At 40.3% G+C, this 131,702-nt stretch overlaps 1 protein-coding gene across 6 annotated transcripts; it reads right to left on the bottom strand.

Annotated features, from left to right (window-relative positions):
• Nucleotides 1-10,554: 10,554 nt before the first annotated feature.
• LOC117022510 (broad substrate specificity ATP-binding cassette transporter ABCG2) lies at nucleotides 10,555-105,816 on the bottom strand. Of its 6 annotated transcripts, XM_033106624.1 has the most exons (17): nucleotides 105,683-105,816; nucleotides 105,351-105,494; nucleotides 40,809-41,030; nucleotides 33,693-33,752; nucleotides 32,741-32,855; nucleotides 31,957-32,109; nucleotides 29,513-29,670; nucleotides 28,165-28,316; nucleotides 26,898-27,002; nucleotides 25,529-25,779; nucleotides 21,111-21,193; nucleotides 18,467-18,556; nucleotides 17,208-17,332; nucleotides 15,769-15,923; nucleotides 13,899-13,988; nucleotides 12,738-12,823; nucleotides 10,713-11,564 (listed from the first exon to the last, which is right to left on the bottom strand). In XM_033106624.1, the coding sequence occupies exons 3-17, from the start codon at nucleotides 41,009-41,011 to the stop codon at nucleotides 11,402-11,404; spliced, it is 1,989 nt and encodes a 662-aa protein (XP_032962515.1). In that variant the 5' UTR covers nucleotides 41,012-41,030; nucleotides 105,351-105,494; nucleotides 105,683-105,816; the 3' UTR covers nucleotides 10,713-11,401. The 6 variants fall into 6 exon arrangements, with proteins under 6 accessions (XP_032962519.1, XP_032962516.1, XP_032962517.1 ...); XM_033106628.1 differs by lacking the exons at nucleotides 10,713-11,564; nucleotides 105,351-105,494; nucleotides 105,683-105,816 and adding exons at nucleotides 10,555-10,702; nucleotides 58,772-58,904; XM_033106625.1 differs by lacking the exons at nucleotides 10,713-11,564; nucleotides 105,351-105,494; nucleotides 105,683-105,816 and adding exons at nucleotides 10,555-10,702; nucleotides 58,380-58,899.
• Between the last annotated feature and the right edge of the window lie 25,886 nt (nucleotides 105,817-131,702).

A 131,702-nucleotide genomic window follows, 5' to 3' on the forward strand; every position in this document is an offset into this window, starting at 1 on the left:
GCAGAGACAGAGACAGAGTTGCCAGTCATCTACTAGCAAGCATTTTAGTTTCTTTGAAGAGTCACTTCTTCTGGAAAGGCACAGCAGGCTAGTTCAAACTGTCAAGCAAGCATGTCAGCTGGGGCTTGATTTATGGATTTACATAATTAAGAGAAGCAACAGGTATAACATTTAAAATATATAATAATAAAAAGAAGGCAAAGTAGAATTACTGAATCAACTTGTAATATTTTTCTAAATAATGAGTTTATACCTGCTGGCAACAAACTAACAATGTCACTGAACAGATTAAAATCCTGGTTTCTCTGTAGAGACTTCTTGCAGCCAAGTGGCTTCCTTTTTAATTATTTTATAAACAGGTTTCAACTTCCTGAGTTGTGTTCATATATACACAACATGATATATTAATTACCATGCATATGCGTCCTCATTCTGCTAATGTATAGTCTAAAGCAATTCTGTTATCTAATACAACTTTGGCTAAGGAATTAATAGCTTTTTGTTGTACTGTAACGGAGATTGCAACATCACTAGTGAAGGTACCTGATGCAATAGAGCGATTTCAAATCATGTGTTCATGAGATGAAGCACACAACCATGGAAGAAAAGCACCCCAAAAGAGTGGCCCGTGGCATCTTCTTGGTTTCCAGGTAGACACTGGCAGTGTTTTGGCCAAATAGAGTCTCCCTCCAAACTGAATCACTTGATTCTGGAAAAAAGTCTAAGGGAACAAGTCCAGTGTTAGGCTTCTTCCAAACTGTGTATAGACAAAGGAGTGACCAGCTATCCCAAGAGACACTGTCCCTGAATGATCCATCTTCTTAAGCATTTAAGGGCCCATAGGTGGTTTTCTCCTTCACAGGCAAAGACAAAACCCGGGGATGCACAAACAGACTTATTAATATTTCAGTTAATCAGTTTACTCTGACCTATAGGTCAGAGTAAAACTCAGAACAACTGGGCAATTCTGGACCTGTGTTAGCAAAGTTATCAGAACCAGAAAGGTTTTATAGGTCATCAACAGGGGTTTAGACATAACTAAGAGACATATTTATCTGAATATTGGTACGAGGGGCAAGGTAGAAACATGGCATGGGTTGGGTAGAGTAGGTCAAATGAACATGATAGCTACTGATGTAGGAATTTTGAATCTTATTGATAGTACAGTTAGGAATGGAAATGAAGTTAGAAATAGGGTGTATGGGTGAGTCATTATGATCATGGGTGGTATGAGCTTAGGTTGGCCTATCCAACATTTTGTGAGATTTCCGGCAGTTGCAAGGGACTGTGAAATGCTGATTAAGGAATTATCTTTCCATGTCTGGGTAATGGTAACTGTCACAATAAATACCTACATATAAATCCTTACCATCTTTCTAAAGACAATAGTGATGTAAAACAAGCAATCTAAAATACAAGGGAGTTGACTAGCTTGGTGTAGCACTATCAGATTTATCAGTATTCCTAAGAACAAGATTACTATGGTAATTATAAAGTAAGAATAAAAATTATGCATAATAAAGTCCCACATTAAGGTTTATACTGGCCTGGTCCAAACTCTTGGGCAGAAGTAGTCTACACAGAGATGTCAATGTCTTCTTTTCCTGGTCAGATGAAGCAGGAAGTTAGAGACAAGTGTGCTGAAACATTCGGGTGGATTTTCCTCTTTTAAGTGGGAAACATGAATCCCGGAGTCAATTCCCCTGAGCTTGGCTGCACAGGGATTCACAGAGTACATAGAAAGGACCTTTCCAGTAAAATTGGAAAGAATTCTTGCAGAGATATCTTTCCCAGTATACAAAGTCTGCAGGCTGAATCTCATGAGGTGGAAGGTCACTATCCTTGTCACTGTAAAAAGATTGTTTTACTAAAGAGTAAGCTCGGGCCAGCCCAGTGGCTCAGGTGATTGAAGCTCCCTGCTCCTGACTCCGAAGGCTGCCAGTTCGATTCCCTCATGGGCCAGTGGGCTCTCAACCACAAGGTTGCCGGTTCAACTCCTCAACTCCCACCAGGGATGGTGGGCTCCGCCCCCTGCAACTAAGATTGAACAGGGCACCTTGAGCTGAGCTGCAGCTGAGCTCCCAGATGACTCAGTTGGTTGGAGCTCCTCCTCTCAACCACAAGGTTGCAGGTTCGACTCCCCCAAGGGATGGTGGGCTGTGCCCCCTGCAACTAGAAACGGCAACTGGACCTGGAGCTGAGCTGCACCCTCCACAACTAAGATTGAAAGGACAACAACTTGACTTGGAAAAAGTTCGGAAGTACACACTGTTCCCCAGTAAAGTCCTGTTCCCTTCCCCAATAAAACCCTTTAAAAAAAAAAAAAGAGTAAGCTTTATTAATGGCTTCAAGAAGTTCTTAACAATTTGTAAGAATTCCCTCTTTTATAGTCAAAGGGTCTAGTGTTACAGGGGAGAGATGCATGGGTCTCGCTGTTATAATTTGAAAAGGGGAAAGTTTATGTTTCCCAAGGGAGTGGACCTCAGATTTAAGAGAACTATAGGTAAAGCTTTTGGCCAAGGAATTTTCAAGATTTCCATAAATTTAGCTGAGTTTTTATAAGTCCATTTGTTCTTTCCACTAATCCAGGGGATAGAGGGTGGTAGGCACAATGAAAATGTCGTGATACCAGACAATTGGCACACCCTGCTAGACGATTTGGTCCTCAGTCGCTGTATAGAGCAGACGGGGCTCTCCAAGTTGCTGTAATTTTCTGTTAATATCTTAGCCATAGAGGTGGCAGTGGCATGGCGAACAGGGAAAGCTTCAACCTAGTGAGAAAACTGACAAACCATTATTAACACATATTAGTAACCATTAGAAGGAGGTAATTGTAGAAAATCTATTTGTCATACTTCAGTAAGTTAGGTCATGTAGGGTTTGAAACATCCTTCTTATCATAGAGTCAGGTAATATGTGGAATCTAAAGGTATTTTTTGGCATCTAGAAAACCTCCTTGATTTGCCAGTAATGTCTCTCATCTTTAGGGACATTGGATTGAGCCCTAGACTCAGATTCTAGTGCGTACTCATCATGCATCCTCGTTCTTAGATATTTTTGGGTATAAAATGCCAAAGTTAGAATATTATTTCTGAAAGCACCTTTTTGGGGGGCTACCTGTTTTGGAGCAGCCTCAGCTAATTGATTCCCTTTAGCGTGTTCATTTTGTAATCGAAAATGTCCTTCAACCTTAATAATAGCCAACTTACCGGGGAGTAAATTAGCATCTAGTAATTCTAGGACTAAGGAACTGTTCTTAATTTTGGTCCCACTGGTAGTAATGTATCCTCTCTGCTTCCAAAGCATTCCAAACTATGGGCTATGCCACATGTATGATGAGAATCTGTGTAAATATTGTCTATCAGTCCCTTGGCTTGGACACAGGCCCCTGTTAGAGCACAAAGTTCGGCTTGGTGGGCTGAGGTAACATCAGCTAAGTGACCAGGCTCAATGACTTCAAATAAATTCGTTATTGCATAACCAGCAGTATATTTTCCATTTTCATGTTTTAAATAAGATCAATCAGTATACCAGAATATACCAGCTTTAGGTACTGGAGTTTCTTTTAAATATTTCCTAGGAAGCAAAAGAGTGACAGTCAGCAATGTGCGGTCCTGGGGAGTTTCCCCAAATTCCATGGGTAGCAAGATTACTGGATTGAACAGATGGCATCTCATTATGGTGATATGCGCTGCTGAAAGGAGAGTGAGTATCTCTTAGGGAGTCAGCCTGCTGGCACACAGGTGCCACATATGATATGAGGTGAGTAAGGCTTCCACTGCATGGGAAACAGAAATGGTTAAGAGAGTTCCCGCAACAATGTCTTCAGTAGCTTTCACGAAAGGGACAGCCAGGGACTGCTGGCAGGCAAGGAGACATTTCCTGCGCTAAACAGTCCAACTGTTGATTGACTGTCACATCCCAAAGGCTGATAAAATCCTCCATGCTTTAGTGTAAATATCCCCAGGGTCGTACCATCGCATTCATGCACAGACGGACAAAAAGGGCAAGTCATAGTTTGGATAATCCAGAGCTGGTGGATTGCTCAAGGTGTCTGTCTTTTAAAGTCTTAAAAGCCAATAGTTGTTCTATTGACCAAATTAATGGTTCTGGTATGCAGGTATGCAACTTTTCATATAATAGTGTAGGAATCAAAGAAAAATTAAGGACCCAATTGCAACAGTACCCTGTCTACCCCAATAAACCTCTTAACTGTCTCTTAGTCATTGGCTTGGGGTATCTTTGTATACCTGCCAAACAATCACCATCCAGTTTAAGTTCTTCAGAAGATATAATGTGTCTCAAATACTTAACAGACTCACTAACATACTGCAGTTTCTCCTTAGATGCCTTATGTTTGTTGTCAGCCAGAGCTCAGGGCATTTTGTAGCTGCCTTTCTTGTAGGACTCCAAAGAATTAGCACAGAGGAATAAGTCATCAACATATTGTAGCAAAACTGTTCCTTCAGAGAATGTGTAGTAATTTAAATGTTGCTTCAGTGTTTGCAAAAAATTAAATTGGACTTTGAGTAAATCCCTGTGGCATTGCACTCCAGGTGAATTGCTGATTGCTCCAGGTAAAGGCAAGTAAGAATTGGCTTTCTGGATCCACAGGAATGCTAAAGAAAGCACTGCATAAATCAACAGAAATTTGAATTAGTTTCTACTCCCGTTTTGGGTATAGGGTTGTTGAAAGGACAGTTTCATTTCTAGAGCATGCCTGGTTACAGGTTAGTGGGACAGCAACTATATCTGGGATACTAGACTCAGGGCCTGACATAGGTCTAACTCTGAAAGGCTGAGGAATGCCTGAGGGACAATCCAAGACATCCTCAGGTGACAATCTCTGGTCCGATTGTCTGGTTGTCAGGGAACCCTGGGTCACTGATAGTGTTTTCAGTGGGCTAGAGGTTGTGGGATGTCCTCCAGGAGTTGGATTGTGTTCTTTGTGCGCCCTTGTTTGTCTTATATATAAATGTGCTGGCTATGGGAAACTCAAATTCCATCCCCGAATGCACCCTTTTGGGTGCATTCTCCAGAACTGGATAAAAAGAGCTCTGTTTCTTGGACATAAAAAAATAAAGCACTTGTATAAATGAAGAACTCGAACACATGGGTCAGTAGCAGGAAACTGCCGGTCCTGTCCAAGGCATCCTTATTCCAGGCTGCAAGTCTGTTTGGATTTGGTAGACATTGTTTTCTCTGTGCAGCTTCTTTGCTTCTTCAAGTTTATCATGTAAAATCACATTTGTTACTTTATACACATTAGCTCTCTCACACAATCCTTGCCCTGCGAGGAGTGCACGTTCTGCAGCCAGGGTGGGACTTATGACAGGGAAATGGGAAAGGCACCCAAGCCTTGCAGTTCCCTCAACAGCAACGAGGTTTCCATCAGGCAGGCCACCTTGTGCTGATTGTACTATGGGATAAATTGTACTCCTTGCATTGTTGTTAAATAATAGTCCCTGTACCTTAACTGTGTGATCAAATTCAGATTGTTTGTTCTACAGACCTGGGCTGAAGAGCCATGAATTGTTAGCGAAAAGTTCAGGTCGTCTAAGTTTTTCACGCAGCCTTTTCAGCACTTCCAAACAGTAAATTTGATGAACTGTTTGTCCAGTTGGTACAAATTCATATGAATAATCCCTCTGATATCAAAAAAAGGTTAGCAACATCATTGCAACAAGTTCACGAACTTAATTGTCAGTCCTCATATACCACCAAATTACTGGAATTTAAATATATACCGAGGAGGTATTTATCCAAAGAAACCCAAACCACTAATTCAAACCCCTATGTTTGCAGAAGCACAATTCACAATAGCCGAGCTATGCAAACAACCAAAATCCCCATCAATAGACAATTGGGTAAATTGTGGTACATTTATACAATGGAGTATTTATTACTCTGCTATAAAAAGAATGAAATCTTAACATGTGCAACAACATGGGTGGACCTAGAGAATATTATGCCAAGTGAAAGTCAGACTGAGAAAGACAAATACCATATGATCTCATTTATATGTGGAATCCAAAGAACAGAATAAATGAGCAGACGAAATAGAAGTAGACTCATAGATACAGAGAAAAACTGAGAGTCGCTAGATGGGACGGGGTTGGGGATGGGGGAGAAGGTGAAGGGATTAGAAAGTACAAATTGGTAGTCACAAAATAGTCACGGGGATGTGCAATACAGTAGGAGGAATATAATAATGTTGTAAAGACTACGAAGGGTGTCAAAGGGGTACAGGACTTATTGGGGGGATCACTTCATAGATTATATAAATGCCTAACAACTACACTGTACACCTGAAGTTAATATAAAATAATCTTGAATGTCAACTACAATTAAATATATAGATACACATATATGCATGTGTGTGTGTATATTCACAGGACATAAAGTACAGCACAGGGAATATAGTCAATGGGATTGTAACAGCTATATACGATGTCAGAGGGGTAGTAGACTTGTTGGGGTTATCACTTTGTGAGGGGTGTAAATGTCTAATCGTTATGTTGTTTTGTGCACCTGAAACTAATAAAAGAATTATTAAAAAGAAATAAATATATACCAAGGAGGAATCAATCACCTCCTATATCAGATACAAGGAGTAACACACTTGTTATGGTGCTCAATGCAGGTTTTAGTATCTAGAAGCCATTTTTTGAATGGATGATTAATTTAATTGCTTAAATAAAGGATAGCAAAGCTCTTGAGTTCTAATGCATGGTTTCAGAAAATGGGTGTTTCTTTAGCTCTCTCTTTTCCCCAGTGTTGCTGGTCAACATATCAAAAGAAAAATGATGGCAAATTTGAATGGCAACAGAAAGAGTAAAATCTGTACTTTTCAAAGGATAACCCTTCCCATCTTTCAGTAATTATTCAACTGTGTAAACCAATACAGCTTCAATATTTATTAAAAGTGGGTGTTCTACACATGTATGACTCATGATCCCCAAAATCCAAATAATGAACTGAAAGCAGTAACAGCACAATAAGAGTCTCTCTTCAATACTATCCCTATTTTTTTTTAATCTTTGGGCTACCCCTAGCATAAGAAGTGTACTCAAAAACATTGCATTTCTAACACTAGTTGTTTTGTAATTTAATTCTTCCATAAAGAGAGCACATAATATGAAGAGCATGGAAGTTTCCTATGAGAAATGTTGCCACCATCTCCAACTCCGAATGTCAGAGCAAGTCTTCTCTTTTTATCCATTTGTCTCTTGAGAAGTTTTGTTGCTTTCCAACCTTAAGCAATCTAGAAACACTTTGAAGAGTTTATAGGAAATATAGGATTATAAACTAAGTTTTCTTAGTGACAATCTGGTTTAAGTGACAATTTGTTCATCAGCAATAGACTGATAGAATGTTATTTGAATTTACTGGCTGGTTTAATTGTAAAAAGACACATAACTGGAGAGGATTTATAAGAACTTTAATATTATAACATGTGACCCAATATTTGCATTTTTTCCAGCTTGAGCTCTGAAGCTGCTTGCAGAGCATAACTTTGCCTTTGGGGCTCCAAAACTGCCTGCAGAGCAAGCAGCCCCCCTTGTGCTGATTGTACTATTGGATAAATTGTACTCCTTGCATTGTTGTTAAATAATAGTCCCTGTACCTTAACTGTGTGATCAAATTCAGATTGTTTGTTCTACAGGCCTGGGCTGAAACTAGAATGCTGACAAATGGGTAATCATATATTACCCATTATTCTCATCTCAAAACCCCATTTGCTTGATCTCTGAGGCAGCCGATCGTTGAAAGTCCAGTTACCCCCATCAATCAGAAAACAAATGAAGTAAGTTTACGGTCTTGTTTCCCCTCGCAACCCATCTCTGAGTATCCTTGCTACTTTTACATTAATAAACCCTGGCCTACACCCTCTAGTTTGGAACAGGTCTTCAGTTCATACTGTTAGATAGAACAAGGGTCACAAGTTCTGGGCCCATTCTTACTAAACATTATTCTTGCTAAATGTTAAAATGTAGCACAGTATTTTGCAGGCCAGTGAAAACAGGATGAGTTTGACAGGAACCCAACCAGAGAAGTGGAGCCAACTGCAAAGAAGAAATCAATCTGTAACTGACCAAACAGTGCATATAAGCAATGGCTAAGTCTCCCTCTGGGGGAACAGCTTTGGATGTGAATCCCCGCTGTCTACTTGCTGCAAATTAGTAAAACTACCCAACGACAACCACATCCCGGTTTTTTTTGTTGTTGTTGTTGTTTTTTGTTTTTTGGGTTTTTCTGTTTCAGGCGTACAAAACAATGTAATAGTTAGATATTTATCATTTATATCCCTCACACCTGCCTCCCCCCAGTCTTCTACCCCTCTGACATCGCACACAGCCATTACATTCCACTGTCTCTATTCCTAATGCTGTACTCCACTTCTTGTATATATAAATATATATATATAATTGTAGTTGACATTCATTATTGTTCAGCTTTATCTTCAGGTGTACAGTGCAGTGATCAGGCATCTACATCATCCCTGAGGTGGTCTCCCTACTGAGACAAGTGTCCATCTGATACCCTATGAAATCTTTACATTATTGATTACATTCCCCAAATTGTTCTTGTCTGGAACACCCCAAGTGGCGAAGCTCTAGAATCCGTTAACACATTTGCCAACTCATATTTGGGACTCTCCTAAAAGGAGTTCCTGTCTGCCTGGTGTGGATGCTTGGTAAAGCCGTCTGCAGAAGCAGCCCACGAGGGGCTTACTCGCCTGCATCTCTGCTGGACTGGAGGTCTCTTCCGTAGGACACTCCCACTTGGTGTTGACCACCACGACAGCTGCCACAGTCCACCTTGACAGCGAAGCGAAGTGGCCACCTGAACCTGTTTCATTCAGTGCTTCGAAAGGAAGGCAGGCAGGTTGGCCCCTGCAGCCACTTGAATTAGTTTCTACTCCCATTTTGGGTATAGGGTTGTCGAAAGGACAGTTTCATTTCTAGTGCATGCCTGGTTACAGGTTAGTGGGACAGCAACTATATCTGGGATACTGGATTCAGGGCCTGACTTAGGTCTAACTCTGAAAGGCTGAGGAATGCCTGAGGGACAATCCAAGACATCCTCAGGTAACAATCTCTGGTTCGATTGTCTGGTTGTCAGGGAACCCTGGGTCACTGATAGTGTTTTCAGTGGGCTAGAGGTTGTGGGATGTCCTCCAGGAGTTGGATTGTGTTCTTTGTGTGCCCTTGTTTGTCTTATATATAAATGTGCTGGCTATGGGAAACTCAAATTCCATCCCCGAATGCACCCTTTTGGGGTGCATTCTCCAGAACTGGATAAAAAGAGCTCTGTTTCTTGGACTTAAAAAAATTAAGCACTTGTATAAATGAAGAACTCGAACACATGGGTCAGTAGCAGGAAACTGCCGGTCCTGTCCAAGGCATCCTTATTCCAGGCTGCAAGTCTGTTTGGATTTGGTAGACATTGTTTTCTCTGTGCAGCTTCTTTGCTTCTTCAGGTTTATCATGTAAAATCACATTTGTTACTTTATACACATTAGCTCTCTCACACAACCCTTGCCCTGCGAGGAGTGCACATTCTGCAGCCAGGGTGGGACTTATGACAGGGAAATGGGAAAGGCACCCAAGCCTTGCAGTTCCCTCAACAGCAACGAGGTTTCCATCAGGCAGGCCGCACCACCTTCACTGAAGTGGAGCAGCAAATGAGCTCCAGTGGAGGTGATCTGGGATAGAAGAGAGCAACTTTTGCCTAGAAGACAAGCAAGACTGTGCAGCAAAGTTTGGCTGTGGGACTACGGGGCCAGTCTACAGCTAATAGTGTAAAGATGAATGAGATGTGATCAAACAACATGGTGCAGTCCAGTCGGGTGAGAGCTACAGTTGAGGGACGGTGTATTTTAAAGATGTTTTACTGTAATAAATTATTTTTATTTAAATATCCCTGGCTTTCTACACCTGCAGTCCAAAGGCCCAGCCAGGACCCCTGGGAATATTCTAATTCCACAACAGATAAATCTCAGCAAGTACTATTCACCTAATAAGGCTAATCGAAGCTTTTTCCATCGTAATGCCTTTTTCACCCTATAAAAAACACTCAGTTTCTCCAACATAGTTTAGATTTCATACTTTTACTACAACATCAATACATTTGTTATTTCTTACATATTAAATAACAAATTCCTATAATATTGAAGCTAGAGGGCAACTAACCCACCTATTCATTTTAAACATGAGGAAACTCATACCAGAGATACTAGTAACTTGTCACAAGTTTCTAGAATTCAATTCTTTTTTAGGTCAACAAATTAAACTACACTTCTTCCTCAGGTAACTATCTGACTAGATGAACTAATAAGCAGAACATAGTATCACTAGTTTGTGACTTGGGTTGTTTCAGGTATACTTCAGTTCATGTGATTTCTATGAAAGTTTCTGTTGAAAATAATTCTGGCTGCACAACTGTATGATGGCAAATGAAAAGATGACAACAAAATACTCCATTGAATACTTAAAATAAGGTGCTCCATTTTAATGTGTAAATTATGTAAATCTTTTTTACATAAGGAATTTAGGAAAATTTCTTAAGAAATAACAACTTTAGGTAGGCAATGGTAAGGAAGATAACAGTCATGCACGCCAAGGCCACGTGATTCTTCCACAGGCCCCAAGGTGAGAGGTCGATGCCCTGGTTTATCAAGAATTCTTCGCCAGTACAGCTGAAATGCAACAGAAACAGAACATGACTTCATTCTCACCATCTGTCCGATTTCACTCAACATATTCATTGTTCCTTCGTTAAAGAAGCCTATAGGTTATCAAGCCTTAAATAACTATCCCTTCATATAAAATAGGTAACAACGAATGCTTACAATCCTCCTAGGTATTATGCTAAGCAACCTGCACATAACGCTTCAGTTAATTCCTAAAACAATTCAATGGGGTAAATATTATACACATTCAAGACATAAAGAGACAAGGTTTAAGGAACTTAGGTTCACAGACTCACACTTTGAAGTAGGTTGCCACTCCAGATTCATTTGTTTCCAAATCTATGATGCTGCTCTCTTCAAAGGGCAGAAACATTTACCAAGTAATTTTTCAATTACTCCTGATGTGGAAAACCTCAGCTTTAACACATGACCTCTAAGGCCCTTACAAAGATGATTAGAGCTCTTTATAGAACTCATTACCCACAAACCACCCGTACAAAAGAAGGCAGGCTAACTAGGAGGAGAGGCGAGGAAGGGCTTCCTGCCACAGCTGTACTTGCTCAGCTCTTGCACCAAGAGTGGAATGAGCATCTCAGAGGCTCAGCGACAAGACCTCACCAGCAGGCCCAGTAATCAGGTGTAGGCCTTGTAGATGGAGGAGAGTAGGTTGCAGTACCCTGCCACAGGTGAGACAAGCACCTGGTACTAAAAATACCTGCTACAGACGCAACTACTACCTCGTACCATTTCTGTATGACTCTTGGAATTTACTAGTTCCAAAACAAATGTCATACCTAGATCAAAAGAGGATGAGTGGGCAGAATAAAGAAAACTTCTCTTCAGACAGGTTTCTGGCAATACACTGACCCTTGAACAACACGGGGAGGGGGGTTAGAGGCATTGACACTCCCCACAGACAAAAATCCACATAACTTTTGACTCCCCCTTAATTTAACTATTAATAGCCTACTGTTGACTAGAAGTCTTACCCATAATATAAACAGTTCATTGACACATGTTTTGTCAGTTATCTATATTATATGCTGTATTCCTACAATAAAGTAAGCTAGAATAAATGTTATTAAAAAATCATGAAGAGAAAATACATTTACTGTATTTACTGAAAAATATCAGCGTATAAGTGAGATTAAATCCGTGTTGTTCAAGGATCAACTCTACTCCAAAATAGCAATTTGTGCTATTACTCAAAATTATTTCTGTTCTATTGGAATGGTCATGAGACTTAGAATACCAACATTCTCTTTTCTCTCATTAATTAATGTATCAAAATCAAACCATTAACAGCAATTACTGAAAAGGAAAGTGTTATAAACATGCATTTGTTTTGATACTTCTGTTTTATTGACATTACACAAAAAAATGAGTTTTCTTTCTCAGCTTACTAGAATATGTGTTTCTTTCTCTGGATTAACTAATAATACTAATTATCCTTTGACAGGTAGTATTCCATGTCAGTTTAAAAACAAAAACAAAAACTGTGCAGAGTCTGATTTCGTGATGTCTCATAAACGGAAGAGGGAGAGGCACGTGCCAGGACTGTGGCAGGAAAAGGTTCACTCCTTTCCGCTTCTGCTGCCCTTTTAGCTCTTACTACTGACCATGGGTTGGGCTCCCAGGAAGCCATTAGTTTGTGGATCCACACACTTCACATAAGCCATACAGTGCAGATACTGCAAGGCCTTGCTAAAACACCAACGCAGCTCATTTCAAACTCAGATATTCTGAAAATCAAAACTCACACCCACAATCAAAACAGCAAAAGGAACTTTTAAAGGGTCCAATACAAACAATACATAAGAACCATTTCTCCAACATAAATACAATCTGACTGTAGTAGAATACCTACAAATTGTACAGCACTTTCACATGCATTAATAAACAACTGGCTTTACGGATAAGAAAACTTAGGTTCACAGCAGTCACAGACCTGAAGGGACTCACACTAGCTCTGAGCCCAGTGGCCTTTCTACATCACACCACACAGTAAGCAAACCCATTATGGCACTGAGTGTAAACTTACATGGCAAAGCTACAGGTATTGTTTGCTGTTGTTACATTGAGTCCTGGGCAGAAGTTCTGTCCCAAAAATTCATTATGCTGCAAAGCCTGAAGCAGGGAAGCAGGGAAAGGCAAATATTTTTAAATTTCAAAAAGTTTCCAAAAACTTATCGCAATCTCATCCTCCTAATTTAATTTTACTGTTATTTCTGAAAACAAACCAAACATCACATGCAAAGTCTTTGTCACGCCAAAGCAACTAGAATGAGTTTTCCTGGCAATAAAGAAGTCTAATGATGGGATTTTGGCTTGTCATACAAAGGAAATAAAAAATTTGGCCAAGAGGGGAGACCTCAGGTTTTGTTACCCCAGAGGTCCTTCCTCCTTTCTCCCCAATGTTGTAACGCTATAAACAGTATCACTAAAATGTTACGGTCGTACTCAATGACTATTGTTAATTCACGGTAACATTTTTCATGTCATTCTCGTTCGTTGTAATCAAAAGCACTTATAATTCTTGCGAGTCTGAAACTCAATTATATTAAGACACAGACATTTTTCTTTGGAATGGTTTAGATTTTCAGGCAAATAGTTGCTGTGTCGATTCTCAAGCAAATAATGGATGTGAATATCATGTGGTCTTGGTATTGCTTCTAACGTGCCTTTCAATATAAAACACGTATTCTAAGGAAGGAGGAAAACTGGGCCCTATATAAGGTAGTTGAGAAGACCTAAAGCACCACCCGCTGGGGGAGAGGGGTGTCTGAGAAATGGAATATCCATTAGAGTGATTTTTAGGAGCCCAACAAAACTGATGTGAAACTGCAAACAAACAAACAAACACACAAAAAACAAGTATTCTAGATTTCCATCCTCTCATTCATTTACTTATTGAACTGAAAAGCGACTACATTTTTAAAAAATCAAGTGGTCCATCTTTCTCCTTCACTATGAGTTATCTTGCCACCCTTCACCTCAAACAGGAGGGTGAGTGGGGAAAGCTCAGGTGATCATCACGGTGACCTAAGGCTTAATAGAAAACTCTCCTTCATTGGTCCCCAAATGGATTTCCTGGGAGACCTCCAAGTCCTTGTCTGGGGACATGAGATGGTCAGGCTTTATTTTGGTTGTTCCTAGCTTGGGAACAATGAACCAGCCATGATAACAGACGAGGAAAACTTACCGCATAGCCGTATCGAGGAATGCTGAAGTACTGAAGCCATGACAGCCACGGCACAACGGTTCTGAGATTGACCAACAGCCCGGAAAAGATCTACAAAGAGCAAATATGAAGAATCAGGACTGGTGGAGTGATTTCATGAAGAATTCTAGAGAATACCCTCTTTAGGTCCCGTACAACCTTGTAAACATTACTACTGGGGCCAAGTCTTTCTGGAAATTCTGTCCACTCATCTAAAGACTCAGCATATCCTCTTTGCATGGGTATTCCTCTCTATAGCTGAGGCTGTTTATGGTTTTAAAGGAATGACAATATATCTGTGTTTCCTTTAATTACAAGATCCTTGTGACGGCTTTACTTTCTCTGTGACTGCACACAATGGAAGGTCCATAAGTACTGCCTGTTCTAATGATACGACCACCGTATGTTCCCACCAACAGACATAATGAACATATCCTGAGCTCCTCATGCCCCTCTCTACCTCATAACACAGCAAATTTGTTATTTACAGGGTTTGCATTCTACCTCCCAATGACTTTAAGAATAATTTGGGGTTCAGAATGCATGCCTAAAGTAACCCATAGTCTAGACAGGTACACAGTATAATGTGGTGAAGTATAGCATAAAATATGGTAAATACCTTCATTTAAAGCAACAAAAAGCAGTATTGCAATGGAGACCCCAGGAAGGACCACGCCAACAACAGACGGGTACATAAGAGGTACATACAAAACTTCTCTTCACTGGCACTGCCATGGGGGATGGGCATAACAATGACAATGTTGCTGGTGTCACTACATATTGGTTTTAACTTGATCTAACCAAGTGCTTAATATACAACAGCTCCCAGTAAAATACGGTTTTATGAGGGGCTTTAAAAGTTATATAAACCATTACAAAATAATAAATCAAAGCCCCTAATATCTCAAACAAAACATTTTTATACATCAAAGGACATTTTATTTATTAGATGACATTATAGAAAATATACAGAAGGTTTCTCACTTTCTCAATAATGTTTAGATGGGTAGTTTTCAATAGCAATAGTTTGTGCTAATTACAAACTTTTCAAACTTTTCTGCTACTCCTACTCTAGCAGAAAGGACTTGTGCCATAAGTAAATAGGCTAAGCTTTCCCGTTTACTCCATGTAGGAGGGGAAATCCACTAACTGGTTCCCTTCACTTGCACATTCATCTATGTTTTTCAAAATTTAGTGGCATGTAAACTTAGAATTAAGTAGAGTGGCCGTTTAAAAAAAAACGTAAGATACAAGAGCATGTCATGAACTCAGAAAGGAGGGGACCTTTCTGAGCAGACTTGGGAATCTTTAGTATTTTTAAAACACTCGTTTTCAAAATATAGGAGGGAACCAAGATACGCAACCTATGCCACATACTGTTCTATTTCTCATGGAGCTTAGCTTTTCCCTTGGAAAGTATTTGATCGATCCAAACCATCTCAGCTACTGGTTAAATAAGCCCTCAGTTCTCTACCACCAACAGTGAACAAGCCAGTCAATTAAGCTGTCGTTTTCATGAGGAAATATTCCGATAAAAATTTTTCTGGTTTTTGAAGTTCCCATTTATCAAGGTTTCACTACATGTCACCAAGAGTATTATTTAAAATCTCATTTGTAACAACATGTTCACTAATGTTAAGTAACTACATTAGAACAGTAGCAAAAAAGGCTGGGTAGGGTCAAGAAAAAGCTGGTACATTTCCTAATATGATCAATACTTTAATATATGGCTTCCTTAAAGGTAAGGGTCCCATTTCCAGAACACTCCATGCAGGTTTTCCATGAAAGGCAAATTACCAGGAAAGAATGAGAGGCAATAATTACTTCTCAGAGAAGCACAGTTTCTACTCACCATCATAAACACAAAAGAGATGGTCATGAGAAGTGTTGCTATGGATACCACACTCTGACCTGCTGCTATGGCCAATGCCATAGAACTGGCCGAATAAGCCACCATCATGAGAGTAAACATCATGATGAAGAAAGACTCCACCACTGGTTTCAATCCTTAGGAAGACAGAAGGGGTTAATCCAACTGCCTAGGTCACTGTGTATCTCGGATTGTTTATTGTGCAAATAATACTCTATTTTGAGAAACTGGTAACAGAATGAAAAAATTCATCCCCATCAAACCATCCTGGGTCACTAATTTCATTGATTTCCCCCCACCCCATATAATTGCATAAAATGATCATGCAATTTTCTATTTTATACTTACTGCATTATCACTTTGCCATGTAACACCTATACTTCTTTATGTGGAATTATTAACAATTTCTGAGTGCCTGAGATGGAGATCTGGAGGCAGCACACCTGGCCAGAATTCTACCAGCTTCTCTTCAGAGAAGGAGAATTGTCAGGAGCACACTCTTTTCACCCAGACATCACCACATTATTCAATGTTTGCTGTAACTGTGTTGGTGAAGAAACTGGGAAAGCGAGGATTACGTGAGCTCCCAGTAGTTTCACTACCCGAGGGAGAACCTCAGAACCCAAGACGCTGAGACAAAGTACCACAGAGCTTGGGGTTGAGGGAGCCGTGAAATTGTTTCACAAAAATGCTTTATAAACTATAATGGGCTACAATTATGTGTCAGACAATCTGAAGAGTTTGGAACAGCCATAAGACCACCAGTCAGGAGTCTGAGGATCTAGATACTATGGCTAATTCTTTATGACACACCTCTCATTTGTAAAATGAAAGTTTAAACTGTATCAGTGAATCTTCTCTTATAGAACTTTGATACAAATACATGTATTTCTGTATTTGTATCAGTGTGTGAATCCGGAAATATATGGAAATTCTGAGGCAGTGAGCCTGGGTGAAGTCTAAACACAATGCACAAATGAATCTGTCTACATTTATCAAACAACTACTTTATTGAACTACGATGCTCCAAAAGTTGCTACCTTTCACTACCTTTATATACATATATACAGACATACATACATACATATACACATAAGAGTATAAACACATAGGTAATAAATATCCCAGCTCCAGCTCCCCTCTCACAGTCTCAAATACTTTCATGAATTCTTTTCATGTCTGTAAATGACACGTACTGCCTCTCAGTAAAATACACTTCTATCAATAGGTTTAAGAGTTAGGCTGGGAAAAGTCATGACAAAAATGTCCTCGAGACCAGATTTCAGAGTGTGCACAATAGATAGATGCCTCCTTATCTCATGACTTGGTTTATACTTTTGGGAACCAAAAACATGCTTGTGAAAAGAAATTAGCTTCCCCTCACATTGGAGACTAAACACACATACTTTCTTATTGCTTACCTAACAAGAAGTATGTGATACACGTAAATATAATACTTGGTAACATCCTCATGGGCAGTAAATCAGATAACAGCTTTCCAAAGAAATAAGATGACACTCTGTAGTATCCACTGATATATTCATGTCTAAAAACAAAAATTCAGACCATACACCGCACATTAGTTTAAGAAGGCGCAGACCAGATGATGAAAACACTTGCTGTACAGATTTCTGTGGCCACCAGGGGTCTAACAGACACCTTCTCACATCCTGCAGGTTTACCCACCCCTGTCACCCAGTCAGCATCAGGCACCATCTCAGGTGCCCTCCCCTCGGACATTGTCCCACCAAGCTCTGTGCAACGACCCCTCTTCTCCCTCCTAATGGCATCCACTTTGCCCTTGGGGACCCCCACTCCAGGTTAACAGGTTCTGCATCTGCTCCTTCTTCCGACACTGGCTCACGTGAAGAAGAGCACGTCAGCCGCTGATCCCAGTGGTCAGAGAGGGTTTTCTTTCTCCCCATTCTGATTGTGAAGAAGGTGGCACTGCTATTCTCCACACCCCCAAGTGCCGCTTCCGTTCACTAATCTCTGGTTACTCCTTCCATGTCATGAAGAAAAATAAAATGGCACTTGCCTGTCAATGAGCATGCCTGACAATCCTATCTCCCTGTCAGCTATCAAATCCTATCTTCTACCCTCTGCAGTCCTAGATCCCCCTCTTCCCATGATTCCAAACTCTTCCACCAATATCTTCACTCTTTCCTCAACCATATAAATATGGGGAAGTCCCTTCGAATTTGAAAAACCCAACAAACAAAACAGCCTGCACTTTATTTCAAGGCTGCCTTCTGGCTCTTTCCATTTTCCCTTCCACTGAGGGCTAAGCTTGCTCTATATTCTTTGTTACCTTTACCCACCCACCTTCAACTGACTCTTCGACCCACTACTTTCTCTCTACCAAGCCCCTCAAACTTGTCCTGTGAAGGTCATCATGACTTTGTATTTGCTAAAAACAAAAGATCCTCTGCAGCCTCTTTATTTCCTGCTTTCTCTGCATCATTTGCACTTGCTGGCTATGCCCTAATCTTGAACCTCCTTTTTCCTTTGGTCTCAGGCCCCACATGCTCCTGCTTTTCCTTCCAGTCTCTGGCTGCTTTTTCTCAATTAACACTAGTCATCCCCCAGGAAGTAATCTTGGCTCTGAAATTGGATGTGACCAGTTTGACCAACAGTCCCGACACTGGACAGCCCCGTTTCAGAACAGAGACATACTCACGTAAAGAGCTTCTTCTCGACCACAAAGAGCTCCACAGCTGAAATACTGCTGAAACACTGGTTGGTTGTCAAGAAGAAGAGCACCCCAGCTCTGCGATGAGAGAAAGGGAATGAAAACACTGCATGAATTAAACATCCCTGCATCAATTTCCTACCTGCGATACTCTATCCTCAAATGATGTAACGTTAAACAACTATTCTGGTTAAAACAGAGAGGGAAGTGTGAGCCCTTTCAGGTCTCTCACCATCCCTGTGTCTCCTCACGGTGCCCCTGGGACTCTATATAGCACAGTTTGAAATTCAGGGTCCTGGGTTACCATGGATTGAAGTGTGTTCTCCCAAAATCCCTATGTGGAAGCCCTAACCCTCAACGTGATGATACCATGTTTCCCCGAAAATAAGACCTACCTGGACAATCAGTTCTAATGCATCTTACGGAGCAAAAATTAATGTAAGACCAGGTATGATATGATATGATATGATATGATATATGATACGATACGATATGATATAATAGTACCTCAGTTTTCGAACGTCTCTGTTGACGAACATTTAGGTTTACGAATGCCATAAATTTTATGGATCTATGGTATCATTAGATAGTAAAATTCATGCTAAATTTGCAGTTTTCGGGGTTGATTTTAAAGGTCTGGAACGGATTAATCCATTTTGCATTACTTTCTATGGGGGAAACCGTGCTTCGGTTTTTGAAAGTTTCAGAACTCGAACAGTCTTCCAGAACGGATTACGTTTGAAAACCGAGGTACCCCTGTATAATATAATAATAATAATAGTAATATAATATATAATATAATATAATATAATATAATATAATATAATATAATACCAGGTCTTATATCAATTTTTGGTCTAAAAGACGCATTAGAGCTGATTGTCCGGCTAGGTCTTATTTTCAGGGAAACACGGTAGTTAGAGGTGGAGTCTTTGGAAGGTGATTAAGTTTAGAAGAACTCATGAGGGTGGGGTCCTCATGAAGGGATTAGCACCCTTAGAAGGAAAGGGAGAGACCTCAGAGCTCTGTCTGCATCACTGAGGACACAGCAGGAGGGGCACCAAGCCAGCAGAGGGCCAACATCAGAGCCCGACCATGCTGGCACCCAGATCTCCAGAAGGGTAAGAAGTGACTTCTGTTATTTAAGCTACCCCGCCTGTGGTTCTCGTTATGGCACCCAAGCTAAGGATTACATAGGTGTTAAAAGTACTATCACTTTGAGTTTTAACTAACAAAAACAGCGACTACCTGTCCTAATGTATGAACAAAAAAATAGCCAAATAAAGCCTACAAAGGTTAAAAAGCTTTATTAACCATTTTTTTCAAAGTTGAGTCAAGAAACAAAGACATGAGGAGGCAAAATGAAAAACAGTGGAGGGAAACCTCTGTCGTTACCTTACTACATACTTTTACCACATAATCATCAGCGAAACCTTGACAACCCATCGCCAACATGGTTTCCAATGCACTCAAAAAGAAAGCAAATCATGTTTATGAAGGAAAAATTAATTTGTGCATGTGTAAGAAAAGAATGACCATTAATGCTTCTCTCTCAGTAAAATAATTAAGGTTTAAAAAGGAAAGCACACAGTTTATTGACACTTTGATGGAAATATAAATTTTATGAAAGCATGACACAGCCCTGAAATGGTGGGCAAATGACTTCAATAGACATTTCTCCAAAGACATACAAAAGACCAATAACCACATGAAAAGATGCTCAGCATCACTAATCATTCGGGAAATCAAAACCTCAATGAGAAAATACCACTTCACAATAATTGTGGTGTCTATTATAAAGCAAGAAAAAAAAAACAGATAATAACAAGTTGACCAAGCTGGAAAGAACTGCTGAGAATTGCAAAATAGTACAGCTGTAGAAGACAGGATGGAGGTTCTTAAAAAAAAAAAAAAAAGGAATTATGAAATGATCCAGTAACTCCATTCTGGGTAGACACACACAAGAATTTAAAGCAGAGACTCAAACAGATAGTTATCTATAGACCCATGTTCCTTTCAACATTAATTACAACAGCCAAAAAGGTAGAAACAACCCAGTGTCCATGGATAAACAAAATGTGATATATCCTTAAAATGAAACACTATTCAGACTTTGAAAGGAAATAATTCTGACATGTGCTACACCATGGATGAACCTTGAAGATACTATGCTAAGGGAAATAAGCCAGTCACCCAAGGACAAATATTGTATGATTCCACTTATATGAGATACCTAGAGGAGTCAAATCCAGAGAAAGAAAGTATAGAGGTGGTTTCCAGGAAATGGGGAAAGGAAAATGGAGTTTTTGTTTAATGGGTACACAGATTTATTTTGGGAAAATGAAAAAAAATAAGTTCTGGAGTTGGATGGTTGCAAAACAATCTAAATGTAATTAATGACACTTAACAGTACACTTAAAACTGGTTACGACGTTAAACTCTATGTTTTGTATATTTTATCACTATATATGTATATAGGAAAATTAACTTTTCCATTAGGCTTTCAGCTCACTGACTTACCCTACTCCTCAATTTCTGCAGTACTTATCTGAAATTCAAATTCTTGATAGATCCTTATAACCTTGAAAAAAGTAATAGGACTTGCTCAAAGTCAATATGCAAATTTACTTACCTATTCTGGATTCCCGTAGAGTCACTTTTAAGATCATAGAAAATGGCACCTATAATCAGTCCCAGGAAGATTGTTACAATTATCTTTCCAAAAGAAAAAAAAAAGGGGAGGAAGAGTTTCAATTAAAAGTAAAAACTTAACACACTATTTATTATTATAATATAATATATGTGGCGATAATCACATCTCTCAATTGAGATAGAAAATTAAATATCTTGGCCAGAGTGCTTGGGAAAATGTAAAACTGTGTATATTACTAGACAGCTGTCTAAATTAAAATAAAAATAACTTCTCTGTGTGTTGGGGGCCTGTCAGGAGAACAAAGTAGACTACCGGAAAAGCTACGATTCCTCCCAGTGCTTCCGTGGCACCGGCAGTTCAGGGTCCAGTTCAGGCTACGGGTACTTGGAATGTCACACAGAGTAGAACAGTGCAAGCAATAACAGAGTCATTTCGGGAATAAAATCAACTTGAAGTGACAGTCATTTCTGGCCTGACCTCTAAAACTTTGCCGTAGTGAACATGCATGATTTTGTATTTCAAGAGGTCAAGTGAAAACAGGATACCTTTACTCTTAACATTAAAACTAAATAAAAATTTTAAAGCACACATAAAATATCTAACAATGGAATTTTGCACAATAAGAAAGTAGGGGTGAGCTGGGGATGATTGCCTATCCTCCTAGGGAGAGTCCACCTTGCATGGAAAAGTCACTGCATTGTCACTGTCACCAAAGCATTCAGTCAGCTTTCCCTGAGGGCTCCCAAATGCTTCTATGACCCAGTCTCCTGTCACTTCTCCAGCAACTTCAGCCTGTAGGGCCCACAGCCCACAGTCTAGAACTAAGCCACCAATTCTTTGCCATGCTGACCTACCGTCACTTACTCAGTGTGTTGGATGAGGGCTAAGAAAACTGAGTAAACATCACTTATTTTCAAGATTGTTAAAATGTCTCTGAAGGATACTTCTACCATGAAAGGGTTAAGGATTATATAATGATATAATATACTTAAGGAAATTTTAAAGTAAATAAAATATCTAACCTTGTATCTTGGAACCTTCAAAGTTAAAAAAACAAATCAGGACAACAGTAGAATGATATCAAGACTTGAAGTAACTTGTCAAGCACACTTTTGGAATGAAGCAAACCAAATTGAAATTGAAAAAAGGATCACGATCTGTGAAGGCTAGTTTGTGAAGACCAGAGTCTGGAAAGAATATGATTTGAGACAGCCTTAAAAATTCCCTTGCTAATAAGACAGAAACATTTTTGAAAAAAATCTATTGCCCTGGCAAATTTTAATTACCCTCAGAGAACACTGTACATCATGTCAACAGATCAAGATTCCAAAACAAATTAGGATGACTCCACCAACATACAAGCATGCTCTATACAAGTCTATACTTTCACACAGTATAACTTTAAGAATATTGAGACTTTTTAAACTGGACACTCCATATGCTTTGTGTTTTTTGCATTCAAACTTGATATCTTCTTCTAACATATGATCGGGATTACCATTACGATGTTTCCTACAGGTTGCAAAGTTCTAAAAGTATTTTCAAAGTCAGCTTTCAAACATACTGACAAAATGGTGGAAGGATAACTGATCTGGGTGGTGAACACACAGCGTGATATATAGATGATTTATTACAGAATTGTACACCTGAAACCTATATAACTTGACTAACCATTATCACCCCAATAAACTTTAATTAAAAAAAAATTAATCCTACAATACTTTATGCTTTTACAAGTGCATCTATGTTATTCTTTCTCTCACTAAAAGAAGAGAAACAAATAAAATAAACACTGAACGACAGAGCAACAAAGACACCCTGTCTGTGTATCTGGCCTCTGTTTTGAATCGGAAAAAAAAAAAAAAAGAAAGAAATTCCCTACGTATGTGATTCTATTTTGTTCAAATGTGTTTACCAACATTCTCAAGGTGAGTTCTGAGGGATGTTTAAGGCTGTCACTAAAAAAATTAATCCAGTCAAATGTTTAATATACTAAGAGAAACAATGACTCTCCAAGACATAATAATGCTTTCCAAAATGATTTGATCAGGAATACCTAGTAACAAAAAGTGAACATTAAATCTTCTTATACAGATAATCGATTCATTCCAAGATCTTCCAAATACCTTTGGTAAAATGCATTCTCAGAAGCAAAGTCTGCTACTTCAACATAAGTACAGCTTGTAAGAGACAACAGATACAAAATTTATGAGCTGGAAGCCATAAAACATTTTAATAGCTAAACATTCAAACACTTAGAGAACCAAATACCATACTTGGAAGATTAAAAACCCAAACAAGGGGTCAGTAAGCTATAGCACAAAGCCAAACAGGTACCCTTGGCGATTTCTGTTCACTCCACAAAATAAAAATGGTTTTTACCATTTTTCTGATAGTTGAGGAAAAAAACGAATATTTCCTACCACATCAAATTTGTATGAAATTCAAATTCCAGTGTCGACTGAATAGTTTAATTGCAGCACAGCAACGTTCTTTTGTTTATGTATTTTCTATGGTTGCTTTCTCGCTAAAATGGCAGAGTTGACAACATGAGACAAAGACCACATGGCCAGCAAAGCCTAAAATATTTATTATCTGGCCCTTTACAAAAATGGCTTGCCTATTTCTACCCTAAGCTAGTATAGCAGTATTAAAAAATCTGAACAAGGGCTGCTCCAGTTAAGCAGCTGCTCAGGGACATGCAAGGTTCTATCCCTACTGTATGAGATCACCACTGCTCTGAACATTTTAGAATTCCTTTTGTGGAACTGAGTTCACTGAGGAGGCAAGGGGGCTGAACAGGCAACCTGGAGATACTAGGCCTGGGGTTTGCAGCTGAAGGAACTCGAGCACCAAAAGATGCAGAATCGTGGTGTATTAGAAATATTTCCGCATTCTAATCACACCCTGCTCAGGACTACCATACATGTAACTTGGACAGGACACTCATAAACCACTTGAAGGCAAGAGAAATTTATTTTCCAAGTAAAAAATTCTAATGCATGAATTACACTGAAGAGTCAACTCCATTACATCATGTCACTGTTGACCAATGGGAAACCAGGTTGACATGATTCACTAGACTTGTTTCCAAATGATATCAAATCTACTCTAAAAGAACAAAAATTTACCTTTGATTGATAGTACACAAAAGTGCTCTGGTTCTGACAGAAACGTCAAATAACAAGTCCCAAAAATGTTTGGAGCAATTAGCAGTTCATCTCAAAGAGGGATCTAGGCTCTAGGTATTAATACTTAGAAAGCAACAGTACTGAAGTATGAAAATTATGGTGCACGGGGTAAGAAGTCAGTAATAGAGTGAACTCCATGCCATCTTTTGGTAGTCAACAGAAATTCAATAATTGGTAATAAAATCAACAACCCCCCCCAAATCACAGGCTGTTGATTTCCTTAGGAATGTGACCAATGAACTGAGAATACTAGGTTTTGTATGACAGAGGGCTTCACAGTAACAGAAAATCCATACGGGAGTAATAAACAACTATCAACAGACCAGCCAAAAGATGAAAAGAACATTATTTCATCTTAATGAAGAGAAAGTTAATCTGACAGTGAATGACAGCCTTATTTAATGGAAGTCAAGTTTGCTTACTACATTTCTGTCAGTTGCACACTGTTTTAGGCATCTACTGCTGTCTGAAGACTAGAACCCCAAAATGAGGAAGGTCAATTATAAGGGACAGCATTTGCTCACAGGCTCTTCCCTCAGGCAGCAGCCCACCCCATTCAGGTGCATTCACTGACATCTAGGTGAAGTCTTCCTGGACCACCTGACTTAAAATGCAAACCACCCCTTTTACCCTTTCCTTCTCTCTCTTCCTTTCTCCACTTCTCTGTTTAAACTTTCTCCATAGCCCCTTTTACCTTCTGCCACGCTACATACTTTTTTTTTCTGTATGAATTGATCAGCTGTCTCTCCTCATAAGAAAATGTGCTCCAGAAGAGCAGGGATTTTGTTTTACCCATTGTGTTCACTGCTATGTACAAGCTCCCAAATGCGGCACATGATCAAGAAACGTGTTGAATAAATCAGGAAATAAACATGTGCAGCTACCTGAAAATGGGGCTAAACAATTCCTTTACTACACCATTTTGAAAACAAATTTTCTCTACAAAGATGTTATCTATTAGAGCTTGTCTAAATCAAATAAATTCTGAACTACGTAGTCCAAAAAATCACTTTAAAACAGTTTTCTATATGTAAAAATTTAATTGTGTTTTATTTGTACTACTGGCTGTCTCTATTTCAAGTGGAGTGGGGATGAATAAATGGAAGGGTGGGTAGAAAATAAGCAATATTCTAAAATAGTTTGTATAAGATCTAATGCTCCCACATGATCATTTCACAGCATAATTAGAAGAATCTGTCAGTTTACCTGAGCTTTAGAGGCCTGGGGATTACCCAGTAAGTTTTTGAATGAACGCTTGGCAATCCATTTGAGTTGATGACAGAAGGAGGTGGCATAGGTGAGCTCCTTGAAGACTACACTCTTCTTCTTTTTCTGAACCCCTGAAAGTTGATCTAACTCAGCTTTTGTGTCTCTGAAGAAGGTGGAGTTGACATAAAACTCAGCCAATTTTTCTATGAGTGGCTTATCTCTCTTGGACACCTCTTCAGTCTCCTTGGCTTTGGAATAAAAGTGGATCGAGGAAAACATTAACAAAATAACTGATTTAGTCCATTTTTCTGTAACCCCATCTTAGATTCTGCTCTAACTCCTTAATTCTAAAGCTTGAGCATAAAAAATTATTAGATAAGTCATTCCCTTACACATTAGAAAAATGTAGTTAATTGGTCTGACTACTTCTATAAACTTATTGATACAGCAAACCCACTGACCTTTTCCTAACTATATCTGTAGTCTGATTCATTTAAAATAAACTTCTTACCATAGGCAGTTATAATAAAAATGTCATCCTTGCATTATACTATATGCAAATGCATAAAGTGATACGTTTCTTATTTCAAAACATTTTATAAACAATCAGTATATTTTTTTTTTAATGGAAACTCCCCTTAGGCACTATCAGATAAATGCTCATTTATAAATTACATCAAAAACACAGCATTCATGAACAATAACATCTGTGTTGGCTGGTGCTACAGACGGAATGTTTGTGTCCTCCCCACAATTCATATACTGAAAGCCAATCTCCAATGTGATGGTATTTGTAGGTGCAGACTTTGAGGAATGATGACATCATCAGGGTGGAGCCCTCCTGAATGGGGTTAGTGCCCTTAGAAGTGACCTTAGGCTGTATGCCATGTCAGACGGGTAGTAGATGGGGGTGGGGGGGTTATCACTATGTGAGGGATATAAACGATAGATGTTTAACTATTACATTGTTTTGTACACCTGAAATTAATTTTAAAAAATGTTAAAAAAAAAAAAAAAAGAAGAAGTGGCCTCAGGGAGCTCCCTCTCTGCTTCCACCATGGGAGGAGGCAACAAGAAGATGGTCGCCCACCTATAACCAGGAAGCGGGGCCTCAACAGACACCGAATCTGCTGGCTCCCTGATCCTGGACTTCCTAGCCTCCATAACTTGAGAAATAAATGTTTGTTGTATAAGTCACCTAGTCTATAGTATTCTTGTTACTGCAGCCTGAACACACTAAGACAACTGACACGAGAGGGCAGTGTTAATAATGTAAATTCCCAAAGCTACATTTTAATGAGCTACCACACTGCTAGTCTTCAGGAAAATCAGGTGATAATCTGTGACTCTGGACAGATTCACATACCTTCACCACCTTCATCCTCTCTGTTTGATATCACAGCAGAGGAGTCTCCATTAATGACATCCAGGAAAAAGTCTGCAGGATTATTATAGGGCTCACAGTGGTGACCTACAAAAGAAGGCGATTTCACTACACGAGAAAAACAATATACATGTTGAAAAAGAAAAGAAAGCTGCACGTAGGACTAATGGTCCTTAAGCAGGGCAATGAGTGAAGCCAGAGGAGGCACAGCAGGACTGTGTTTGTGAAGAGCCAGGGCGTGCTCTGCTTGAGTTCGCCAAGGGCCTGCCAGAATGCCAGCACCCACTGTAGTAGGGTGCTTCTCCACAGACTAAATTCAGGTCCAAATTAGCTTCTACTATGCAGCTGGAATTCAAATACAGAGAACTAACTACCAGAGCAGGAATCGCAAGAGGACGTGAGCAGCACTGCCCACCTGAAGGATTACGTTCACTTCTTCAGCCACATCTTCTGAACTAATCTTGGTCTATAGACTGACTCTTAGAATCACCTCCCCTATACTCACCAGTCACATATAAATGCTTGATTATTTTAAATGATAGGGATTCAACAAAACAAATTTCATGGACCATGATCTATAATCATATCCAAATATCTCTAAAATAAAGCAGACTGCATAAGCCATAAAAAAATATTACACCTTTCCATCTGAAATAGAACCAGGCAGCCCACAACTGTCAGAAATGTTGGCCCATCAAAGTCAGGCTCAGGAGTAGCCATTCTATTAACTGGTAAGTCACTCATACCCACTCCAATCTAATTTACTAGAAAAGCAAGCAGCATCTCCATGACCCCTCATGAAGTCAGACCAACATCCCATGTAAGGAAACATAGTAATTAAACCTGATCTGTCACAGAGTCAAGAACACAAATGATTTGGGGGTACTGTAAGGCCTTTCCAAAAATGTTCAACTGACAGATAACTGGCTGTGAGGCCAGTATATTTATTGAACTGTTAGAGAAAGGTCACCAGAACTAGTAAGCAGAACACATATAGGCCCAGTAGAAACGGTCCTACACACACACAGAGTATGCACGCATACTCAAATAGGACAAGAAAGAGGCCTAAATAACAAGCCAGTGCTGCAAAATGAAGAAAACTTCCAGCACCAAACTGACCAAAGATGTTCTGCAGTGGTGGAACCCATACTATGTCTACCCAACGACCAAACAGCACTCGCATCCTTCTCTGCTCTCTCTCAGGATTCTATTGAGGAAGGATCTCCCTGCAGGAAAAAGGCAACCATACCAGCTGATGCAAAGTACCCCAGGGCCTCCTGAGCAGGCCCGTGGAACATTACTCTTCCTGAGGCCAACAAGGTGAGGCTATCAAACAGCTTGAAGATGGAATAACGAGGCTGATGAATGGAGAAGATGATGGTTCTTCCCTGTTTAGACATCCTAGTTGAAAGTGAAAAAATAATGAGTCATTAAACATCTGAAACGTGCACTTCTTAGCAGCAAAATTGATTCTAGCCCTTAGATCATTTATTTCTAGTTCAACTTCATTTTCTCTTACTAACATCTCATCTCATATCATCTCTCTGTGAGTTAGGAACCTAAATTCCATGCTCTTATGAAAGAGTAAGGTTTCTTAAACTGTGTTCCATGAATGGTCTAGAATCAATTAGAACATGAATTACAATTCCTGGACAGTCTTCCCAGACCTACTGGGTCTTGGGAATCCATATTTTTAACAAGCACCCAGGTAACTTGTAAATACACTCATATTTGAGAACTTATTATGGACTAAATATTTGAGCAATCATTGATGTTCCAGTCTCATGGATCAGTGAAGTCTTCTGGTTCTATAGGAATTGGTATTCATTCTTACAAGAAGAGGAGATCATCATACAGACACACCAAGAGAAAATGAAATGACACAGGGAGAAGCCAAGGAGAGACGCCTCAGAAGAAACAATCCTGATGACATTTTAATCTTAAACTTCTGGCCTCCAAGACCGTGAAAAACTTAACTTCTATTATTTAAGCCACCCAGTCTGTGTACCATGTTATGGCAGCCCGAGCAAACTAATACACTAACACACCCCCACTCCTTCGGTCACTGGGTTCCAGTCCCTCTGGCTTCTTGATGTTACAGACACATTAGTCATGGTCTGCCTGAGGACCACTGTCCACTGCCTCCAACTAGAACCCTCTCCCCCCGAACCCCCAGGTCTTGCTCACAGCTCAATGGCACATCATTGAGGACTTCCCTGACCATCCTGCTGTGCAGTACAGGACCCCGACTCCCACCACAGTAGTCTTCCCTACACTCTTACCTTGCTCCATTTTTCTTATATTTACTGTGTTTCCCGGAAAATAAGACCTAGCCAGACAATCAGCTTTAATGCATCTTTTGGAGCAAAAATTAATATAAGACCTGGTCTTATATAATGGGTCTTACATAATGTAAGACCAGGTCTTATATAAATTTTTACTCCAACCGGTCTTATATAATGTAATATAAGACCGGATCTTATATTAATTTTGCTCCAAAAGATGCATTAGAGCTGATTGTCCAGCTAGGTCTTATTTTCAGGGAAACATGGTAGCAGGTGATCACATATTGCATGAATGTAAAAATAAGCATTTACCTCTTCAGGAGCAAAAGGACAGCATTTGCTGTGCTTGAATCTAAGCCAGTTGTGGGCTCATCCAGGAACAAGATGGATGGATCTGTAATAAGCTCCATTCCAATACTAGTCCTTTTCCTTTCTCCTCCAGACACCCCACGGGTAAACTGAGTTCCAACCTAAAACACAATTATCGTCAATATTAACAATAACAACCTCAGCCAGTCATTTATTGAGCTCCTAATATGTGCTAACCCTGTAAGAGGCACATTATCTCCTATCCTCATTTATTCTGAACAGCAAATAAACGAGTATCTGAGGGGTAGGTTTCTCCTTAATTAGACATGTAAAGTGAGGCTCAGGTCAGAGCTGGTACATGGCTAAGCCTGATATGAACCATGTTTGAAATCGTTCTATATGTTCCTTATCACATCAAAAGTTTAGCTTTAAGATGGAAGTTAGAACTGAAAGATGTGGCCCTGAAATAATGAAGTCACAGTCCTAAAACAGAGATAAAGATAGGATAGGAAAAGGTGAAAGCACCTACAGTTTATTAGTTTTCTTACACTCTTCACTTCCTCCCCCACCAAAAAAGTCCTCAAGTGGACTTCAAGAAGTGCTGAGGCTTGGCAGCTAAGGAGGTGCACTTACTACCATCCACATTAGCACCCCTTAAATCACTATACACTTCCCAAATTGATTCTTTCTATACCCTAACTCACAGCAGAATTCCCAACTCTCTTTCAGACAAATTCAGAAGGCAGAATATTTTACAGGGCAACTGGCTCAGTCTTTTCAAACACTCAATGACCTTGTATGCGGTAGAGGGAACAGGAAAGTTTTGGGGGAGGCAGAAGGTAGGCAATTATTTTTATAATAAGAGTCTTCAAGTGATAATAATCAAATGGTACTCATGCCATTGATTTGATCCAATAACAACTGAGCTATATACATGCTATTAAATTTTATTAATTTTGTTAGTTGATAATGGTAGTATAGTAATGTAGGCAAATGTCTTTATTTTTTAAAAGTGAATAATAAGTATTCAGGGGTGAAATGTGATATTTATAACTTTGCTTAAATTACTTCAGAAAGAAAAACCTGAATAAGATGTGAACTGGGAAATCAAGGTAAAAGTTACTAGTAATCATACCTTTACATTAATTATACTACAATCATATCAATACTATATAATGAGACTATTCTCTCTATATTACTGTTACATCAAAAATTTCATAAAAAGTAAAAAATTTTAATGTATTATTTCAAGCAATTACATAAATAAATTCTAAGATATCAACAACTGTCTTCAGCTTATATTCCTTGGAAATCCAAGCAAGGAACTCAGGGCAATGACTGCCTAAAGGTAAAGAATGGAAAGCATCTTACTGGAATGATGGAATCAAATAAACAGAGCCCCAGCAAAGGAAACCCAATCACTCATGAAATGAAAATAAGAGGTACATGGTAGTATCTCAGAGGTATTCTACCAAACAAAATATAGCAAAATATACTTTATATAAAAGACTGTCAGAAAGTATTGCATGAAGCAGCAGCCAGAAGAATACCCCCCCCCCCCCGTTTTCATTCCCTCTAAGTAAAGGATATCATAGGGGATTAAACTGGAGCCATCAGAATCTAAAAAGCTCATCTTCACCCAGAGCTTCAGATGTCTTCCCAGCAAATCGTCCGTATCTATTCATAAACTGTAAAGTTCACTCGTTCGTCTCATTTCCTCTTCCTGATCCTGCACAACCCACATAAGGAGTTCTTTTTGTCTCTCTTGCCCATAACTGTTACCTATAAAACCTAAGAGAGCCCAGCACATGCCAGTAATATTGGCAGAAGGGAGAGAGGAACAGAGGGAGGGACAGATGTGAGACAAAGGGCCAAAAGAAATCCTATACAAAAATGAATCAGTGCTACACAAATTAGAAATACACCTTAATGTGACTAAAAATAATTTTGGAAGCCAAATTACAGCAAAGTGAAAAATACAGAGAAAAAACTCCGGGATTTTCATCATTTATGAATTCTAGAAATATGCCTCCAAAGCAAAAGAACAACATCCCCTGGAGGAAGAGAGGAAGAATAGCTAAAAGGGGAAGGAGAAAACAGAAAGAAGTTAGTGTACAGATACCGAATGTGACAGGACGTAAAACAATTTGTGTGGGGGATGATCACGAGGTATAATCACATAGAAGAGACACATTTTCTTTGCAAAGAACAGTTTTCCCTACTGGACCACATGCCATACTTCATTTCCCGGATTCAATCATTTTTTGATTTTTTTTCTAGTTAATTTCCACCTCCATATTACGTAACTAGTCACTTTTCTCACCCTAAGGGAGGCAGCCACTTTTGACCCACACACATTACAGAAAACATGTGACTAAGAGTTACACTATACACACCGCGGAGGCCCTATTGCCTGGAGATGATACCATCAGGTTTTTCCACGTTACCTTGGAATCTGCCACTTTAGCCAGACCTAACTCTTGAATGACCTTGTTTATCCGTTCATTCTTTTCATGATTTGTCATAGTTGTTGGGAGCCGAAGAGCTGCTGAGAACTGCAAGTTTTCTCTCACTGTCAGAGTTCCCATCACAACATCATCCTTAAGGCAAAAGGGCATTTTAACACGACATATCAGGTCTTTTCTGGTACCATCACTCTTTAGTATATGTAACTTAATCCACAGTAATAACATACCCCAAGGAGAGTTCTAGCTAATGATGAACTTGCAATTATACAAATCACAGTAACTCCCATATACAAAGAGATGCAAAGCCTGATGGAATAATTCTCACTCCCTATCTGTCCCCCCAAACAGAACACAGGTAATTATGATTACTACTAGCAGACATTTCCAGACTGCTTAATACAAGGATTTGCCAACATACCTTTCTAAGCTAGGGGAAGGAGAAAGGTAAAGGTAGGGGGAAAAGTAAAACAGTGTATCTTTTGGAAATGTGGTAACTAGAATTGACATCATTGTCCTTACAAAAGTCATATACCATCAGGAGAACTAATATCACTAATATTACAAGAGTCCTATTCTAGATTCTCCCTGCATGTTCAGGTAACACTACTCTATGTCTTACGGGAGATTATAAAAAGCTGGCGCAAAGAAAGATGGTTTTACGTCCATGTCACATCATCAATGGGAAGCAAACTGAACTATCAGCCATGGCACTTGCCCACATAGAAACAGGACAAATCTAAAATGCAAATCCACGCATACTTACCTGTACCACATAACCTGAGGTACATTTGAAATTGGCAGGTCGAGGTGCTCCATTTATCAAAACGTCTCCAGATAGTCCCTGTGGATCTTTCCTTGCAGATAAGACATCTAACAGCCTATAAAAGGAAACACATGGTTTTTCTTCTCCTCCACCTCGGACTATCTCTCTCAGATACTCTGAATCCAAATTCTGCTCAAGTTACAAAGTTAACTGATCAAGAAATTCTACGGTTTAACTGAAATTATATACCGGGATGTCAAAAACCTGTATACAAGTGGACACGTTGGTCAGCTTCGCTCAATCAGTAGTTTGCTGTACTCAGAAGTGTCTGGAGGCTGATGGTATCCACTTTGAGCACCTCTTGTAATTGCAGAAGTCAAATGTGACTTGTATTCATCTTTTTTTATTGATATATACTGAGTATTACACTTTTAATACAGTTTTCTCCCTTTCTTAAAATGTGTATACATTTTTTTGGCACCGTGTGTGTGTGTGTGTGCATGTGTGCAAAATTCTCACCCTCCTTTTTTTTGACTCTATGCTACAATAAAGCCCAAGAACATAAAGCAGGGCACTGCTGGCTGATCCAGCATAGACCTCCAGCACTGCCCTCCAGCTGTCTGACCCTGGGGGAGCCAACACAGGCAATGTGCGCTTTTACTGAGACTCAAGCCTTCACTTTTGCCTTTGGCTCCATCTCCCCACTTTCAATTTTATCCCCTCCCTTTTCCATCTCATTAGCTCAAATGCCAATCACTTTATCACCTCCTGTTAGTCAAGTTTCCCACTCCTAGGACAGAACCACAGCTAGCATGACTGCATGGGATCCATAGCACCTAGAGCCAGACTAGACACGTAGTGATGCTCAACAAAGACCTGCTCTCCTAAAAGTGATCTTTCCACGCACACTAACACTGCAGAGAAAAAGCTTACTGATGCTCGTTATACTCACGAAGATTTGCCTCCACCTGTGGGTCCCAGAATGGCGTTGAGGCCAGGTCTCATGATCCCACTGTAAATGCAGAAACAGACTGATTTCCTGGGTCACTTTAAAACCGGTTCCACTAATTTACATCGCATTTAATATACACAATGAAAGGTGATTAAATTAGACAGAAAACAAGCATAAACCAACTTTTAAAGGAAAAAGAAACTGAACAGTCGATTAATAGACGTCTAGTCTATGAAGGATATCATCAGTATTCAGGACCAATGAGAAAAATGGCTTGGTTCCCTGTAAATTCGTTTTTACTTATTCTCAGCCACTTACATTTTTTTTGGAAAAGGACACATAAACTTTCAGAGTTCCTTGAAAATTGAGATTCTGATAAAGCATCTGTTACATTTACTGCTCTTAACACAATGTAAAATCTTGAGAAATGTTTGATGATAATTATTTTCACATCATCTCCTTTGCTACCTGGTTAAGTTCTGTACAGTTAAGTCTGTGGATTTCTAAAATACCAGTATTCGTGTTCTCACTGCTCAAATCTGGATAGACCAAGAAACAATAGTAGAAATTCAATGGCTAAAATAAAGCACCTCATGGGTTTAAAAAAAAAAACAGCAACCCTCACCAGTTCTTAACCCTCACAAAATTCTTCATTAAATTGGAAATGTAAAACATACGCCCTTCAGATATGTCATTTTCTTCCTTGTAAAGTGTTAGATAAGTGAACTGGAAATGTTCAGTTTAGAAGTGGGAGACGCCACCATGTATAGAGGGTGACCTTTAAGGGTGCACAGACATGATGTAGACACTGCATGTTACAAACAAATGATGTTTCGGGGGAGAGAATATTCAGACAGAAAGCAAGCAGGTAGAAAAAATTCAGGCAGTGTTGACTGCGCTGAGACTCAAGAAGAAGGCAAATAAGTAGTTTGCATTTTATCCTGAACGTGACCAGTAGAATGGTAAGGAGAATGAAGGGCAGGGCCACCGCAGTTATAAACGCATGATGAAATGGAGGTCTGACAAAGCTCTTTCAAAACCCTGATGCTTAAGCCCAATCTCTGGAATTGGCAGGTAAGTCAAAATTTAGTCCACAGAGAAAACTATTCCGAGTGGAAGGTGCAAAACAGGATGCTATTTCATGCCCAGATAATGCCTTTCACAGAGGCAAATACTGTGATTATACAATTTTGTGAGTGACAAATGTCACCATGCAGCTGTACCATAGTGCTTCAATCAGGAGGACCTCAGCATTTATGGCCTATTGTGCTTGAGCTGTCACATGTAAAATGGCTGGTGGGTGCTAGGGTGAAATGTACCTTCCACTTGGCTCATTGACTGAGGTGCCCCTCACTGAAACACTGAACAAATACAATGAGTTAGGTAAATCAGGCACAAGCTGTAAAACTGAAAATAACTTAATCTTTCAGTGACCTTGCCCCCTGGTGTAAAAAGGCATGATAATAGTTGGGTAAACTTTCAAGCTGCATTTATCTATAGCTCTTGATGCACCTTCTCTAGTAACAGCGACCTAGTAACTGTTTCTAAAGTGACCAAAAGTAAGCTTGTTATACACTAAGACTTCACTGTCAGAAAACCTGTCCAGGTTTTAAAAATATCTACTCGAAAAAAGAATAAACAACCATAAATGATTAACCCAAAACTCAGTGTGAGCATTCTAAGAGGAATTTCCCAGGTCCCTGAGTTGGGCTTTCTTTGGCACTAACCCTTGCGTGACACAAAACAATAACAGATAATCACAAATGCAAGAGTTCCGGTTTGAAGCTTTGGCTAATTCTCCTTCCATTCGCTCAACACAACAATTCAGTGTCTACTATGTGTGGACAAGGCACTCTTCTAGGATGTGGGTCAAAGCTGAGAATAAAGCAAAGTGCTAGCCGTCATGGACTTTACATTCTAGTCCAGGGTTCAGCAAAGCAGGTAGTCATGTTATCTGTTTTCATTAACAAAGTGTTACAGAGCCACCCACATTCGTTTATGTCTATGGCTGCGTTCATGCCACAACAACAGAGTTCAGTAGTTGCAACACAGATGAATGGTCCACAATGCTGAAAATATTTACTATCAGGCCCTTTACAGAAAACACTTGCTGACCTCTGTTTTGGTCTGTGGTCTACAATTCCCTCGTTGCCCCATTCTACCCTCCTCCACACAATCATCCCTCAAAACCCATTCCCCACCCTTATTTATTGCTTTATAACACTGACATGCTATAGTCTCCCTCACTATACTGTAAAACCCTGCCCATAAGAGCTATGTCATCTTCTTCTACCACTCCCCTCCATAGCGTGCAACACATGCACAATCAGTAGACCACTGAATACGCAAAATGAAACCTACGTCACAGGATTCCTGTCGCATCTATTGCATTTTAGTAAATGATGGTAAATCCTTTGGTCTCGTCTTATGAGCGAGAAGCCACTGCCATTCCCACAGCATGGAGCATCATCCTTCCCTACCCTGTCTTAACACACACACACACACACACACACACACACACTCACACATATGCACGCACGCATAATCTTCACTTTCTCTCTCCCTATGCCCCTGGCTCTCCAATTTAGGGTTAGGGACTTCTGTCGTGTCTTCTATCCCTCTATCACAGCAGAACACAGTGAACTACTCTAGTTGTGTGAATCCCCCATTAGATTAGAAGGTTTCTGACAACATAGGGCATACCTCTATGACTAGCATCACGAACAATGTCAGGCATCTAGTAGACATTCAAATTTGCTGAATAAATGAGTCGCATTTTTATAAATGATAATTACTTATAGGAAAATGAAATGTTTTCAGTAAAAACAAATATCAAGAAGTAGAAAAAACCTTACAGATACATAATAGGTATAGACCAACTGGAAGAATTCTTAGTTACATTCCCTACTTATTATATCATGTTCAAATAATACATCAGTCATTTCCATTAGACTTTACCTTCCCTTCTTACTGCGAAGGTGATGGAAGTGCTGGGTGGGGGTGCAGCAACCTCCGGCACCCACGAAACAGGCTACAAAGAGAGCTGGGAGGAAGAGAGGAGACAGCTGAGGCTGGGGAGATTGCCTATACTAATAAATAAGAAAATTGACTGAGCAAATCAGTCAGTATATTAAGAATAATGAGACCCAGGTTTTTCACTTTCTGAAAAGATATTTTACAAAGATAGAAATATGGAAATAACCCATTAGATAGGAATTGGGAGTCATGGGTTTTAATCCATATACACAGAGAGATATAAAAAGGTTTAGATGTATGTACACGTAATACATACGTATATGTCCTAGGTCTGTCCCCTGAGAAGGCCTGCAAGCTATGACATCCCAGTAGCAGTGAACATTCCAAACACCCAGATCTTGGCTGTAAATGCAAAACTCCACAAAAAGGAACGTCAGCTCATTTCAGGTCTGAGGCAGACTAAGCACACAGTGAGCCTGGAACTTCTTGCAGTACCAACAAAATACTCAATGAATGAGAGAATATGTCAAAAAAAAAAATGAGTTCAAAACACAGAACCTACCTTGAAAAGTTTCCCACTGACCAAATAGGGAACAATACGATTATCGAGATAAATAATGGTAACGCATTACTACTAAATGCTACTGAATAAAATGGGAATCCATGAGCCCATTCTGATATAAATAAATGAATGAAAAGATGACGGATGAAGCTTTTTCTTTTTAGTAGAATGCAAACTAACCCATACAGAAGAGTAGGATGAAAACAGAAAATCACCCTCTGAACTATCATCGTGACAGTTATTGCTGATTCAGGCAGGAGTCATCAATGGCGGCTGAAGTGGGTGCGTTCAGGTTTAATGAGGAATAGGGTTTGGGAATAATGTCAGGGTATCTCTCCTCATAATAGTTATTAATTACAAAGTGGAAAGTGGTGACCTTGTGGTGAAGGCTGGCAGATACCAACGTGACCAGGTGATCAAGGTTAACATCACCTGGGGCAGAACAGGTAAATCCCAGGTTGGATGACACTGAGGAGACAGCATGTGGTGGTCAGTCAGCTACGTGAGGGGCATGGTTGACCAGCGGCCCCGTAGGACACACCACTGCATCCATCATAAGGCGTTGCTGCCCCTGGGCTGCTCCTAGACAATGACCAAGTGGTTCTATAGGAGAGATCCCTTATTTCTGAAAAATATACGGTGGAGGAGTTAGGGATAATAGAGCACCATATGGCCAGCTTGCTCTCAAATGGTTCAGAAAAATCCTAAAGACAGTGGGCATGTAAAGAGACAAAATGACTAGCAAGTGCAGTGTGGTGTTTAGAGGTGGGAAATCTAGGTAAAATTTATGTTGCCACAAGGTTTAAGTCTGAAATTACTTCAAAATAAAATATAAAGTTTTTAAATCTCCAAATAGATAATGAATTTCCCTGAAGAGTATAGGATCTGGAATGAACGTCCACTGGAATGAACCATTTTTTCTATAGATCTTCGGCATTGGTTAAAAAAAGCTTAAATGCTAGCTATGGGCAAAAACTAAGCTTAACAGAAAGATTTGTCATAAGGTAGCAAAATCTCTTGCCTTTTTGAATTCTCAGTCAGGTTTTGTCTCGTCTTCTTCCTCCCATAGAGGATGTCATATTCTAGTTACTTAGTTTAAAAAATGAGATTACAAATTGTCCAAGGCAAAATAAAAATCAAGATCCTCAACAACTTTTTTGTCATATAATTACTATATTGAATGGTGGTGGTATGATCAAAAACAAGTCAAAACTAAGATAAATAAGAGTAACCACAACTACAATAAATGAGAGCAGATACAAGAAAGATTAGAAACACTGCATCGAATGAAAGGAATGACCTTTCTCTTGGATGCCTAATCCAAAAATATGAGTAAACTAATAACACTGGTATGAGACGTATCGAGGAAATCACTTCGTAAGGTATATGAATGTATAATCACTATGTTGTGCACCTGAAACTAATATAATATTGTATGTCAGCTGTAATTGAAAAAAAATTTTAGTTATATTAAAAAAGAAAAAAAAATTGACTGAGCTTATGAACATAGGAATGCATGTACGGATGAACTCATCTATTACAGGAATGCGTACCACTGCGTCATAAAAACATTAAGAAGCCTTGGTCAGATGACACTTTCATTCCATCAGGTTATTAATCTACTAGCTTTAAAACATAAAGATAAATGTATACTCGCACACTATGCATTTTTAATGTATTCAACCTGCAAATGATAGTCAAATCATTTGTCACCTTCCACTTACACAAAATCTGAAGTGACCAATACTTTCTTCATTGTTATTTTCCACAAAAATCTTGTTCCCTTTCAGAAAGGTCAGTCAATTCTAACTAGGCGTGTAGCAAAAGATAAAAGCTTTGTGTCTATCATTTCTCTCCTTATTTTCCTAGTCAGCGTTTCTTAACCAACACAAGAAAGGAACAAGGAAGTAGGTGTGACAGAAGGTGTTGCTGCATGAGCAAAGGTCTATCTAATCCTACACAGCCCCTGACCTCACCACCACCCAATCAATCTCAGATCCCCATCGTTTCCTCCGCACCCACATCCAAAAATTTTCTCCCCTATTTTTTCATTTCCTAGCCTTCTGGGAGCACTTGCCTGCTAGTAACAGATAAAATCACGACTCTGTAGAATGCATCATGCAAACATGAGAAACATCTGATTCTATACAGGTTTGCAACCATACCTGGCCAAAGTGCTCTTATAACTACTCCTCCAGTCTCAGAGAGCTAGAAAAGGTGCTTGTTTTATGTATGAATAATTATTTCTCCTATTAAACAAACAAATAAACAAAACAAAACACAGAGGTCATGTTGTCCGAGCAAACCCAGATGCACTCCCCACTCCACAGAGAGGAAAAATCAGGCTCAGTTCTCTAGAAATCAGAAAAACATTTCACTGATATGTGGTATATAAAACTGAAAACAACAAAAGAACAAGACAAACAAATGAAGAAACGAAAACTCATAGACACAGACAATAGTTTAGTGGTTATCAGAGAGTAAGGGGAGAGGGGCTGGTAGATAAGGGTAAGGGAATCCAATATAGGGTGATGGAGACAGAATTGACTCTGCGTGGTGAACACACAATGTGATATGTAGATGATGTATTACAGAACTGTACACCTAAAACCTATGTAACTTTACTAGCAATTGTCACCCTAATAAACTTTAGTAAAAAAAACAAAAGAAATCAGAAAAACATGAATAACCTTAATGGCTATCATCTGTGAAAGAAGACAGATATGTGGTACCAACTAAGTTCTATTCTTATCCCTTGCCCCCCAAAACTACTGCCCACCCCACCACAAAATGAATTTGTTACTGGAGGAAGAAATTGAAAATCAGTTTGTATTGATTTAGATGCTAAGTTCTCCATCATTTGGACTTTAACGGCATAACTTAAGCTAAGCTAGAGTTGTCATACATTCAAGTAGTTTCTGTCTATCTGTATAATGGGGAAAAGCAAAAGTAATTGCGGTTTAAAAGGTTAAAAATAATTGCAAAAACCACACTTACTTTTTTACTTTTGCAACAACCTAAAATAGGCCACTCATTTAAAACAAGTCTGGTTGAAAACCAAAGTACTTTCACAATATATTGTCATTTCAACCTCATGACTCTTGCTTTTAGCACATAAAAGACATAAAATGCATTTAGAACCTAATGTGTCTGGCTCATAAAGTACAATCACAGATCTTTTATTTCACACATTAGAAAAATAAAGTCAGAGATTACAATTATATCCCCACATTCAAGAAATGGAAAGTCACATAGTCAGGCCTCTTTCTACTAAACCACTTGGCATACCCAGGAAAAACTAAATGACATATTACTTATTTGGTTCTCAAACAAAAGCAGATTCACGTGGTACAACCACTTTAAAAATAGTTTGGCAATTCTTTTAAAAATTAAACATCTACCTAACACATAATTCAAACGTTTCACTCCCAGTTGAGCCAAAAGAAATGAAAGAATGTGTCTATGTATCTGTACAGACATGTACACAAATGTCCATAGCACCTTACTTGTAACAGGCAAAACTTGTGCAGTTCACTGTATGTTAACAAAGCGATTTAAATAAAAATTCATGCACATACTTGATATTCGTTAGTATTTCTTTCTCAACTGTTTTTCGACCAAGTAGAAAGCCACTCTTCACTTTTACTCGATAGCAGATGTTATGAAAACTTAACACAGCTCCTTCAGCAAATGACTTCAGGTCATTGGACGTCATCCTGGAGAGACCACTGGTGTTTCTTTGTGACATTGGGATAAAAACTTGGTCATTACTGGAAGACATCTGGAGAGTTTCTGCGTTTCTGCAGAGGAAAAGCAACAGTAAGTTGATAGTCCCGATAAATCAGATTGTAAACACTAGGTAACAATACACTTAAAAAACAAGTCCATTTTGGTACAGACTTCCAGTTATAAAATAAGTAAGTCCTGGGGATATAATGTGCAGCATGATTACTAAAGTTAACAACACTGTATTATATATTTGAAAGTTGCTAAGAGTAAATATTTAATGTTCTCATCATGAGGGGGGAAAAAAACAAATTTTAACTGTGTGGTGATGGCTGTTAACCAGGCTTACTGTGGTGATCGTTTCACAATATATGCAAATATTGAATCACTATGTTGTGTACCTGAAATTAATGTTGTATGTCAATTATACCTCAACTGAAAACAGTAAAGAGGAGAGATCCAAATTTAAAAAAAAAAATCTAAAATACCTCATCAGTCATTTTTATATTGATCACATGTTTAAATAAAAATATTTTGGATACATCAAATAAGATATATTATTAACATTAAAAAACCACCCACTTTAAACTGCACTACAATAAATAACTCCATTTGCAATGAACAGCCCATATCCCTGGGATAAGTACAACTTTAAAATGCATATTAGGGAGGCAGATAAAATTCTAAATATATAACTCCAATTAGATGTCAAGTAAACATCTAATAAGTAAATAGGAAGAGTTTGAAAATTACTCAAAACTCACGAAGCAGAAAACAGACGAGTAGGAGTTAAATCTGGCGAGCGTGAAAAGCATATTATACTATGATCCAAGATCAGGGACAGACTACATGGTCACCATCACCCTCTGTTTTTGGTTTTGGTTATTTTTTTTTAAATTTTGGATTTATGACATAGTTATTACAAAAGGGAGCTTAGCCAGGCAGTCAGGAACAAGAGAAATTTCTCTGAATGTATAGCTCCAGGCTTATATCACTGATTGTTATTCTCCTTCAATCAGCTAAGAAGATAAACTCCAAAATTATTTGAGATGACACAATCATTTCCTTAACAGAAGAACATATTTAAATTCCAGGAAGATTTAGAATTAAGTATAAAAATAATTCAGAAAAATCAAACCAATAGTTCAGCAGTTAAACAATTTAAAAGAAAAATTTAGTATTAAGGTTACCAGAGGGGAAGAGGGAGTAAGGGAGGTAAAAAAGTGTAAAGGGGGTCAAATATATGATGACGGAAGGAGACTTGAATTTGGGTTGTGAACACACAATGCAATATACAGATGATGTATTACAGAATTATTAACTTGAAACACACATAATCTTATTAACCAATGTCATCCCAACAAATTTAATACAACTTAAAAAAATTTTAACAAAGTATTAAATTAACAAATGAAGTTTAAAATGTTTCGTTAAGGCAGTCACAAAAAGCACCTATAAAAGATTTAATTAGAGTAGGTTAAAGTGCACTTAACAGCATGTGAATAGGTTTGAAATGTGAAATTTAAGAAATCTAGTTTTAATTTTTAAAAATCAAAGTAATCTATGAAGAACTTTCTCTCTGGCTATGATGGAGCAGCTGTTCCAAACCAATCACCCTCCTAAGAACAACTACAACAGTAGACAAAATATAAGAAGCAACAGTTTGAAGAGTTCTCTCTGATGAGACCAACAAAAGCAGCCAGGATTTAAGGAACCATAATCCTGGAAAGGATGAAACAGCAGAGAGGGAAACCCAGCATTCTGTGCCCTTTCCTATCCAGGAAAACTCCAGGGCTCCTATCCAGGAACTCCTATCCAGGGCTCCTATCCAGGGCTCCTATCCAGGGCTCCTATCCAGGGCGCAAAACTCAGAAGAACACAGGTAGAAAGAAGCTGCTAGAGGATAAAAACAGCTGAGGAAATATTTCAGCAGTCTCTCAGGTCAAGGGAGAGAAAATTTGAAGTTGCAAGCCTACCAAAGAGGAGGGGCCCTAGAAACCCAAGCTTCTGAGATCCCAGAAGGGCTATGCCCTGGCAATATGGGCACCCCAGGAATAGACCAGCTTGTACTGAATCAGAGTGATCCACTCATACTTTGTCTACTAGGAGCTAAATCCACTCTCAAAAAATATATGTAATCATCCAAATTTTAAATCAACATTACCAGGCATTTCAGAAAATAGGACCTAATGTTCCAAAACAAGATAAGAGAAATAGACCCACAGGTAATACACACTGGAGTCATCAGATTTTGACTGCTTGATGTACTATTTAAGAAAGGAATTGAAAAGATAAACTATTACCAAAAACCAGAATCTATATTAAAAAAAACACACAGTAGATGAGTTTAAATAGCAGTTTAGATGCAGATTAGTGATAGACTAGTATGTAGAAAACATCCAGATTGAAGCATAGATGAAAATTATCACTATAAAAAAACAAAACAAAATTCCGGACTGAAAAGGATGAATACTACATTTTAAAAAGCCCAGAAAACATATGCAACGTGATGCTAAAGGTTTGGCATACGTGTAACTGAAGACCTAGAAAAGGAGAATGGGGAAGGGTGGGAATGGAGCAGAATCAATATTTGAAAAAATACTGGCCAAGCAATTTCCAAAACTGGTGAAGGTATCATGCCACAGACTGAAGAAGTTCTAGAAACACCAAAGCAGGCTAAATACAAGAAAACCACACCTGACCATATCATAGTAAAACTGCCAAGAACCAAAGTAATCTCTAAGTAATTGTTCCTACACCCAAAAACGGCCCTACTGTTATTACATTTACAACACTCTATTCAATGTTGGAAACTGGAAGAGGAGGAAACCACTTAAAGATTAGCACCCAGGAAATTAAAGGTAAATAGTTTGCTTTTAATCTGTCCACACAATGAACGGTAATAACTAGCCAGAACCCTATTCTCTTACAGCATCATAGAGAAGGCACAAGTAATCCCTGGACCTTACATCCTGACTTTATAAACTTCTTAAGTCATCGCATGAAGTCAGTACCAAAATCAATGTTCGCTTCTCCTGCTGCCATGTCCATTTGATGCTCAGCCATTTTGCACTCACAACACTCATTATGAGAATCCAATAACAACCTGCATGAAATGTAAACAGGCCATTGGCTCATGACGGAAATTGGTAAGAGATCTTTGGGAGATTTTCTGCTTACGAAAGGCACCAACTGGAACTCAAGTGCCCCAGAAAGGTCATTCATGCCCATACAAGACACAGGCCTCAAACTTAGAGTAAATACAACACACTTTTAGAAGTGGCTGCAAACAAAGAGCCTGCCTTCACGGGGACAGGATTTGGTGTGTAATTCACATGGCTGCTTGGTTCCTCACTAGGACCCCAACAATCTCCCTCAGACACAGCAGGGTCTCTGCAATTCACGAGTTACGCATCAAATGACCAGATGGATACAACCAAGGCACACCGTCCAGCTGAATCGCATTCTACCAACAAACAAACTGAAAATGCCTAACCCAATACGGAACAAAGCGTAATATAAGCTGAAAGACAAAAACACATAATAATAATTACAAAATACAGGGAACACAACACCCCAGCCCCATATTAGCCCCCAAGTCCTGGACCTCTAATTAATACAGTAATACTGGTCACACATAGATGGTCACTAAAAGCAACTGCTCCACGTAAACTTGAATCTTTCCCTATGGGCAGAAGCTTTCAGGGCAGATGTGTTGCTCTCTTCTTTGTACATGAAATAACCTAACTCACGTAACAAATATCAGCTTCCCACCTTGTTGCCGCTTCCCTGCTTCCAGGGGATCTGCTGGTCCTACTTGGCTTTTTACCACCTTCCATGTCCTTCACCCACGATAAAGACTTCACGTCCTTACATAACAGAGGTGTCCCCATGCTTCCCAACTCACCTGAACCAGCCTGCTCTGTTACCTGGCCTGATTATATCCCATAGGCAGCTGGGAAAGGCCTTCAAACAGGATCCAGGGGCTTGCAGTTAATGAGATTTTTTGCCCTTTTCCTGGCTGTGCCTTTTCTGGTGGTCTACCTACGTCACCTTTCCTCTCCGCTTGTTACTTTCTAACTAGTGAGGCCACATCTTTTACTTTTTGACAGTTTGAACAGTTTTCTTCCATAGATGCTGCTATACTCATATCTGTTAAAAAATGATAACCTGCATTTAAAATGCCATTTTCCTCCATAGTACTTTTTACCATATTCTCAATATGACAGTCTATTGTAAATGGAGTGCGTTATACCATGAAAAGTGCACACAGGTAAGAAAAGTACCCAGGTCGATTCTAAAGTCCTCAGCCAGACACCTGCCCACAGTGGAACTATTACACAGGCTGGTAGAAGCCCAGGCCTTCCTCTTACATGGTTTTCCGAGTGATGAAACTAGGAAATGGACAGTTGCATGCCCTCCGCCTCTAAGCCAAAAGGACCTGCTGTGTAAGCACACGTGACCTTCAACTGAGGCTAAGACAACGAGATTACAATCCTGACAAGGAGATAGGGTTCTCAGGTGATTGCTATAAACATGATGGCACAAAAATACAAGGAGGATACTATTAAATACTGCCGGGGAAAAAATGTCAAAATCTAACTTCCATAAATTAATCCTTGTATTTAAAAAGTCCTGTATCAATTATTGGGTTTTCACGTTGCCTCTGATTTGACAGATCCGCCCTGAAGTGTCCAGGGTGGACACTGTATTCAAGTCCAAAGACTGCTCAGTAATGGAGAGTTGGAGTCAGACCACTGACGTCTTCAGGTCAACGAAGCAATCTGAGTGTGGGACTCTCGGCCCCCACGGTGATCTGGGGACCGTGGTACTGGGGACGAGGTCAGTCACACAGAGAAAGAGACCCCATCATAGAAGGTTTGCACAGTCAGCGAGAAGACCCTGAGGCCTTTTCAGCAGGAAACTCCCATGAGACTATTATAATTATGTTTTCAGAAGACCACTCTGGCTTTGTGTGCCAAGTGTGGAAGCCAGGGCCAGTCAGAAGGCTGTTACGGAAAACCAGGTGAGACATGCTTGGACAAGGACGGGCTTAGGGAACGGCAGAGGGGACGCCGGAAGGTCAAGGTGTCAGCTCCCACCTGGTAAGTTTTAGGTGTCTCTAGACTCCTGGATGACAAACCATCACATTTCTTGGGATCTTTATGATGCAATAATGTATTGCTCTTCAGTTTTTAAATAAATGCTATAGACTCACCACATTCACTTGAGCATCCAAGTGTGAACTGTTTTCCAACAGGCATCGACAGATTTACACTGTCACATACAGTTTTGATGGTTAGAATCTTGGTGGTTGCAGGTAATTTCAAATCCATATAGACCTTTGTGCTTGGTGTCCGCACTCGAATGATCTTGCCCTCCCCACTATCACAGCCATGCAGGCTCCCACTTGGCACTGTAAATAAAGACCCTTTCTTCTCACCCACCTACCCTTCCTTTCTTTCCCATCTTTCATCCATCTCCCATCTTTCCAGCCCACTCCCTCTATTTATCAGAGGCCACCTCTCCTAGGCCTCCTTCTGTTGCTACCTAAGGTTAACATTCTACTTATGCATTGCTTCTCTTTCCTTCTTGCCCACTCAAGGATGTCTCTCCAATAATTTCCACCAACTCTCACTTTTTCTACCCTGCATCAATTTTTCCTTCTCTATTTGTCACAAAACCTCTGTAATTCTTCTCTCTATTCCCCCTCCCATTCTCCTATTAAGATGGTATATAACCCTTAAAATTTAACTACCCCGTTGAGTCATACTTTGCTTCTTAAAGAAAAATCTTACAGTCCCTCTCTACAGCCTTCACATAACTCTCCCTCCCATTCCTTCTTGAACCCACTCCAATCAGGTTTCACCCCGCCCCACATCAAAACTACTCTTGACAAAATTAGGTGACTGCCAAAGTGACATAACCAATGAACATTTTTTAAATTAAAATATAATTCACAGACCATAAAACCCACTCTTTTAATGTGTTAATGTGCGGTCACTTAAGTGGTTTTTCATGTATTAATGATCAATTCTTAGTCCTCTTCTGAGATGTGGGGACAGAATCCCAGAGAGCAGTTTCCAGGCTCTCGGCCTCACATGGAAAGGTGCTGGCTCGGGTAGTAGATGGCTGTGAGCTGTGGCTAACTGACCATCAGCTGTAACCAGTTAGCCAATTGGCCACTGATATAACTGCCGCAGCTATGTTGTTTGGTCAGTCGGTTGGGTGGCAGGCAGAGAAGTGGACAGCAGGTCACAGGTCGTGTGGCTCCAGCCTCCAGTGAGACTATAGTGGTATGACTCCCCTACCTATGGCTCCGTGGGTGTTCCTTTTTGGCCTCACCATGTCCTGCGTTCTTATGTGGGAAGCGGGAGCAGAGACCCCGCAGGCCGCCCCGCTCAACAAATGGCGCAGCGAGCAGGGTCTCCCGCACGACAGAGGCAAATGACCAGTAACACTGACAAGAGTTGAATATTCCCTCCCTGGGAATGCTTCATTCACTTTGATTTCAGGACACGATCAGGAAGCTCTGCTGGGAACATGTGCTTTTTAGACATTCAAGCAGAGATGAAGCACAGGTTTGGATGTTCTCCAGTTCACAGGAGAGGTCCTAGGGACACCCACGGATTGTGTTAAGGCCCTGAAACTGGACACAGTCAGAAGGGGAGTGACTGTTGAATACGCCACTGTGGCAGAACAGTTATATTCAGCTGAAGTCATCTGACTTCCTCAAATCACTTATCTGCCTAAAAGCAGGCTTCCCAAAAGAACATCATTGTCATTAAGTGTCATGCAGGGTGTCATGCGGGGTCTCAGCTCCTGCTCCCCGCCTAAGAACGCAGGATATGGTGAGGACAAAAAGAAACACCCATGGAACCATAGGTAGGGGAGTCATACCACTATATTCTCGCTGGCGGCTGGGTTGGAGACACAGGAAGCAGGAGCCACACTATCCGCAACCTGCTGTCCACTTCTCTCTGCCAACCAACCTCACTGCAATCCGCTCTTGCTAGCTCAGCCAGCATCTTCTTGCTAGCCCCCATTTTCTGCTAGTGTAGCCACGGCAGTTATATTAGTGGCCAATGGCTCACTGGTTACAGCTGATGGCCAACTAGCCACAGCTGATGGCCATCCAATCACAGTTGATGACCATTTACTACCTGAGCCAGCACTCAGGAAACCGCACTCCTGGCTCTGTCCCCACAATAAGTCACCCCAAAAGCAACCAGGCAAGACTGACTCTTACCACCTGAGACAGAGAAGTTGTAACCATACAGTCGTAACCACAACAGACGTGTCTCAAGACTATTGTATTTCTTATCTATTCTCTTAAGGGCTCATTTATCTTTTTAAAACACCATTTCTTTTCCCATAAGTGCCCTTCATCCCCTCCTTCTTATTAAGATGGTTTTAAGCCCCTAATTCTAAGGCCCCAAAGAGTCACATTTTTCTGTGAACTCCCTTCCTTTGTGATTAAATCTAATCTATCTTTTCTCTTGCTAATCTGTCTTCTTTCCATTTAATTTGCAGTCCCCTGTTGGGAAAGAGTCCCAAAGAGCAGTTTCCAGGCTCTCAGCCTCACCTGGAAAGGTCCTGGCTCCATTATGTAACCCGCACATGCTAGCACTTATGTAACCAGTTGGCCATCAGCTGTAACCAGTTGGCCATCAGCTGTAACCAGTTAGCCATCAGCCACTACTCTGTTTGTTTATATTCCTGCCATGGCTACGTTACTATGCACAGATGCCCTTGCACATGAGGATACTGCAGATGACAGATACACAGATGTTGCCTCCTGCGCCCCGACTGGCCGCCATCAGGACTATGATGCGGGAAGATCCCTTGGGGCATTAGCGTATGTTACTTCCTCCTTCCTACGTCTGGGCCTGCCGCCCTTGAGAATATAGTGATATGAACCCCCTGTCTGTGGCTCCGTGATTGTCTCTTTTCCATCGCACCCTACCCAGTATTCACCTGCCGGGAAGGGAGCTGAGCTCCAACATTACCCGTGTCATTACATTCCCCCAATCATCAGCCTAAGAGAGTAGAAGAAAAGTTTTCTCTTCCTACACCAAAGCTAGAGAAAAAAACTCAAGGACCGGGCCTCGAGGTTATGATTCAATTTCTGAAGATTAGAAAGCACAAGCAAGAGATAATTTGGCAAAAGTTAAAAATTAACAACTCCCTTTATTTCCACAAGTTACACAACAAATCATTTATAGATGATAATCTGGTTCCCGACATGCAAAAGTCTATAAATAAGGCCCAAGGAAGTGATTGTTTTATGAGTCGCAGTTCAACATAATTGGAGGTCAGACTGAAAAGTATCTATGCTTCTTCTTCAACTACACTCGGGAAAATAAAGTAACATTGTCGTCTAGACACTGTCAAAATTTACGACAGAGACCTTAACCAAGGCAGCAACCTGGAGGTCCTGGGGAGGAGGCGCTCTTACACCCTAGGTCGGCCCCCAAAGCCCCACAAGAAGAACTCTGTGGTTACAGCAGAGCTCTTTGGTCCTAACAGCCCTTCCCTTCAACCTCTTCTTCCCCTCTAAACTAGAAATTCCTCCCTCTTTCTCTTCTTGTATGTGGCTCACCATGGCTGCATAGAACCGATTGCAATCCTTTACTTTTCCTGAATAAATCCTTTTCCTGTCACAATACCTAGTTGACATTTTTACAGTTGACAGAACAAATGGAAACTCGGCACTTAAAATATAGTTAGTGATTTTGTAATGTTATTTAATTTCAATTCTCTTAAATTTAAGTACTAACATGTGGCTACTGGTTAACATATTGATCCAGACTATTTTTTTAAGTCTATTTCCACAATCCTGGGTTATTTTATAAATAACCAATTTTATAATCCCATAAAAGACACACAACCTTGTGTGAGCAACAGGCATAAAGGAAACCACTTCAAAATGGAACTGGAGCTGCCATCCCAAAGGAACTACCTTACACGTTGGATTTCTCAAACCTTTGGAATACCAAAACTGTGAAAAATAACCTTTTGCACTGGGCCTAAACCTGCATTGTGGGGATGGAAAAGAAGAGGGTTCGATGGAAAGTAACCTCACAGGTTTATGTGAAGGTAAAGTCCTAACTGGGCAGATCATGGTGGGTAGTCAAGCCCCAGGCTTATAACTTCTACAGTGAAAGGTTTTAAGCCAGCGCTGCCCGTTGTTCTTGCGCATCTAGGTTAACACAGCATTGAAACAACAGAAGTGATACCCCTCCAACGGGGTATTCACCCTAAGAGAGCACAGAATCCTAACTATCCTGTAATCCCATCCCCGCCTTGCTTTCTCCAATCTTCCTTACATCTCCTCCTTAATTTCAAATATATAAAAGCTGCAAAACTGTTATTCTCCAGAGCATTTGAGACCTTGTTTCCTGGCATATTGGCATCAATTTGGCTCAAACAAACTCATAAAATTCTCTACAGGTTTGGACATTTCTTACGTCGACATTTGTATCCCAAACAACTGTATACAAAGCTAACAGGAAAGCGGACATGAAAGCCTCCTTCGGGAAACTGCGCTGGTACCTTACTTACAGGGTTCTCAGAGCCTTATCAGGTTGGCCTGTGCATTTAGCTTACTCTGATTTTCACATCCGATGAATTAAAGGAGACAAGGAAATTAAACACCATAATTTACTAACAGGCAATTATGTATACTAGAAAAGACACTTTCAGAAGGGCTCTGTACAACCATGATGGAAAGGACCATATCAGCTAAACTTACCTAATCTGTGTGCAGGAACAGAGGATTTGATATTATTAATACCAGCAAGGGAGCAGACAGCATCTGTTGTGGACGGCTAACCTAAGATTCCAGACCAGGCCTGTGTAATCTACACCTTCATTTTTCATTTTTTCCTTACTTCAGTTTCTTCCCATCTCACAATTAATATGAGAAGTCAAGCACTCGCTATAATAGTTACTGTTTCCTTTTCCCCATTAGTTTCTACCTGGAAAGATAACTTGGCACTGGATGTCACCTTTAAACCTACTTCACAGGTCAAAATGTCACTGGTTGTACACATAGTCAAGGGTATTCAATGCCTGGAGATGTCAACCCTGGCGAATATTTGGAAAAATACTTTTTCCTTGGGCAGGTGTTGCAATGAATGAATGAATACATAATTATAAACATATCAAAAACCTTTGGGGAATTTAGGGGAGCTCCTACCAAAGCAATAGTCAGCCAGAAAATCTTTAAATTCCCTGGTGCAAGTTGTGTGAGGTAATAGAATTGCTCTTGACCATATCCTAGCTGCACAACTAGGGTTTGCGCTGTTAATACTTCCTTTTTCACTTGGCATAAAACACCTCTTATGAAGTACAGATGAAACTAGATAAAATCTGGGTACGAGGAAAAGGTTAACTACAGTGCGCACGGACACCTCATGGTTCTTCGATATCTTCAGTTAGTTGTCCTGAGGTGCTGCCTCCTGGTCCAGATTTATTCTCCAAATAGGCCTAAGATTTTGTTTGTTATTAAAGGAATTTTTGCTGTTATAATAAAACTGTTTTGGATAATGGTTGCTCAGCATTTTGAGATGATCAGTAGGGCCTATGAGATTTCATATGAGAAACCTCAAGAAACTACACAAGATGTTTGCCCCAAAGGAACATGACATAAAGCCTTCCTCTGTTCTGGTGCCAATGTTGCTCAAATGTGGCGTAAGGCTCCTAAGAAAACTATTTTCCCTTCTTCATGGGAAATGACATACGGGGAACAACCCTTTCCAGTAATGAAGAACGAACAATCCTTCTAATAAATAATCTGTGTTGTTTTCCAATGATTGATCAGCAATGCTTTCAAGGAAAGATCACCAAAAGGGGAAAATAATATAAATGGAGCCACTTCAAAATGGAGTCCAAGCTGCATCCCAGGGGAACTTCCTTGTAGTTCTTACTCCTCAAACCCTCTATATGTTAAAACTGAGCAAAATGACCTTGGGACTGAGCCTAAGGCAGCATTGTATCCCAAACAACTGTTTGCAAGACCAGTTGACTACAGAAAGTAGACATCATGACTACTGGACTAAAAATTAAAGACATTCTTTAAAATTAGCACCATTATATCAGCTTATCTGAACCTACAGAAATTCGTTCCTTAGCTTACCGTGTTTCCCCAAAAATAAAACCCAGTTAAGATTGTCAGCCAGACGAACACATTTAGTACGTTATGACAATGTTTCAGAAGATGACGTGACTGTATTTGAATAATTGTATATTGTTGTACATACAATTATTATGAAAAAATAAGACACCCCCTGAATATAATTTGGAACTTGTTTCAAAAAATGTAAGACCCGGTCTTATTTTTGGGAAAACACGGTATTAACACCCACAGAAACACCTTCCTTCTATTCATATAATTATTCCTTCCCTTTCTCAAAAATACCTTTTGCCTTCACCTCCTAATCAGACACTATTTGTTTCTGCCTAAATCACTTCTTCCACAATAGCTATTCTTTTTTTTTTAAGGTAGTTCTATTTTTAATTTTTTTATTAGTTTCAGGTGTACAAAACAATGTAATAGACATTTATACCCCTCCCAAAGTGATAACCCCCCTTCCCCCAATCTACTACCCCTGTGACATCGTATATAGCTGTTACAATATTGTACATAGCTGTTACGATTTCATTGACTCTATTCCCTATGCTGTACTCCACAATAGCTATCCTTTCGATCTCAAATAAATGTGTTTTGCCTCTCACTTTCACCTTTTATTTTTAGGATAACAGCACATCTCAAAGATATGTGACCTACGCATATCTCACCTTCACAGATGGTCAGCCATTAATCAGGAAACAGTTTGAGTTAACAAGCTGAAAAAACAAACAAACAAAAAAAAAAAACCTTTCTTATATAGGGCCTAATAAATAAAAATTAAAAATTCCCATCTTCATTCTGTTTGTTTTGTAAGCATTCATGGGTCATCTTTTGAGAAAAACTGGGAACTTTTACAAACACTAAAACTTGGCCAATTTCATTTCTTCCCCATAAGAGGCTAAACCCAAATTGGCAGCTACAGTCGGGTCTTCTATAGTGTTTGAAATTTAAGGCATTACTCCTCTTTGTAGAGATGCATTGAGTAGGTCACAAATCTAATAAACTTTTACAAGCTCAAATTTACTCCAATAGCACCGAAAGAGAGCATAGATATTGGTTTCTGACAGCGTTCTCCAAAAAAGGAACCAGAGTGTCTTGGAGAACAGGGTTGATCTTGGTTGATTACAGGGTTAGGGCAAAGAAAATGCAAACTGAGCCTGGAGCATTTTGTGATACCAGAAAGTAAGGAAGGGCTTTAAAAGGGGGGGTGGGGGAAGAGGAATGGTGGTATGTCAAAGGGCACAGGGACCAACCTGAAAGAGATCCCAGTGGCCAAGGCTGGAATGACTTGAGCGGCCAATTAAATAAGGACGGTATTACATTATGATCTACGTAATAAAATAAATATCCATTACTGTGTACTGATACCAACAGTTGAATAAATAAATGAGGGAGAATGGACAGCTCTTCTTTACACAAGAATTCTACTTAGTAAACATAGGAGGAATAGGAAAAAAAATATATTAATTACCATTAGAACAACAGAGTACAATATACAAAGTTGCACCAATGGGTGCTAAAATTAGTGAATAAAAGTTTAAGGAGAAACAGAATATTTACATAATCTAAGTTTACATTTACGGTTAAGTAGAAACAGGATATCTGCATAGTCCAAGTTTCTCTCCCAAGATATCTACTAATTACAAAAGGGAAAATGATAACTTTCCACTAGGAACGCAGCAAACAGCAATTAAACCAAGTTTAACCTCAGTAATAAGATGTCATGAATCCCTGATATACATGGGGATTCCTTCTGATATATTTTCCCCATATGCACAACTTCAATCCTGATGAGAAAACATCATGAACTAATTGAGGAACATTCTTCAAAATAACTGACCAGTACTCATCACGTATGTCAATGTCATGAAAAACAACAAAAAGTTGAGGAATTGTCACAGATTGGAGGAAACTAAGGATGTGTAACAGTCAAATGCAACCTCATATCCTAGACCTGACCCTGAAAAAAAAATGACAGTGATATCTAAATAAGTCTATAGTTTAGTTAACAGTATTATAATATTGTACCAACATTAATTTATTAGTTTTGACACCTGTACTATAGTTATGCAAAATGCTACAGGAACTCTGTATTATTTTTTTGCAACTTTTCAATAAGTCTAAAATTTATTTCAAAATAAAAAATTAACGTGAATAAAATGCCAATATTTTTCAATGTTTATAATGGAAGCACAATGTTAGACTTAAAATGCCATCATTGTGCTTAAAAACTTCTTAAGATCTACACAACCCAGTCACAGCTGTATGTACTGTGGGAGTCCAGAAATAAATAAGCCCAAAATGTGCCTCCGTAGTTTGCAGATCGTTTTCATCTAAAGGCAACTTATCAGCAAGCTCAAGAGAAATTTCTCCTCTCCTTTAACTACCTAGAATTTGAATTAGAGCCCTTGCTCATAAGAGAGATTATCAGAGATAACTTCTTTTGACCTATCTATAGGGCAGAACAAACTACTATTTACTAAAGTTCTGCTCTTCTTATCATCCTTCAATGATCTTTTGAAGCCCCAAGGCACCTTATCTCATTCCTAGCTCAGGATGTCTTATATATCCCCTTCTATCTCTGAACCTCTCTGACTCTGTCATGTGTGTGAGGTTCCCATACATATGTATATGTTAAATTTGGTTGTTTTTCTCTTGCTATTCTGTCTCATGCCTATTTGATTATTAGACCTGCCAGAATAACTGTGAGGGTAGAGAAAAGTTTGTTCCTCCCCAACAGTATTCTGAAAAGTATTGTTTTATAAAGAATAACACATCAAAGACATATTTTTCTTGTTACTCAGGCATACTTATAATTGGTTGAAATTCAAATGATATGAAGAGTTGTGAGATCCTCCTAAAAACCAAGATTTAGGGCCTATATCATACTGAAAGGGAAGTAAGAGCAGGATGCTTACATTTTGTAAACTGTTCTCCAGACGTATACCAAAATAATGGTAAATATTATTTCCTCCATTTTTGTATTTCCTGCAATTTTATTCTAAGAACAGGTAGGTATTAGGAACAAGGTATTAAAAGTTATTAAAAGCAAGAGGCACTTGTATAAATACATTATCATCAAGATAAAAAAGGCATCATCCAAACCAACTATCAGTGTAGCAATTAATGCCACTAGACCTGTGCTACCCCATCAGGCAGCCACTAGCCACGTGTGGCTATTGAGCACTTGCGATGTGAACAGTCTGATTAAGATGTGCTGTACATGTGGACACACATTAGATTTTGGAGACTTAGTATGAGTAAAAGAAGGAAAAATATCTCATTAATAATTTTATATTGATTGCATATTGAAATTATAATACCTTTAATATATTGTTTATATAGAAAGAGAGATAGATACAGGTAGTGTTTCAAAGTTTCCAAACAATACTAAGCTATTTGGTCTCTTCTGATCCTCACAAGTAGGACGGAGTCATTCCATTGTACAGAAGAGGCTATGAGCTAGTATTGACAGACCAGGAACACATCCTAGGACTTGAGACTTTTCCTTGATGATGACTCCACTGGCTGAACATTTGCGGAATAAGATTGCTTGAAAAGTATTTATTAGTCATAGGATAATATCGGGAATGGCTTTTGCATTCCCAGTGGAGGGTCAGATAAGAACAGTAAATGTTCTCAGCACACACTCCGTACCACAATTCTGACACTTTCAATTGACCCACACTTTACTTCTGGGCAACATCAACAAAATACAGATCCCTTCCATCCAAACTTATGTTCTCTGGTCCCATGTAGAAATTATGATACGGAGAGATGACTTCATCCAAGGCAGAAAATGAAGGAATGACAGAGTTTATTAGACCCAGGTTAGTCAGGGCCTCTCTACTCCCTGTCAACTCATACATTCTCTTCTTGTCCCTTCATGCCTTCACAATGAGCTGCTGTATGAACATGAAAGAAAAATGCGAAACACATTAGCAGACTAGATAAAAAAAAAAAAAAAGTACGAAAGGTACGGTGAACTTTACTCTCGTGCAACCTGGTCTTTTTGGCCCAGCTGTGAGTGATGAAAATGCCTCCCTGGAAGACTTAGTGTGAGCATAAAGTGAGAATGGATATACCTGCATGTGGTAAGCACTCAGCCAACCCCCATCTCCCCTGTTTAATGGCCACTTCCTTTTATTTTTCTGAGGATGTACTGACTGAACTTGTGTTAGGGCATTCCAAACTAATATGGGCTGGTTAAGGAAAAAGGATAAAATGGACGTCTTCCCTTTGCTTTTTAAGTATTTTATTGTCCCTCTACTTTCTATCCCTTTTCTCCCTGACCCCTGGGGTCAGCGTAAGGCCAGGGGCCGGCTGTGTAGGACAGGGATCAGGAGGGCAGACCTCCTGTGTAAGGGTATCCAGAGTGTGGGTTCCTCTCAGGCGGGCTTTCCTCTTTCCTTGTCAGACACTCAAGTCAAGGGGCTTCAGAGGGAGTTCGTAGGGCTTGCTGCTTTCTATAGAGACTTCAATGTTTTTTACCCTTCCAGATAATGAAGAACATCATACCAGTGATATGACAGCCACCTAATGCTACCTAGGCCCAAAGGGATTGAGGTAGTGATCACCAAAGTGCACAAAACCCTGTTCAACAGGGTTTCTAACATTGCTAAGATTTTATTCTACTCTTCTTGCCAAAAACAACACTTTTTCACTGAAATGAAGGTGGGAGCAGTAGTTTGCTTTACACACACCAATCTGGCCCCCCCATTTAATCAGTACACTATTCACTTTCAAAGCTACAATTCTCTGAATATTTTATTTGTCTCCATAAGCAACGTATGTGGCTCAAAAATGAGATATCCACTTCCTAGCAGTCTCCCAGTGCAGCAGAATACCTGATTCCAAAAATTATGGGGTGAGCGGGACTATCATGAGAAGGGGGACTGAGTGCCAGCTTCTATCCAAAACAGCTTCTATCCAAAACAGAGAGAAAGACAGAGTATTTTGAAGAATATGAGGTGCCCCTATCCTGCTAGAAAATCTAGATGTTTCCCCAAAGAAGGCCCAAACAATTACAAAGCAGCATGTGTGACCATGGGGTCTTAGCAACCAACCACCATTTTCCATAACACTTAAGAGAAAGGAATATTAAAACTACAGCAAGCAGTCCTAGGAAACGCACCATTGCATGTAGTATCTATTAGATGGGCACACAGGATGCTCTCCCCCTGCCATGGTTCAGTCTCCTCTACATCCTTCTGGGACACAAGACATTTCCCTCAGAAGTAAATGCCAGGAAAAGCCTCTCTAAGGAGCTGGTACGTTTCCCCCCTTTATCCTCATTGAATTATGCTTCATGCCTCTAAGATGGAACTTGATATAGGGTCCTACAGTCTGTCCATGTCCCTTCTAATGTGCTCCCGCACAGTAACTCTACTCTTGCTTGTATTTTATTTTCCATTTGTAACACTTACGTTCGCCTCAACTACTTCATGGATGTTTAATAAAATAAAGGCAGAAGTAGATTTTGGGTGTAAGTGTATTTTAATACCACCTTGAAGTAAAAGAATGTTTTACTTCAGCTCTTGCTGAATGCCCACATTCTGAAACAATGATGACCCATAAATATTTCTTACTATGAATGTACTTTATTTCTGAAAGTGGAATGAGCTTTTACATGTCTACAATTAGGCAAGAAAATAAAACTAGGCAAGATTACAGGAATTTTGTTTTTTAACTACTAGATCTGCAATCTAACTTTTTTGAGCTTTTACTTTTCTGTTTTGTTCTAACGTCTTCAGTATTATTTTTAATCAGGATTGTAATAAGGTGGTTAATTTTTTGAAGTTAGTATTTAAACTATCCACAGAAAAATACAAAAGAGAGTTCATACCACTTCAGCAAACCACCCAAAGTTGTGGACAAATTTTACATCCTGAGAATAAGAAAAAGATAGAATAAACATATTGATTAATGTCTTTTAAAGTACTAATATTAACAAACTTTTCTCCCACTGTGTAGTAACTTCCATGCTCACTAAGTTTTCATCCATCCAGTATCAACTCTAGCTTCACACATTTGGAGAAAAGCTAAAGTTTGACCAAAGGGCCCTTAACACACACTAGCACACACGGAAACAGCTGCACCAAAAGCATCGTTTTCTTAAAAAGCAGTCTGCATTTTCAGTTTGCATTTCATATTCACTTTCCAATGAAACTGGGAGGGACCAATTAAAACCTAATCATCTCAGTTAAACAGTTCTCTACTTTCTACCAAATGTACACGAAACACCCAACGACTTTTCAAGCCACACATATTCCAAAGAGCATTTACTCACTCAGCTCTTCAAGGGCTGATCTCAAGGTCCGTGCGCTGAGAGGCAGAGCACTGATAATCATTTACATAAACGCTGAGATGAGTCCGCCGGACCTTCCGAACGTTCCCTAAGCAGCTCCTACTTCACAATGACATCAAGCATCTGTACTGTGCTTTCTAAATCGTGCAGCTTTTCCAGAATCTTCCCGGTTCCTTTCCAGGCTGCCTCCTTCCTGCGTCCCCAGTCTCTTTTGGACGGTCTAGGACTTCCTCTCTCCTCCTGCGAGCTCAGGACTCGATCTGTAACTGACTTAGGGCACAGCCCGCGCGCGGCAAAGCCCGGCCCCAGGGCAACCTTCCTGGATCGTCACCCACAGCCCACAGGGCAGCCCTCCTCGCGGGCGCAGATCTTACAAGCGCAGCGAACAGCCTGGGAAGGCGCCAGTCCAGGCTGGAGCCGCGGACTGCAAGTCGGGGCGGCGGGCGGCGAGCCCGGGCGGCGAGGAGGCGAGCGCAGGCACCGCGGACTCGAGCTTCACAGCGCACAGCTCCGGCTGCAGGCGGCGAGAGCGCAAGGTGAAGGCCCCTCCCCTACGCTCAAGCTCTCTGGGGGTCGGAGCCCGCCTGAGTGCAAAAGGCGTGGTACCGCCTGCGGGTCTGAGATAATCGCCAGGGCGGAGCCCGCGCCCCTAGTAGCGCAGGTACCGCCACCCGCCCGCCAGCCCAGGTCAGGGACAAGACTATCCCGGAGAGCGCAAGTGCAACCCCAAAACTCCCTTCTCCAGGGCACTTCCGAAATGGACAGTTAGCGATTAGCCCTGATAGGATGCTACCCCTACTGATCAATACTTAATGAATTTGGTCACTAACAGTGCCCTGCGCCTCTAAGCACCGAGGGACTCTGACGCCTCGACCTTTTTCAATTTTGAACTGAGAGCAAGTAGGCAGTCTCTTCTGAATGAACTTCTGAGAAATTAGGTTCCTGTGCCCCAGGGCCAATAAAATCAGGAACTAATTCAACAGGGAGAGAGGAGTGGCAAGAATACTTTTTTGAGTGGAAATATTACTGGAAACAAAAGTATTAAAAGTATTCTTTTCACACTCCTGTAATAAACACTTCTTTGCAAGACACTGATCGTGCGGAAAAGCTGGAAAGTGATTGTGCAGATTCAGGAAAAGGATTGGTTATCAGGCTTTATGAGTGTGTATGGCTATGCCAAAATTCACCTGCTGCATCTACTCTCAGAAATCAGTGCCTACATCTATCTAGTTTCTGGTTTACATTTACAAACAAAAATCATATTATCAGTTAAATTGTGTAAAGCAACACTAGGAATTACTGTTAATTCTTCACCCCATACCAAAAATAATACTTATCCAGGAGACCTAGATAAGAAAATGGATTACACACAATTTTTTAGAATATTAAAAATACAGTACTTTCTATAATTTTAAGTCTGCATTAGGGCATAACAAAATTGTATCCTAAAGCTCATCACTTTTGTAGGTGATGGTAGTTTTTAGACTTGCTTTTGTAAATACTAGTAGACATAAAGCATCAAAGACTATTTACATAGTCAAGCTAAAAGCAATGTTTATCTCTTGAGAAATTCTAATTATGTGAAAAAAAATGGTTGTTGTTTAAGTGATGCTAATTTTGCTATGTGTTTATAACTTAAATGCTATATATACAGATAGACAGATATAGATAGAGATATATAGATAGATATGTATATATTCTCTATTAATATAAAGAACCAAAGTTTGTCCACTATTTTGTAAAAATTAAACTGCAAAAGTCTGAATGAAAAAACAAATAACATACTGTATACTTTTAAAGGACTTTAAAAGTATATATCTATGATGTGCCCAAATGCTTGGGTGAAATTTGGGTTGGAGAGGAAATTAAATTTCTGAGTCATTTTAAAGACCCTTAAAAAACCCCATACAAATACATTTGTCATTTTAAGCAAAGGTTGGGAAAAATTCTTCAACGCTGGCTTTTAATAATTGTTTGCAAACTTGAAAAACACTCTCTAATGAATAAAACTTTTAAAGATGAAAAATTTTCCAGCAAACTCTGAAGACAGTTCCAAGAGGGAACTTATAAAAATGGAAAAAACACACATGAAATTGATAAAAAAAATACATCTAAAAAAACACAAGATAGTAAGTTTACTATACTGTTCTGCAATTATATAAAATAAAAATAAACCAAGCTATTTTAGCTGACAATTGTTGTCTCCATAATGTTGTAGTCCTTTTTTATTTTTTACTTCTATTTTCTAAATTTGATATGATATAATGCAGATATGCAACTTTTACATTTGAAAAATAAATTTTGTTTAAAAGTAAAATAAATTGATAAAATATCAGTTTGTTTTTACTCAGTAAAATGTACATATAAAGATACATGACAGGAGAGAGAAGTAATCAATGCAATGAGTATTGGAAAAAGCTTAACCAATGGTCAAATCCTAATAAACATCAGAGAACTCAAAGAAAAAGATATGTGAAAATAATTAGTCATATCCTCATCCAAAACAGCGCTAAAACCATTAAAACAACAAAAAACTTTCTGCCTTCTTTTTAGTCTAATTTTTTTAATATTTTAGTTTGTGATTTTTTTTTTATATTGATGTCAGTTTGTTAGCTTAAGTTATATTAGAACCTAACCTCACCCTAAAACTTTCTCAAGCTAGTCATTGCCATCAAATTCTGTTTGACAATGTGGACCAAAAAACAAAAAAAGGATGCTCTAATAAATCATAAATTCCTAACTGGGCAGGTCATGGTGGGTAGTCATGCTCCAGGCCGGTAACATCTTTAGCGAAAGGTTTTTAAAGCAATCCCTATCCATTCTTCTTGTGCATCTATGTTAATACAGCTTTGAAATGCCAGAAGTAATACCCCTTGAAGGCATAACCACCCTCAAGAGAGTACATAATCTTAACTATCCGGTAATCCAATCCCTGCCTTGCTTTCTTCCACCTTCAGGTAACTTTCCTTAAATTCCTTCCTTTGTTTCAAATCCATAAAAGAAACTGAGAAACTGTCCTTCTCTGGAGCATTTTCAGGTCTTGCTTCGCAGCAGCTTCGTCAGTTTCGGGTAGAATAAACTCTAATGAAAGTTCTGTGGACCCTGAGGAAAGAAGATACTGAGAAGGGCTCTGGTGGCTAACTCAGAGCCTCACAGATATTTCTAAATAAGTGTCTCTCACGCAAACAGCACTTCAGAGACAAGCCTGCCCTCTCCACTGAACTGCTTGTCTGCATGTGTTCCTACCATCTAAGCCAGCACTTTTAAAGGAGTTCCTGGAATAGTATTTCAACCAATAGGGCTAAGGCTTTTCCCATCCAATCAGAGTTGTGTAGCTATATTTCCCCTCCCCATCAGCATCTTCATCGACCAATCAGAGCGGCTCCATTCTGACCAATTAGGACAGTGCCTTTTAGACCAAACTTTGAGGATTTGGAGTCCTCATTTGAATGAGGACAGACCAATCAAAGACCAGGGTGGGACTTCTGTCTATTTAAGTCAGCTCTCTCTCAGGTTTGCAAAGTGCACTTTCCCTTTCCACCAAAGCCTGAATACTGTGTTTCCTCTGGAGCCAGAGTAGAGGTGTCTAGCTAACAAGGGGCCTGGCCTGGGGGCACCTCACCACCATGCTGCTTCATAATTGAGCCATAGCACTATTGAGCTGTTCCATAGCCATGCTGTTCTTACAGATGTACTGTATCACAATTCAGCTGTTTGCACTGAATAAAGTTTCCCTCTTCACTGCATCCCAAATTGGGGACTCCTGTTGGCATTGAATTGGCGCCAACCAACATCATTTGACATCTTTTCAGGTTTGGACATTTCTTCCGTCAACAACAAATTCAGATTAAATGAATTGCTTTATAAAGAAGTGAGTCATTTTAACTATAAGTTAGCATTTTATTTGGGACTAATTATTTTCAAATGCCCCGTTTTCTCTTTTAATGTTTGGTTATTATAGGACACAGGACATTAGGGAGAAAGAAACCTAAAGATGACCTTCCAAAGTGGACTGATTTGCACAGGTCAAAAGTTAGGTGAATATACAGGTGACTCACAGCTTTTCTTGGACCACAAACCTCCAGCATCCACCTCATGACCTCTCTGCCCGAGATTTATAGAGCCTGGTATTGGGAATCCTACTGAATGTGTTCTCAATCTGGCACTTTTTCTTTTCCATTTAATTAAACTTTTTTTCTCTCTTATTGCATATCAAACAGGAAAAAAAAATCGCCTGTAACCCATCAGCCACATAACATCTGCTTTTAGTCTTTTCTATGCATACATATTTTCTTAAAAAACAAAAGTGAGCTTACGAGTGTATACAAAGCACGGAGATGAAGGGCATCATCTAGAATCAGATAGTCTGTGTCTGAATCCTGGCTCTCCCACAGCCTGCAGATCTGAACTTGAACTGGTTACTTAGTCTTTAAGTTGTTATTGGAAACAATCAGAGGAAACAATCTCCCCAGTAGATACAGAGATTAAATGAGATAATGTCTGTGTAAAGCACTGAACAGTCATTATCACTGATTAGCACTCAATAAATGGTAGCTATTATTATTTTATAAACTGCTCTGTTGCAAACATGGTTTCCTGTCATTCAACCTCTTGTTACAACTTAATGCTTAATGGCCGCATGGTATTCAATTATTTGTTGTATGCCAAAATTAATTTAACCAATCATCTAATTATTCACAAAACATCGTTGTAGCTATTCTCACATCATTGCTCACATTCATATATATTCCAGAAGGGAAATTGTTGGGGCAAAATGTTATGCCCACTTAAAAATTTCTAATACACATAGCCAATTTTCCCACACGAAATTTGTGCCAAATTCAGTCTCCCAACAATTTAAAAGGTTGCTTGTTCTCCTAAATTCTCACAAATACTGGATAGAATAATAAATTTAATTTTTTAAAACTTGATAAATGACCAATGGCAGTGGTTAATTTATACTTCTTTGACTTAGTGAGCAAGAGTTACCTTTTTAAATACCTAATGATGACTTGTGGTTTATTTGTAAATTTTCTATATAAGGCCTATATAAGGCCTTTTCCCATTTCTTTCTATTAATTTTTCAGATGGCAGAACAAGTAAACAGAAAGAGCATGGATCGCTGATGATATCACTTATCTACTGGACTATCTCCATGATAGTTGAAGTCACTCATGTTTTACATGCCTTGCAATCAAACCACAGAATTATAAAAATTAGCATTTCTTTACAATCCTAATTGAAAGCTTTGGAGCCATCTAGAGTCCACACCCTTGACACACACACTGAGATCTAAAATGGCATTAGTGGGGTGAGTTGTGGCCATGTGCTTTTGTAGGCAGTGTCGTGACATAAACAGACAAATAGGGAAGATGTCCTCCAGTAATGGGAGCAGACAGGCTCATTCATGAAATCACTTGAGCCTCACTTTTGAAAACTTCAAAAATAACTGGGAGGTTTTGTGGGGGTTGGGGTGAGATGGAGGTGGTAATACTCCTCTCCAATAATCACACCGTGAAGGGCTTGCTTGTACAGTTTTCACAAGGGTATCAGTGCTTGATGGAATATCAGCAAAAGCCACAGGCAAAAGATACAAATTTGTTTAATGTTGATAAAGGATATGGCTTATTATACAGAATGGTAACCAAAGCAGTCTTCTCTTTAAAGGAACATATTTCCTGGGTCTGTAACTCCATGAATCAGGTACCCTAATATCAAAGCTCCCAAAGGGACATATGACATCAGACTCATAGGATTTTTAATATCCTCCTATACCTCTCCTAGCTCTCAGCTGCCCTGAGCTCTCAGTCTATTTGCCTGCCTGAACACCAAGTGCAAAAATCTCCTATGAACCTGTTACCAGCTTGTCACGCGGGAGACCCTGCTCGCTGCGCCATTTGTCATGCAGGGCGGCCTGCGGGGTCTCTGCTCCCGCTCCCCACATAAGAACGCAGGACATGGTGAGGCCAAAAAGGAACACCCACGGAGCCATAGGTAGGGGAGTCACACCACTATACTCTCACTGGCGGCTGGATTGGAGACACAGGAAACAGGAGCCACACAATTCTCAACCCTCACTGTGCCGCTTGCAGGCTCAGCCACCATCTTCTTGCTAGCTCCCCCTTTTCTGCTAGCCTAGCCACGGCAGTTATATTAGTGCCCAATGGCTCACTGGTTACAGCTGACGGCCTACTAGCCACAGCTGATGGCCATTTGATCACAGTCGATGGCCATTTACTACCTGAGCCAGCACCTTTCTATGTGAGGCCGAGAGCCTGGAAACTGCTTTTTGGGGCTCTGTCTCCACACAGCTTTCGGGTTCTTGGGTTCCCCAAGGTAGTAATCGAGAGAAAATTCCAGAAACACTTCCAGACCGATTTTATTAAGCTTATGCTAGAGCACAAGGGAGGCAGCACAGAGGAGAGGAAAGTCCTCAGAACTCTCTCTGGAGCTGGTTCTGCTTGGCTGCTTTTATAAAACAAAGGACTTTTTAAAAAGACAAATGGACTTTTAGGGAATTAAATGGAAATAGGAGAGTTTGTGATAATGTTTGTTTATGCAATTTCTTATCCAGGTGTGAATGGTTGGCTGGCTGGTAGAAAGAGCAGGCTTTTTGAAAGTAGAGGGCTTTCTTTATAGGTGTGTTGCCTGGTAATCAAGTTAGTGCCTGTGCTGTGGGGCAAGATGGTGGACTGCTCTTTATCACTACCCGCAGGAAGGTCAAACAGTCATCAAATCTTGATCAAATGCACATGCAGAATAGAGGTTTCGACATCTGTATGGAAGTAAAGGTTTTGAAGGGAGATAAAATCAGCTGCTTATGCATTTTTGCGTAGGGAGTGATGGGATGGTGACATTCCTTCACCCCAGCCCAAGTCCCTACGCTTTGTCAATTCGAGTATGTTATTTCGTTCTTGGTCCAAGTGGTAAATTGAAGGGTCAGTTTTCTCCTGTCAAGTATAAGTTTCAGGCAGGACTTATTAGGGACTGGGGGCATTTGGGTTACATATATAACATCTGTAGAGGAAAGGCTATTCCGTGACATGACCGCTGCTTAAGTGCTGCCGGACCTGTCAACTAGATACGGGGCAGCACAGACATTGCTTCCCTTGATTCCCTCACAGATTGTCTGATCGACCCCCTCCTCTATGCCCCACAGCGTGCTGGTTTGTGCTGGTGCCTGGAACAGGCCGTTGCCCTGCCCTAGGCAAGCATGACAGGCATTTACCCTTATCAGGAGTGGATCACGCCGCAGTAGTCCAATCCATCCCGCCTTGTTCTACATGCATATAACCCTTTAGCGCCTGTCCTATGGAGTGGAGGATATCCATGGCATCCCACTGTCTCCCGCCACGCACTTCACATGTAAGTTCCCCTAATAAACTCTTAATGTAATGAGAATTGTCAGCCTCTTCCTCTGATTTCTCAGCCCCACGAGATTTTCCCAACAATATCTGTTGTGGGTCCAACTATATTTGTTTCCACTACCATTCCAAGTTAAAGAAAATAAATAACAGTGCAAGACACTGCATACACCATGTTCCTCTGTGGCTCTGTTCACAGCTACCGTGGGCCTTTGGCGAACTCGGTGAGAGAAAGGTCAGTCTGTAATCGCTTGAGCACTGACAAGTATGTGAAGGAATGAAAACACAGTACCAGCATAGACAACTCCTCTCAAAGCTTTCAACTATCAAAAGGTATACCTTAAAGGCTATCTTGGGGTTCACAGAAAATCTTTCTTATTTGATTTAAATTAGACAGGACACGATATGTGTGCATGCCCAGAGGACAAACCATAAAGAAGAAAAAGTGGTTAATTGGTAAAATCAGGTCCCTTAGAATGCAGGATGGAAATGGAATTCAGAGGAATTAGCATTAGAAAAGGAAAAAAAATTAAATTTTGGTATAAGGGAAGGGAATCAAGATGTGTCCTCATATAGATAAATGTTTTAATTAGGGAAAATAGAGAAAATTGAAAGAACTGTCTGGCCCATAACCCCACTTTCTGAAGTTGGAGGATCAGCTGAGAGGGTGCCTGTGAATGAGAACATAGGGGATTTGAGAAAATGGTAATACTGGAATAGGCCTGTGTTCATTTCCTATGGCTACAGTAGCAAATTACCACAAATTTAGTGGCTTAAAACAACAAAAATTTATCTTCCATTTCTATTGATGAGGAGTCTGATGGGGGTCTCACGGGACTAACACCAAAGATGGCAGCAGGTCTGGGTTCCTTTCTGGAACCTATTCCAGGTTCTAGAGGCTGCCTGCATTCCTTGGCTTATGGCCCCATTCCTCCAGCTTCCAAGCCAACAGCAAAGCATCTCTCTGACCCTGCTTGTTATCACATCACTTTCTCTAACTCTCATCCTCTGCCTCCCTCTTCTACTTTTAAGGACGCTTGTAATTACGTTAGACCCACCAGAGAAACCAGGATAACCTCCCTATTTTAAAGTCATCTGATTAGCAACCTTCTTTTCATCAACAACCTTAATTCTCCTTTGCCAGGTAATCTAACATTCACATTCTGGATATTAGGACATGGACATCTTTGGGAGGACATTATTCTGCCTACCACAAGGTCCTGAGGAAACAAAAAGGATCCTAATGTAGGAACCCATCCACACTCACATAGTTGGTATGAAGACTATTTTAAACTGAAGACATTAGAGATACAACTGATGCAGAAAGAAGCCTTTTTGGAGCTTCCCTTATCTGACTAAAGCCAGGGTCTTCAGAGAGTGAAGCTGCTATAAATCCCATCTCAGGGAGCTTTACCACCAGGAAGAAGACCAACCACTCATACCTGGATAAGAAATTCCGTAAACAAACATTATCAAAAACTGCCATACTTCCATTTGTTTCCCTTCCATTGGTCTTTCTAAAAGTACTTTGTTTTGCCACAGAAGCCCTTTCTCCCCTCTTCCCTCTCTATCAAGTTGGTATATAAACCCCACCCCCTCATCTTTTCTCCTTTAATCTGTCTGTTGTCAGTTAACTTTCAGCTCCTCCTCCGCCCAATGGACCTAAATTGATAGAGGAAAAGTTTTTCCTCCCAACACTAATAAGGGACCTAGAGAGATTGCACAGCAACACCAACGACCCCTAATGTTAGATTCTATGAATGTCCTGGAATCAGGACATGGCTGTCCCATTCACAAAGAAGTAAAGATAGAGAAGGTTAAAAGTTTGAATAAAGTCTAGGAGGTGGTTTTGGTGGGTGGGTAAGGTAATAGAAAAAAGAGCAAGGAGTGGGCGAAGTGATTCGCCATAGGAAAATGAAACTAGGAAGAGACAGGCAAAATGGGAGAAGAGCTGGAACAGGAGGATAAGGTCACTGAGTAGGAAATTGACATTTAATATTGGCATTCCAGATTTTAACAAGGTCCCAATGTTTGAACATGACAGTAGGATTATGGAAGTGGAAGGGAGGTGGATTTGTCTTCTATTGCTGAGTGACAAACTATCAATTTAGCATCTTAAAACAGCACTCATTTATTATCTCACAGTTCCGGAGGGTCAGGAATCTACATAGGCTAGGCTACCGTGTTTCCCCGAAAATAAGACCTAGCTGGACCATCAGCTCTAATGTGTTTTTTGGAGCAAAAATTAATATAAGACCCAGTATTATTTTAATATAAGATTCGGTCTTATATAATATGTATAATATAATATAATATAATATAATATAATATAATATAATATAATACCAGGTGTTGTAATTTTTGCTCCAAAAGATGCATTAGAGATGATGGTTCAGCTAGATCTTATTTTCGGGGAAACACGGTAGGTCCTGTTCAGGGTATCAGAGGGCCAAATCAGTGTGTCAGCCAGCTGGACTCCTTTATCGACACTCTTATCTGAAGAATTTGCTTCTGAAGTCAAGTTGTTGGCAGAATCTAATCCCTGTTTTAGGACTGAGGTCCTTGTTTCCTGGCTGACTGTTAACCAGCTCCTCCAGGTTGTTCACATTCCTTCTCATGTGAACCCCTCCATCTTCAAAGCAGATGAGTCCTTCTCAAAATTCTTCTCTCTCAGACTTCTCCTTCTGCCTTTTAAAGGGCTTCTGTGATTAAATCAGGCCTACCTTGATAATCTCACTATCTTAGAGTCAACTGACTTGAGACTTTTAATTACAACTGCACAGTTCCTCAAAGCAGTACCTAGGTTAGTGTTTGGCTAAAAAAACCAGTGGATGAACTGGAATCTTGAGGGCTTGGGAAGAAGGGGATCTTTAGAATTCTGAGTACCCTGGAAGTGAAGTTGAGAAGATCAAAGAGCACAGAGCTAGAGTGATGGGTTGATCATCTAGGATTTTAGATAAATATCTTTGGCAGTAATCATCTTGGAGAGAAGAGAAATGCCAAAAACCAGTTGTCAAAGTCTTATAGATATGGAGAAGAGAACAGAAGGTGGCATTAATTCAGAGAGAGACAGCGTCATGTGTGTATAAGTATACAGCAGTGCGTGGGGGAGCAGGGGTAGGTGTGTTAAGAGCCCAGAATCTGGAGCCAGAGCCAGATCACCTTGGATCATATAATTTCCTTTATAGAGCAGACAAGAGACCGATTAAGAAATAATTCATTTGGGGGAAAAAAAGAAAAAGAAATAATTCATTGGGTTATAAAGTTCACAGAGGTATGAGTAGTCAAGTTCTAAAAAATGAGCACGGCGGATGGGAGGAATACATATGATTAGGTTCTCATAATTAACCTGCAGAGTCAGAAAGTGGCATAGAGGTTGTAACATTTGTCCCTGCAAAATAGGTTGGAAAGTTCCATGTTGAGAGTTCACCAAACTAAATTTCACATATCCATAAAGTCTTCTGTTTAAGTAAATTTTTTAATTGAAGTATAACATACATGCAGAACAAATAGAAAATCTAAGTAAACACCCTGATGTATATTTACAAAATGAATACACCTGATTTATTATCAATACCCAGGAGCCTCTCTCATGCCCCACCCTCGTCATTGTCCCTTCCAAAGGTAACCACTCTTCTGACTTCCATCATTATACATCAATTTTGTCTGTTTTTAAACTGTATATAAATGAAGTGATTACTCTTTTGAGCCTGCCTCTTTTTATTCAATATTATTTATATGAGCTTCATCCACATATTTTCACATAGTAAAGACTTATTAATTTTAATCTGTGTAGGATTCAATTGTATGAACCTACTGCAATTTATCCATTCTACTACTGATCGGCCTTTTGGGTTGTTTCCAGTTTTGAGGTGTACCCTAAAGTGTTAGATCAAGAAAGAATCCTAATGGTTGACTAACCACATCACCCATTAGAATGGCCCAAGTAGAGGCCCGAAATTTGAAATCATCTTCTCCCCTTGATTACGCTTAAAACAGCATAAAGAGAGAGGACCAGAGTTGTAGAAGAGAGTGAACCCATAAGCCATGGTTCATTTCCCCCTCCAGCAGATGCTAGCCCCAGTCAGCAACATTTTCCTGAGGGCTTCCCTTGCGTTAGGTCCTGTGTTTGGCAATGAGGTAGAGAAATAACACATAGAAAAGGGGAGACAGATGTCTAAATGGATAGATCACAGTGAAAATGGTATGAGAAGCGTTATACACCTGGGGCTGGTTTGACTAAGTCTATATGAGTATGAGGTTCATAGAATGCTTTCACTGGGGGAAACATCTGAGCTTAGTATGCACAGAAGTTTCAAAATTCCAGGGTGGTTGAAAATGAATGAAAACTCTGGGGTATAGATAGGGATGATGGTCACACAATATTGTGAATGTATTTAAGACTCCTGACTTGTACACTTATAAATAGTTAAAATGATAAATTTTATGCTGTGGATATTTTACCATAATAAAAACATTTTTTTCTGGGCAGTTCTTTTGGAACTCGCTTTTGTTCATTTTGTTAAAGGTTTCTAATGTGAGTGCACGGTCCTCTCGATTCATTTGTGGTCATGAATTGCCAATATTCATTCTTGAGTTACGGTGTAATTATACATTCGTTGTGTAAACACTGACAAGGTCTTTCCTGATCACTCGAGCATGAAGTCATTTTCAACTCCAAAACACTATCTACCACTTTCCACATTCTGCCTTGTGTGGTAGTAATTTGTGAACCTGTGCCAGGCACATCCTGGATGCTCAATAATATATGATGAGTAATCAAACAAGGGAAAGACTGTTTTATCTTCCAAACTAGAAAAAGTGTCATGAGGAAAAGATGAAGAAATGCTAGATTAAAACAAGTTAACTAAGGAGACTTCGTCATTGTAGAACATGTATACAGCATTTGTTCATGAATCCTATCCCCCAAGAAGCATCTCAACTTGAACAAAAATATGAGAGAATCTTCTGGGGCCAAACTGTGGAGGCTTTGAATTCTAAACCAAGGAGTTTAGACTTATCTTGAGGGGAAAACACTATTGAAAGTTTAGCATCGAGGGATGACATTGCCCAAGTTGTCTTTTAGAAAGATTAATCTGTTCATGTATAGAATGGATGAAGGAATGTGGGAAGGCAGAAATCAGTCTGCAAATGAAAAATATAGACTGAACAAGACCAATGGTGGAAAAATTTGTGAGAAAATGGGCATAAAAAAACAGTATAAAGGAAGAATTTACAGTATCTGGTATCTGACAAAACATTCAAGATGTGAATTGACTTCAAGATCTCAAACCTGAGAAACTAAAACCTTTGTAGTGGTGTTAATGAAAATTATGAGGGTAGAAAGTATGTCTGACACCTCAGGGTATTTCCTAAATATTGCCTTGAAACAACGGATAACTGATAAATATATATTGACTGAATAATAAAAAAAAGTTTACCTTATATAATTCAGGGACCAATCCACCCTTACCTGAATCTGCTATGTTGTAAAGATGGAGATGGGTGTCATAAAAGGCTTACCTCTGTCATATAATACATTACTGACTACTATAAACATTTCATTGCCTATAGAGATAAGAGTTTATTCATGGTAGGAACTAAAGCTAAAGTGTAATGAGTATTAAATAATTCATTATACACATTTGGCTATCAAGCTTAACTTTATAATAGCTGATGTCAACAAGGCTAAATGCTTATAGCCTCACCCAGAACCCATATTAGACCAAGAAATATACATTAATTATTCTGTGCATGACAAAGCCATAAGCCAATCGAGATGTACCCAAGTTTCATCTCACCTCTCCAGTTTTTGCTAGTTGACCTTTGGGTGCCTCAATTTCTTACCTCACATTAATGGTGATAATCCCTGTCAGAGGGTTGAACAAAGATTTTTAAAAATTTGTGAACAAGGATGGATCTCGAGATTATCATGCTAAGCAAACTAAGACAGAAAATGTCGAGAACCATATGATTTCACTCATATGTGCGATATAAAACTGAAAGCAACAAACGAACAAGATAAACAAAAACTCATAGACACAGACAACAGTTTAGTGTAAAGGGGGAGGGAGGGTGCTGGAAGAGGGTAAAGGGGATCAAATATATGGTGATGGAAGGAGAATTGATTTTGGGTGGTGAACACACAATGCAATATAGAAGTGATGTACTATAGAATTGTACATTTGAAATCTATATAATTTTATTAATCAATGTCACCCTGATGAATTTAATTTAAAAAAATATTTAAAAACTAATGTGTATTTCGAAAATATAAGGTAACCTTGATTTTTACCAAATGCCAGTTATAACAGTTAATATATATTGAGTACTTACCACTTGCCAGGCAGTATTCTAAGTGCCTTCTAGTTTTGCAGCACTTTTAAAACCTCATTTAATCTTCACCACAATGCCTTTACGTGGGTTCTATTAAAATTTCTATCTTGTAGATGATGAAACTGAAGCATAGTGAGATTAAACAGTTTACCCAAGGTCATACAAATATTACAATTTATGCTCATGTTTGATTCTTTATATTAGTGCTGATATAAGATATAATAACACCATTATTTCCTGTAAAAACTGCTAAAAGAAATTGGAAAGTAGAGGAAAAATAAATTTGTTCAACCTTCAAAATCCCCCTCAGCCACAATGGATCAAAATAAAGGAAGAAAAGCAAGAAAAGTCTAGGCAGTTGCAAGTCCAAGAAACATCTCCAGAAAAGAACCTCCAAATGGTAAGAATTATGAAAGCTTACGGGATGAGGGCCTTGGGTCTAGAAGCAGGTAATGGTGGTAAGGAGGTTAGCCAAAAAAAAAGGGAACTCAAACTATAGGAGGCAGAGGACTAGAGCGAGGCTCACCACTTGAAGCCCAGGGCAGGGATGGGACTGGCCACCTACAAAAGGGGTGGCAGTGGTGGGAGACAGTGTAGCTGGATGTGTCGCTCTGTTGTTTGGATGGGCATATTGTAGCAGAGACACGGCACATAGGTGGGGAAGCTCCTCCAGCCCACCTTGCCTCTCTCATAGCTGTGGAGGCCTCTGTGCCTCCCCAAAGGAGAGCAGTGGGTACTGAGAGCCACTGGAGTAGACCTCTGCCTGTGAAATGCCAGGTGTCACCTGTTGCATCAATTTTAGAATGGGATTTTCTATCTCTGCAAAAAAAACCACACCATTGGAATTTTGATAATGATTGCACTCAAGCTCTAGATTGCTTTGGGTAGCACTGTCATCTTAACAATATTAAATCTTCAAATCCACGAACACAGGATGTCTTTCTATTTATTTATGTTTTCTTTAATTTTCTTTCAGCAATGTTTTTGTAGTTTTGAGTGTACAAGTCTTTTACCTTGTTGTTTAAATTTATTTCTAAGTATTCTATTCTTTTTGATGTATTATAAATGAAATTATTGTCTTAGTTTCCTTTTCAGATTGTTCTTTGCTCGACTACAGAAAAGCAACTGATTTTTGTGTGTTGATTTTGTATCCCGCAACTTTGCTGAATTCGTTTATTAGCTCTAACGTTTTTTGTGTGTGTTTGGAATCTTTAGGGTTTTCTACATATAAGATAATGTAATCTTATATTATATGAAAAGAGATCATTTTGCTGCTTCCTTTCCAATGTGGGTGTCTTTAATTTTCTTGTATAACTGCTCTGGCGAGAACTTCCAATACCATGTTGAACAGAAGCAGACACCTTTGTCTCATTCCTGATTTTAGGGGAAAAGCTTTCAGTCTTTCACCATTGGGTATGATACGAGCTGTGAAGTTTCCATATATGGCCTTTATCATGTAGAGGAAGTCTCCTTCTATCCCCAGTTTATTGAGTGTTGAAAGGATATTGAATTTGTGAAATTTTTTTTTGCATCAATTGAGATGATCATGTAGTATTTTTCCTTCATTTTATTAATGTGGTGTATTACACTGATTGATTTTCATGTCGAACTATCCTCATATTCCAGGGTTAAATCCCACCTGGTCATGGTGTATAATCCTTTTAACATGCTGCTGAATTCAATTTGTCGCATAATGTTGAGAATTTTTGCATCTATATTCACAAGGGAAAGTGGTTTATAGTTTTCTTGTAGTGCCTTTGTGTGGCTTTGGTATCAGGGGAATAGTCTCCTCAGAGAATGAGTTAGGAAGTATTCCCTCCTCTTCAATTTTTTGGAAGAGTTTGAGAAGGACTGATGCTAGTTCTTCTTTAAATATTTGGTAGGATATACCTGTGAAGTCATTTGATCCATTGCTTTTCTTTGTTGGGAGGTTTTTGATTACTGATTCAGATTTATTCAGGTCTACTCAGATTTTCTATTTCTTCATGAGTTGGTTTAGGCAGATTGTATATTTCTAGGAATTTGTCCATCTTATCTAGTTATTCAATTTGTTGACAGACAATTGTTCACAGTACTCTCTTATAATACTTTGTATTTCTATAAAATCTGTGGCAATGTCTCAACTTTCATTTCTGATCTTAGTAATTTGAATCTTCTCTATTTTTCCCTAGTCATTGTAGCTAAAGGTGTGTCAATTTTGTTGGTCTTTTCAAAGAAACAATCTTTGGTTTCATGGTATTATTTTAATAAAATATGTTGTAGTACTTAATCCATAATTTTATAACTGCTTACTTTGGTATTTTCCTGATGAGAGTATAAATTACTTTTTAAGGCCAATTTCTACCTTTATGATATATACATACTCAATAAATTCATTAAATGAATAAATGAGGTAAGTTTAAAAGGGTATACAAAAAGAAATGTACATAAATCATAAACGCAAAGAAGCCATGGGGTGGTTTGAGGTAAGTATGTGAAGCTGGCCTTTATATACTGAACACAATACATTTCCCTTAACAGCATGTTTTTCTTTGTTATTATTTAAAACAACAGTCATTGAGGTGGATTTCTATTGTTAAAGTCTGGTTTCTACAGAGTTCAGAGTTTTTCCTGGCTTCTCTTTGATGTCTAAGTTTTTTTATTGTGAGCCAGAAAATAAATCCCAATCAGGAAATACTGATTTTCTCACTTTGTACTGTCTTAGCTGACCTCAGGACACCTGACGTTTTTGTTTGTCCTCAAATCCAAGCTGTGCTCCCAATGCTCCATCCAGCTTTGCAAACAGGCATTACAACTAGTAAGTCATTCAAACAGGCAGAAGTTAATTTACAAAATTAGAAGGGCATTTGGTTAATTGTAAGGTCCCTTCCAACTACAGCAGTCTATGATTCTGCTGAAGACGACTTATTTAGCTTGCTGAGTTTAAATGCACTGAAAGGCTCACTAGCAGCGGGTGTCAAACTGTGGTCCGATAATCCTATGGTACCAAGGAGAGGTTTCAGAGACTCCACAAGTCTTTTATGTACATATCGTTTTCAAAAACAATGTTTAACCATTAAGAAAATGAAAAGACAAGCCACAGACTGAGAGAAAATATTTACAAATCGTATATCTGATAAACAATTTGTATTTATAGCATGAATTTTTTTCCCAATAAATAAATAAATAACATTTATACATTTTGGTTCTGTTCTATAAATGAAATTAAAAATGTAAATATTGCATATGTCTTTTTTTAAATGTATAGGCTAGAGGAACACTTTGTATCCAGAATACATAAAGAACCCTTGCAAATCAATGCAAAGAAGATAAATGCCCCAGTTTTAAAAAGGGACAAAAAATTTCAATAGACATTTCACTGAAGATAATATGAATGACCAATAAGCACATGAAAAGATGCAACTTGCCAATCAGCAAGACATTATACAGTGAAAACTTTGCACATCAGAACTGTCCTCTAATACCACAGAAACATTCCAGTTCAACATGTAACACATTTCAATACCAATTATACATTATTACACAGTTCATAAAATTAATCAGTTCACAGGCCTCTCAATGACATAATCACTTTTAATTTTTATCTTTCACTACAAGTTGTATAGGTATATTCAGACACTTTTTACAGGAACACAGACAATGGATATTTTTACACAGACACTAACACACCAGCTTTCAGGAAATTATCTACTCTTCTCTGCTGGATGGCCAAGAAATAGGGGGGAAGGGGCACAGGGGGTGCAAGTGGCTCTAGTAAGGTTTGCTTTTCTAGTAAGGAAGCTTTTCCAGATAATAGGTTCTAAAATTGGATTAGTAATGGTTACACAACTCTACACAGGTACTAAATTTCACTGAATTGTACACTTAAAATTTATAGTATCTAAATTTCAATAAAGCAGTTTTTAAAAAACCCACCAATGTGTTCATTCTAAATATAGAGAAAAACATTTACTTATTTATTTATTTATTTATTTATTTATTTATTTATCAATTACATTGAAAAAAATTGTACAAAAACATATTGTGACCTGTCATGCAGTATCTACCAAAGTTTAACATATTGGAAGCCTATGTGTTAACTTGTGCTAGTTTTATACGTTACCTCAGAATCAATCTTCTCTTGTCATCTCTGTTTAATCAGAGGAAAATCATAAAATTGTCAGATGAAAAACAACACAAAAACTCGAAACTATTTCTGCTTGTCAGTCTGTAAATCAGATTTTTCTCAATATTGTACAACTAAAACAAATGCAGAAGTAAATTTATTTTAGACATTTTCTGCAACTATAACAAACCCTTTTCACAACACGTGTGTGATCATCAAAAATACTTTGTTTTCATTGACTAGCTTCCTAATTGGTAAATACTATAATTTTAAGATATAAATAATAATAATTACATTTTTGTATAATGTAATTGTTCATTTATTTTTAATTTTTAAAAAGTTTTCTGTTGCGAAACAAAAGAAATCTGAACTCTCCTGGACCACAGGTGGTATCAAAAGATCAAGCTCAACTCCATTTTCACTCGCATGGTGATTAGAAACAAGTTTAAAAGAATACCTTATTATTGTCCTTGAAGGCCATGAAAGTAAGGGGAATTTATTTACACAGGAAAAGTTTAACTTCAAAAAACATTTTTTTAAAAAATGATGTGTTCCATTTCCTTCTTTACCCAACATTTCACAGAAACAGAACGCTCTTTCCCTCTTCCTCTTTCCTGTTGGCAGGAAACCAAACATGATATCCTGTCGCTATCTTGGACCATAGTCCATGAGATGACTTTGAGAACGAAAGCCACATATGGCAAAGCAACAAGATGAAAGGAAAGTGGGTTCTTGTTATACTATCTCTGGAATGTCTACCTCTAGATTTCTTGAACATGAGACACAAACTTTTATATTGTTGATGCCACTGTCTTACATCTAAACTTAACCCCAATGAATATACCGAGATCAGAGTGGGGCAGACGGAGGGAGTGGTAGGCACAACGGCTCTGAGACAGGAAGTGCTTGGCATTTTCAGGGCATAGCAAGGTAAGTGTGTCTGGGGTATCAGTAATAGGAGGGAGAATGGCAGGAGATGGGGTGAGGGATGACAGGGAGCCAGGTGGTGTAGGGCTTAGTGGCTCATTGGTATTTTGAGCTTTTATTTAGATGTGGGAAGCCACTGGAGGGTTTTGAGAAGTGACCTGATTTATATTTTAAAAGAATCTCTGTATAGAGAACAGACTGATCTCAATGTATAAAAACCATCATGGTGGGTACATAATTATTTATTACAATATTCTCTACACTTCTTATATATGTTTAAAATATTCTACATTACAAAGTTTCATAATCACCTTTATTAACTGGCCAGGCTAACAATGAATCATTTACAACTAGTTTTACAATAACCTATCAAAATAAAGAATGTGTTAACACAAAGAGTTCAGTCTATATATTATAGAAACTAAAAAAACAGTTCAAGAATCGTTGAGAATCCATATGGTATACAGTCAGCTCAGAAACCTCAGCATTTGAATCCTGCCTCCTCTACCAGGGTTTTACTAACTGGTAGAGTGATATTGACTAAATCATTTAACTTTTCTAACTTACCAAAGTGTAATCATCTTTATTTCCAAAGAGTCTATGACGATTAAGTGCTTAGGATAGTTTCTGGCACAGAAGAATCATCCCATAAATGGTGGCTTTATTATTATTAGTCACAATTATTAGAGATTGAGAATACTTAACCACACTTTTAATATTGGATGAGAGCAATATGAAATTTCCAGTCCCTAAAAAGGTTTTACTGTTTTGGTAGAGACACAAGCATTCTCCACTACTTGGATAGAAAAGCTCTTAAGTATATCCACTTTTCTTTATTCTATATCTTAGAAGTGCCTGCTTGGAGACTTGAGTATTTCAACCATAGAAAGGACTGTCCCATAAGAAAATCAATTAATTATCATTCTGATTCATACCTCAGTTTCTCGTGAGTTTAATTATTATGCATCAGCAAGTATGAGCCCCATCAGTATAAGAACACTGAAAAGATCCAGTTTCTGGAACCACGTAGGTGAGTCCCAGCCTCTCAGCTAGGCTGATCTTACCTCAGTACTGCTTACCAAGCACCAATTACTTCTGCTTGAGCAGCAATTAATCATTTGAGAACTAATTCCGGTATAGAAACAAACAAAAAACATGTTTGCCATGGCAGTTGAGGAGAGAAATTGGCATTTAAAACCAGTCGATCAGACTTCAATTTCCAATCAGGCACATACGGACCTTTGAAGTCACCACTCTACCCTAACAACAAGCAAAAAGCTTAACATATGGAAAAATTAATAGCTTTTATTAGATCTCTCAGAGAAGGGAGATACAGGGCAAGTTGTTCCCCCTAAAATTGGAAAGACAGGTAAATACAGAATCACAGCTTAATGGACCAATGCCAGGGTAGGAAAACTTGAATTTCAGTAATTGACAACTTGCTAGGGGCTTGTTGTAGACAAGTCCTTAAGGTAAAAACTTCAAGGGAGTCTCTTCTCTTTTGAGAGTTTTATCTCTAGAGTTCTACCAGGTTCTCACAGGAAAAATCAGAGACAAATCCACTTGGGCTTCTCCCAGGAAAAATAACCATTTTGAAACAAACCAGAACATTCTGTTTTATCAAAGCTTGCCCTCAAAAGAAACTATTTTACCAGAGCTTAACCTGTTGGGGTTTTATCAGAGCCTAAATGACCCAGGAAAAAGGAAATAACCAACTCCAGTCAGCCATCTTGTCTTATCTAAGGTGGGTAGAGGGGTGGAAATAGGAGATGAGAGGCACTTGTGAAGTTCTAACCTAGGAGCACAGGCTCACTAAAAAACTAAGAACCTAATCATAAGATTACGGAGTGATACCTATCTTCCCACACTTTGCTACTACATCACTAAAGGCCTATTTACCAGAGTTCCTTTTACTCAGTACATAATGTCTGACTTTCAACCAAAAAGTTACAAGGCATACATAAAGGCAAAAAACACAGTGTACAGGGCAGCCTGATGGCTCAGTTGGTTAGAGTGTGATCTCTGAACAACAGGGTTGCCAGTTCAATTCCCACATGGGCCACTGAGCTGCACCCTCCACAACTAGATTGAAGACAACGAGCTGCTGCTGAGCTTCTGGAGGGGCCGTATGGCTCAGTTGGTTAGAGCACGAGCTCTCAACAACAAGGTTGCCAGTTCAATTCCTGCATGGGATGGTGGGCTGTGCCCCCTGCAGCTAAAGATTGAAAACAGCAACTGGACTTGGAGCTGAGCTGTGCCCTCCACAACTAGATTGAAGGACAACTATTTGGAGCTAATGGGTCCTGGAGAAGCACTCTGTCCCCCAATATTTTCCAATAAAATTAAACAAAAACAAAAACAAACAAACAAAAAAGCACAGCATGAAGAGACAGAATAAGCATCAGAACCAGACTCAGATATGGCAGGGATTTTGCAATTATCAGGCCATGAACTTAAAACAACTATGATTCATATGCTAAGGGCTCGAATGGGAAAAGCAGACAACATGAAAGAACAGGTGGGCAATAAAAATAAAGAGAAATTATATAAATGATTAATATTAGAAAGGAAAGGGTGGACATCACTATGGAACCCATGAACATTAAATAGATAATGAAAGATACTATAAACAACTCTATGGCCAGAACTTTGATAATCTAGATGAAATGGACCAATTCCTTGAAAGACACATCTGCCAAAATTCATACAGGAGGAAACAGACAATTTGAATATGCCTATATCTATAAATAAATTGAATCAATAATTAATACTTTTCCAAAAGAGAAAGCAACAGATGGGTTCACTAGGGAATTCAGAAACTATTTAAGGAAGAAATCATACCAATTTCCTACAATCTCTTTCATAACATAGAAGCCAAGGTAATACTTGCTGAGTTTATAAGGCCAGCATTACCTTAATACCAAAACCAGAAAAAAAAATTACAAGAAAAGACAAAACAAGAAAAGAATAGCAATATCTCTCATGAATATAGATGCAAAAATCTTCACCAAAATATTAGTAAATTGAATCCAACAACGTATAAAAAGAATTATACACCACAATCAAGTAGGATTTATCCCAGGTATGCAAGGCTGCTTCAACATTTGAAAATCAATTCATGTGACCCTTCACATCAACAAGGTAAAGAAGAAAAATCACACGATTCTATCAATAAATGCACAAAGAGCATTTGATAAATACCAAAAACTCATTAATGATTAAAACAAAAGAAAACCTCTCAGCAAAGTAGGAGTAGAGAGGAATTCCCTCAACTTGATAAAGAACACCTACAAAAAGCCTACAGCTAACACCATGCTTAATGGTGAGGAGCTAGAAGCTTTCCCATAAAGATTAGGGAAAGGCAAGAATGTCCCCTCTCACCACTGCTTTTCAACATCATACTGGAAGTCCTATCAACGCAATAAAGCAAGGAAAGGAAATAAAAATAATACCAATTGAGAAGGAAGAAATAAAACTGTCTTTGCAGATAATGTGATTGTCTACATAGAAAATCCAAAAGAATCAGCAACAATAACAAAAACTCCTGGAACTGATAAATGATAGAGTAAGTTTGCAGGATACAACGTTAACCTATGAAAGCCAACCACCTTCTTATATACCAGTGATGAACAAGTGGAATTTGAAATTAAAAACACAAGGCCATTTACATTAGCATCCCCCAAAATGAAATACTTATGTATAAATCAAAGAAAATATGAACAAGAGCTGTATGAGAAAAACTACAAAACTCTGATGAGAGAAATCTGAGAATAACTAAGTAAATGAAGAGATATTCCATGTTCATAGATAGGAAAACTCAATATTGCCAAGATGGCAGTTCATCCCAACTTGATCTATAGATTCAATGCAATTGCAATCAAAATCCAAGCAAGTCAGTCTATAGATATTGACAAACTGATTTTCAACTTTATATGGAAAAGCAAAAGACCCAGAATAGCCAACATAATGTTGAAGGAAAAGAGCCACCTCAGAGGACTGACACTACCTGACTTCAAGATTTATTACAAAGCTACAGTAATCGAGACATTAGTGAAAGAATAGAAGAAATCTTAGAAGTTAAGATCACAGCATGAATATCGGTGCAACACTATCGTGTTTAGCCCAAATGGTCTTATCAACTGCAGTATTCCATGAGCTGCCCCCAACATGCTACTAATGGGAAAATGTCCATTAATGCCCCTCAACAAATTTAAGAGATTATACTTGTAGAATTTTTTGTTTCAATAGTTTATGGCATTAATCTCTCTTTAGTTAACCTTTTCTCTTTTGCTTCCACCCAAATTGCTTATCCTAGGAGGGTAGGTTTCCATTAAACTTGTGGACCAAAAGAAGGGGTTCTATGGAAAGTAACATCACAGAGTGATCTGATTATAAATATCTAACTGGGCAGGTCATGGTGGGTAGTCATGCCCCAGGCTTATAACTTCTTCAGTGAAAGGTTTTAAGCCAGCCCTGTCCATTGTTCTTATGCATGCATATAGGTTAACCCACCTTTGAAATACCAGAAGTACCCTGTTTCCCCGAAAATAAGACCTAGCCGAACAATCAGCTCTAATGCATCTTTTGGAGCAAAAATTAATATAAGACCCGGTATTATATTATATTATATTATACTATATTATATATTATATTATATTATACCCAGTCTTATAGTAAAATAAGACCGGGTCTTATATTAATTTTTGCTCCAAAAGATGCATTAGAGCTGATTGTCCGGCTAGGTCTTATTTTCGGGGAAACACGGTAATGCCCCTCCAGGGAGGTATTAACCCTCAAGAGAGCACATAATCTTGTTAACTGTCCTGTAATCTGATGCCCTCCTTGTTTTCTCCAGCCTTCCTTATGTCCCCTCTTTAAGTTCAAATACATAAAAGAAGCTGCAAAACTGTTATTCTCCAGAGCATTTGAGGTCTTGCTCCCTGGCATATGTTGTCAGTTTGGCTCAAATAAACTCTTACAGGTTTCTCTACAGGTTTCAACATTTCTTATGTCGACAAACTTTAATGAAACTGGTGTTCGGCAAAGCATCAATAAAATGAGATTCCATTTACAAATTGTGAAAAGTTGATATAAGAGGAACCCTTTTAAAATCGAGCTAGGGCAGCCATTCCAGAGGAACTGTCTTGCACATTTTGCTCTTTGAACCTTTGAATGTTTCAACTGGGCAAAATAATCTTTGGACTTGACCAAACCAACATTGTATTTCAAACAATTGTTTGTAAAACTAACAGGATAGCAGACATTCTGACTATAAGGACTGAAAAATTAAGAATATTCTATAGAATTAGTACCATCATGCATAGCTAAAGAATAACTTAGCTTATTTGCACCTATAGAAATTCCTTCCTTAGTGTCTTCGCACCCAATAGAAATTTCTGCCTTCTACTCATGTAATTATTTATCTTCCCTTTCTCATAAAAACCTGTTGCCTTCACCCCATAATGAGAATACTTTGGTTTTCTATCTGAATTAGTTATTGCCGAATAGCTATTCTTTTATCTCAAGTTAATGCTTGTTGCCTCTCACTTTGGATTTTTTTTTTTTTTTAGGTTAACATAACCAATGAAAATACTAAGGGTGATTCAAAAGATTGTAGATTATTCAGGAACTGGAGAGGTGAGAGCAGAATGTGGAGAAGAATTGAAGAGAAGGTAAAGAGATGAAAGAATTAAGGGAAAGATCAGAGAAAGGAAATACGGTGGTACCTCGGTTTTCGGACATAATCCGTTCCGGAAGACCGTTCAAGTTCTGAAACGTTCGAAAACAGCCGACAGCTAGGCCTCAGGATCTTGCACTCAGCAGGAGCCGCGGAACATGTTCGACTTCCGAGGAGAGTGTTCAAAACCGAACCATTTACTTCTGGGTTTACGACGTTCGTAAACTGAAATGTTCATCATTGGAGACATTCGAAAACTGAGGTCTGCTGTACTTGCGTTGTTCTTTCTGTTAATGGCAGTTGGGTTACAACAACTGAACCAGGGCTGCAGCTAACTGACAATCATGGCTGGTTGCCAAAGAAACTTGTAGTTAACAAATTATGGGACTTTTTCTTCAAAGTGGTTTAATTAGAATGTTCCAATATTGGAGCTCCAAAATAACTTGAGAACTACACCTAAGAAACTATGTATTCTTTAACCTGGAGAAAGAAAAAGGTCAACTGAATATCACTGGTGTTATCAAAATAAAAATCTGACACCAGTGGCACAAAGTTAATTTTTACAGATTACCCTGAGATACCTACTTTCTATTTTTGCACCAGAAAATCTTAAAGCAGCAGCTGGACCAAAGTTGTTTCTGTTCCAAATTTCCTCTTTCCTCTTCTCTGTTTCTCTAGTTTTCTTTCCTACAAGTAGGAAAGGATTTTGCTTCTTCTAAAAGAGCCAACATACCCCACCTAGAAAGAATTCAAACAAGCAGTCCCCTGCTACAAAAATAACAGGAATGTGATACTGACAATATGTGCATAGTGTGCCATTTGGACACAGACAATGACTTTGCTCTAGATGTTCAATAACCAATAGCATGGACATAAAGTTGCTCACCAACAGTTGCCACAGGAATCCATGTATGCATAAAACTTTTGCACATCTTTTGTACATTTTAGGTTCTGGATCAGTTAGCCTCACTTGGCAGAGCAAGAAAGCTCCATTTTACTTAATTTGTTCAGTTGCCTAAAATAAAGGGGGCTAGTTGACTGTGCTTTTAGTGAAAAGGGATTGATTAGTCTCTCCATCAGAGAAGGATTAATTGCGTTGTTTTGGAGGCACTGGCTGTGAGGATTAGGACATTTATAGGAACATCTGATCTCACAATTAAAGTAGTGCGTTCTTCATGGAAATAGACTCGATATCTGGGACCTAAGCTGCTACGATATCGATCAGTTAAATACAAAATGTGTTTGTGAGTTCCACAGAACAGGAAGGTCAGGCTTGCCTGAACAATGCTACACAGTCTCCTAAGAGAACTGCCAATTCTTTGTTTTGGCTTTAATTTCTTACAGCTGCTTCCTCCTTGGCTAGGAGCTGTTCACCCTTTTCTGAAGCACTTCTACCAGCAGGGACACATTCGGAAACACCCAACAAATTCCTGTAGTTCTGTTTCCTTCAACTTCCACTGGCAGAAAACTTGGCAGCTTGCCCTCTTTCCTGAAGCATAATCACCAAAGCTGTTTGTGTTTGGGGCTCTTCTTTAACAAAACGGTTGAAAAATCTTCCCAAGAGCAGCAGATTCCAACATCCCAGTTTATCACTCTAGGTATTATCACTGTAGACATTATCCCTCTAGGTGTGGGTTGCTTGACTCTCCCAAGGTTTCTATGGGAAAGCAAAGATTCTAACAATTATATAAGCATTAAACCCCTAAGGTATGTGTTCAATTTTGAGTTGCAAAAGTTCTTTTCACTCTTATTAGGACAGTTGGGGTCTAACCTTTTCATACAACCTTCCAATATTCACACTGATTCCAACTCACTCGGTATAAAAAAAAAATGCCAACCATATAAACAACCCACAGATGCATACTTCTTTCTGAAAATTTACCCTTCTCTTTCACTTTCATAAAGTATGTGGTCACCAGTGCCATCACTTCTTTCTTTACAATGTTTAAGTAATCTGTTTCCATTCCCTTGGACCTATCTTAACCTAACCCTTTATTACTTTACAGCTGTACTTTTTTTTCACTATTCTCTGCCATCCACACTTATCTTCTAATCTAAACTATTCTGCACCTTGTTCCCAATATAATCTTTATTCTAGAACCACCAAAGTCTTTTTTCACATCATTGCCTGTCGAAAACCATTTGTTCTTCTCCCTACTAAAAAAATCAACTCCAAATTCCTGGACCTGAGATGCACAGCCACCCCAGCCTGGTGCTAAGAGGCCTTCCCCCAGCTCTTCTTTTGTTGAGACAGCTCGGCTGCAATGGTAGAGGGTCAACACGCATCTCATAACCACGCCTCTTATTTTCTCACTTCCGTCCCTTTGCTCGCACTCTTGCTTCTCATGCCTTTCCCACTTCTCACATCTTCAAATCCAACATATTTTTTAAGGCCAAGATGTTTAAAGACCAACCTTCTCCATGAAGCCTTCTTTGACCACTCTAATCTATAACGGTCTCCCCCTCTTTTGAGCTCTTAACACTTATTCTCATTTCCACTCATTTGGCAACTTAATCACTTACTACCTCTTATATGATACGTCTCCAAAACCACGGTGTTGCAGTATAATTGAACTCTGACATGTTTATATTTTATCCCCTCGAAGAAATCATTAGCTCCTCCATTCATTCAAAAAACCATGTGCTGGGTTTACTAAGTGCCAGACACTATGCTCGATGTGGGGAGAAAGTCCCTGCTTTCTCCTGATACTACACTCATACTGTAGTTCTCAAAGCAGTATTTTCTTAATGTATAAGAAGTAGATTTCAGGCATGACTGTTCTATTAGAGACCCCTGCCACTCTCTTATCATCCGATGGCGATATCTGCCCAGCGCATTAAAGAATATTAAGAGGCTAATTTTTATGAGCTTTTCCCGGATCTTTAACACTAGTGAGTGACCAGCTATTACATGAGTTCAATTGTACTCCCTACAGACTGGCACTTTTATAAGAATCACATTTTAATATCACCATCAGAAGCAGACTTGGTAAGATGGTGTGATATGGTTTCCTCTCAAGTGGTACAAACAGGGATGGATCCTCGGCTCCTTCATTTTAACTGAAATCTTAGTGATAAAGAACTGTGTCGATTTGAACACATGCCCTTCTGCCACTGAGATGACGAGGACAAACAACCTGCTATGGGACGTCTCTGTGGGCTAACACGCCGAGTCAAACGTTTACTTGGGTTTTAAAAATTAATATTCCATAATTAAAGTTACAAACTTAAGACTCTAGTTTTCATTAAAACTGTAAATTCAATTTACAATTGCTATTGCTCTCCATATAAGTCTAGCAAATTGTATTATTCACTTCTAAGGGGTTTTTCAATAATGGTTGGTCTAGTTCATAAAGATAGTTAATTAAACACTTCCCAACACTTTAAACCGTACTTGGAAGAAAAATACTCTCCTTAGTGTGTTGGGGATCCTCTAGACCACCCCTACATTCAGATATTCATGGAAGGATTCCACGTTCGTGGAAGGATTTACAGCACTCAGTACACGCGTATAGCTGTACTCATAGCTAAGATTTATTACAGCAGTGCAGTAAGGATACACAGCTGGGTCATAAGGAAAAGACACAGGCAGAGTCTAGAGTACTCCATCTGCAGTCTTCCTTATGCCCTCTCCCTGCCACAAGGGGGTCATGCAGAGCACACTCTCCCCTGCAGTGAAAAGTCAACAACATATGTGCAATATTTGGGCCCAGGGAAGCCCACTAGAGACTAAGAGCCCCAGGTTTTCATTAGGGGCTAGGTATATAGGCACACTCTGCCTACAATGTACCAAAATTTCAGACTCCCAGAAGGTGAGCAGACATTCAGCATAAACCATACTGTTTGCATAAACAGTTTAGGCAAAGTGAACCACCCTTATCAGTTAACTGATGACCAGAACACTCTGTTACCAAACTTCCCAGATACTGGCCATCGACCAATCTTGAGGGCAGGTTTTTCTAAGGATAGCAGTCACTGACTTGCTGCGTTAACTCTTTTCTGAGCACTTAGGTACTCCCGTTGTCTAATTTAACAAACGAAACTTTCTCAAGTGCTCAAATAACCCAAATAATTAAAATAATAAATATGGGCAACCATAGTTTTTTGTAAATGTCCCATCATTTTCTACAAACTTAGTAAGATTTCAACTTTAAATCAAAAAACTAAATTACTTATTTAATTACACATTTACAATTAGAGGGACAAAATTGGTCTTCTAATAGAGTAACAAATAATAACAGAGCAAATTCTACTCAGTAATATAAATACATAAAATAACCAATAGAGCAAAATTATTTAATATAAAAGTATTCACATGGATTTGTTTATCTTAAACATTTCCATGATTAATCCCAAATCTTCCTAGAAGGAAAGATGCTTTAACACTAAGGAAACTAAATATCCCACTTGCACTGCTGGCAGATATCCTAGCAGCTGATTAATGTTAACATGACCCGGAAATTGGAGATTTCTTCAAGGATTAATTTTTTTGCCCTGATCCTGATTTGTGGTTGATATGTAACTTCAAGATGAGTTATTGTGATATCCCGACATGTACGTTACATATTAGCTAATTCTTCTTAGTGCCAACCTAAGCCTGCAATGTACCCTAGGTTAAGCATTGATAGGATGCTGCTCTTTTTTTTTTTTTTAATTGCAGAAGGGAACGTAATGAAATTCTTCATTCTTTCATATTCTTGCGTTCTTTTAGGACCACACTATTTTTAGATACAAAAACAATACCAGATTGAGTGCTGGATATTCATTGTTTATGATTTTATCTATGTGGTCACAACTTTCAAAACCATTTTTCCCTGTTTATTTTTTAGGGCAGTTTTAAGTTTGCAGCAAAATTGAGCGAAATGTATGGAGATTTCTCATATATCCTCTGCTGCCCCCACCAAACACACTCTCCTCCACCATCCCACCAGAGTGGTACACTTGTCGGTCGAATGATGAAACTATTAAGTTCATGCAAGGAACCTATTATATACATTGACACGTTATAACCACCCAAGGTTCACAGTTCGAATTGGGATTCCCTTTTAGTGTACATTCTATGGATTTTGACAAATGTATAATGACATGTTATCCATCATTGTAGTATCATACCAAATAGTGTCCCTGCCCTAAAAATCCTCTGTGCTTCACATTTTTCCTTTCCCCACACTCACTGGCAACCACCCATCATTTACTGCATAGTTTTGTCTTCTCCTGAATATCATACGAGTATAGCTAGAATAATACAGTATGTAACCTTTCCATATTGAATTTTTCACTTAGTAATACGTATTTAAATTCCTCCATGTCTTTTCATGGCTTGATAGCTCATTTCTTTTTAGCACTGAATAATATGCCATTGTCTGGATGGACCACGTTTTATTTATCCTTTCACCTACCAAAAGATAGTTTGGTGGCTTCCATTTTGGCAATTATAAATAAAGGTGTTATAAACATCCCTGTTGAGGTTTTTGTGAAGACAACTTTTCAGTTCATTTGGGTAAACACTAGGAACACGATTGCTAGATCCTGTGTAAGAGTATGCTCCATTTTGTAAAAAACTGCCAAACTGTCTTCCAAAGCAGTTGTACCAATTTGTACTCCCAGCAGCAGTGAATAAAAGTTCCTGTTCCTCCATATCTTGACCAGCATTTGATGTTATCAGTGCCCAGGATTTTGGTCTTTTTAATAGGTGTATAGTAGTATCTCACTGTTGTTTTAATTTGTAATTCCATAATGACATATGATATGGGGCATCTTTTTATATACTTATTTACCATCTGTATATCTTCTTTGATGAGGTGTCTGTTCAGGTGTCTTGTTCCTTTTTTTAATCAAGCTGTCCCTTTTCTTACTGTTGAGTTTTAAGTGTTCTTTGCATATTTTGGATAACAGTCCTTTATCAGATATCTTTTGCAAATATTTTATCCCAGTCTGTGGTTTGTCTCCTCATTCCTTTGACAATGTCTTTCACAAACTAGTGTTTTAGTTTTATTTTTTTAACTATTTTTAAATGTATTTAAGTGTGTTTTTCCAGGATCCATCAGCTCTGAGTCAAGTAGTTGTTTCAATCTAGTTGTGGAGGGTGCAGCTCACAGTGGCCCACGTGGGGATCGAACTGGCAACCTTGTTGTTGAGAGCACCATGCTCTAACAAACTGAGCTAACCGGCTGCCCCCAGATGTTTTAATGTTAATGAAGCCCAGCTTATCGATTATTTTGTTTTTTGATGGGTCATGCCTTTGGTGTTGTATCTAAAAAGTCATTGCCATACCCAAGGTCACCTATTTTTTCCCCTATGTTATCTTCTAGGAGTTTTATAGTTTGGCATTTTCCATTTAGGTCTATGACCTGCCTTGAGTTAATTTTTGTGAAGTGTGTTAGGTCTGTGTCTAGATTCTTTTTTTTTTTTTTTTGCATGTGAGTATCCATTTATTCCAGCACCATTTGTTAAACACTATCTTTGCTTCATTGTTCTGCTTTTGTTCAAATGTTTGTTCAAATGTTATGTCAAATGTTAGTTGACTATGTTTACATGGAGCTTTTTCTGGGCCTTCTATTCTGTTCTATGATCTATGTGTCTATTCTTTCACAGATACCATATTATCCTGAGTCCTCTGATAAGGACTGAAGAAGGAAATTCTTCTCCTTCACTACTATGTTGGCTATTCTTTTGCCTCTCCATATAAAATTGAGAATTTCACAGATTCATGCCTCTATCTCCATGACATGGGACCTCCAATTTCCAAATATTTTCTGGGATCTCATTCTGATATAAATCTTCTAATGCCCTTCTGTTGTAGCCTCCTCAATGTCTGATGTCCAGGAAGCACTTGACAGTGGTGCTTCATTACTACAGCTGACTAACATGTAAATACTGACATTCCTTGGCAGGGGTGTTCATCTCCCAAGGCTTCCAATTCTAAAGCAAAGCCTCAGAGCTGTCAGAACAAGGCTTAATTCTCCTCAGTCCCTGCTGTGCCAGAAATTTCTGTGTGGTCCACAGAAGTGGAGAAAAATGCCACACCTTGCTTGTTACCCCGTCTGAACTGTTTTTACTCACAACACTTCTGACACCAAATATTAATAGTTGGTTGTCACACCAACCAATCCTTCAACTCTGTAGACACCAACTGAGTATCCTGTAATTCAACTTTGACACCAACTACCAAGAATTAGCATAGACTAGACAGGTTAAGGGTCAATCCCACAAAACTGCTCCTACTTTAGATACCAGTTACAAGTCACAAATTGTCACCTCTACTTCTGACCAATCAGCTACGAATCAGGGGTTTTCACCGTCTCCTCCTTAGGTTTGGTAATTTACTGGAACAGCTCACAGAACTCAGGAAAATAGTTTATTAACTGTTACCAATTTATTTTAAAGGATATAGCTCAGGAATAGCCCAGCAGAAGAGATATATAGGACAAGGTATGGAAAGAAGTAGCACAAAGCTTCCATGCCCTCTCTGGGGGTGCCACCCTCTCAGCATCTTGATATGTTCACCAACCTGAAACTTTCTAAACCCCAACATTGAGGTGTTTTTAATGGAGATGCCATTAAATAGGGGTGATTGATTAAATTATTGGTCATTGGTGATTAACTCAATTTCCAGCCCCTCTCATCTCCCTGGATGTTGGCAGCTGAGGCTGAAAGTTCCAACCCTCTAGTTACAGGGTTGGTTTCTCTGGCAACCAGCCCACCTCCTGAAATTCTCTAGAGGTCCACCATCTTATTAGCATAGCATAGAATTAGCAAGAATCATCTTATTAGCATAAACTCAAGTATGGTTAAAAGGGGTTTGTTATTAATAACAAAAGATGCTCTATCACTCATGAAATTACAAGAGTTTTAGAAGCTGTGTCAGGAACCAGAGCCAAGGACCAAATATATATTTCTTACTGTATCACACTCCAAGTCTCACATGTCACACTTGAAAACAGACCATTGGCATTCACTTATAGACCAGGGTTCAGACCTAGTCTAGGAGGTTACACTGAGGTCCAGATACTGTGTCATCTTTCTGCCATACCAACCCATCAAAATATTAAGTGAATTTGAATTCCAGCATTGACTCTATTCGTCCATTTCCAGTTTTTGGGTTCTTTTTCTGCTTTCTGGATAACTGAGCATATCCTCCTTAGTCCAGCAAGTAGATAGTACTCAAACAAGATGCAGACAGATAGCTGAGGACACAGCTCAGACCAGAGGCTAACTAAGCTGTAGAGAGTGCTAAATTAAGAGATCACCAGAACAGATGGCACTAACAGATAGTCACAGTGAACTACGGATTGGGACTCAGATGGATATCCCATGTCATTTGTATCAGAGGGAGGCGGGGGCAGGGGATAATTTCAACAGGATTGAGACATTGGAGGGTGACAGGCAAACAGTAGGTAACGGAACCAGTACTCTGAACAGGGCAAACGGAAGCACAAGCCAAAAAGACAAGCGGGTAAAACCAACCCAGGATCAGTCCTGAGGGTCTTGTTCCTGCAACTGTGTTTTTGATGAAGGCCTTGATATACAGTAGTTCTGTAATCATGCATAAAAATTGTTTTGGTACACTAGGATACATTTAATTCATTAACACAGTAAATCTATTTTGGGTACCTGCAATATACAAAGCATTGTGGATTGAGGCAGTTCTTGTTCTCAAGGAATTTATAATGCAAAGAGAGAAAATAGAAAAGTACACAAGCAAAGATATGAAGCAGAATATTTGAATGATACACACAAAGTTAATACTTCAAAGGAAAAAAAAGAAAACTCTGTTGAGATACAGTCACTAGGAAAGTTAAACACTGTTATTTCTATTTTACAGTAAAATAATGGAGGATCAAAGATGTTTAGTAAACTTCCCTGGGACTAACAGCTAGGAAGTCACAGAACTTAAAGCCTGAACTCTTTCCTTCTCCTTCCACGTAAGCAGGGTTGAGGGTGGAGGCTTCACAGGGGAGGTAACATTTAGGTTCAGAGATCATAATTGTTTTTCATTTAGTGTTCTCTTACTCTGTCCTTTCCTACCTTGGTATTCATTTGCTCATTACAATATTTATTTCTACTTTTGATAGTCTGGAAATTTTCACGCTTCCTGGGGAAGACAGAAGCAAGAGCCTTGAATTGTGCCTTAACAAAAATCATCTATCAGGGTGTCTGGTTGGCTCAGTTGGTTCGAGTGCAACGCTCATAACACCAACGTCGCCAGTTTGATTCCAACAAGGGCCAGTGAGCTGCGCCCTCCACAATTAGATTGAAAGCAATGACTTGACTTGGAGCTGATGAATCCTGGAAAAACACACAGTTTCCCAACATTCCCCAATTAAAAAAAAAAAAGTCACCTTTGAAAAGGTGCTTTCCCTAATTAAAAAAAAAAAATCATCTATCATATTTTGTTGATTCTAAGATGCACTTTTCTCCCATCTTAACATCACTAAAATTAAGATGAATGCTTTAAACAATGGCATCTTACAATTCCTGTTGGCCAGGTGGCAATTATGACACACTTGCCTGTGTAAGCCTGAATATCAAAAGTATCAGCATCAAAACTCACAGAATGGGCCTGGATGAAAATGGCTGAAACAAGAATGGACTACTCTTTACCTCTAGGAACCAAGTAGTTCTTAGAAGGAGGTGATATATTTATAGCAATGTTCCTGGGTGTTTAGTGTAGGCTAGATCTGTATAACTGCAAAGCAGCTAACGAGCCCAGAAACAACAGCTTTTAGTTCCTTTCAGGATTACGTCAAGACATAACTGTATCCCAATACTCTTGAGGGCACACAAGTCCTATTGTGTGAAAAACCAAAGACATCCATGACTGAGTCAAAAGTGGTTTGGAATAGTTAGTGTCTGAAGGTGAAGAACTTTTAGGAATAACAACCAATTAATTTTATTTTTATTGTCCTTTTTAGGTATAAACAAAGTAACACATGATTTAAAAAATCTCTAATCAAAGTTCATAGATCACTTTCAACAAGTAGAAAATAAAAATTCTAAGTGAAAGGAAAGCATTTTTTTTCCATTTAATTAGCAGGGATTGTCTTGGTATATAAAATGATCAAATAATAATGAATTTTTAGAAATATACTGAGTTTTCTCTTGCCCAAAGATAACCTAAAGACAAAACAATACACAAACAAAAATCTCTTCTGGTATTCATCATTTTCACCAATTGTCAATGACTTTTTGACCCAGTTTTAGTAGGACTGAATAAATTTCTTGTAATAAATTTCAGAATAAATTTATTACTAAGAGGGGTGCCTTAGTAGTGGACCCCTCTTTATATACATCTAAAGACATATTTTTTTAAAAAAAAACAAAAACCCTAAGTACCCTCCCTGGGAGAATTACTTTGTGGGTGTGCCAGACTGGTTTAGAACATTGCTAATTCACATATGAATTGGTAATTAAATATCTTTTGATTGAATTAGATGTGGTGAAGTGTAAGAATGCAAGTAATCCAATGTTTTTGTGTTATTTAAAGGGGACAAAAACAAACTGTAAACTGATTTTGAAATGCCTGTAACTGATTTTGAAATGCTTTCCTCAGCAGCTTTACCTTCCCACTTATTTGCTTGAGGTACTATTTACATTAACCTCCCCACTTTCATTGATGATGGAGGATGTGGTTTCAAAGCAAAGGGAATGGTAGAATTAAGTCCCATAAGATTAAGAGTGTGCTACCTGAGACTAATATAATATTGCATACTAACTATACATTAATAAATAATTTTATAAATAATAAATAAAAAGTATGCTCCCAATAGCAAGAGATTAATAAATAAATTTTTAACAAGAATAACATCAGCAGAAGTTGGTTTTATTTGAGCTTGTTAAGAAGAGAGAACACAGTGGAAATGTAATGGCTCTGTGCGATGTCAGAGGGATGGTGGATGGGGGAGGGGGTTCACACAGTGTGAGGGATATAAATGATAAACGTCTAAGTATTACTTCATTTTGTGCACATGAAACTAATTTAAATAAATAAATAAATAAATAAATAAATAATTTTAAAAAAAGAAGAGAGAACAGCTTGGCTTATTAAGAAAGGAGAGAATGTGACAGAGCTCTTAAGAAGAGCCATTTTCAACACCTATTTTTTAATATCCTCAGCATGTAAGTCACCTCCAAAAGAAGAAATAAAACAAGTACAGAAATAATTGCCATATAATATAGAAGATAAAAGATACACAGGAAAGAACTATGGGAATTTAGAGAACACGTTAGACTACTTTCAAATGACCGAGATACTTTGGGGAATAAAGCAATTCTCTCACTTGAAGAGCCTAGTCAAACTAGGATTGCACTGAAGAGGAAAGTGGGATAGGCAATAAATATAATTAGGGAGGTGAGTTAAAGAGGAAAGTCTTTCTTAATCTTCAAGACAAAAGCAAGTTTGGTCATTTTTCTCTTTCTCATTTGTTTGTGTCGAAAGTATTACAGTGATTTTGAAGAATGAGAGCTTTTACTGTCGAGGTAGCTCATGATGAAATTGCTTATGCTTATATTCTGCAGGGCAGGGTGTGAGCTTATGTCCCAGTTTGCATGGGGAAGTCACAGTTTGCACGTATTGCCCAAAGCAATTGTTAATTGTGCCTCTTTCCACTCTCAAAAATAAATGCGGTTGCCCTAGCCTTATATGAAGAACAAAAATAATCTTTGGCTAGACTCTGGCGCCCTCATATGATTAAAGCATGAAAAGTCTTTATGGAAATAAAAGCGTTTCCCTTGAGATTACATTGGGGAACTTCACATTCTGATATTGCTTATTCGGAGAGGAGAAGTCGCCACAGAAAATGTGAACATCCCAAAGTGGATCATCTACTAACTTCACCCCAAAGATCTCAGCTTTGCATTTCATGTCATCATACTTTATCACTGAATACCCCTGACAGCTGCCGCTATCTTCAGACTCCAGGACCCACTTCCGACCTTCATCTATCGGTAACTTTAGCTCCTGGTACACTGTCCCTCTCTCTAATACTACTTCTGTCTTACTTCTTGGTGAATTCAATATACACATAGGAGATTTTGCCAGCACACTAGCCTCTGACTACCTTAAACTTCTCTCCTCTAATGCTCTTATTCTCCCCCCCACCTCTGCTATGCACGCCCAGGCCACGCCATGGACACTGTCATCACCAGTCTAATTTTATGTACCTTACTCTCTGACTACCATATCCCATCTTTCCACCCAGCTCCTTTTAGAAACCCAACTCCAACAAATAGTTGACCCACACAGACTACAATCCATTCCTTTTACTAATATTTCACTGTGCCTCATCCCCCACTGTTCTCTTCAGTCTCCATACCAGCTGAGATTCCATCATTATGCATTACAGTAATAGTCTTCTAAACACCCTCAACTCGCTTGCTCATCTTTGCATTGCCACTTGCTTGGCAAAACTACACACTCTAGTTAAATTCAGATCTTCCCTCACTCTGTGCCTACATCTCTGCAGCTGAATGTGGGTCGAGAAAGACACATATGAATAATGATTTATCTGATTTTATTCATGATCAAGAATCTAAATGCTAGGACTCTCACTGGTATAGCAACTCATACCCTATTTCCCGATGCCATTCACTGTTCTATTTTCCTATTCCAATATGTCATGATGTCTTCTGTTTCCTTAGTACTCTCTCCTGTCATCATTCTTAGCTGACAACCTTATTTCCTACTTTGCTGAGAAAATTGAAGCAAGCACAAGAGATTTCTAGATGCCTGCGCCGTATCTGCCCACCTACCAGCACATTCTGCCTTCTCTCCTCCTGCTGTGGCATACATGAACTGTCCGTGCTTCCATCTAAGGCCTCAGGGCACGTCCCCACTTTGCACTAAAATCATCCCCTCTTTCCTAACTAAGTGACAGCAATTTCCCTCTTTCTCTTCCACATCATTAGCTATAGATAGTATTCTGGATGCGCTATATATTTATATACCATATAGTTATATATCGATGTCAGTGTATCTACAGCTATACACCTCCCTGTCTGCCGGCTCATCCCCAATGCCATAAAAACATACTATTATTTATTTCTCTCAATTCCAACATCATCTTTCTGCATCTCACACCTTCTGACCACTGTTCTATTGCTCTGCTCTCTTTTACAACAAAACTGTCAAAAAGAATTCTCTATACTCTCTACCCCAATCCCTCTCTCGTTCTCTCTCAAATCCACTCAGTCAGAACCATGAGACATAACAATAAGTCATTGTTTTAAGCCTCTTCATTATAGAGTGGTTTATATGCAGCAATAGATACCTGGACTAGAAGGAAAGAACCTATACCCTGACAGACTTACATGACTTTGACCACTTGTATCAGAAAAAGCCTGGGGAGGAGCTGAGGGTACAGATTCTAAGAGTCTTAAGCCAATGAGGATAAAATATAATATTTAAGCCAAATTCATTGACATGGGTACATTCCCCCAGGTTTTGGAGTATAACATGTTGGTTGGAATACTGAGGATAGTGCTAACCATTTGAAAGGTTAGCTAATGAAAGCCTGGACTCAGTGATAGCCTAGAGTTAATGAGGTTGAAATGCCAGCAATTCTCTAGCATACTGTGGGCAAAGGAATGCAAGTTTCAGGAAAATAGAAATAGACCATTATGTGCAACCTGCTCAGCCACCTCCTAATTAGACCTCTCTGGGAAGGTCTAAAAGATGCTCCTTTCACAAGACATTAGGAAATGCATTAGTGAGGCAGGCACCAGCATCCTTGAAGAGCTCTGTAGGCAGAGATATTGGCAAGTGAGGCTACAGTGAAAATGTATGTCCTTCTCTCAGTGGGAATAAAAGGATTCGGCACTGTAACGGCCAGGTCTAGTGCTGAACTGTTAGAGACAATGTGGTGTAACTACCACAATAAGCCACAAGATGGAGTACATAATCAGTGTTTTGACCTGCTGGGCTTAGTGGCAATGGCTAATTGCTTATGGGGTCCCAAGAAATCGGTTGACAGCTTACTAAGCTGCTGCTGGACGCATACAAGTGGGAAAATGTCTGCTAGGCAGAACCTAACTCAAGTTGCCAAAGTGTGTATTGTACCCAATACCCAGGCCTAAGTCGGTTCAGAGATGGAGAGGCCCTCTCGGGGAAATCTGGGCACTTTAGAGAAAAGATCTTGAAGCATGGCCATAGGTGTGTACCATGAATCTTCCTACAAGCCAGTGCTTCTTCTCCTTGGCACTACTTACATTTTGGGTTATTTCTTTGGTGAGGGAGACTCCTGTACACTGCAGGATGTTTAGCAGTACTCGTCTCTATCCACTAGATGGCAGTAATACACACACACACACACACACACACACACACACACACACACCCCTTTCCCCAGTTGTGACAGCCCCAATGTCTACCAGACATTGCCAAATATTCTTTGGGGAGTGGGGTTATCAGATTTCGCAAATGGTTAAATTTGAATTTCAGCGTCAAATGCTTGCATGGGGGCATACTTACACTAAAATATTATTTGTTGCACATCTGAAATTATTATTTAACTGGGTGACCTGTTGGTTATTTGACAACCCTACCTGAGGGGCAAAATGGCTCCTGGTTGAGAACCACTGACCTAAGTCAGTGCTTGTCTGTCTTTGAATGTGCTGAGCATCTCATTAAAACACTGATTCTTGGGACCCACTCCCAGGATTCTGATTTAGTAGGACTGGGGTAATGACTATGAATTTGCATTTTTAATGAGTTCCCAGGTGATGTTAATCCTTCTGGTCCAGGGATTGGAATAGCACTGGCCCAAAAAGATTTGCTAGGTGACTATACACTTGAGCAAAGGCAATAGCCAATGTTTCCGGGATTATTAGATACTACCGCTGAAATTACATTAACCCTCAGTGACACAAAATGCCACCCAGTTCAGAAATTCAGAGTAGCAACTCCTAGAGATCAGCAGACAGATGGATGCTTAGCCTAAGTTAGTCTAACCCTGGATCGCCACATGGAGCAATCGCTATTGTTGTAGGAAGCATCACATGGAATCCCCTGGAACTGCCCTCCCACTCCTGCCTCCTTTCTACCAAGACAGAAACCCAAAAGTAATAGCACGTCCCTGAGACAGTTACCGGGATTAATACCTACAACAGATATCTATTTATGATATCGGGGCAGTGATTCCTCCAGGCTTTTCCATTTACCTAACCCTTTTTAGCTGGTACAAAAGTCGGATGGATCACCCAGAATGACATTAGAATATTATGATCTTAATCAGGTGGTGATGCCAATCTCAGCAGCAGTTCAAGCCGTGGTATCTTTAGTGGAAACAATTACCACAGAACCTGGTCCCTGATATGAAGCTATCTGACCTATCAAATACTTTCTTTTCCTTTCTAATCAATAAGGAAAGTCAAACGCAATTTGCATTTACATAGCAGGAACAACAGTATATACTTATGTTCATGTCCCCAGTTCAGAAATTTTTTCTCTTCTCCTGCCATCATAATATAGTTAAAAGGAACCTTGATTGTCCTAATATCCCAGAAGATATCATGCCGATGCCGTATATTAATGTCATTATGCCAGTAAGCATATGTAATTAGATCCAGTAAGCAGAAAGAAACAAGGATCAAAAACACCTTATTTACATATACAGGTGCCAAAGGGTGGGAGTTAAACCCTACAAAATGTAATAGGTCTATTCCATCTATGATATTCATAGAGGCCCCTTCACTTGGTGCAGGTCTTTCCAAAATGAGACATAAGTTGCTATATCTTGCACTTCCCACTGTGAAGGAAAAAAATCATACCCCATATTTGGTGAAACTCTTTCAAATTTGGAGGTAATCGATGCAATGTTTGAACACCCTGCTCTGACTCATTCATTTGATAATTTGTAAAGCTACCAGTTTTGAGTAGGACCAGATACAAGAAAGGAATCCAGGGTTCAAGAGAAGCTGCAGTGCCACGTAGGCCCTGGGACCCAGCAGACCAAGTAGTATTAGAAATGAATATTGCGGAAAGAGATTCTGTATAGAGCTTGAGGCAAGCTCCAGTAGAATCACCACAGCACAGACCTCTAGGGGTTTGGTGAGGCCATATCCTCCTCTGATGAGTGCTTGCTCAGCAGGTTCATACACAAAGCAATCATGGCAGCATGGAAGGAAGTGTGAGCTAATAACATGGTTTTTACCACCACCACCACCACCACCACCGAACCCTCAAGGCCAGTCTGGCTATATCTAGTGCGATTGCCCAATCTGCCAACAGAAGAAGCCAATATTAAGCCATGATATGGCACCACTGTCCAGGGTGACCAGTGGCCACCTAGTAGCGGTTGATTATGGTGGACTCCTCCCATTGTAAAGAGACCAGCTCTGTATGCTCTCAGGGATAGTCACCTATTCTGGATAAAAATTTACTTTCCCTGCCTGCAGAGCTTCTGCCAACACTATCATGAAGTTACAGGCTGTCTCATCTGTAGTCATGGTAACCAACATAACACTGTCTCTGACCATGGGCATATGCTATAGTCCAGGAGGTTTTTGGAAATGGGCTCATGCTCTCAAAATCCACTGCGTACTCTCATCATGCAGAAAGAGCTGGCTTGATAGAACAGTGAGCTGGCCTATCGAAGTCTCAATGATAGCGCTAGCTAGGACACCATGCAACACTGGGGTGCTGTCCTACAGCACACGGTATATGCCTTAAACCAGCAGCCAATATTGCACAGAGCCAGAATGCATGGGTGTGGGGAGCATGGAGAGGAACGGTTCCTCCATCCACACTTGTCCCCTAGGTGTTTCTCTAACATATTAGACACACTCCTCCTGCCTCTATTTCCTGTCCCCAGATGCTTTTCTCCACCCTAAAGTGGCAAACCTCTTTTTGCCTTCCTGATTACCCCTTCCCTTACTATGCTTTTCTCTCCAGCCCTTCTCATCTTCCAACATACTATATTATTTATTCGGCTATTGTTTATTATCTGTCTTCTCCCACTAGAAGGTGAGCTTTACAAGAACTGGGTTCTATTTCATTTACTGTTCTATCCCCGGTGCCTAAGACAGTGCCTGAAGCATAGTAGGTTGTTTCATTTAATAAGATTGACTTGAATGAATATCATGAAAGTTCTTGGAGAAGCGTAAACAAATATCTCTAGTCTATTATCTTTACCTACATTAGGGATTGGTTGGCAAGTTTTTCTGTAAAAGGCTAGATAGTATATATTTTAGGCTTGTGTGCCATGCAGTTGCTGTTGCAACCACTCTGCTCTGGCATTGTAGCATGAAAGCAGCCATAGACAGTAGGTAAATGGATGGGTGATACATGGAGCGAAAAGAGAGGAATTGCTGGATCACATGGTAATTTTATGTTTAACTTTTTGAGTAACTGTCAAGCTGTTTGTTATGGAAGCTACAACATTTTACATTCCTACCAGCAAAGCACAAAGGTTCCAGTTTCTCCACATTTATGCCAACATTTGTTATTTTCCTTTTTTTTATTTTTTATCACGGCCACCCTAGTGGGTATGAAGTGGTATCTCATTGTGGTTTTGATTTGTAGTTCCCTAATGATTAGTGATGTTGAACATCTTTCCATGTGCTTATTGGTCATTTGTATGCCTACGTTGGAGTAATGTCTATTCAAGACCTTTGTACTTTTTTAATTAGGTGGGTTGGCTTTTGTTGTTAAGCTGTAGGAGTTCTTTATATATTCTAGATATTAACCCCTTATCAAATCAATGATTTGCAAATATTTCTGCCATTCTATGGTTTGTCTTTTCATTCTCTTAATAATGTCCTTTGATGCACAAAAGTTTTTAATTTTGAAGAAGTCCAATTTAGTTTATCTTTTGTTGCCTGTGCTTCTGACGTCATATCCAGGAAATTCATACCAAACGTCATGAAGCTTTCCCCCTATATTTTCATCTAAGAGTTCTTATTTTTATCCTTTTAGCTTTTACGTTTATGTCTTTGGTCCATTTTGACTTAATTTTTGTATATGGTGTAAGATAAGTGTCTAATTTAATTCTTTTGCATGTGGACATACAAGTTTCACAACAGTTTGTTGAAAAGACTGTCTTTCGCCATTGAATGGTCTCAGCACCCTTAGTCTACTCTATTGGTCTATATATCTGTCTTTATACCAGTACCACAGTTTTGATTACTGTAACTTTGTTGAGGGTCGAGTTTTAAATCAGTAATTTCAAAGAACTAGAGTGGGGCTTGAAGGGAACCAAAATTTTGCCACCATGAAGCCACCTTTTCGGGATATTGATTTTAAATTGTTTATTAAGAACCAAAAACCCAGAACCTTTGACCCTCCTCCACCCTTATCCTGCCAAAGGGATTAACAGGAAAACCTGCTTTAGGAAGGGAGCCTTGGCTTAATCACCCAAAGAATCTTCACCCTAGCATTAGTCTAGAAGACTCCAAGCCTGTTAGCTAGATACCCACTTTGTCCCATTGTTTCTGAGTTGTCTGATGTGTGTGTTCTTCACCTACTTGTAAATCACCCCCATTCTCACGTCTAGAATCTAATACCTCTCCCCCTTTCTCCCTTGTCCAAAAATGTCATATGTACCCAACGTTGCTTCATTGTCTAAAATTTTCATGTTTATGTGAATTTTCCATGTGCATGTACTAAAACTTTAACTTTCTCCTGTTAATTTGTCTCTGTTAATTTATTATTAGCCCAGCCAGAAGAACTTAGAAAGTAGGAGGAAAAGTAGTAGTTTTTCTGTAAAGGGCCACACAGTAAATATTTGGGCTTCACAGTCCATGAGTTCTCTGTCACAATTACTCCACCCTGCTATTGTAGCACTGAAGTAGCTGTAGACAATACATAATCAAATGGGTGTGGCTGTGTTCCAACAAAACTTTATCTGTAAAAATGGGTGGTAGGATGGATTTTTCCCAAGGGCAGTAATTTGACAGAACCCTAGACTAGAGGTCACAGTTGGGCATTTTCAAAGGCCTAAAGGAAGGCCAGTGTGATGAGAACAAAAACAAGAGAGGAGGGAGATGAGGTTGGAGAAATAAGCAGCGACCACATCACCCAAACACTTACAGACCACACAAGAAGAATTTGATTTATTCTCCCTTACCCATTCCCTCACCAGACATTCAGCAAGGACCTACGAGGAGCAACGGGGTTGACTACATAGGAGTTAGGCTCAGTCAGCCTCATGGAGCTTCGATGTAGAAAAGAGGCATGAGCTAAGGAGTTTTAATACAGTATCACATTTCCTTTCTGAGTCATGGCATATGCTCCATTCCATCTCCAGAACCATGGATCCCTGCTCCACATTGCCTTAGTTCAAGCTTTGTTAATTCTCTCCAGGATGACTGCAACAGTCTATTCAAACAGGTCTGACTGAGCCTCTAGCCTCATCTTCCAAACTAGCCTTCATACTGCAGGAAGAGACATTTCTGAAATGCACTCCCCAACTTCAAACTATGTGGATGGCTTTCATCACTCTCAGAGTCAAATCCAAGCTCATATGACAATATGCACAGCCCTACGTGATCAGGCCCTGGCCAACTTCTCAGCATCATTTGCTCCCTCTCCTTTAATGGGAAGTGATAGCTGACAGCTCAGAACATCTACTCACACCCACATAAGAACATGTTTGATTCATGATTAAACCCTGGGATAACATCTACATCAAAGAAGAGCATTTGGTAGCTGTGTGAATTCCTGTTGTTGCTGTTTCTAACATAAAGTATAATTACGAATTGAGCAAGACTTAGTAATAATAAGAGCATATACTTATGGAGATAATCTGTGCCCAGTGCTGTTAAATCATTTAATCCTTACAAGTACCTTAAGAAGTAGGCAGTATCATTGAACCCATTTTACAGATTAGGAAATTGAGGCACAGAAGGATTACCTTCCCTAGGATCACACAGCTTGCATATGTGATGACATCAACATTCAAATGCAGAAATTCTAGTTCCATAATCTGTTATTAAGCACATTAAACCATAAAGATACCATTTTAAATGATTGACCGAAGCAGCACCCATAGTCTAAAACAGTGGTCTGTGAGTAGTAGCACAGAGATCATCTGGATGCTTATTACAAATGCAAATTCTCAGACCTGAGCCCTGACCTACTTAATCAGAATCTCTGGAACTGAGGCTTCTGAATCTGAGTTTTAGCAAGCTCCCCAGTTGATTTTCAAGCATGATCAAGTTTGAGAAGCGCTACTTTTAAACGTTCATTCTTGGGGATTAAAGGCCTGAATGGAGGCAAAGCTAAGACAATATAGTGGTACCTCAGTTTTCGAACGTAATCCACAAGTTCTGAAACGTTTTTAAACAGCTGACCGCTAAGCCGCAGGATCTTGCACTCAGCGGAAGCTGTGTGACATGTTCAACTTCTGAGTCCTGTTAGAAAACTGAAGCATTTACTTCCGGGTTTATGGCGTTCATAACCGAAATGTTCGTTAATGGAGACATTCGAAAACCAAGGGACCACTGTACATGAATCATTTGGACCAAAGAAATAGGAAAAGGATACTTTTAATGCACAAAGGTTTCAGATTATGACATAAAAAGAAAACAAACCCTCGTACAGAACCATGTAGATGTTAGAGGTCTTGTGAGGATGCTGAAGAAAAGCACAGGATTAACCTGAATCTAGAGCCAATCTGGCCTAAGGTTAAACCTGGCATACCCACTAACCAGCCATGTGCCTTTTAGCAAATTGCTTAACCGGAGCCTCAGTTTCTTCATTGAAAGGTTACAATAATAACCCCCTGACCTGTGCCCCATGATGGTTGTGAAAAATCAAGTGGGATAGTGTATGTGACAATGCTTTGTATGGAGAGACAGTGTGGTGATCACATTTCATGTTCTGCTCTCTTTCCAGAAGAATATGTGTATCATCCCTAATCCTACTCAAGTAACAGATAGGATTTTGAGTCTTGCAGTGACATAAGAGAACTCTACTTTCTATAGCGTAGGTTGCAGAAGATAAACAGCTGGAATGAGGGCTTGCTCTGCGACTTAAAGTCGCAGAATCTATCAATGACATTAAGTGAGGACTTACTATATACGTCTCTACACTCATCTGAAGCTTTATAATTTCTATCCCCCACCCCAACCCCTGCGAAAGTTTAATTAAAACCTGGGATAGTCTAGGCTAATATCCAGTCCTGTACTCTCTTACTGCTTACCAGTGGTTGCTGTTGCGTGAGTTATTTACAATAGCTTCTGTTCTGACTGGTCAATGCTCATGCCACACAGGTTGTTAAATATTTCAGTAACAGCCTCAGTTATATGCCATACCAGAAAGGAATGTCACTGGAAGCTGATTTCAAACAGAAGCAGCTCCTCTCTGTCTGGGATGGTTTCATGGGTTCATACTGGGCCTCACGGGACCTATTCTGACTTTAGTTCTATTGCATAATCCTCAACTTAATGACAAATGGTTCCGGCATTTTATTAAAACGACACCATTTATCATTTATCTACTCTGTCTCAAGCACATCTCTCCAACCTAGGAAAACAAGCTACTATTCTAGAAAAATTCCCATGCATGTGTAGGAAAGAATTCTATTTCTAGGCTGGGGTTTCTTGTATTCATTTTGCAAAGCTGTGACTTTCCCAGCCAACACTCTCCTTTCTTTCCCCTTTTTTTGCCCATGCTATTTTCTCCCCTCGGTTAGGGACAGAATACTTCCCTTTTCCTAGCTATTCATTTTTTTCCCTCTTGGTTTGTCTCTTTGTATTAAAAGCTACTTTCAGTTTAAAAAGTATTATTTAGGACAGGGAGCTACTCAGTTTAAAGAGGAACATATGCCTCTCGCAAGAAGATAAAACACATTAATTATATTCCTTACTCGAACTGATTTTCAACTATGTAATAGATTCATATGCTTTACAATCTTCACTTCCAAATAGTAGGAGGAAGACACTAGTTATTTTTCTAGCATGCGTAATTTTTAACTGAAGCGGAAATGTTCAAAGTGATCACTGACCACACCAGTGTGGGGCATGATATGGACACTTAATCCCCAAATTACAAAACGATTTCTGGCTATCTTCAAAGTGGCCATGCAATCGAAGGAGCAGTCCAACATGTCTCTCTCACTTGGTGTGACTTGGTTTCCCACACCTCGGAAGTGTTTAACAGAAATTCCTACACTTAGAGATACTCCATCAAAGCAGGTACAACCAGGGCAAGATGCTGTCTAATTTTTTTCTCAGGCAGTCTCCATAAGGCATGTGCTTGGCCAAATACCTTCATTCCACCTGCATTCCTCCAACCCCCTTCCCAAAATAAACAAAAACCTAGAGGTTTTAAGCCTCTAGGTTTACTCATGGCATGTTTCCCGGAGCACTGAAATCACTTGGGATGTTGTCAGAAATGCAGAACCTCAGGCCCACTCCAGACCCACTGAATTCTAAGAAGCCTACTTTTTAACAAGATCTCCAGGTGATTCTTATATTAAAGAAGGCGAAGTACTGATGTAAGTGACACGTTTGTTAATGCACATACCAAAAAAGAAACAAGATTCTCTACTCAGCATGAATATTAAAAAACAAAACAAACAAACAAACAAAACAGGCAAACAACTCACCTCAATTATGATGTGTGATGTTGGAAGGAAAGCAGCCCGAACCTTAGTAGACAGGCAGTGATGATACACTTACAGGTCTTCCCATAGAGACTTCAACCAAGATCCATGTCCCTTCAAGTCCAGGAACTTCCCTTTCCCAGCTCTCTGGAGGCAAGAAGAAAAAAAAAAAAAAATCACAGAGGAAACTGATCAGCCCAGGCTAGGTCCTGCAACACCAGAAGGACTCAGGCTTCCAAAAATAAACTGGCCTTGAGGAAATGTCCAGGGTGAAAAGAACAGTTCTCAGATCGCCTTGAATTCCTTTTTTTCTCCGTTAGCTGGTTTTTACTCACATTTCTTTCTCATTCACTGGGATTCAAACTGACAACGAATCAGCCTGGGATACTTTTCCAGCATTCCTGGCAAGGGGCTGGGAAACAGGAGGAAATTCCCATGTCAGAGAGATAGAGATAATTTTATATCTTTCTCTTTGTGCAACAGAATCCTGATGACAGCATCTCCAATGTTAACAAGAACTCGAGAAAAGACCAAAACCAATTCTAGCAAATAGTTTAGCTCTGTGTTAACTTCCTGTCTTTGACTAGCTCTGCCGTAATGGGGGGGGGGGGGGGTGTCTCTTTTCATAGGCTCTGCCTTCCAGCAAAAAAGGCACACGCAGGAAGATAACACAGATTTAGAAAGGAAGTGAAAGAAACCAAAGGAAAGACAGTGTTAGGTTTCAGTGCAAAGGTCCACCAAAGATTTAAAGAGGAGAGAAGCTGTATTTAGAACACGCTATCCTTGCCAATGTTCTCTTTTTCTAAACCAGAAATATAATAGGAATTTAAGACTATTAAATAGGCATTTCATATTCTGAAAATATGATGTCAAGTAAAATAATATGACATTTACTAAGAGTTTCTGGTGCCGCTCTTCACTAACCTTGACAAGTTTTTTCATCCAAGCCTTCCCAGCTGTAAAACAGTGATAACAGTGTTAAGATCCGGAATTGTCCCCCTCAGACAGACAGAGAACCCGCACAATAATGCAAGTCACACAGCGAGGTTTATTACCAGCCGGCTGGGGTCCCCGTCTCTGCCCGACGCAGCGGGTTTTTAACAAGGACCCCAAACACTTAAAGCCAAGGGGTTATATAGCATTTTCAAGGCCTTCCATAGCTTCTGAGAGTACAAGATAAACTTACAGGACTTACATAGTTTCAAAGAGTATAAGATTTACTACAGGACAAGGAGACCAGGAGTATAAGATAAGCTACAGGACTTGCATAGCTTCAAAGAGTATAAGATGTACTACAGGACAAGGAGACCAGGAGTATAAGATAAGCTACAGGACTTGCATAGCTTCAAAGAGTATAAGATTTACTGCAGGACAAGGAGACCAGGAGTATAAGATAAGCTACAGGACTTCTAGTCGCCATGCTGCAACTGCCCACATCCTGGAATTTTATAATTATGTTGTTTCAGGCTAGGGGCTGTTAACCCTGACCTGAAGATAGCAGTTCTCATGCTAACAGTCTCTTACATGCTAACAGTCTCTTACATTTCCCCCCTGTGTGTTGTTCATAATGAGGAATCTTGCTCATGTACGGGCCAGCCGTAGAGGTCCTCACGGGTGGGCACTGTCTCATACTGTTGTCTTAGGACCATGAGCTGGACAGTATTAACACGATCTTTTACAAAATTAATAAGCTTGTTTAATATGCAAGGGCCCAAGGTTAGAATAAGCACAAGCAAGATAATTGGGCCCACTAAGGTAGATACTAAGGTGGTGAGCCAGGGAGATCTGTTAAACCAAGCCTCAAACCAGTTCTCCTGAGCTTCCCTTTCCCGTTTTCTCTTAGCTAACCCTTCTCTCACCTTTGCCATGGATTCTTTTACCACACCAGTATGGTCAGCATAAAAACAACATTCCTCCCCCAGCGCGGCACACAGTCCCCCTTGTTGGAGGAACAACAAATCAAGTCCTCTTCTATTCTGGAGTACTACCTCGGATAGAGAGGTGAGCGACTTCTCTAAATGACTAATCGAGGTTTCCAACCTTTCTATGTCCTCATCTATGGCCGCCCTTAGGGAGGTCATTCCTGATTGTTGAGTAGCCAGGGAAGCTATGCCGGTCCCAGCTCCGGCTATTCCCAAACTGAACAGGGTGGCAATGGTTAGTGCGGTGATGGGCTCTCTTTTACTTCTCATACTTGTGTCACTATCCCAATGCGAATACATACTCTCCTCAGGGTGATAGAGGATGCGGGGCAGCACTGTTACTAGGACACAGAATTCATTGGCGGCATTAAAGACCGAGGTAGATAAGCACGGGGTGAGGCCAGTCTTTGAACATATCCACCATCCATCAGTTCTGGGGATTAACCACTTAGTGTCACTTTTCCAACTAGGGGAGCTGTCTATGGAGGCACATAAACTTTGTTTAGCCTGGGGCACCTTCCCTAGACAGGTCCCATTGCCGCTCACTAGTTGCATGGTTAAGCCAATTTTACGATTCCCCCATGAACACTGAGAAGGGTTCTTACCGTTAGAGGCGTTGTAAGTGGCATTAAGTCCTATTGCCTCATAGAACGGGGGCTTTATATCATAGCACAGCCAACAGGAGGTTGTGAGGTTAGGACTGGTGGCATTAAGGGTCTCGTATACAGTGCGCACCAGTTTCCGCAATGAGTCTTCGGTTGGCTGCGTAGCAGGCGTCAAAGGAGTTACAGAGGTCTTTGGCTGGGTTCCCGCAGTCCCTCCTGCGGTGTTTTTATCCCTTGATATACCTGGGTTCTTGGTAGGGACGAGAGGGGCCAGCACCTTATTTGGACCCACCTGAGTGCTGATCGTTTCCACCGATAGTCGAATAGTTAGGAGACCGCCGGGGTGGGGACCTATCCATGCCCAACGGCCTATATCTAATTGGAACCCCCAAGTTAATCCTGATAACCAACCACGCTCTCTTCGCGCCACGTCTTGGTTAAACTGGACACGTACCTGGGGCACCCGGTTGTGGGGGTCCCTAAAGGAGAATTTAACTAGATCCCTGTTCCCAACGTCCCACTGTCGGGGCCCGTCATAGGAGATGACACAACTCCAACTACCACAATAGTAGCGGTCTGGGTCGCCACAGGTTTTCCAATTGTTTCTTAGGTTCCCTGGGCAGGCCCAAAACCCTTGTGCACTATGTCCTTGAGAGGTGTCAATTACAGCCCGCTTGGACCTGACTGAGTAGTCATACTGCCGTCCACGTTTAGTGCCGAAAATGTCACGCAGGTCGAAAAACAAGTCTGGCCACCACGTATTGATGGGGGCAGTATGTGTGGTGCTATTAAGGGTTGTTTGGGTCTGTCCATCTGTTAGGGTCCATGTTAGCTTATAGGGTTGGTGTGGGTTGATCCCCGCGTGGCTCTTCTCCCAGATGTTGAGCAGAGTTAGGGCTAGCAGCCATTCCATCGTTAGCTGAGGCATGGGGCTTGACGCTTCCCCGAGGTCGGGAGAGCTGCAGCTTCAGAGGGTTATCAGGGTGTCGCCGTACGATCCACTCCTTAGCTTGCGTCTTCTCCAGCTGGCTGGCTCGGCGCACGTGAGAGTGATGGACCCAAGGCCCAATGCCGTCAACCTTTAAGGCAGTGGGGGTAACCAGAATAACCACATAAGGACCTTTCCATCTTTCCTCCAGTGTCCGGGACCTGTGTCTCCTTACCCATACCCAATCCCCTGGAACGATGCCATGTTCCGGGTTCGGGGCGTCCTTAATTTCATACAGGGAACTCACTAGGGGCCATATCTCATGTTGGACCCCTTGTAGGGCCTTTAAACTGGCCAGATAACTTGGGGCCACATTGGGGTCATGATCTGGTAGAGTACGAACAATAATGGGGGGTGGTGCCCCATACAGAATTTCGAAAGGTGTCAAACCATGTACATATGGTGAGTTCCGGACCCGGAAGATGGCATAGGGTAAGAGGGTCACCCAGTCCCCGCCAGTCTCGATGGCTAGTTTGGACAAGGTCTCCTTTAGAGTCCGATTCATTCTCTCTACCTGCCCTGAGCTCTGGGGATTATATTCACAATGTAACTTCCGATTGATCCCTATCGCTCGGGCTAGTCCCTGTAGGACGTTACTGATGAAAGCTGGGCTGTTATCGGAGCCTAAAACCTCAGGAACCCCATATCTGGGAATAATTTCTTCTAGTAATGCCTTAGCAACCACTTGGGCAGTCTCCCGTTTCGTGGGGAAGGCTTCCACCCAGCCCGAAAATGTGTCAACCATTACTAGCAAGTACTTATACCCATACCTCCCAGGCTTTACCTCAGTAAAATCCACTTCCCAACTCCGTCCCGGCGCTCTTCCCCGTACCCTCGTACCTGTATGTTGGGGTCCTTTCCTACTGGGTCCCATAGCCTGGCACCCAATGCACTGATCTACAATCTCTTGAATCTGAGCCGCTTGTCGGGGAAACCGGAGGCGGGCGGACTCGAGAATTGTCAGCAACTTCTTTTTTCCTAAGTGGGTGGCTTGATGCAGGTTGGAGAGAAGAAACAGTCCTAGCTGTGCCGGCAGTATCAATCTTCCTTCTGTATCCCGATGCCACCCCTGCTGATCAGATTCCGGGCAGTGGTGGTTCTGGATCCATCGCAGGTCTTCTGGAGTGTAGTCAGGTCGCGGGGGCAGGCGAGGGAGCTCAGGTGTGGGCAGGGTGAGTGCTAAAGCTGATGAAGCTACTGCCACTGCCTTGGCGGCTTCATCCGCTCGCCGGTTTCCTTCAGCTTCCGGGGTCTGGGCAGACTGGTGCCCAGGGATGTGGACAACTGCGACTGCCCGGGGCATTTGCACAGCCATCAGCAGTCTTCGTACCTCAGGAAGATTGCGCAGAGTCTTTCCTTCCGCTGTAACAAAGCCTCTTTCCCGGTAGATAGCGCCATGCACATGGACAGTGCCAAAGGCGTAGCGGCTGTCGGTGTAGACAGTCACTCGTCTCCCTTCGGCCCGTTCCAGCGCCTCCGCCAGCGCGATCAGTTCGGCCTTCTGTGCTGATGTCCCCGGGGAAAGCGAGGCATTCCAAATGATGTTTCCCCCTTGGTCTACCACCGCTGCGCCTGCCCTCCGCACACCATCTATAACGAAGCTGCTTCCATCAGTGTACCATACCAACTCACTGTTGGGTAGTGCGGTGTCCTGGAGGTCGGGGCGCACCTGGGTGACTTCTGCCATGATCTCTTGGCAATCATGCAGGGGAGCTCTCAGATCCGGGGTCGGCAGCAGGGTGGCTGGATTCAGAGCGGTGGGTTCAGCGAAGATGATCCGGGGTGCATCTAGCAAGAGTCCTTGGTAATGTGTTAGTCGGGCATTAGTCATCCACCTACCAGGGGGATATTTCAGGACCCCCTCGATCGCATGGGGGGTTACTACCTTCAGATGTTGCCCAAAAGTGAGTTTATCAGCATCCTTCACCATTAGGGCTACTGCCGCAATGATCCTTAAGCACGGGGGCCATCCTGCTGCAACTGGATCTAGCTTCTTGGATAAATAGGCAACCGGGCGTTTCCAGGGCCCCAGACGCTGCATTAGCACCCCTTTCGCTATTCCCCTCCTCTCATCAACAAAGAGAGTGAAGGGCTTCAGGGGGTCTGGCAATGCCAGAGCCGGGGCTCTTAGGAGAGCGACCTTGAGTTCATCGTAGGCCTTCTGTTGGTCTGACCCCCAGGCCCAAGGGACCTTATCCTTGGTTGCCTCATACAGAGGTTTTGCTATTTCAGCATACCCCAAAATCCACAGCCGGCAGTAGCCTGTCGTCCCTAAAAACTCACGGACCTCTCGTGCTGAGGTCGGGACTGGTAGTCTAAGAATAGTCTCTTTCATGGCCTCTGTCAGCCATCTGGCTCCTTCTTTTAGTTTATACCCCAGGTAGGTGACTGTTTGCCTGCATATTTGAGCCTTCTTTGCACTGGCCCGATAGCCCAACTGCCCCAGCTCCTGGAGGAGGTCTCCAGTGGCCTGTCGGCATTCAGCTTCGGAGGGGGCCGCCAGAAGCAAGTCATCTACGTACTGCAGGAGCGTAACTGAATTATGGCTCTGGCGAAACGAGTCCAAATCCTGATTTAGGGCTTCATTAAACAGAGTTGGAGAGTTTTTGAAGCCTTGTGGTAGTCTAGTCCAGGTCAGCTGCCCGGGGGTTCCCGTATTGCCATCATTCCATTCGAAGGCAAAAATGTGTTGGCTGCTGGGTGCCAGGGCTATGCTAAAAAACGCATCCTTTAGGTCTAAGGTAGTATACCAGACATGTGAAGGGGGCAAGTGACTTAGTAAGGTATAAGGGTTGGGGACCGTGGGGTGGATGTCTTCAACCCTCTTATTCACTTCCCTCAAGTCCTGGACTGGCCTATAATCTTTTCCCCCCGGTTTCTTAACGGGGAGAAGTGGGGTGTTCCAGGCAGAATGGCAAGGTTTCAGTATTCCAGCTTCCAGTAAACGGTTAATGTGCGGGGCAATCCCTTTCCGCGCCTCTGCAGACATGGGGTACTGGCGGATCCGGATAGGCTGGGCCGAGGCTTTAAGTTCCACCACTACTGGTGCTCGGCGGGCCGCCCGGCCCACACCCGCTATTTCCGCCCACGCCTGAGGGTATGTTTTAAGCCAATAATCCATATCACGGGGCCATTCTGTAGAGGGAGGGTTGTAGGGGTTGTCCTGCAGGGCGAACAGGCGATGTTCATCCACAAGAGACAGGGTCAAAATGTGGAGGGGCTGTCCTTGGCCATCCAATAGCTTAATGCCATCCGGCTCAAAATGGATCTGAGCCCTGATCTTAGTCAGGAGATCGCGCCCCAGTAAGGGGGCAGGGCATTCAGGGATAACTAGGAAAGAGTGGGTCACTTGGTGGCGGCCTAAGTCCACTTGGCGCCTACTAGTCCACCGATAAGCCTTGGACCCAGTTGCCCCTTGCACCAAACTGGTTTTCTGAGATAAGGGCTCTGTGGGCTTATTCAAAACTGAGTACTGGGCTCCTGTGTCTACCAGGAATCCTACTGGCTTCCCCTCCACATACGCAGTTACCCAAGACTCGGGGAGGGGATCCGAGTCCCGTCTCCCCTAGTCACTCTCCATCCCCGCCAGCAGGACCCGTGCGTCTTGCCCTGTTTGGCCCTGGCGCTTGGGGCAGTCCCTCTTCCAATGTCCATACTCTTTGCAGTTTGCACACTGTCCCCTATCCAGTCGGGGCCGCGGTCTCCACGGTCGGGCTGGTCCGGCCGGACTCGGTCCCACCCTGACTGTGCTTTGCACGCCTGCCAACAAGATCTTGGCCATCTCCCTCTGCTGCCTCCTGTTCTCCCTACTCTGATGCTCTCTGTCTTCCTTCCTGATTCGTTCCTGTAATTCCTGATTTTCTTTTCTAATTCTATCCTCCCTTTCTTCGGGAGTCTCTCGAGTGTTGAAGACTCTCTCCGCTACTTTCATTAAATCCCGGATAGACATTTCTCCCAGTCCCTCCTGTTTGTACAATTTCTTCCTAATATCTGGGGCAGCCTGGTTTATAAAGGACATAATTACAGCCGACTGGTTTTCCTCTGCCAGGGGGTCCAACGGGGTGTACTGTCTGTAAGCATCATAGAGGCGTTCTAAAAACACGGCCGGGCTTTCATTATCCCCTTGCATTATAGCTTTTACCTTGGCCAAATTGGTGGGGCGGCGTGCCGCCGCTCAGAGACCTGCCATAAGAGTCTGGCGGTAGACTCGGAGACGCTCCCTACCTTCTGTGTTCCCAAAGTCCCAATCCGGTCTATTCAGGGGAAAGCGCTCGTCTATCAGGTTCGGCAAGGTCGTCGGTCTTCCGTTGTCGCCGGGGACATTTTTTCTAGCCTCGGTGAGGATTCGCTCGCGCTCCTCGGTGGTGAATAAGGTCTTAAGAAGCTGCTGGCAATCATCCCAAGTGGGACTGTGTGTGTGCATGACAGACTCGAACAGGTCAGTTAGGCCTTTCGGGTCCTCAGAAAAAGGAGGGTTTTGAGCCTTCCAGTTGTACAGATCACTGCTAGAAAAAGGCCAGTACTGGTATGCTCGCTCCCCATCTGGACCAGTTCCTCCTAGTGCTCGCACGGGGAGAATCGGCACCCCAGCGGAGGTGGAGGAGGACGGTTCCTCCTCTGGGGTCTCTTCCCGGCGTCTGCGAGGCCTCAATCCCCTCGCCGGCCCTTGAGCTGGGGCAGGGGAACCCGGGGGAGGGGGAGCCATCGGGGAGGCGGTAGAGTGAGGCAGCTCGGAAGGAGCGGCCGCCTCAGGCGGGAGCGGCGCCATCGGGCTGGGCGCGCGCCGCGGCTGGAGCGGCACCACCGGAGCGTAAGGAGGGGGGGTCTCTTCCAGATCTAGGTCTATCAGGGAGGGGTATATGTCTGACCCCTCCTGAAGGATGGGTCCCTGGGTCGGCTTCTCCTGGGGTTTCGGGCCGGCCGTGGGCACTGCCGACTGGCGGGAGGGTCCCGAAACGGTAAGGACTTTAAGGGGGAGGGGGGGATCTTCTGGCTTGTCGGGGATAAAGGGCTTAAGCCAGGAGGGAGGACTCTCTACTAAGGCTTGCCACATCAAAATATAGGGATATTGGTCCGGATGGCGCCGATTAATAATATCTCGGACCTTCTTAATAATGTCTAGGGAAAAAGTTCCCTGGGGGGGCCAGCCCACATTAAAAGCAGGCCATTCTGCAGAGCAGAATGTATCAAACTTACCTTTCTTCACTTCCACACCATGATTACGAGCCTTGGCGCGGATTTCAGGAAAGTGGTTCAGGAGCAGGGTCTTAGGTGTTACCTGAACCTGTCCCATAATTGTCACAAAGAGAAACCAAGAAAAGGCAAAAGAAAGGACAAAAGATACAGTGCCAGCAAATACACAACTTCGCACGGGACTCTTCAACACCCACCGGCCGGTCAACCACACCACATCCACAGGCGCCGTTTCAATCACACCAGTCTCACCACGCTCAAGATCCTTACCTAGGGCCCGTCCAAACGGCGTCCACTGTGGACGTCGCTGGGCCACCTTCTCGTCGGGGACGTCTCCCACGACTTCAAGTAACGAAGCCTCCAGGGTCGTAACCCGCACTTTCCTTCCCGTGGGAATTCTCAACTGGGACCAGGCAGAGACCTGTTTCAGTCTCTCCGGTCGAGGACCTGTTTCAGTCCTCCCCTGTTTGGGACCGGGCAGAGACCTGTTTCAGTCTCTGTGGCCGACCAGCAGCCACGAATCAACGAAGAACCTGAAAGGGGGAGTGGGAATTAAATAAAGACACTCACAATTATGATGATGCGGCCGGTCTCCAGTGATGCTGAAGCACCGAGTTTATTTTTTACCACCGTTTATATACCCTAAGAATACGTGCAGTTTTAACAGTCAGCAGATAAAGGAATGTATTACATCACAGAAAGTTATCTTTTACCTAAAACACAGAAAAGCAGAAACTACTAAACAAACCTCAATGCTATTATCTCATCAAGAGCAAATTTATAACTTTTACATACAGATACAAAATCCTTGAAACTTTTCCCAAGTCATTATCTCATGACAAAGCCCACCAATTATCCTGCTAGTCTTCAGTCCTCAGTGTCCGAGAACCGGTCACTCCCACCTACTTTCTCAGCAGCTCGCAAGCACCCTCCAGGAACAGGCAGAGATAATGCCTTAGAAGCTGAAACAAGTTAATCATAAACTGAGCCAGTCTGCAAGGCTTTTAGAATAACAAGAAATCATGGCTCCCCACATATCCCCCTTTTTTATTTTATAGAAGCAAAATCCACATTACAGGAGATATAAGGTGACGGTGCCTGTCTTAGGCACCCCGGGACCGTCTCATCAATTAACCCGTCTTTGGAACTTGTATTTTTTAATACAAGCCCTGTCTTAGGTGTTGAAGGACCTCCCAGGATTTACCCGTCATTGGCTAACCCGTCCCAATACATACAAGGGGGAGAGAGAGACTTAAGGCCTTGTCTTAAGCTCAAGCTGATGGATGTCAGCTCGCAAGTCTAACATCCTGCTGATGAAACATTTAATGAGGATGGGGAGTAGGCACAGAACCAAACAGACACAGATGCCCAATATAAGAAAAATCATAACAGAATGGGTAATATGAGGCATAGATGGCATAGCATTTCTAAGAGCATCAATAAACTCAGAAGCAGCCTGAGCTGTATCAAATTTTAAGGGTTCAGCTTCTCTCATATTTTGAATTTTATCATGAAGCCGAAACATATCTAAAGACACATTAGCATCATGTCAAATTTCTTTTTGTATACCAACGTCCAGAGATATTAACAGGAAGCATAACAAAAGATGGTTGTTTAAGTATCATAACATTAGTTTCTAACGGCACCCAAGAAATACAATTTGTTAAAGAACAATTATTACAGGAAACATTAAATTGATTTTCTACAAAGTGTACATTAATATTTCCAATCAAAAGTGTATATGGGGAAGGAACACAAGCAGATACATTAACAGTTTTAACGACAGTGGTCCAATCTCTAGTCCCATCTTGTAAATCAGCCACCTGACTGTAGGGAGTGCTTGATTTACAAAACTTTTTAAATGTTGTTTTATGTGTCCATCAGAAGGCAATCCTAGGGCGTGAGTGTCATTGACATAGACTGGAATCTCAGGACCATCCCATACAGCAGGGTGGAGGATTGGTGGATCAGGTACATAGGCCCAATACGTCTGGTCTTCTTCTGTATTGCTGAGGGTCATCAATGTCATCAGCAGGTAGAGGGTCCACATGTCGCACCAATCGTTTTGGCAGCCACCGAGGGCCTTCTGCATCCTGTGGAAAAACACAAACATGCCCTCGGCCCCATATGAGGACTGGATCTGGGCCTTGCCAAAAGCCTGTAAGTGGGTCTTTCCATTTGACCAAAGCCTGAGGAGCAGTGGAAGGATGCCAGTAACATGATTGATAGAGAATTGCTGGCAAAATAAAGAGAATTTTTTGCTGAATGGCTTTTTCAACCTTAGAGAGAGCCTTCCGTGTAGGCTCAGTAAGAGACCTGGGGGAGGTCGGATCAGAATCTCTTTTTAAAATTTTAAACAGTGGTTTAAGATCTCCAGTTGTTAAGCCCAAAGAAGGGCGCAGCCAATTAATATCTCCCAACAACTTTTGAAAATCATTAAGAGATTTAAGATGATCTTTTTTAAGCTCTATTTTTTGTGGAGTGAAATACTGAGCAAACAACTGAAATCCCAAGTAAGAATAAGGCTCACTTTTCTGTACTTTTTCGGGTGCAATAATAAGACCTGAGGCCAGAAGGTTTTCTTTTATATTTACAAAGCAAGCTAACAACACCCTTTTTTTTTTTTTACAGGCCAACAAAATGTTATCTATATAATGAATGATGTAAACAGAAGGAAACTGTTTTCTGGTGTTATCAATTGCTTTACTAACAAACTTCTGACACAAGTTGGGGCTATTTGCCATGTCTTGGGGAAAGACTCGCCACTGATATCTTTTTATAGGCTAGTTTTATTTACTCTTTTAAAATCTTGTAACAATCTCTATTTTTTCGATTTTTTTTTTTTAATTACAAAAATGGGGGAATTTTAGGGTGAAGTAGATTTAATTATATGGCCTTTATCAAGCTGCTCCTGTACTATAAGGTTAATGGGGAGGCTGGGAATTAAACCCGGGCCTCCTGTATGGCAGGCGAGAATTTTACCACTGAGCCACCAATGCTTTACTAGACAAAATATCTAAAATTGTCATTGTAAAAGGGGCGATAGGACCGTACTGTGCGCAAGCTTCTTTTAATTTTTTTTTATTTGTTTTTATTGAAAAGGCCTCCATTTTCTAAACACATTTTTTGTCTGGTCAAGCCTGTTAAAGACAGGATATACTCCAAATTGTTTTAAAGACTCTCCCTGTTTATGAGTCTCTTTGCAAGCCAATTGAAGAGAGGAGCGCACAACAGAATCTGATCCTGGTTTAACATATCCTGGCGGGGGGGTCTTTACCCCGAGGATCCCACTGATCTCTTAAAGAAATCTGGGGACCCAGAGGACAATTTTCTTTACCCACAGCAACTTTGAGCTCGACTAATTGTCCTTGAATCATCTTTATCTGTTTTGTAAGTGTAACTATAGGATTTACAAGCCGTCTGCTCTTATGAGCTGCAGCCACCACTAAATCTTTCTGATCTTGAGGGTCTAAATCTTCCCAGTGTTTATCTGGAGGTTTCTGGCTAACAGGCTCTTTATTATGTTTAGCAAGTTTCTCTGTATATCTGACTCCTTTCCCCTCCTCTTTCTCCTCCGGAGAGGCGGCAGATGGAAAAGTGTTCTCAGCATAATCAGCCCCCTCCCTTTCTCCCAGCTCTTCCAGTGAAGCAGCAAACGGAAGGTTTTCCTCATTCCCTGCCTGTTTTACTCTTTCTAACTTACAGCCTTCCCTTTTAAGATCTAAGCAGTCTCTAATTAAAGTCCACAATCCAAATGTTTCTACAGGGACCCGCTGAGGTCCTTGGACACTATAATAGCCTTGTAATTGTTCTCCAACCTTTTCCCAAGTCTCCAAGCTGACGGTACCTTCATCTGGAAACCATGGGCAAACTTCTTTTACAAATTCTAAAAATTTATCTAATTGCTCTTTGCTCACCCTGCTGCCACGGGCGGCAAGTAATCTCTTAAGTCCTCTAACATACAGGTCCTTGCTGCTGGCGTGACCCATTTTCTTAAGTTTTCTAACACACAGGTCCTTGCTGATAGCGTGACCTATTTTCTTAAGTTTTCTAACGGTCCTTGCTGATAGCGTGACCTATTTCTCTTTTTCCTAACTCGGCCCTTCTTTCACACAAATAGATCAATCAGATGCCCGTCTGGCCGTGCCCCTTATGGGACCAAATCTGTCGTAGCTAAGGCGCATCGGAATAAACCCCCGACCAGGCAGAACCGAAGTTCTGATCGCCGTTATGCCATATGACAGAACCGGAACCTCAGATTAGGGCCCAAACAAGCTCCGTAACACGAAGTCGTGGAGCTATCACTCACTCACACACCCATTCGACCGAGGGGACAGTGTCCTACTCACCGTACCTTCAACACTCTATAACCGAGCTGGGCCCAACCTGTACGGTGTTCCTCACTGATTCCCCCATGTTCAGGCCCCACGTTGGGCGCCAATTGTGGCCGACCAGCAGCCACGAATCAACGAAGAACCTGAAAGGGGGAGTGGGAATTAAATAAAGACACTCACAATTATGATGATGCGGCCGGTCTCCAGTGATGCTGAAGCACCGAGTTTATTTTTTACCACCGTTTATATACCCTAAGAATACGTGCAGTTTTAACAGTCAGCAGATAAAGGAATGTATTACATCACAGAAAGTTATCTTTTACCTAAAACACAGAAAAGCAGAAACTACTAAACAAACCTCAATGCTATTATCTCATCAAGAGCAAATTTATAACTTTTACATACAGATACAAAATCCTTGAAACTTTTCCCAAGTCATTATCTCATGACAAAGCCCACCAATTATCCTGCTAGTCTTCAGTCCTCAGTGTCCGAGAACCGGTCACTCCCACCTACTTTCTCAGCAGCTCGCAAGCACTCTCCAGGAACAGGCAGAGATAATGCCTTAGAAGCTGAAACAAGTTAATCATAAACTGAGCCAGTCTGCAAGGCTTTTAGAATAACAAGAAATCATGGCTCCCCACAAGTCTCTCCGGTCGAGGACCTGTTTCAGTCCTCCCCTGTTTGGGACCAGGCAGAGACCTGTTTCAGTCTCTCCGGTCGAGGACCTGTTTCAGTCCTCCCCTATTGGAGGTGGCCAAACCTCCTTCCGCGGTTCCCTATGTAAACCTCGGTATCGGGAGTTGTCTGTTCCCCTGAGGGGGGGCGTCCCGGGCGAGCCCCCAAATGTTAAGATCCGGAATTGTCCCCCTCAGACAGACAGAGAACCCGCACAATAATGCAAGTCACACAGCGAGGTTTATTATCAGCCGGCTGGGGTCCCCGTCTCTGCCCGACGCAGCGGGTTTTTAACAAGGACCCCAAACACTTAAAGCCAAGGGGTTATATAGCATTTTCAAGGCCTTCCATAGCTTCTGAGAGTACAAGATAAACTTACAGGACTTACATAGTTTCAAAGAGTATAAGATTTACTACAGGACAAGGAGACCAGGAGTATAAGATAAGCTACAGGACTTGCATAGCTTCAAAGAGTATAAGATTTACTACAGGACAAGGAGACCAGGAGTATAAGATAAGCTACAGGACTTGCATAGCTTCAAAGAGTATAAGATTTACTGCAGGACAAGGAGACCAGGAGTATAAGATAAGCTACAGGACTTCTAGTCGCCATGCTGCAACTGCCCACATCCTGGAATTTTATAATTATGTTGTTTCAGGCTAGGGGCTGTTAACCCTGACCTGAAGATAGCAGTTCTCATGCTAACAGTCTCTTACATGCTAACAGTCTCTTACAACAGTAATGCCTTCCTTAATGAGCTGGCATGGTAACACCATGAGACACGTGAAATACCCATCACTGAACTGGCAGTGCTGTTAAGTTCTCTTTATATTTAAGTCACCACCCTGATTCTTCTCTCTATTGTGCATACCTAAACACAAATCAGGCACTCAATAAGTATTTATTGAGTTAAACACTTATTGACAATGGAAGTTAAAAAAAATCTTGACGTTGTTAAGAAAGTCTATTTATTTTTATTATTTTTTATTGTGGTAAAATATTTATAACATGAAATTTGCCATTTTAACCATTTTTAAATGTTTGATTCAGTGGCATTAATTACATACACAATGTTATGTAACCACCATCACTATCTATCTCCAAAACTTTTTTGTCACTCCAAACAGAAACTCTACTCATTAAGAAATAACTCCTCCAGGGATTTTTTTTCCATGTGAGGATCACTTTTTAGTTTGGGAATCCCTCCTCCCTCATGGTAATAGTTGTGTTTTAAGTACCCCAGAAGAGAAAATACATAATGTCAAAAATAACATAAAGAACTCTTTTAAATAAATTTGCATTTTAATCACACCACACAACAAATCTTTGAAATATGTGTGAAATTATTCTTTATTCCAGCTAGAAACAAGATTTAGCACAAACCTGGACATAAAATGGTTGCCATGCTTGTGGATAGAGTTGAACCTGTTTTAAATGTGGTCTACCTTTTAAACAGGTTAAATTCATCAGGCTAATTATTTCCTTTTGAAGGAAGGAGAGAAACTAGCACTTTCTGAAACCCACAGTGTCATGGCAGGGACTCAGCTCCTGCTCTCCACATAAGAACACAGGACATGGTGAGGCCAAAAAGGAACACCCACGGAGCCATAGGTAGGAGAATCATACCACTATAGTCTCGCTGGCGGCTGGGTTGGAGACACAGGAAGCAGACTCCACACAATGCACAATCCGCAATCTGCCGTCCGCTTCCCTGCCAACCAACCAACTAACCCCCTAGCGTAGCCACAGCAGTTATATTAGTGGCTAATGGCTAACTGGTTACAGCTGATGGCCACCCAGTCACAGCTGATGGCCATCTAATAACCGAGCCAGCACCTTTCCACATGAGGCAGAGAACCTGGAAACTGCTCTCTGGGACTCTGTCCCCTCACACAAGTACCAGCAACGACTCTAATTTCATCTCACTCTTTATCATAAACATGAATAAGTGTGAAATTATTTATCTGATGTTACTGTGATCCTCATACTACTGTGATATTACTGTGTGATAATTCTCCTAGTAATTGCACAGTTGACCATTTTGTTGTTATATAAGCATGAGCAAAGCAGAGGCACCTGTACCTCCCTGGTACTTAACTGAGCAAGGCATGTGTGCACTATACTAGTGCAATTGTCTATGCATAAGCAAGGCCTGGGGGGAAAAACCCAGACCAGCACAAAATTACAAACTTCCTTACCAATGATACATTTAAAAGAAGTGCAGGTACATCCATAGAGATGGAGGAAATTTTATTCCAAGTTTTATTCTAAACCAAATAAAGCTAAACTGACAAATCTAAGTTTAAGGATAATTAAAACATATATTAAAAATAAGCATGATTCTAAGGATCAGCTAGACACTGTTGGGGGGAAAAAAGGAATGTATGATATGGTATGGTTCTTGTCCTCCAGGGGTTGACATCGAGGATGCGTAGACAAAACTAACACACATGACCTGACAACAGTGCTGGCGGAACACCATATTGGTTCAGGCTGTAGGTGATGGGAAAAGAGAGCGCCTAGCATAAAATGAGCAGATTGTGGATGTAGCATTCCTACTTCCTACTGATATAGACCTATGGTTGACTTGGCTAAGGTGACCAGTGAACTCTTAGCAAAGCTCAGAGTAACTAGGCTCAAATCCTCATAATTCCCATTGTCGTGCGGGAGACCCTGCTCACTGCGCCATTTGTCGTGCGAGGTGGCCTGCGGGGTCTCTGGTCCCGCTCCCCACATAAGAACGCAGGATATGGCTAGGCCAAAAAGGAACACCCACGGAGCCATAGATAGGGGAGTCATACCACTATAGCCTCACTGGTGGCTGGATTCACACGACCTGTAACCTGCTGTCCGCCTTTCTGCCAACCGACCGACTGACCAACCAACGCAGCCGAGGCAGTTATATCAGTGGCCAATAGCTCACTGGTTACAGCTGATGGCCAACTAGCCACAGCTGATGGCCATCCAATCACAGTTGATGGACATTTAGTACCCGAACCAGCACCTGTCTACGTGAGGCTGAGAGCCTGGAAACTGCTCTCTGGGACTCTGTCCCCACACCCATTTATTCCAGAACAATAAACATTAAATAAGTTCTTATTTAAGAAGTAACCTAAGCCTCTTTTCCAATGAGGCAAATCTAAGTCATTCCAATTTAGAAAACACATTGCTTTTCTGACAGAGGTAACACAAGCTTTAATTTTCAAATTTTCTCCCAAGTCCCATGTAACATGTAATTTTATGTTATTAAATATAATATTAAGACAGTAGTAATTCAATATGGGAAAGGAAAAAAGAAGGAAGGAACGTAAAAAGAACGAAAGAGGGAGTGTAGGAGGGAGGGAGGGAGAAAGAAAAGAAAAAAAAATTAGAAACTAAATGTTCACCAGTAAGGTTAAATAAAATGTAGCATATGCATACCATAAAATATTATGGAACAGGTAAAAATAATGAGATAGAAATATATGTACTGTCTTGACAAAGAAAGATCTCCAAGACATGTCAATTGTAAAAAGCAAGTTGCTAATGAATGTAGAGCATACAAATGTTAAAACACACGTAAGTAGACAGACACACACACACACACACACACACACACACACACACACCACAGTCACAAAACAAAACCATGTATTTCCATACATAGTTTTCCATACATATATACCCATCTATGTATATAGTCACATAGAAAAACCTCTGGAAAGACATGACTGACCCAAAATGGCAGCAATCTCTGGGACATATGAAATCAGGAAGTAGGGATGCTATATTGAAAATATACATCTCTATTGTTTAAGGACTTCCCAATGTGTATTTGTATACTTTCCTATTTTCCATATGGATCATTCTCTCACTTCAAGGTTTTCTCCAACTGGTAACTTCTCAGTGAGGCCTCCCCTGACCTCCCAACTTAAAATTCCAATTCCTCTTACTAGCACTCTTGAGCTGCCTCGTCTTATTTTTGTTGATAGCACTTATCACCTTCTAACATATGTGATTTCTTTATTTATTGTGTTAGTTTTTCTCCTCCCCATAGAATGTAAGCTCTATGAGGGCATGGATTTTTATCTGCTTTGTTCATTGATATATACTTAGTCCCTAGAATTGTGCCTGGTATACCAGCAGGTGCTTGATAAAAATGTCTTAATCAATTCGCAATTCTTCACAAGAATATATTCATGTATTTTTTTGTATACTGTTCTTAAGAACCAAAGATAACCACGAAGCTCACAAAAAATAACTTCTAAAACGTTAGAATAAAATGTTTGAGGCCCTCCTGGGTTCTGTGGAACAAGACGTGAAAACCTCTGGCTCACAGCTAAAGAAGATAGAACTTATGGGAAAGAAGTTTGTTTATAGAAGTCCTTCTGTTGACTTAGGCACACTAACTAACAACCCATATTCTCTTACCCTGGAACATCTGGGTTTTTTCCAAACAACTAGGAATAAACCAACCATTCCTAGGAACCTCTGTTGAAATCCCCAGCTATTTCTCTAACGAGGCAAAGAGCCAATAAAGGTCCCTTATTTCTTATAAGGTCATCTCTCTGCCAAAGGTAAAGAGCTGGTCCTTTTTTGTGCTTACAAGTTATTGGGGAAATAAATATTTCTTTAAAAAAAAATCAAAATCAAGGCATAAAAAAATATTTTGGGTGTCAAAGTGATCTATGTTAAGTCACTGAATCATTTGTCCTATTTCAATGGATGGTGGAAACTTGTCTTCTGAAATGTTGGCATGACTGCATGAGAAGCATCAGGGCAAATGCTTGAACGGGAAGTCAGGAGTGGCCTAAATCCTGCCCTCCTCATCTAAACAGCTAAGGAAGTTATTTAAATAAAAGAGAAAACCATATGACTCCTTTTTGTCATTTGTACAATGGGTATAATAACACCATATAGGGTTGTTGTGAGACATAGTCAATATACAACCAATATACAGAAATGTATTTGTTTTTCTGCCACTAGTTTCTTGTCTCTCTAGGTGTCGGTTTTGCTTTTCAGTAAATGTTTCTCCCCATGTTTTTCTTTTGTCCTTCCCTTATGTGCCTTTCTTTTCCTCTCACTACTTTCCTACCTTTTCCTTTATTATCTCTCTCCCTGCCTGACTGAATTTCTTCTTAATATTCTCATACCTCTTCCTCACTCATTAAAAAATGACCAACGGCTATGAATTTTAGTAAATTTACAGAACAAGAAATGTAAGAACTATTAGAAACTTTTCTTTTTTCCAAACTAATTTCCAATCTCTGCCATGCTCATACATATTTTTTGTACATTTCAAAATCAGTGAATACATTCATGTTATTTTAATTCTGACTGTCTCCACCTAATATAACTTTATATTGAAGGGGATCAGGCTATGCCACTTTGGCATAAGGACTATTTTGAGTCAAAGCAATTGAAAATCAACAGATGCAGAAAGAAGCCTTCTCAGGGCTTCTTATCTGAGTAAAAGCAAAAACATCTGAGAAATGAGGCTGTCATAAATTCCCTCTTCAGGATGGGTCTACTACCGGGAAAGAGACCAAGAGTAAACCCACCATAAATCCATCCATCTCTGGGGGAGTTTCATGATCATGAAGAAGATTGAAAACGCCATTTGCATATGCATAAACACATTTTATCACAAAACTTCTCAGCTCCAGGTTGTTCTCCTAAAAATCCATTTTCTCTTTCCTAAAGAAACTTATTTTTTTCCCCATAGAAGAGTTTTCTCCACTACCCTCTCTCCCCTGCCAAGTTAGGTAGATATACCTCCAACTGTAAGTACTTAGCTATTATCTACTTCCAAATGAATAAATCTTTTTTGCTTCTATTAATCTATTAGTTTAATTTGCAGGTCCCCAGAAACTATACTTAAGAGGGTAGAGCAAGAGTTTTTTCCTCTCCAGATAGTTCATAAGCCATGTATCAATATAGACTATATACTTATAGATTTTTACGATTATGATTATACCACAGTTTATATCACATTCTCTTGTGGGGCACATTGTTTCTAATTTTTAAAATTATTTTAAATAGTTCTTTCCTTCATGCCACTTTCCTTTGCCTTCTCTGACACAGAAGACATATACAAACATACAACTGCATGATTAAGTAAATATATAAAAATTTGCCATATTAGTTGTCTAGATCTTAAGCCTTGTGAAAAAAAAGAAAATCGAGGCAGTACTGCCCGCCTGAGAGTCTCTCTTCTCTGTGGAGCTGATCTAGGGACCAGCCACAAACTTTATTGTACCTAGACTTCTTAGACTCTACTCGTTAATAAATAGCCACACAAACGTGCCAGGCAATAAAGAGAGCTGAGATTGGTCTGCCCACTAGAAATAATTGCTTTGATGTGAGCTTCCCTCTCCTAGAGCTTCTTGTGTCATCAGTTCAGTACATAATAATTATGAAGAGTTAACAAAGCATATGTGTCACTAATTTTCTGTTGTGGTGTTTGGCTTTTAAAATTCAGAAGCAGCCATTGAAGCAGATTTGGCATTTCAAAGTTCTGCCACAAGTGTGATTTTATTTTAAGTAATGTTTAGAGGTTCAGTTTATATTAAAATATTATTTGGTTTATAAGGCTGATTATAAAGCATTGATGAAATAATTGCTATGTGAACAGCATCATACTTTTGAACTACAAGACTAACATGTGACCCTTTGATCCTTTAGAGCAGGTTTAGCATCAGGGAAATATCACAATGTAAAGACATTCTGGGCAGGACCTACGAAGACTCTATATTTGGATCTTCTTACATTAGCATTGTTTCTTACTTCAAGCACCACTGTCATACTTTCTCAGCTGTGCCAGCATAACTTGCTAGAACCAACTGAACAAGATCTTAAAATAATGATGTTGGGCCCACCTATTCAATTTGGTTGTAACTTAATAAATCAGAGGGCTTCATTTCTCTTAGTAACACACCGATTTTTATTCTTTCTATGATTCATTTTTTTTTTTGGAAGGGTGTACCTTCAAATTTTAAAATAAGGCTCAGGAATGGAATAACTTTCCTTAAGTATGTCATTCCAAACTTTTGAATACCTACTATGTGCCAGACCCTGTGCTGTTAGGATTATAGAGAAAAAATACTTAGTCCCTGCTCTCAAGGAATTCACAATCTAAAGGTAAAGAAAGGAAAGGAAACAAAGAGTTATGATCTAGGGTAATAAGTGTTAGGATAGAAGTATTGGATGTCATAGGAATAAATAAAAGGGGAACTTAGTCCAGACTGGAGGAGTCTCAGAACATCCCAGAGGCAATGACATCTGAGTTTTCAAGTTAACCAGAGAAAGAAGTGGGGAGATGTATTACCGGGAGAGAGAAAAATGTACACAGGCTGGGATAAAGCTTAGGAAGGAAGGTTGGAAGTGGAAGAAATTATGCTGGAGTGGCAGGAATAGACCACAAAGGAATGAAGGAGTTTTAATTTATCTAGGAGGTGAAATTGGAAGAAGGCAAACATGAGTGTGCAGTGATCAGAATGTGGAGAGTGAACAAGGGGAGACCCTGAAAGCAGGAAAATCAGTTGGGAAGCTACAGTGTCAGTCGGATCTAAGGAAAAGGCAGTGATGATGGAGCAGAGGAAATAAATTTAAGACCTGAAGGAAGAAAGGGGGTCTGAGTAGGATGCATTGGCATTCATTAAAGTAGGCGGACTAGAAGGAATAGATTTGGGTGGGAATTGCATTTTGGATACGTTGAAGTTGAGGTGCCCACGGGACCTCTGAGTGGACATTTCCAGTCTGCGTCTGGATATTTGAGTTTGGAGCTCAGGAGAGAAATCTGCGCCAGGAGTACAGCTGGAAGTCATCAGTATACAGGTCATAAGAATGTATTGGCTTTTTGAGCTAAAGGCAACCGAGATCCCGCAGGCTCAAGAGGAACTTCTGTCCCCTACAGTATAAACTTACAAGTAAATTATATTAGAAACAAAGATAATATAGACTTTAAAAAGAGAATATATCGGGTCGCACCAGGAGAACACACACTAAGAGCTGAGGTAGACCTGGGGAACATCCACAACCAAAGGTCAGGAGACTGAGAAGCAGCTGCTGGATATTTAGAAGGAAAACCATAAAGGTACTGAGAAAGGAGAGTTTCAATGGGAAGGAAATAGCCAGGAGTGTTGCATGCTGAAGAGAGGTCAAATAAGATAAAAACTAAAAAGAATCACTGTATTTATCCAATAGGAGGTTATTGTGGACCTTTGAGATGGATGCTTCATCGGTGTGATGGAATGAGATGGCAGAATGCAGTGATTTGAGGAGTGAATAAGAGGGGGAAGTGGGAACCACAAATGTAGTCAGAAATGTGGTCTATGAGTTTGGTTAACTTTTGTCGTGGTCTTCGACTCGGTCTTAGTGTGCTTTAGTGTGCGCTCCTTTTTTTTCCCTGACACATTTTCCAATTATTCTGCTCCTCCTGGTTTCCAGGGAATAGCTGCAGCATTCTCAGGTTCCTTCTGGAATTTTTTTCCATCTAATTATTAATGTACAAGTACTTATTAACCTTCTCTGACTTCTAAAGTGGAAAAAATAAGTGACTTTGGAATGAAAGAAGGCTGGATTTGAATCCCTAGCCAGCATGCTCAAGTAGTTGCTTTTTGTATTTTGTTATCTGCAGGAATGTTGATCTCTACAGAAATCTTCTCAAACCAGCCATGCATTGCAATTGAGACTCTTATGAATGGAGGCAGCTCTTCCCTCCACTTCTCTGACCCTCTCTGAGCAAGTATGTTCTCTCTGCATACTCAAAAGTATGCACATTATCTAGAAATGGCCATGCCAGTTTGACATGATCTCGCAATCCTAGCTCCTTGGATTATACAGCTCGAGAGCCCGCACATCCCTTAGTACAAATTTTTAAGAGAGAATCTAATTGGTTGTTGACTAGCTAAGGTTAACTCTATTCAGTATCATGTCCAAACATCAAGAGGTGTCAGTGGGCGCACACATGGCTACTCAGGCCAGTTAAGCAAGAGCAATGAATGGGGCAAAGTTCCTGAGAATGAGGGTTTGAGCGGGACAGAAACACCTCTGGGACCTTGGGCAAATCCCTTATCTTTTCAGTCTTGTCTGCAAAGTGGATGCTAGGTTGTGGTGCTCAGAACCTACCTTCAGGACGGAAGGAACTGCTCCCTTAGCTGCTGGGAGCACGGCCAGGGGACAGCTCTCATGTGGCATCCTCTCCGGATATTTCCTTAGGCAGAAGAGGCTACTTGCCAACATTTGTGTCCTCTTGCCAAAGACAGCCTGCATCCAGTGACTGCCTGGTGATGGGGCAGGAAGGCCTGTTCTCCCAAGTTCACCAAGGGCACCAAGGAAGGAAGAACCGGGAGGAGGAAGAGCTGGGAGAAAGCCGATCCAGCGAGTGGCTCAGGTTGGGGTGCTCTCAACCTAAGATCTGGTGTCTGAGGTGGGTTTCGGTCTTTGTGGGCCGCAGGGAGAAAGAAAGGAATGGTACAGGAAACCAAAGAAAAAGGGAGGGGAAAAGAAACTAGCTGTCCGGCATCCGTCATGGGACTGAAGGAAAAAAGTTCCCCGACGCTGCAAGTCCAGGTCTGTCTGAGCCCCTCGGGACGCGTAGCCACTGGACCAGTGGAGCCAGGGCGGAGGGCGCGGAGAGCACGGATTCCGCCGTTGTCACGGCTTTTCCGGCCTTGGCCGGTGGAGGTGGGGCACCCGGACAGCGCCCTCTCCTTCTTGGTTGGGGTGCCTCTGATGGAGGGAGGAAGAAACCATGAATCTTGGAGAGAGGCTTTGTAAATGGAAAAAAAAATGTGGGAAATTTTTCACCCACATCTCCAGTTCAGTTTTATTCAACAGCAGAAAATTCACACTGGAGGGGAAGGCCTTGTAGCTGCAGCAAATGTGGGCGATTCTTTGGCTAGAGCTCCAGCCTTATTGTACAGAGTCCACCCTGTAGAAAAGCCTTATGACTGTAGTGGATATGGAAAATCCTTTATCCCAAGTTCCAGCTTCATTAAACATCAGAGTTCACACTGGACTACGCCCTTACGAGTGCAGTGAATGTGTGAAAGCCTTCAGCCCGAGGTCTCACTTCATGTGGCACCAGAAGGTTCACAGAGAGCAAAACCGTAGATGTGCAGCGAATGTGCTATTTCCTTGAGCAGTGTGACACTGGAGGACAGTCTCTGTGAGGGAGACATCTTCCTGAAGTTGAAACTCACATCAGAATACACACAGTAGAGAGATTGCCCCTAGTTCCAGATATGTGGGAACCTTCCAGAGCTGTATTGCACTTCTTAACCTGTCTGTGGCCCTTGCCAAAATTGTGTCACTGCCAGTTTCTGTGGCACAGTCATCTCAGCTCTGCCACCTGAGAGGTCCCCTTTTTTGAATAAGGGTCTGGCACTTTTATTTTGCTACAAAAGTGCCTTTGGTCACCTGCCTCCTAAGACTGACATAAGCCCCTGGCCCTTGAAAGAACCCATCCTTGACATGTGACCAAAGGCCCAATGACTTCACTGCTTACATCTCTCTTGCCTCCAAATATCTTTGCTTCATCTGTGCAGGTGAACACCGGTATCTTTCTGGTCTAACTCACCTTCCTCACATTCTCTGTACCTGGACAAAGTTCCTCCAGGGAGATAATCAAACATTACCTTCCTCATGCCCTGCTAGACCCATCCTGATGTCATTTAGACATATGCAGTAGGTTCTCAATAAATGCTTATGGTTCATAGACTGACTTGTTGGACTTTGTAAATGATCCTCTACACCTGTACTGTTTAAAGCAGTCACTCATTCGTTCACTCACATCTGCTCTCCATTTATACCATTTCCCCCAAATAAGACCTAGCCAGAAAATCAGCTCTAATGCATCTTTTGGAGCAAAAATTAAACTATAGTAAAATAAGACCGGGTCTTATATTAATTTTTGCCCCAAAAAACGCATTAGAGCTGATGGTCCAGCTAGGTCTTATTTTCGGGGAAACACGGTACTCATTTGGCTTGGACATAATTTAGTTCTCTATCGTAGTTTAAGTGACATATGCTCAGTTACTATCTCTAGTATGTCCATCTACTGCGTTAAACTTTCTGAATCATGTCTGTGTAACTTCATTTCCACCAGAGATCCTTCTGCAGATGGATGTTAATAGATGATGTTTGATAGTAGTGAATTGGTTTTGTTTTTGCTAATATGTAAAGAAGGTATGGTAAAATATAACAGACTTTGAAGTCAAAAGGGCCTGAATTGGATCTTGCTATTATTAGCTGCTCAAAGGCTCCCATTTCTCATCAGTAAAGACTAGAGAGAGGCTTCCCTATGTGATTGCTGTGAAGAAATGAGATAATATATGCAAAACAGCATAGCCTATGAGACCCTTAATATTCATTTCCCCTTCTCCATCTTCTAAAGAAGCAAAGTTAGGGTCATTCATGCAACACTGCTCTGTTAGGTTTTGTTCATAACAAGATTCTGAACAGTATTGATGGTAACTTATACTTTACAAAGGCCTAACTGATCATTGTCTAAGGAAACAGCAAGAGGTGAGATCTCATTTCTTCACCACTAAACACTACATTTCGCATAGTATTTAAGATAGCTCATGCCCCTTTCCCCAGTAATAAAATTAAAATATAATTCAATGCATTAACTTACTCATTCAACAAACATTAATGATTCAACAAGCATTTTCTCATTGCTAAACATAAAAAATACTAGGTATGGAGTTAGAACATAACAGGACAGATCTCTACTACTATGGAGTTTACCAAGTTACCTTCAACAGCTACATTCTAGAAGAGAGCCTTGTGCCAATGGATTGCAACTACATTTCCATTAAATCAATGACAGGACATTAAAAATCAGTGTTCACAGTGACACATATGCGTATTACATGCTGTCAAGTCTGATGCCAAATAAATACAGTTGGATTTTAGAAAGTGCTTAATGCATGTGCTTTATTAAAATGGTGTTATATACACTGAGGTATGTGAATTTAGTCTGTTCACAGTTACTCTAATACATACATTTAAAACAACAGTCAAAGCAGCAAATATATCAGCTCACTACAGGAAGTGCTATACACCCAAGTAGCACTTTGGTAAATGATAAAACAAATGTGTACAAGAGCACTTCAGCAGAATTTAAATTAATTTCGGACACACCAAGCTGCTAAATTCTGTACTGGAAGCCAAGGGCAGATGAGTCATTCTTGGAGGTGGAAGGACTCCATGATTTCACCGCCTGGAACACTCAACATGACCATCAGTGGACCATTTTAACCATCTAATAACCAACCAGTGGGAGCTGCCAAAGAGTCACGTGTTCTCATTCCAGATGTCAAAAGCCACAGGCAGGTCATCAAAATTAGGCATGTAAAGACATGACTTTTTATTTCTGCTTAAGTCATCCAGATAAGTGAATCTAGTAAATATAATCAAATGTAATCCAACCAAAAATGTATCACTTTTCAGACATGGGCATATGAACAATCAAAGTGCTAAAGGAAAATACAAGTACATGTTTAACTGTTTGACGCTAAACCTTACTCATTCTTTCCCTCCTCCCTGCCTTGAAGCATTTTCTGTCATATTACCATGAAATTCAATCTTTGTGCTTTCTTAGAAAGGAAACTAAATGTCCTGTCTGATATTGCAGAGTTAGCATAGG

Source organism: Rhinolophus ferrumequinum, chromosome 5, assembly GCF_004115265.2.
Source record: "Rhinolophus ferrumequinum isolate MPI-CBG mRhiFer1 chromosome 5, mRhiFer1_v1.p, whole genome shotgun sequence".
Lineage (NCBI taxonomy): Eukaryota > Metazoa > Chordata > Mammalia > Chiroptera > Rhinolophidae > Rhinolophus > Rhinolophus ferrumequinum.

Bases quoted from the DNA above. Each gene is read 5' to 3' on its own strand.
- LOC117022510 (XM_033106624.1), bottom strand. From the start codon at position 41,011: ATGTCTTCCAGTAATGACCAAGTTTTTATCCCAATGTCACAAAGAAAC. The intron at 28,317-29,512 runs GTAAATGCTTAT...ACTTTCAACTAG, and splicing joins GTCCTTTTGCTCCTGAAGAG to GATGTCTAAACAGGGAAGAA. The intron at 18,557-21,110 runs GTAAGTAAATTT...CTCTCATCGCAG, and splicing joins TCTACGGGAATCCAGAATAG to AGCTGGGGTGCTCTTCTTCT.